The sequence below is a fragment of the Bidens hawaiensis genome, unplaced genomic scaffold, assembly GCF_021521415.1.
Source record: "Bidens hawaiensis isolate Kalapana, Puna unplaced genomic scaffold, B.hawaiensis_p1.1 tig00001369_1, whole genome shotgun sequence".
Lineage (NCBI taxonomy): Eukaryota > Viridiplantae > Streptophyta > Magnoliopsida > Asterales > Asteraceae > Bidens > Bidens hawaiensis.
Window position 1 is genome coordinate 3285482 of NW_027491077.1, and position 144179 is coordinate 3429660.

The following is a 144179-nucleotide window of genomic DNA, read 5'->3' on the forward strand; positions in this document are numbered from 1 at the left end:
ATATATTGATTTCAACTAATGTAACGATTCCGACGAAACCAGGGATACCCTAACCGGTAGACAGTAGTTACGTTATATTAATGTCGGGTACATGAATTACCATAGTAATTATACGAGGATACATGGTTCACTGTATTGATTGTACGTGAATATATAATTCATCGTATTGAATATGCGATTAATCGATCGATAGTTATTGGAACCCGAACTAATCGAGGGTTCAATGATAGACATCTATAATATTTAGTAATTTTACGAAGCATTAATGCTTCGGGATAAGTAAAGTACGGCACAGAAAAAGAATTTCGATTTAATGGTACGTCGGTGCGTCAAACGAAACCTTTAATACCAAACCGAGCAAGAGACAATCGATCAAGCCGAAAAAGATACACAATTATCAATAATATGATGTTTTAAGTTAATAAATGTCATGGTTTGAGTTTTTAAAGTTTTTAAATCGGTTTTATATAAATTTCATTTTTAAGCCGAAAAACGACCGTTTTAGCCTCGTTTTAAGCCGAATTAAACATTTAACCGAAAAACGAACTGAACCAGATTATCCAAAACATTATCCGGATATCCGAAATCCAAACATGTGGCTAGGAATGGAGAGGTGGGTCCCACCCCACCCCCCTAAGAGTTCCGATCGGATTGGGGATCATTCCCCTAGCCTTCATTTCTTTTTTCACATCAAGATATTCAACATCGATCTTCTCCTCTCAACTTCATGATCCAAAACCGAGATTTTGTAGCTAGAAAACAAGGTAAAGAATCGAGTTAATCACGTTTCCATCTTCGTTTCTTGAGTTTATTTGCAAGAAAATGAGGTTTCAAAGATGAAAACCGATTCTTGCATGATCAAGTGATGTATACGGGTTAAACAAGGGATCTTGGTCCAAGAAAGGAGTTAAACGAACCAAAAACGAATTTTTACGGTTTAAACTTTAGTTTTGAAACAATAACCGAAACTATAGTGTAAGAGGCTTGATCGTGAGTGTAACTTGCTTGGTATTGTGGTATGTTGGTTGTAGGTTCTTTATTTAGTGGTAGATAAGGCGGAAAGACGAGTTTGTAGCTTGTAGTGACGGAAAACGAAAGGTGTATTCGGTTTATGTTCGGTTTTGGAGATTTGGACAGATTGTTGATAGTTTAGAGTTAGGTCATGAAATTTTACAGATGTGTTAAATACATGAAAATAGGAGTTCTGTGAAATTTTGGTAATTTTTGGATAAAGGATGAATATTTGGTGAATTTAATGCTCGGTTTTGGCCAAAAATGGTGAAAATAGTTAAATATCATGAAATATTCTAGAAAATTCCACATAAGCTTTTTATAACATGTATAAGTCACACAAAAAATTTTAGGTCAGTTGGAGAAGTCTAAGTAATCTTTTCGGTTAAACGAGTTCTAGGGTTTTCTAGCTCGGTTTTAGTGAAAATGGCATGTAAAGAGAAATTTTGGTTCTGGAAAAATTACAGGGGACTATGTGGCTGGCAGGGGTCATCCAGAAAAAATTTGGGATTTTTCTAAGGTCGTTTGGTATTTACGACATATTTAGTGTTTAAATGGTGTTTAAAAATAGATAAATATATTTTAAATATAAAAATTAATTCTGGAAATATTTTTATTAAATTCCCCACTGTCAAAAAGTGATTTGCGCAAAATTTCAAGATCCGAGATTAAACGGATAATTATTTGTGCTAAATACAAACTTTTAAAGCTTAAAACGCGTAAACCGGTAAAGTTCGCTTAAACGAACTGACTGGTGTATAAAAACCCTAAAAATGAACTATTTTCATATAATTGAGTTAATCAAGTAAAAATAAATCATCCGAAAATAATTCGGATGATTTAGGTATTTTTTATCCGATAAAACAGTTTCCGGTGCACTAAAGACGGAAACGGGCCCCGCGGCCAATCGGGGCGTCTAAACCGAGCTCTAATTTCACATCTTTAATTAAATTACCAGTCAACTACTATTTTCGGGTCGTGTGTGACAAAACTCATTTTTGAAACGTAAAAACGGATAACCGTGCTAGGCACGCAAAACGGGGAAAACAAACTAATAGTAAAATTGACTAGTGAACTCTAAACGACATCACAATCTGAGTCCGGAGAAGTGTTTCTGGTTAACATTGCCCCCAGAATGGGTATAGTACTGGGTTAACAGTGTCCCCAGATGTACCGGTTGATACGGTTAAAGATTATATAAACAATAATTGTATAATAACGATCATAGGGATCATATTACAGATTGGACGTATTCACTGATAATGATTGTTGTTACCTGCTTGCATGTGCTAAGGTGAGTTTCACGAGCCCCTTTTTTCTGAATTGTTTTTAAATATTTTCCCGGGGCGGAAGCATGTTACTCTTGAGATGTTTAAGTACATACTGAACGCATGGATTTGCGTGGATTTATATATATTTTATTGTACGGGAATCGTACGGAAATGTACTAAGATGTTAATTGTCTGAGTTGCTAACATTCTAAGGCCCCGGAACACGAGTGATTAACTGAAAGCCGGTAGAGTGTGGATAGTACTATTGGTCTGACAAACCCAACTGGTCCGGAATGGATTTGCTGATGTTTCCCAGCCAGTTGCACATGTCTATTTTGTTGTTCATTATATTTTGCTATGAAATGTTAGACATAGCGGTTTGGGGCAGGTCCGTGGGCGGGGGATATGCCACGGGGGTTGTGTGTGATGGTCAGAGGTTTCACTTGTGGACTCAGCATAATTACATCGATAATAATATTATTTTATGATAATGATTTATCATGGTTTACTCGAATTGTGAAACTCACCAACTATTCGTAGTTGACCCGTTTTTCTCATATACTTTTCAGGTACAATTAAGATGAAGTGATTGCTTACGTGCTAAGTGCTTGATGTGTGTAAGATTTGCATGCGGGATGTAGGATTCATTATATTAAGTAGAATTATGTATCGTATTGTACGATGTGTGTAGCACCTAGACGGTAATGAAATATGAGATAATGTAATTTGAAGTTTAATAATGTATTCAGTTTTCTTTATAAACAATGTGGTTGATATCAGAGGTGTCTGTTGCATCCCGTTTACGTTTCCGCTGCGGTTGCGGGGAGTTATAGAAGTTGGTATCAAAGCCATTGGTTATAACAGAATTAGGATGTCTTTAAAATATTCCTAAAATATAACCAGTAGCTCAAGTATTATAGGATCTGAATATCAACTAATAATTTATAGTGACGAGATCTGGATGAACTTGGATGGACAAGTGAGTTATTATGGTCCGGAACATAATAACAGACTTGTCCGCACGAGGGAATTTAGGGGAAGTCACGGGGTACATTAATAGGTAAAAATGGCAACATATGTGTAAAGTATATAATATTATTTATGCGTGCTAATGTGTGTATATATATGTGCATATCTTGTGGGTACATGTATTGAGAAATAGGACCCGGATAAGGAACCGGGGGATGAAATAACAAAAGTGCCGAGGATGCTAAAATTTCTAGAGCATCGGTTGATGATAAGTCTGACTTATCGGGCCATAGTTATGATAGTACCAAGTTAGATCTTCCGTTTGACATTAACCAGAAATATCTAGTAACCATCACTCCCAATCAAAATTGATAAATCCCTTACCCTACCAACACCGGTACCGTATATCCTAATAACCCCCTATGTTCACCCGAACCGTCGACCCTCACGTACGGACGGACCCGTACCTGAACCCGTTCTAATTCCATTAAGGTAAATAAATAAATAAATAAATAAAATAATAATAATAATAATAATAAATTTTATAATAAATCAGCAGATAAAAATAATATATAAAAATATATATATGTATTTCTCACTCCCAAACATATGAGACATACCTCCTCCAGATCGAGAATTACCGATTTCAGCGAACCTAGAACGCCTGAGGACATTGACTGAGCAAGTGATAGAGTTTCCCATAATAGTAATTGATAATATTTGAAGGCAACCCATGTTGCGCGATTACCTTGAACCTTGTAACTCCCTATGTTATCCTTACATCCGTTAGATGTCTATACCTATGTATACTCGTAGAATGATTACCCATACACAAAGAGGTGTTGGAATCATTATAGCATAGTTGGTTGTTCATTCGTAGGTGGTATACCGTGTATTCCGGATATATAAATAGACACGGATATTATAACTCCGTGGTACGTAATCGTTTGGTGCTCACGGTGAGCATGTATCGGTTATGCTGACATGCAGAAGGATATTGAAATCAAGCATATTAAACATTAATCTTTGTTGAAAAAGATCCATATGTCAGTTGGTGACAAGGGTTATGAAACATATTTAAACGTTAACCGACGTCAGGTTAAGTCCATATGTTATTATACTTGTGGGACATATATACTAAATACTAGTATGTTTAATATGTATGATAATATTTGGTGTGTATGTGTACCTCCTGTTATGATTGAACTGGTAACGAGTTATACGGTGAGATTAGTATTGATTACTGCGTACGGGATGAGTACGGCAGAATGACATAAAAAGAGTAACTCCAATGATGGAGATTGATATGATTCAGTTGATTGCTCAAAGATAGCAGATGATGATACCGAATGTCGTATCACAGATCACTGCTAGTGTTGATGCAAATGTGATCGCAGACTTATAGATCGAGCAATCACATGATTATGAATATTTCAATTCTTAGTGTTATTACTAAGAGTGTTAATGTCCCACCGAATACTATTATGACTACAAGTATTAGATATAAACTAAACATGAATAGTAGTCGTAATGGATTAGATCCGGTATGAAGGATATGTTTGTTGGTTGTGTTAAGGAAATCATTAATAGTTTACTGATGGTAAAGGGAGGGATAGATTAGTGAGTGGATAGAAAAGATCGAAATGGTTAAGGATATTGGTAAGAGTCTAGAACATTGTGTAGTGAAATATGCTACAGATATGTTGGTAGATTATGTTGTATCGTGATGGAACACGATGGTACAAAATTATAGTTAGAAAATTATTACTCAGATGATATGGTCGGAATTTAAAATTCTTGGGCTAGAGCACTTTTATTCGAGTAATTAAGTTCAGAGATTGGAAACTGAGCTATGGAAGATTTAAATGTTGTGTGCTGATCACTTAGAACACGCTAATCGTTTGAAGGAATTGTCATGTCTGGTAACATGGCTAATTACTCCTGAAACTAAACGAAGTGAGCGTTATATTGGGGACTAACTCCATCGATAATGAGTATAGTCAACACTGTAAAATATACAACCTTTGGAAGGGTTGTGTCACAAGCCAGCATTGATATATTTAACTCTATGGGAAACGGACTGGAAGGACGTTAGGTGGGACGTCGAGTGTTAAAGAAGAGAAATGATAAAGGTAAAGTGCATGATAGGCTTTGAATAAGTAGGTATGTCCTACAACCCAAAATTATACTAAGTCTAGTTATGGTGTGAAAACATGAACCACATGAAGGGTCCTTCCCTAAATGTGGAAAATATGGTTATCGGCAGGAAGAAGAATGTCGAGTAATAGTAGGCCACAGGTGTGGTAAAGATGGACGTAATGCCCCATTTGTAGAACCAATTGAAGCCATGTGAACCGGCAACCCCAACCCATTCATGTACAACCACTCCGAACCCAACAACTTCAATAACAATCCATCCAAAGAAATCAAATTATGCCAAACAGTTGTACTTGCTATGAATGTGGCAGTACAGAACGTTTCAAGAGAAATTGCCCAAAGTTGAACCAAGGTGTCGTTGGGAGACGAACCTCAGGACAAGCATCAACCTCTGATCAAGCAAGGAGCCGTGCTTTTGTGAGTAATTCGAATAGAGCACGTCATGATCCAAAGGTGGTATTGAGTATGTTGTAGTTTTAAATCAATAGGCTTCGGTGATATTTTTACGGTCGTCGATAGAAGTTAGTTCCTGTTAATCTCCTATCATTTGGAAAGATACCGATTAGTGAAACTATAGGACCCTATACTGTAGAATCGCTAACGGTAAATCCCTAATGTTGACTAAATTGTTCGGAATTGTCCTATTATTCTGAACGATTAACCTTTCCTAATTGACCGACGACCAGTAAAGTTAAGAGGTTTTGACGTAATAGTTACCATGGATTGGCTAACTCAACATGAAGCTGAAATCAAATAGGAAAAGAAGATGATTAGAAGCTCTCTTTCGGACGATGAAGCGATTAGATACAGAGAAAAGTGTACAATCTAAAAGAAAACATATAGAAGATGTTTCGGTGATACGTAAATATCCAGAAGTTTTCCCAGAAGAACTTCCTGGATTACCGCCAACCCGACGGGTCGAATTCAGAATCGATTTAATACATCAAGATGGCCCTGTTGCTAAAGCATCCTACCGACTTGCACCAACTGAAATGCAAGAATTGTTGGATAAAGGATTTATACGTCCTAGTCATTCCCCGTGGGATGCACCTGTATTATTCGTGAAAAAGAAGGACGGGAGCCTTGGAATGAGCATTGATTAGGGAGAATTGAACAAAGTGACGATCAAGAATAGGTATTCACTTTTTCGAAGCAAATGATCTGTTTAACCAACTGCAAGGGACGATTTATTTTTGGAAGATTGATCTTAGATATAGTTATCACCAAATGAAAAATCCAAGAGGAGGACGTTGCAACAACAGCGTTTCAGACTCGTTACGGCCATTGTGAATTCTTATCTATGCCGTTCGGGCTAACAAATGCGCCGGCAGTGTTCATGGACCTCATGAATCGAGTTTGTAAACCATACCTCGACAAATTCGTCATCGTGTTCATTGACGATATTTTGATATATTTTCAACGTAAAGAAGAGCACGAACGACGGTTGAGGAAAACTGTGAAAGTGTTAAAGCAAGAGGAGTTGTACGCGAAGTTTTCGAAATGTGATTTTGAATACAGAAAGCATAATCCATTGGTCATGTTGTAAAGCAACAAGGACTTCACATAGATCAAAATAAGATAGAAACCATTAAAATTGGCAGTCACCCTAGGCGCCAAAGGAAATGCGCCAAACTTTTGGACTAGCCGAAAATTATCAGCGGTTTATTGAAGAATTTTTAGCATTACCCAACTCATAATCCTTTGTACGACGCAAATGTACAAATTTTATAGATGATAAGAGACCGCAGTCTCATATTCAACGAAGATGGGTCGAGTTGTTAAGCGATTATGACTGTGACATCCGTTATCACCCCGGCAAGGCTAACGTCGTAGCCGATGCCTTGAGTAGGAAAGATCGGATTAAGCCATTGCGAGTGCGAGCATTGGGGATGATAGTCCAGTCGAACCTTTCATACCGGATTCGAGTCGCTCAACGTGAAGCGTTGAAAGAGGAATAATTGGAAAAGGAGGGACTTTACGGCAATGAGAAGAATTTCGAACAGCGCGTGGACGAAATTCTCTACTTCAAAAATCGGGTTGGATCCCGACCCTCCATGACCTTCGTGAATTAATCATGGACGAAACGCATAGATCGAAGTATTCCATACATCCGGGATCGGATTAGACTATTGATGATACGAATATTTGAAAGGATTTTATTAATGGCCGAGTTTGGAGAAAGATATGGTTACGTATGTTGGTGAATATTTAAATTGTGCAACAGATAAGGCTGCACACCGAAAACCCTGGGGAACGCCACAACGACAGAAAATTCGCCAATGATAGTGGGAATAAATTACAATGGATTTCGGGACGCAAGTTCCCAAGATATATCAAAGGCATGACGTAAATTGGGTAATCGCGGATCGATTAACCAATCCTCGCATTTCATCCCAATCCATGACGATTACCACAATGAATTCTCGCCCAAATTCATGATGGTGAAATGGTATCTCGTCGTGGAGTACCATTTCCAATTATCTCAGATCGAAATAGACATCCTACTTCCATTATTGGAAGGCGAGGAAGGAAGCATCGAGAGCTTGAAGCTTTCTATGGGTGAAGTAATTATCACCAATTTGTTAAATTGAAAATGGGCGTCAATCAAGTCATAAGATTTGAATTGATTCGAGAAACAACCAATCGGATTTATAATAGTTAAGATAAGTTGAAAGCAGCGCGAGATTGGCAAAGGATTTATGCCAACATTCAAAGGAAACCATTGTCACTGGAAAGAGGTGACAAGGCATTTTAAGGCATCACCTTAGAGAGGTGATATGAGGTTTGGCAAAACCGAAAATAGCTCCTTAATATATTGGACCTCATGAGACTATCTCCATGATTGGTCATTTAGTCTTTTGATTAAAGTACTCCAGGGGCTAAGTACTATACATGACGTTTTGCCATGTATACGGATTGAAAAGTACCTAAGCGATGAGGCAACGAAAGTACTAGTAATGGAGGTACTCATAGAAGACATGCGTGATACCATAAATAATTCCGTAGAGATAGTAGACGGGAAAACTAAACAGTTTGGACACACCAAGCTTTATTGATTAAGATTAGGTGGAATTCACAGCGAGGACCAGATTATACCTGGTAACGCGAGGGTGAATTCTGAAGGAAAAACCCCCACCTTTCTCTCGGAAGGGGATAGTGGGCGTGTAAAATTTCGAGGACGAAATTTCTTAACGGGGGGAGAATGTAACGATTCTGACGAAACCAGGGATACCCTAACCGGTAGACAATAGTTACGTTATATTAATGCCGGGTACATGAATTACCATAGTAATTATACGAGGATACATGGTTCACTGTATTGATTGTACGTGAATATATAATTCATCGTATTGAATATGCGATTAATCGATCGATAGTTATTGGAACCCGAACTAATCGAGGGTTCAATGATAGACGATATCTATAATATTTAGTGATTTTACGAAGCATTAATGCTTCAGGATAAGTAAAGTACGGCACAGAAAAAGAATTTCGATTTAATGGTACGTCGGTGCGTTAGACGAAACCTTTAATACCAAACCGAGCAAGAGACGATCGATCAAGCCGAAAAAGATGCACAATTATTAATAATATGATGTTTTAAGTTAATAAATGTCATGGTTTAAGTTTTTAAAGTTTTTAAATCGGTTTTATATAAATTTCATTTTTAAGCCGAAAACGACCGTTTTAGCCTCGTTTTAAGCCGAATTAAACATTTAACCGAAAAACGAATTGAACCAGATTATCCAAAACATTATCCAGATTGCCGAAATCTAAATGGGTCGCTAAGAATGGAAAGGTGGGTCCCACCCCACCCTCCTATGTGATCCGATCGGATGGGGGTATTAACCCCTTATCCTTATTAATTTTTTTCTCAACACAAACATTCAACATTCCATCTTACTCTCCACATTATGATCAAAAACCGAGATTTGTAGCAAGAAAAACACGGTAAGGATCGAGTTATTTACGTTTTCATCTTCGTTTCTTGAGTTTATTTGCAAGAAAATGAGGTTTCAAAGATGAAAACCGATTCTTGCATGATCAAGTGATGTATACGGGTTATACAAGGGATCTTGGTCCAAGAAAGGAGTTAAACGAACCAAAAACGAATTTTTACGATTTAAACTTTAGTTTTGAAACAATAACCGAAACTATAGTGTAAGAGGCTTGATCGTGAGTGTAACTTGCTTGGTATTGTGGTATGTTGGTTGTAGGTTCTGTATTTAGTGGTAGATAAGGAGGAAAAACGAGTTTGTAGCTTGTAGTGGCGGAGATCGAAAGGTATATTCGGTTTATGTTCGGTTATGAGTTTTTGGACAGATTGGGAAGGGTTTAGAGTTAGGTCATGAAATTTTACAGAGGTGTTAAATACATGAAAATATGAGTTCTGTGAAATTTTGGTAATTTTTGGACAAAATGAATATTTGGTGAATTTAATGCTCGGTTTTGGCTAAAAATGGTGAAAAATAGTTAAATATCATGAAAAATTCTGGAAAATTGTAGATAAGGTTTTTATATCATGTAAAAGTCACACACAAAATTTTAGGTCAGTTGGAGAAGTCTAAGTAGGCTTTTCGGTTAAACGAGTTCTAGGGTTTTCTAGCTCGGTTTTAGTGAAAATGGCATGTAAAAAGAAGATTTTGGTTCTGGAAAAATTACAGGGGACTATGTGGTTGGCAGGGGACATCCAGGAAAAATTTGGGATTTTTCTAAGTTCGTTTGGTATTTACGACATATTTAGTGTTTAAATGGTGTTTAAAAATAGATAAATAAATTTAAAATATAAAAAATTAATTCTGGAAATATTTTTATAAATTTCCCCACTGTCAAAATGTTATTTGTGCAAAATCTCAAGATCCGAGGATGAACGGATATTTATTTGGAATAAAAGTGAACTTTTATAATATAAAACGCGTAAACCAGCAAAGTTCGGGTAGACGAACTGACTGGTGTATAAAAACCCAAAAAATGAACTATTTTCATATAACTGAGTTAAAAAAGTAAAAATAAATCATCCGAAATTAATTCGGATGATTTGGGTAATTTTAAACGATTTAACAGTTTCCGGTGCATCAAAGATGGAAACGGGTTCCGCGGCCAATCGGGGCGTCTAAACCAAGCTCTAACTTCATAACTTTAATTAAATTATCAGTCAACCACTATTTTCGGGTCGTGTGTGACCAAACTCATTTTTGAAACGTAAAAACGGATAACCGTGCTAGGCACGCAAAACGGGAAAACGACTAATAGTAATTTTGACTAGTAAACTCTAAACGATATCACAATCTGAGTCCGGAGAAGTGTTTCTGGGTTAACATTGCCCCCGGAATGGGTACAGTACTGGGTTAACAGTGTGTCCCCAGATGTACTAGTTAACACGGTTAAAGATTATATAAACTATAATTGTATAATAACGATCGTAGGGATCACATTACAGATTGGACGTGTTAACTGATAATGATTGTTGTTACCTGCTTGCATGTGCTAAGGTGAGTTTCACGAGCCCCTTTTTCTGAATTGTTTTTAAATATTTTCTCGGGGCGGAAGCATGTTACTCCTAAAATGTTTAAATACATACTGAACGAATGGATTTGCGTGGATTTATATATATTTTATTGTACGGGAATCGTACGGAAATGTACTATGATGGTAATTGTCTGAGTTGCTAACATTCTAAGGCCCCGGAACACGAGTGATTAACTGAAAGCCGGTAGAGTGTGGATAGTACTATTGGTCTGACAAACCCAACTGGTCTGGCATGGATTTGCTGATGTTTCCCAGCCAGTTGCACATGTCTATTTTGTTGTTATATATATTTTGCTATGTAATGTTAGACATAGCGGTTTGGGGCAGGTCTGTGGGCGGAGTATGCCACGGGGGTTGTGTGTGGATAGTCAGAGGTTTCACTTGTGGGCTCAGCATAATTACATCGATAATATTATATTATGATATGGATTTATCTTGGTTTACTCAAATTGTGAAACTCACCAACTATTCGTAGTTGACCCGTTTTCTCACATGCTTTTCAGATACGATTTAGATGAAGTGATTACTTACGTGCTAAGTGATTGATGTGTGTAAGATTTGCGTGCGGGATGTTAGGATACATTATAATAAATAGAATTATGTATCGTATTGTATGATGTGTGTATCACCTAGACGGTAATGAAATATGAGATAATGTAATTTGAAGTATATTAATGTATTCAATTTTATTTATAAACAATGTGGTTGATATCAGAGGTGTCTGTTGCATCCCGTTTACGTTTCCGCTGCGGTTACGGGGTGTTACAGAACTTGGTATCAGAGCCATTGGTTATAAAGAATTAGGATGTCTTTAAAAGATACCTAAAATATAACCAGTAGCTCAAGTATTATAGGATCTGAATATCAACTAATAATTTATAGTGACGAGATCTGGATGAACTTTGATGGACAAGTTAGTTACTATGGTCCGGAACATAATAACAGACTTGTCCGCACGAGGGAATTCGGGGGAAGTCACGGGGAACATTAATAGGTAAAAATTGCAACATATGTGTAAAGTATATAATATTAATTATGTGTGCTAATGTGTATATACATATGTACGTATCTTGTGGGTACATGTATTGAGAAATAGGACCCGGATAAGGAACCGGGGGATGAAATAATAAAAGTACCAAGGATGCTGAAATTTCTAGAGCATCGGTTGATGATAAGTCTGACTTATCGGGCTATAGTTATGATAGTACCAAGTTAGATCTCCCGTTTGACATGAACCAGAAATATCTAGTAACCGTCACTCCCAACCAAAATTGATAAATCCCTTACCCTACCAATACCGGTACCGTATATCCTAATAACCCCCTATGTTCGCCCGAACCGACGACCCTCACGTACGGACGGACCTGTACCTGAACCCATTCTTATTCCATTAAGGTAAATAAATAAATAAATAAAATAAAATAAAATAAAAATAATAATAATAATAATAATAAATTTGATAATAAATGAGCAGATAAAATAATATATAGAAATATATATGTGTATTTCTCACTCTTAAACATATGAGACATACCACCTCCAGATCGAGAATTACCGATTTTAGTAAACCTAGAACGCCTGAGAACATTGACTGAGCAAGTGATAGAGTTTCCCATAATAGTAAGTGATAATATTTGAAGGCAACCCATGTTGCGCGATTACCTTGAACCTTGCAACTCCCTATGTTATCCTTACATCCGTTAGATGCCTATACCCATGAATACTTGAATAGAATGATTACCCATACACAAAGAGGTGTTGGAATCATTATGAAATAGTTGGTTGTTCGTTCGTAGGTGGTATACCGTGTATGCCGGATATACAAATAGACACGGATATTATAACTCAGTGGTACGTAATCGTTTGGTGCACACGGTGAGCATGTATCGGTTATGCTGTCATGCAGAAGGATATTGAAATCAAGTATATTAAACATTAATCTTTGTTGAGAAAGATCTATATGTCAGTTGGTGACAAGAATTATGAAACATACTTAAACGTTAACCGACGTTAGGTTAAGTCCATATGCTATTATATTTGTGGGACGTATATACTAGATACTGGTATGTGTAATATGTATGATAATATTTGGTGTGTATGTGTACCTGTTGTTATGATTGAGTTGGTAACGAGTTATACGGTGAGATTAATATTGATTACTGCGTACGGGATGAGTACGGCAGAATGACATAAAGGAAGTAACTCCAATGATGGAGATTGATATGATTCAGTTGATTGCTCAAAGATAGCAGATGATGATACCGAATGTCGTATCACAGATCACTGCTAGTGTTGATGCAAATTTGATCGCATAATTATGGATCGAGCAATCACATGAATATGAATATTTCAATTCTTAGTGGTATTACTAAGAGTGATAATGTCCCACCGAATACCATTATGACTACAAGTATTAGTTATAAACTAAACATGAATAGTAGTCGTAATGAATTAGATCCGGTATGAAGGATATGTTTGTGGTTATGTTAAGGAAATTATTTACTGATGGTAAAGGGAGGAATAGATTAGCGAGTGGATAGAAAAGATCGAAATGGTTAAGGATATTGGTAAGAGTCTAGAACATTGTGTAGTGAAATATGCTACAGATATGTTGGTAGATTATGTTGTATCGTGATGGAACACGATGGTACGAAATTATAGTTAGAAAATTATTACTCGGATGATATGGTCAGAATTTAAAATTCTTGTGCTAGAGCACTTTTATTCGAGTAATTAAGTTCAGAGATTGGAAACTGAGCTATGGAAGATAGAAATGTTGTGTGCTGGTCCCTTAGAACACGCTAATCGTTTGAAGGAATTGTCATGTCTGGTAACATGGCTAATTACTCCTGAAACTAAGCGAAGTGAGCGCTATATTGGGAACTAACTCCATCGATAAGGAGTATAATCAATCCTGTAAAATGTACAACCTTTGGAAGGGTTGTGTCACAAGCCAGCATTGATATATTTGACTCTATGGGAAGTGGACTGGAAGGACGTTAGATGAGACGTCGAGTGTTAAAGAAGAGAAGTGATAAAGGTATAGTGCAAGATAGGCTTTTGAGTAAGTAGGTATGTCCAACAACCCAGAATTATACTAAGACTAGTTCCGGTGTGTAAACATGAACCGCATGAAGGGTCCTTCCCTAAATGTGGAAAATATGGTTATCGGCAGGAAGAAGAATATCGGGTGATAGTAGGCCACCGGTGTGGTAAAGATGGACGTAATGCCCCAATTGTAGAACCAATTGAAGCCGTGTGAACCGGCAACCCCAACCCATTCTTGTACAACCACTCCGAACCCAACAGCTTCAATAACAATCCATCCAAAGAATCAAATTATGCCAAACAGTTGTACTTGCTATGAATGTGGCAGTACAGAACGTTTCAAGAGAAATTGCCCAAAGTTGAACCAAGGTGTCGTTGGCAGACGAACCTCATGACAAGCATCAACCTCTGATCAAGCAAGGAGCTGTGCTTTTGTGAGTAATTCGAATAAAGCACGTCATGATCCAAAGGTGGTATTAAATATGTTGTAGTTTTAAATCAATAGGCTTCAGTGATATTTTTACGGTCGCCGATAGAGGTTAGTTCCTGTTAACCTCCTATCATTTGGAAAGATACCGATTAGTGAAACTATAGAACCCTATACTGTAGAATCGCTAACGGTAAATCCCTAATGGTTAACTAAATTGTTCGGAATTGCCCTATTATTCTGAAAGATTAACCTTTCCTTATTAACCTACGACCAAGTAAAGTTAAGAAGTTTTGACGTAATAGTTAATATGGATTGGCTAACTCAACATGAAGCTGAAATCAAATATGAAAAGAAGATGATTAAAAGCTCTCTTTCGGACGATGAAGCGATTAGATACAGAGAAAGGTGTACGATTTAAAAGAAAACATATAGAAGATGCTCCGGTGATACGTAAACATCCAGAAGTTTTCCCAGAAGAACTTCCTGGATTACCGCCAACCCGACAGGTCGAATTCAGGATCGACTTAATACCTCAAGCTGGCCCTGTTGCTAAAACACCCTACCGACTTGCACCGTCCGAGATGCAAGAATTATCCAATCAGTTGCAAGAATTGTTGGATAAAGGATTCATACTACCTAGTTAGTCACCATGGGGTGCGCCAGTGTTATTTGGGAAATGAAGGACGGAAGTGTTAGGATATGTATTGATTAGGGAGAATTGAATAAAGTGACGATCAAGAATAGGTATTCACTTCTTCGAAGTAAATGATCTATTTAATCAACTGCAAGGGGCGATTTATTTTTTAGAAAATTGATCTTAGATATAGTTTTCACCAAATGAAAAATCCAAGAGGAGGACATTGCAACAACAGCGTTTCAGACTCGTTACGGCCATTATGAATTCTTACTTATGCCTTTCGAGCTAACGAATGCGCAGGCAGTGTTCATGGAACTCATGAACCGAGTCTGTAAACTTTATTTTGACAAATTTGTCATAGCATTCATTGATGATATTTTGATATATTTGCAACGTAAAGAAGAGCACGAACGACGGTTAAGGAAAATTGTGGAAGTGATAAAGCAAGAGGAGTTGTACGCGAAGTTCTCGAAATGCGATTTTGAATACAGAAAGCATAATCCCTTGGTCATGCTGTAAAGCAACTAGGATTTCACATAGATCCAAATAAGGTAGAAACCATTGAAATTGGCAGTCACCCAAGACGCCAAAGGAAATGCGCCAATTTTTAGGACTAGCCGGAGACTATCAGCGGTTTATTGAAGAATTTGTAGCATTACCCAACTCATAATCCTTTGTGCTACGCAAATGTACAAATTTTATAGATGATAAGAGACCGCAGTCTCATATTCAACGAGGATGGGTCGAGTTGTTAAGCAATTATGACTGTGACATCCGTTATCACCCCAGCAAGGCAAACGTCGTAACCGATGCCTTGAGTAGGAAAGATCGGGTTAAGCCATTGCGAGTGCGGGCGCTGGGGATGATAGTCCAGTCGAACCGTTCGGACCTGATTCGAGTCTCTCAACGTGAGGCGTTAAAAGAGGAACAACTGGAGAAGGAGGGACTTTACGGCGATGAGAAGAATTTCGAACAGCGCGTGGACGAAATTCTCTATTTCAAAAATCGGGTTTGAATCCCGACCCTCCATGACCTTCGTGAATTGATCATAAACGAAGCGCATAGATCGAAATATTCCATACATCCGGGATCGGATAAGATGTACAAGGATGTGAAGGAGATCTACTGGTGGTCGGGTATGAAAAAGGATATAGCAACGTATGTCGGTAAGTGTACGACTTGTGCGAGAATTGTGATAATACAACAACCGGAAGTTCCCGAATGGAAGTGGGAGCAAATCACGATGGATTTTGTGACACATCTCCCTAAGACGTCCCGAGGACATGACGCAATTTGGGTAATCGCGGATCGATTAACCAATCCTCGCATTTCATCCCAATCCATGACGATTACCACAATGAATTCTCGCCCAAGTTCATGACGGTGAAATGGTATCTCGTCGTGGAGTACCATTTTCAATTATCTCAGATCGAAATAGTCATCCTACTTCCATTATTGGAAGGCGGGGAAGGAAGCATCGAGAGCTTGAAGCTTTCTATGGGTGAAGTAATTATCACCAAATTGTTAAATTGAAAATGGGCGTCAACCAAGCCATTTCTTTCAAATTGATTCGCGAAACAACCAATCGGATTTATAATATTTAAGATAAGTTGAAAGCGGCGCGAGATTGGCAAAGGATTTATGCCAACATTCAAAGGAAACCATTGTCGTTGGAAAGAGGCGACAAGGTATTTTTAAGGCATCACCTTAGAGAGGTGATATAAGGTTTGGCAAAACCGAAAATAGCTCCTTAATATATTGGACCTCATGAGACTATCTCCATGATTGGTCATGTAGTTTATCGATTAAAGTACTCCAGGGGCTAAGTACTATACATGATGTTTTGCCATGTATACGGATTGAAAAGTACCTAAGCGATGAGGCAACGAAAGTACCAGTAATGGAGGTACTCATAGAAGACATAATTGTTATCATAAATAATTCCGTAGAGTTAGTAGACGGGAAAACTAAACAGTTTAGACACACCAAGCTTTATTGATTAAGATTATGTGGAATTCACAGCGGGGACTAGATTATACCTGGAAACGCGAGGGTGAATTCTGAAGCAAAAACCCCCACCTTTCTCTCGGAAGGGGATAGTGGGCGTGTAAAATTTCGAGGACGAAATTTCTTAACGGGGGGAGAATGTAACGATTCCGACGAAACCAGGTATACTCTAACCGGTAGACAATAGTTACGTTATATTTAATGTCGGGTACATGGATCACCATAGTAATTATACAAGAATACATGGTTCACTGTATTGATTGTACGTGAATATATATAATTCATCGTATTGAATATGCGATTAATCGATTGATAGTTATTGAAACCCGAACGAATCGAGGGTTCAATTATAGACGATATCTATAATATTTAGTGATTTTACGAAGCATTAATGCTTCAGGATAAGTAAAGTACGGCACAGAAAAAGAATTTCGATTTAATAGTACGTCGATGCGTTAGACGAAATCTTTAATACCAAACCGAGCAAGAGACGATCGATCAAGCCGAAAAAGATGCAAAATTACTAATAATATGATGTTTTAAGTTAATAAATGTCATGGTTCAAGTTTTTAAAGTTTTTAAATCGGTTTTATATAAATTTCATTTTTAAGCCGAAAAAGACCGTTTTAGCCTCGTTTTAAGCCGAACTAAACATTTATCCGAAAAATGAACTGAACCAGATTATCCAAAACATTATCCAGATTGCCGAAATCTAAATGGGTGGCTAAGAATGGAAAGGTGGGTCCCACCCCACCCTCCTATGTGATCCGATCGGATGGGGGTATTAACCCCTTATCCTTATTATTTTTTTTCTCAACACAAACATTCAACATTCCATCTTCCTCTCCACATTATGATCAAAAACCGAGATTTGTAGCAAGAAAAACACGGTAAGGATCGAGTTATTTACGTTTTCATCTTCGTTTCTTGAGTTTATTTGCAAGAAAATGAGGTTTCAAAGATGAAAACCGATTCTTGCATGATCAAGTGATGTATACGGGTTACACAAGGGATCTTGGTCCAAGAAAGGAGTTAAACGAACCAAAAACGAATTTTTACGGTTTAAACTTTAGTTTTGAAACAATAACCGAAACTATAGTGTAAGAGGCTTGATCGTGAGTGTAACTTGCTTGGTATTGTGGTATGTTGGTTATATGTTCTGTATTTAGTGGTAGATAAGGCGGAAAAACGAGTTTGTAGCTTGTAGTGGCGGAGATCGAAAGGTATATTCGGTTTATGTTTGGTTATGAGTTTTTGGACAGATTGTGAAGGGTTTAGAGTTAGGTCATGAAATTTTACAGAGGTGTTAAATACATGAAAATATGAGTTCTGTGAATTTTTGGTAATTTTTGGACAAAATGAATATTTGGTGAATTTAATGCTCGGTTTTGGCTAAAAATGGTGAAAAATAGTTAAATATCATGAAAAATTCTGGAAAATTGTAGATAAGGTTTTTATATCATGTAAAAGTCACACACAAAATTTTAGGTCAGTTGGAGAAGTCTAAGTAGGCTTTTCGGTTAAACGAGTTCTAGGGTTTTCTAGCTCGGTTTTAGTGAAAATGGCATGTAAAAAGAAGATTTTGGTTCTGGAAAAATTACAGGGGACTATGTGGTTGGCAGGGGACATCCAGGAAAAATTTGGGATTTTTCTAAGTTCGTTTGGTATTTACGACATATTTAGTGTTTAAATGGTGTTTAAAAATAGATAAATAAATTTTAAATATAAAAAATTAATTCCGGAAATATTTTTATAAATTTCCTCACTGTCAAAATGTTATTTGTGCAAAATCTCAAGATCCGAGGATGAACGGATACTTATTTGGAATAAAAGTGAACTTTTATAATATAAAACGCGTAAACCAGAAAACTTCGGGTAGACGAACTGACTGGTGTATAAAAACCCTAAAAATGAACTATTTTCATATAACTGAGTTAAACAAGTAAAAATAAATCATCCCAAAATAATTCGGATGATTTGGGTAATTTTAAACGATTTAACAGTTTCCGGTGCACCAAAGACGGAAATGGGTTCCGCGGCCAATCGGGGCGTCTAAACCGAGCTCTAATTTCATAACTTTAATTAAATTATCAGTCAACCACTATTTTCGGGTCGTGTGTGACCAAACTCATTTTTGAAACGTAAAAACGGATAACCGTGCTAGGCACGCAAAACGTGAAAAACGACTAATAGTAATTTTGACTAGTAAACTCAAAACGATATCACAATCTGAGTCCGGAGAAGTGTTTCTGGGTTAACATTGCCCCCGGAATGGGTACAGTACTGGGTTAACAGTGTCCCCAGATGTACTGGTTAACACGGTTAAAGATTATATAAACTATAATTGTATAATAACGATCGTATGGATCATATTACAGATTGGACGTGTTAACTGATAATGATTGTTGTTACCTGCTTGTATGTGCTAAGGTGAGTTTCACGAGCCCTTTTTCTGAATTGTTTTTAAATATTTTCTCTGGGCGGAAGCATGTTACTACTGAAATGTTTAAGTACATACTGAACGCATGGATTTGCGTGGATTTATATATATTTTATTGTACGGGAATCGTACGGAAATGTACTAAGATGGTAATTGTCTGAGTTTCTAACATTCTAAGGCCCCGGAACACGAGTGATTAACTGAAAGCCGGTAGAGTGTGGATAGTACTATTGGTCTGACAAACCCAACTGGTCCGGCATGGATTTGCTGATGTTTCCCAGCCAGTTGCACATGTCTATTTTGTTGTTATATATATTTTGCTATGTAATGTTAGACATAGCGGTTTGGGGCAGGTCCGTGGGCGGAATATGCCACGGGGGTTGTGTGTGGATAGTCAGAGGTTTCACTTGTGGGCTCAGCATAATTACATCGATAATATTATATTATGATATGGATTTATCATAGTTTACTCAAATTGTGAAACTCACCAACTATTCGTAGTTGACACGTTTTCTCACATGCTTTTCAGGTACGATTAAGATGAAGTGATTGCTTACGTGCTAAGTGCTTGATGTGTGTAAGATTTGCGTGCGGGATGTTAGGATACATTATAATAAATAGAATTATGTATCGTATTGCATGATGTGTGTATCACCTAGACGGTAATGAAATATGAGATAATGTAATTTGAAGTATATTAATGTATTCAGTTTTCTTTAAAAACAATGTGGTTGATATCAGAGGTGTCTGTTGCATCCCGTTTACGTTTCCGCTGCGGTTACGGGGTGTTACACTGAAATCCAAACATGTGGCTAGGAATGGAGAGGTGGGTCCCACCCTACCCCCATAAGAGTTCCGATCGGATTGGGGATCATTCCCCTAGCCTTCATTTCTTTTTTTACATCAAGATATTCAACATCCATCTTCTCCTCTCAACTTCATGATCCAAAACCGAGATTTTGTAGCAAGAAAACAAGGTAAAGAATCGAGTTAATCACGTTTCCATCTTCGTTTCTTGAGTTTATTTGCAAGAAAATGATGTTTCAAAGATTAAAACCAATTCTTGCATGATCAAGTGATGTATACGGGTTATACAAGGGATCTTGGTCCAAGAAAGGAGTTAAACGAACCAAAAACGAATTTTTACGGTTTAAACTTTAGTTTTGAAACAATAACCGAAACTATAGTGTAAGAGGCTTGATCGTGAGTGTAACTTGCTTGGTATTGTGGTATGTTGGTTGTAGGTTCTGTATTTAGTGGTAGCTAAGGCGGAAAGACGAGTTTGTAGCTTGTAGTGACGGAAAACGAAAGGTATATTCGGTTTATGTTCGGTTTTGGAGATTTGGACAGATTGTTGATGGTTTAGAGTTAGGTAATGAAATTTTACAGAGGTGTTAAATACATGAAAATAAGAGTTCTGTGAATTTTTGGTAATTTTTGGATAAAGGATGAATATTTGGTGAATTTAATGCTCGGTTTTGGCCAAAAATGGTGAAAATAGTTAAATATCATGAAAAATTCTGAAAAATTCCAGATAAGCTTTTTATAACATTTATAAGTCACACACAAAATTTTAGGTCAGTTGGAGAAGTCTAAGTAGGCTTTTCGGTTAAACGAGTTCTAGGGTTTTCTAGCTCGGTTTTAGTGAAAATGGCATGTAAAGAGAAATTTTGGTTCTAGAAAAATTACAGGGGACTATGTGGATGGCAGGGGTCATCCAGGAAAAATTTGGGATTTTTCTAAGGTCGTTTGGTATTTACGACATATTTAGTGTTTAAATGGTGTTTAAAAATAGATAAATAAATTTTAAATATAACTATTAATTCTGGAAATATTTTTATAAAATTCCCCACTATCAAAAAGTGATTTGTACAAAATTTCAAGATCCGAGATTAAACGGATAATTATTTGTGCTAAAAACAAACTTTTAAAGTTTAAAACGCGTAAATCGGTAAAGTTCGCTTAAACGAACTGACTGGTGTATAAAAACCCTAAAAATGAACTATTTTAATATAATTGAGTTAATCAAGTAAAAATAAATCATCCGAAAATAATTCGGATGATTTAGGTAATTTTTATCCGATAAAACAGTTTCCGGTGCACTGAAAACGGAAACGGGCCCCGCGGCCAATCGGGGCGTCTAAACCGAGCTCTAATTTCACATCTTTAATTAAATTACCAGTCAACTACTATTTTCGGGTCGTGTGTGACCAAACTCATTTTTGAAACGTAAAAACGGATAACCGTGCTAGGCACGCAAAACGGGGAAAACAAACTAATAGTAAAATTGACTAGTGAACTCTAAACGACATCACAATCTGAGTCCGGATAAGTGTTTCTGGGTTAACATTGCCCCCAGAATGGGTATAGTACCGGGTTAACAGTGTCCCCAGATGTACCGGTTGATACGGTTAAAGATTATATAAACAATAATTGTATAATAACGATCATAGGGATCATATTACAGATTGGACGTGTTAACTGATAATGATTGTTGTTACCTGCTTGCATGTGCTAAGGTGAGTTTCACGAGCCCCTTTTTTCTGAATTGTTTTTAAATATTTTCCCGGGGCGGAAGCATGTTACTCCTGAAATGTTTAAGTACATACTAAACGCATGGATTTGCGTGGATTTATATATATTTTATTGTACGGGAATCGTACGGAAATGTACTAAGATGGTAATTGTCTGAGTTGCTAACATTCTAAGGCCCCGGAACACGAGTGATTAACTGAAAGCCGGTAGAGTGTGGATAGTACTATTGGTCTGACAAACCCAACTGGTCCGGCATGGATTTGCTGATGTTTCCCAGCCAGTTGCACATGTCTATTTTGTTGTTCATTATATTTTGCTATGTAATGTTAGACGTAGCGGTTTGGGGCAGGTCCGTGGGCGGGGGATATGCCACGGGGGTTGTGTGTGATAGTCAGAGGTTTCACTTGTGGGCTCAGCATAATTACATCGATAATATTATATTATGATATGGATTTATCATGGTTTACTCAAATTGTGAAACTAACCAACTATTCGTAGTTAGACACGTTTTCTCACATGCTTTTCAGGTACGATTAAGATGAAGTGATTGCTTACGTGCTAAGTGCTTGATGTGTGTAAGATTTGCATGCGGGATGTAGGATTCATTATATTAAGTAGAATTATGTATCGTATTGTACGATGTGTGTATCACCTAGACAGTAATGAAATATGAGATAATGTAATTTGAAGTTTAGTAATGTATTCAGTTGTCTTTATAAACAATGTGGTTGATATCAGAGGTGTCTGTTGCATCCCGTTTACGTTTCCGCTGCGGTTGCGGGGTGTTACAACTAATCCATGTTAATGTCCGATGCTTGGTTATAGGTGTATGAGTGTTGTTTGTGTCTGAATGACAAGCGTAACAAGGTGGAACATGGTAGAGTTCATTGGTCATCGGTTCCACAACAGTTGCATGGAAAAGCAATCCCGGAGGGTTGCTATAAAGTTAGTATTGATAAAGCCTTAAAGGAACAAGCAATTATTCCTTGTGAGGCAGGTGAAATTATGACTGTTGGTGACGCAACTGGTAGTTTTGTTTCTTGGCCAGAACATCTAATCTTATATGACCAGGAGATTTGTTCCCTTTTAACTTTAAACCTATACTATTAACCAAACAAATATCTATGTTCATTTTCATTTATTTTAACTTTAACACTTTTGTTTGTTTATGTTCGTTTGTTTATAATCTAAACTAACATAATTGAACAAAGATAAACGAACATAAACGAACGTACGCTCATGAACATAAATGAACGAACGGAACATGTGTTCATGTTCGTTCGTTTAATTAAACGAACACAAATTTTGTGCTCATGTTCATTCGTTTATTAAATAAACAAACATAAACTAACTTCCCGCCGAACGGTTCACGAACAGTTCAACGAACGTTCGGTTCGTTTGCAGGCCTACTATATTACACTATTCAATTACAAAATATCACAGGAGATCATATCTTTTGTGACAAGGAGGTTTGTTCCTATTTTGTTCTATTCAATTACAAAATATGACATTAATTATACATATTTGTTTTTCATATTCTGTTGTTCCAGCTACCACCACTCCCATCCTCAAAAGAACCAGACAGAGTGTCGGTCCCTTCGATTTCACCTGAACCTTAATTAATCATGTCATAACTCACACAGATTGATGTGTCGACAAGAGAGTTAATGACGGGTTGCTATATTTAGAAAGATATCCGTTTGTAAAAGGCGGAATCAATAACAAATATACGGTTGCAATGAATAATCAAAGGTAGAAAGCACACTTAAGATTCACTCAAAAGATTTCCATTTATATAATATTAATCATACAAAAAAATAATCGATTTAGGGTTTTCTAGGAATCCTAAGACAGCCGTCACACAATATTGTCTCAATTAAGGTGTCTGTCTTATCCGTATTGCGCTCTCTTTGGCGGCGTGCCCTAAATATTCTATTTATAGGCCTGCCAACCTAGGACAGCTGTCATTCCTTCTAGAAACCCTAAATACAGTCATACATATTCAAAATAAACTAAGTATAAAACAAGTCTTCCGGGTAGGCTTTGCATCAATCTTGTCTTTCCGAGTATGCTCGGCCATCCTTCATAACTTGGTAACATAGAAGTGTGCTCGGGATCAGTTTCCGGGTAGACTTTACTTAAAGAGTATTTCACTAAGTAAAATACTCACCGAGCAGACTTCAGTCTTCTAGAATTTGCCAGACTTTGCCCAGCAACTCCTTACGAGCAACCTTGTTCTTCAATGATCCATTTCAGCTCTTTGCTATAAAATAACTTATTAGCAAAGTGTACTCGAGAGTTACTGTTCCTTGCTTGAGCTGAACCTTGCTCGATATTACTTAGAGATATTCCTTTAGATTATCATGCATACTTGGATCATACTTATTAATGAATACCTTGCCCGGTCTTCCAATCACTTGGCTTCTTGGACTTGGTTAACCAAACCCTACTCGGAAGAGTAAAATACTTGGTTCTGAAGAACAGACTTGCTTGATAAAGTGAACCTTGCCCGGATTTACATAAACTAGTGTTCCTTACTCGGTAATGCACCAAAATTGCAAACCCTGCTCGGATATCCACTTAAGAAGACTACTTGAAGTAAACCTTGCCCGGTAGGCAAAATATCGTACTCGGCTAAGTAAAAGCTTGCTCGGAGGTCTAAGGTGTGCTCGGATCCATTACTTAGCAAATTCAGAGGAGGTTGAGAAGATTCCAATCTTCCATGTACTTCATTTAGGTCAAATCTTTGACTCAACAATCTCCCCTTAGGTCAATTTCTTGACCCCAACAATCTCCCCCTAGATTGGAACACCTCAGCTGACCCAAAACATTTCTATGGTTACTTACACTTAGCAAAAATACACATCAAATCAAAAATCAAAATTACATATTCAAATAACATAAGCAAATTACATAATCAGAAAGTTGTCCGAAGACATTACAAAATAAAGCCTATTCAAAGATTCTTTAGTTTATCTAGAGATGCTTGTTTAGGCATGGAAAATCCAACTTTTCATGCTCTCTTAAGAATCTTAACAGTTCTGATTGCTTAGCACTTGTAGGCCTTTGCCTTACATTATAATCTGAGAGATGCAGTGATGCAATCACAGATAATTGCCATAGATTGAATTTTCTGAAGTCATTCTTAGAGAATATCTTCACAATCTCTCCATTTTCCATCATAACATTCAGATATTCAGTCTTGGAGTCATAGAATACCCCACTTGGCATAACATTGTGGTTGACTGAATGGTTTTTGGCTTTTTCTGCAATCTCAACAAAGGGTTTATCCATCTTGAAGTGCATCTGCTTTGATTTTTCTTGAGTCGTCACGGACATCTTCCTTTTCTATGTACTGTTCTGTTTTGAGAGCAAGGATGTTGTCTGTTTGCAGAATTTCTCTACTTTGGATTTCCCCTTCATTGTCATCCTTGATAGATCAACCATCTTTTTGGATATTCCTTCGTTCTTACCAACTAGAGACTGGGCAGCTCCCTTTTTCATGTTTAACTGCTGTCTTTTCATTTTATTAAAGTTGCTCAAAATCTATTTTCTTTTCATGACTTTTACATAATCAAAAGGAATTCCATTTTTAACCAAAAATTTTGGTTTACCACCATATTTACTCAAGAATTTTTGAATGTTCATGTCTTCTTCCAATTCATCTTTCATTTTGTCTTGAACAGTCTTTTCTTCATTTAAAGCCTTTGAAATCTTGTCAATGATAGTGTCTAGTTTCTCTTTTATCTCTTTCTCTGGTTCTTCTTGCTTAATTAGTTTGAGCAGAGAGACTACCACACCATTTGGAATTTCTTGAGCATTCAAACATTTTTCAATCAGTTCTTGAGGGACTTCTCTCTGATTATTCTTCACTTCATCTCTTAGCTTTCTCTCATCTTCAAACAGCTTCATCAAGTTTTCTTGTTCTTCAAAGTCTTTATCAGACATCATTTGACTCAGAAATTCTCTGTTAAAAATTTCTGTCATTATTTGCACATAGACTCTTTTGGCTTCTGATTCAGATTTATTCATTTCTGAGTCCATTGTGTTCTCCTTCTGAGAATTTAAAGTCTGAATTTTATCATCCTCCAGAGCAATTTCTTTTCCTTTTAGTTTCTTGCATTCCTCAAGTTCTTTCTTTTCATCTTTTAGAATGTTGTCAGTTTCATCATCTGAGCTGTTCTTTTCATAAATTAAGAGAAGCTTCAGCGAATTCTCCCCCTGATTCAGTGATTTCTCCACCTGTTTTGGGGTAGCTGAGATCTTCTCAACCTCAGACATTAGGGTTTGAACTCTTTGCAATGCTTTCTTCAGTTCTTCAGACAGATGATGTTTGTAGGATTGGAATTACTTGGAGTTGGATCCATTGTTGATTTTCTGTTATATCAATGAACACAATTATCAGTTAGATCTCAAAGTAAGTATTAAAAAAAATTAAGGTATAAATAATATTTCAATTCAAACCGTTGTCTTGAATGATATAGAAATCTGCACAAAACACAAATGTAAGTTACTCTTGAAATGTGAAGTTTCAATTTTGAATAACATATGCAGGTCTTCTTTTAATGAGAGTTAAGACAAATGTAAAGTACATATCTGCAATTTTTTCTGCCAAAATTGCAGATAAAGTTCTTTTGTTTCTGCCTTTTTCTTTTACATGCCAGGTAAAGTGAGAAATTTGAAAAGTGTTTTATCTTTTAGCTTATAAATTCCTTATCTATTTAAAAGTGTGTAAAGAAAAGGTAAAGTGTGTTTCTTTGAGAGTAAGGATTTGCAGTGGGAGGAGAGAGAGGGAAATAATGTTAAAAAATTTGCCTAACTCCCTCTTTTATACCTTTTGAAAGTGGGTTTTAAATGCTCTTTGTCCTTTTGTGAATTATTAGCTGTCAACCAGTAACATTATCCACTTGATATATTAAACATTTAATTTCATTTAAGTTCATAAGACCTTACTCGAAAGATTAATATATCCAAAGTCTACTCGGTATACTTCCACTTGCAAACCTTACCCGGTCAAACTTTACTTGGAAAATTTTCATTTTGAATATACAAAGTTTGCCCGAATTCTTCTATTTATAAACCTTGCTCGATCAAGTAAATTAATTTAAAGTTAAGACATGATGAAGAAAGCTTACCCGAAATACTAGATTTCTTGAGAAATTAATCACAAGGCAAATAATCAAGTATAATCATCAAATAAACATCCTTACTAAGAATCAATTAAGATCCCCACATAGATTTCTCAATTTCAAATTAAAACTTATCTAGCATAAACCCTAATAAGAATCATAATCAATTGTATCATACTAACTTACATATTCAATCAAGCATACTTGAAAAACATAGTGTGCTCGAGCAATCTTTCTGATGTAAAGTGTGCCCGAACAACAATCTTATGCAAAGTATACCCGAATAACCTTCATATAGTACAAAGTGTGCCCGGAAAGAAATTCTAGCAGACAGTGTACTCGGAAAGTTATGTTTTGAAATTACCAAGTATATTGAGGGAACAAAAGTGTACCCAGAATATAAAGTGTGCCCGGAAAACAAAGTTTGCCTAAAAACACTTGTAATTTCAAAGAAATTAAAAACACACATATCACAGAACATGCTTGGAATGAAATTAAAACACATAGACATTTAAGTGTGCTATAGTTTAAAATTTCATAGAGCTTGCCCAAAAATCCTATGTTAGCACTAAGCTTGCTAGGATAAACACATTCAATCATCAGGTATACCCTTACCCGAGGGATTTCAACATGCCAAACCATACCCGAAAAATTACAAACTTAAATAGTAATATCTAAGCATGCCCGGAAAGATTAACAAACCTTTCCTAACAACATATTCACAAAAATCACAAAGCTCACTTGATGTACTTGACTATGTTCATAAAGTTTGCTTGGAATCACAATCAGCATATAATATGCATAGCTTGCTCGAAATAAGAATTTCTTGTTAAAAACTAGCTATAACAACACATAATCATCTCAAGACTTCAAGCTTGCTCGGGAAATGAGTACAACAGTGTAAACACTTCAAAGCATGCCCGAAAATCATAAAGTTAGTCAAAAATGACTAAGCTTACTCGGAAAGGTCGAAAATTATCAAACCTTACCCGAAAATACATATTCAAACAGTTTGTGCCCGGGAAGGTTATAAGGGATCTAACCTTACCCGAACTTGCATATTCAACCTATTTTAGGCAAAATGCAACACTTTTTGACTTAAACCACTTTGTCAAAATATATTTTTCTTTTCAAATCGTAGTTTAAGAGCAAATGGTGCATTTAGAGATCAAATTTCAATTATATTTCTCTTCAAAACAGTTTCTTCCATTTACTGAAAAGATCTCAGGAATGGGATCATATTGACTAAGTAGCTATCTCAATACTTCACTCTCAGCATTATTATGACAACATAGATAGGTTAACAGCAGGTATAAACTTAGCATGAATTTCATCTCTTTGGTTATATGATTTAGGTTCATTTAAAGCATAATGCATTAATGGTCAACACTGTGTTATGATGCCTCATATCTCTTCTCAAAGCTTATTTGGCTTTCCCCAGATCACCCCAATTTGACTCCAACCTCCTGTATTTGGTCAAAAATAGTTTTTGTATGACAGAACTTATTGTATTTTTGTATCTTTAGATTCAAACATATATAGAGGTTGAACGTTGGACTTACAGTTAGCAACATGCCTTTCATTCAAGATGAGACAGAATTTGTCAACATCTTTGTAGTTCTTGTTGTATCCCTCTTGTTTGATAAAATATTTAAAACACTTATCAACTTTTGGTTGATTTATTCATTCTTCCCCTTGTTTTTGATATTTCCTCAAATTTTCTAAAAGCATGTTCTTTGTCATATTTAAAGATGTTTCATTTTTGGTTGACCAAATAACAACAGGCTCGTGTATGACTGGGTAATCACTTTTCTGCCATATCATTCGGAGAGATTTATCTTGAGACATGCAAAGACAACTATGCATCTCCACATAAAGATTAGCATATTCATTATGTTTATATCACCTTAGATTTTACATCATCATGGGAAAGCAACCATACATGTTAATGACTATACTAAGGTCTTTTTAGCCTATTAATTCCATATGATCAGCTAAGTAGTCAATGTACTATCATTTCCCAAGAACATAGTTTAATATTCAATCACCCCAATATCTCTTCATTGTCAGGTTAATGGCTATCCAGTTTGACCAAAAGTGGTCAACAAGACCAAACATACATGTGAATATATGTCCTTTCAAAGTCAGAGCTATTGACATAGTTTTAAGTGAAGGAATAAGAAACACAAATCATAATTGCCCCAAATACATTTAGTTTTCAGGTCAATGGCTATCATTTGAATCTATAGAGATTTAAGGACCAAACACACACAAGTGCATGTCCTTCCAACTGGGCAAATGACATAGTTTTCAGCAAAAACAACTACTTGAGACTTCTCTTTAAAAATCCTTCTTTTAAGCTTCTTTAAAGCTTGAACTGAATAATCTTATCATATCTCTGCACCATTAATCAACTTGCTCATGTTTTAACCAAAATAAAGTATTTATGCAAAATTCATTATAAAAGTCATTGAATCACTTAATTTTGACATAAAACACATTTTGACATAAACAGTTGCATCACATAATCAAATCTTAATCATTCTTAACATCATCAAGAAAAACAGACTGTACTAACATTCAGTGTCTATCCTATCTTAACAACATCAGAAGATCAGATAAAGAACATATTCAAGTAACCATAAACATGTGATTACTCATGATGTCAGACAAGCATTCAATTTCACCCAAACAGATCAAACTACTTATCATAACATCAGATCAGTTAACTTGATAGTCAAGAATTATCATCAATTTCAAACAAATTGCACAGGTATTTACTTAAGCACCTATCAGTTAACTTCAAACATATTCAATCAACATTCAGTCAAAACATATTCAAAACATATTCAATCAACATTCAGTTGAAACATATTCAATCAACATTCAGTTGAAACATATTCAAAACATATTCAATCAACATTCAATATGTGTAATCTCTAATAAAATAATCAATTATCAAAGAGAGACACACAACCAGGCACACATCCTTAATCAGATTTCATCAGAGTTGATCATTCCTAGGGCTTTCAGAAGAAAGTTGAACCTGGTTCTATCAAGTGGTTTGGTGAATAGGTCAGCCAAATTGTCACTTGTATCAACCCTTTGCATTTCAATCAAACCTTTTTCACTGCAGTCTCTGATGAAATGATGTTTGATTTCAATGTGCTTAGTTTTGGAATGTTGAACTGGATTTTTAAAAGTAAAATATGCAGCATTATTGTCAATAAGAATAGGGGTGTTCAAGAAATTCAAACCATAGTCCAGCATCTGATTTTGAATCCATAGAACTTGTGCACAGCAGGCAGATGCATCAACATATTCAGCTTTTGCAGTAGAGATTGAAACTGTAGTCTGTTTTTTACATTGCCATGACCCTAGCCTTTCTCCCAAAATTTGACATCCACCTGAGGTTGACTTTCTGCTCATGTTGCAGCCATCATAGTCACTGTCTGAATATGCAATCAGATCAAAAGCTTGGTTCTTTGGATACCAAATCCCTAAGTCTGGTCTTCCCTTCAAATATCTGAATATTCTTTTAACAACATTCATGTGGGAGACTTTTGGACTTGATTGGAATCTTGCAAACACACATACAGCAAACATGATATTTGGTCTTGTTGCAGTCAAATACATCAGAGATCCAATTTTGGCTCTATATTCATGTTCATCTATAGGCTCCCCATTTTCATCTGCAATCATCTTTTCTTTGGTGTCCATTGGAGTTGAAGCAGTCTTGTACTCATGACAGTTGAACTTGTTCAAGATGTCCTGCAAATATTTGCTTTGATGAATGAAAATCCCCTCAGCTTTCTGTTGAACTTGCAATCCTAGAAAGAAGTTCATTTCTCCCATAGAACTCATGCTGTATTTGGACTTCATTACTCCTTCAAACTCCATACACATCTGTTCATTTGTAGAACCAAAGATGATGTCATCCACATACACTTGTACTAGAAGCAAGTCTGATCCTTTTCTTTTGTAGAGGAGTGTCTTGTCAATGGCTCCTCTCTTGAAACCATTTTCAAGAAGATGATTTGACAGCTCATTATACCATGCTCTAGGAGCCTGATGCAATCCATAAAGGGCTTTGTTTAACTTATACACCCTATTTGGATACATTGGATCCTCAAAACCTGGAGGATGAGCAACATACACCTCTTCATCAATCTTTCCATTTAGAAATGCAGACTTAACATCAAGTTGGAACACTTTAATGTTCTTTGAGGCAGCATATGCAAGAAAAATCCTGATAGATTCAAGTCTTGCAACTGGTGCAAAAACTTCCTCAAAGACTATTCCTTATTCTTGAAGACATCCCAGTGCTACAAGTCTAGATTCATTCATAATCACTAAACCCCTTTCATCCCTTTTGTTTCTAAAAACCCATTTGGTTCCAGTTGCATATCTGTCAAATGGCTTATCAACAAGATCCCACACATGCAGATCTCTAAATTTTGCCAATTCCTCTTGCATTGCTTCCACCCAACTATTATCTTTTAATGCTTGTGCTATGTTCTTTGGTTCTATTTGGGATATAAAACAAGAGTAAAGACAAATGTTTGCAATTTCAGAATGACTTCTTGTAACTCTTTCATGCAAATCACCAATGATGTTTTCAGAAGGATGATTCTTTTCCACATATGGAGTTTGAACAATCATATCTGTAGACATATTTGTGTCAAGATTTGACTCATTGAGTTTTGGTTCTTCAATGATCAAATCAGTCTCTGCATCATGAAATTCTGGTGCTTCATCATTATGTTGTCTTGAAGTAGATGCACCATTATTTTCTAAGTTCAATCTTTGAAATAGATCTTGAAATATTGCTGTAGATGCAGCTTCTTCTCCACTTGCTTGGTTGCTTGTGTCACCCTCATTCTGAACTTGATCATCCTGTACATCATTATTGTCTTGATTGTTCTCAGTATGATCATGTTCAACATTGTGATTGTTTTCTTGATTAGGTTCACCAATATCACATGGGGAGTCTTCACAAAAATATATTCCTTTTCCTTTTCAGCAACCTTCTTCCATAATTCTTCCAAGTCCAATGACTTCTTCTTTTTCTCTTCAATTTCACTGGTCTTGTAGAAAGATTCATCAAAGTCTTCAGGATAAATCTTGAAAGACCTTATTAACTTCTCATGATCAAAGAACCATGCTGCACCTTCAACTGTATTGAATTGATTCTCATTAAAAATGATGTCAGAAGATTCTATAAAGTGATCTTTTACGTAGACTCTGTAGGCTTTTGAGTGTGTAGAATATCCAACAAAGAAACAATCCAGGGACTTTGTTTGAAACTTGTTCAAATAGTCTCTAGTGTTCAGTAGAAAACATTTGCATCCAAAGGGCTTGAAAAACTTAATGTAAGGCTTTTTGTTGTGAAATATTTCATATGGAATTTTGTTAAGCCTTTTGTTAACAAGTACCCTGTTCTGAACATAGCAGGCTGTATTTATAGCTTCAGCCCAAAAAGTGACAGGCAGATTAGCATCTGCTAACATGGTTCTTGCAGCTTCAATAAGTGTTCTTTTTCTTCTGCTTCACAGAATTTTTGCATAACTCCATTCTTGAACTCAGTGCCATTGTCACTTCTCATCATCTTGACTGTCTTATTCAACTTGTTCTCAATCATTGTTACACAACCTTTAATCAACTCTACAGTCTCATCCTTGGTACTTAGGAAATAAACCCAAGTGTATCTTGAATAGTCATCAATGATCACCAGACAATATCTTTTCTTCCCAATACTTGGTACACTCACTGGACCAAAGAGATCCATGTGAAGTAATTCAAGTATTTGATCAATTGAGTTGATGAGTTTTGACTTATGAGTAGATTTGTGTTGTTTTCCCTTTTGACATGAATCACAATGATCTTCCAACTTGAATTCTCTTGTAGGTAAGCCTATGACATGCTCACCCCTTTGACAAGTCTATTCATGTTCTTCAAGTTCACATGACACAGTTTCCTATGCCACAATTTTGACTCATTTTCAGTGGCTTTGGAAACAAAACATGCACCTCCTCATGAAATAGCTTCTTTCATATTCAATTCATACAAGTTACCATTTCTTGATGCCATCATCATAATCATTTCAGGTGGAATTACAAACTCAGGTTTTAAAATGAAACAGTGTGAATCATCAAAACTGACTTTGTAACCCTTATCAGACATTTGTGATATACTCAGCAGATTGTACTGAAGACCTTCAACATGAAATACATTATCAAATGAGACTTTCCCATTTGTTAAGATTCCTTTTCCAACAATCTTTCCACCATTCGCATCACTCCCAAAAGCTACTGGACCTTCATACTTCTCTTCATAATTGACAGGAGATCTCTTGTCACAAGTCATGTGCCTAGAACAACCACTATCCATATACCATATGTCATTTAGAGGAGTGGACTGTTCCTGCACATACAAAGAAAATTTGATTAGTTAAGTGATGAAGTGCAAGCCTTATCAACTTGCAGTTCATCAGATTCAGTTTCAGACACAGCTTGGGAAGTGAGTGTTGTTGGTTTAGGATCTTCATGAGCCAATTCTAAGTTGTCTGAATGATCAGTTTCATAACCACACTCTCTTGGAGTTTTGACAAGTGAGGTTGGGCAATGGTATTCATCTGAGTCAGTGGCATACTCCTTTATCACATAGTCCTTCTTCTTTGAGTAGTCTCTCACATCAGCAACTTGCTCAACCTTACTCTCAGTCTTAGGTTTCCAAAGGAAACCATGTGGTTCATATCCATGTCTTAGTAGAAACTTCTCATCACCATTGAGTTCTGTTGGTTTATTTCTAGTATGTGCATCTTTTCTTCTTGTCTTCTCACTGCTTGATGATCCTTGAGAGCTATCAGATTTGACTGATTGAGTATCTTGCTTGATTTTCATAGACTGATAGTTCTTTTTGGTCAATTTCTCATTCTTCTTAGGAGATTTACTTCTTCTTGCTAGTTCAGCCACTTTCTTTTCAATCCTTGTTTCCTTTTCAGATTTCTTCTCTTCTTTGTTCATAGTTTCATTTCCACACACCTTTCCTTTTCCCAGATATTCATCATACTTCTTTTTGTACAGGACAAAGTCTTGCCCATACTTTGTTCCATCTGGTACATGAAATGGTTTGAATTTGAATCTTTCATTACATTTATCTGTGTGGTGACCATATTCATCACACCTTTTGCACCAAACCTTGCCTTTGAATATTTCATGTTCTTTTGGTTTCTTTTATCTTTCACTTGGCTTAGGTGTCTTGACTCCTAGATTCTTCTGATTCTTTAAACCATCAAAATCAATTGAAAAAGGAACAAATTCCTCAATCTTGATGTCTTGTCTTTTAAGTTTGCTTTTGACAAAGACAATTTTCTCCATAATCATAGGTTCTTCATCACTGCTTTCTCTAACCCTTGACTGTCTTTTCTCATACTCTTCCATAGTTTCTACTTCTCCAACATCCAACACCTCATGACTAGAACAGATTGGATAAACTGGAATAAAATTTTCTGTATCAACTTTTTCAGTCACCATCTTCTTTTTGTTGTTCTGCTTTATCTTACCCAATACAGCCTTGCTTGGTGGTCTAACTTCATTGTAGTTTATCTTCCTCCTTTCACAAATATCAAAAGAAACATGTTCTCTTTTCATTTTATCATTCTGTTTCTTCAATCTTGGTGGGACTGGTGGATACTTTGGAAGTTTATCAACAGATTCAGGTTTCTTATATTTTCTTCCTCTTTCAGCAGCTTTGATTTCCTTTTCAGTAATTTGATCACTCAAATCACTCAAATCATCTTGATCCAACTCAACTGAATCAAAGTCATCCTCAGAAACTTGAACTCCAATTGGCTTATCCTCTTTTACTTCTTTCTTAATCACAAACTCTCCTTCTTCATTCACTTCCACCTTTTTGTACAAATCAACAAATTCTTCCTTGTCTTGAAAGACATCTCTGAATTGTTGCAAGTATGCATCTCTTTTCTCTTTGTCAACTTTTGGCATGAAGTTGTTGTTGAATGGAGGTGGTACTGTTTTGTATTTGTCTTGTTCCTTCACCTGGTTCAGTATACCACATATGTTGCCTGTTGAAATCAAATTCTTCAGAAATTCAGTTTCAACCTTTAGTTTTGTGTTTTGCACCTTTTCTTCAACCAACATCTTCTTTAATCCATCAATCTCAGTGGTGTATCTAGTTTAAATTCTGTAAATGATCATGCAATCATCTTCAAGGCTTTTAATCTTTTCATCACTGATCAACTCACTTGCCTCATACTCATTGATGATGCTTTGCTTTCTAAAACACTCACTTTCCAGCTTGCCTACGTTTGTTTTCAATTCAATGATAAGTTCATTTAAATCAACTGTAAGAGCAGAGTGTACCTGAGATGATGATCCTTTTTCTTTCTCAATTATGGCCAAGAATGCCACATTTGCTTTCCTGATATCATCTGCAATGTCCTCTTCATGATTGCTCCAATCAAAATTTCCTTCATGCTGTGTAGTCACTGCCACATTTCCTTGATTTCTGATCTGATTTTGATTTGCTGGAACAGTGTTGTTTGGAACATTTTGAGCTGCTTGAAGGTTTTGATTGTTATTCATTTGAAAACCTTGAGTCTGTTGCATACTTTGTTGTTGATTATTCATTTGAGGCTGAAAGTTGTTGAAGTTGGGGTTGTAATTGTTGTTGGGATTGAAGTTGTTGTTGTTAAAGTTGTTCATTTGACTGTTGTTGTTGTTGAATCTTGGCTGATTTTGTTGGTAATGCTGCTGACCTCTTGGTTGATTTTGTTGATATTGATGCTGACCTCCTGGTTGTTGATTCTGGAATTGATTCATTTGAAAATTTCTTGGTTGATTGCATTCTCTTGCAAAATGACCAGGTTGCTGACAATTGTAGCATATTGCTTTTGACTTGTCAAATCCAATCCTGTCATTAGGACCAGAAACCAGAGACCTACCAGTTCTGTTATACAGCCTTTTACTTCTCAAACCCAACATGGCAGCTTGCCACTTCAAATCCATGTCTTCCAAGTCATCTGCATCAATTTGTTCTAAATCATCTTGTACCACACTTGTGTGAATTAGATTCTTTGTAACAAATGCATTATATGACTCAGTAAACATAGACAACAAAGCTTGTGTTTCATTGCTTTGACCATATCCTGTGCCAGTATTAGGAACATTTCCACTTGGCTTGGAGGCAGAATCAGTATCATCAATCATTTGCACATTGAACCTCTGCTGATTTCCTTGATTACTTGTGCTACCTCCAATGAAAGATTTTGGAGTAACAACATTATGTTCAGCTAGTTCTTCAATAATGGGAATTTGCTGTTGATTCTTGGTAGACAGATTTCCCATGGGTGCAATCAATGCATTTGAAACATTGAAGCAGGGTCTATCTTCCTTAATCATCTCATTCTCTATCATTTCAAGTTCTGTAGCCTGAAGAAAGCATACCACATCATCCATTTTCAATTCATTGAAATTTTGCTTCGGAAGGATGAACTTGCAAGCAGTATACCATTCTTTTGGCATTGAGTTGAGTAACTTTGTATTCAAATCAAAGTCAGTCATTACATAATCAGTTGTCCTCAACTCATTCACAATACTTATAAATCGTTCTAGTATTGATTTCAACCTTTCTCCATCCCTATACTTGAACCTTTCCAACTGTTGCTTCTATCTTTGCTTCTTTATGTTCTTTAGTTCAGTATTCCCTTTATACATTTCAAGGATGGCATCATACATTTGCTTGGCAGTTGTGTGATGAGCCACCTTGGTCAGAATCTCCCAAGACAAACCTAGCTTAATCATAGCTAAGGCTTTGTCATCCACCTTTCTCATTTTTTCTCTTACAGCAGCAGTTACAGTAGCATTTGCACCTTCTTCAACAGCAGTTTGTGGACCATTCTTGATGGAGTTCCACATATCAATATCATTTTAGCATACGGCTGCTTCAAAGAGTACTTTCCATTTGATAAAGTTTTCCTGTCCATACAACCTTGGTATCTTGTTAGTAGACACCTCTTGTTCCTCATATCCAGACATTTTGAGAAATCGAAAATCAGTTTCTTTGTAAAAATAGAGTTTTAAAAATAATCAGATCTGGAAACAGAATGCTCAGATCTGATGTGTCTGATGTGATTAGAACAAGATTTAGATATAAAGATTAGAACTTTAATTGAAATAAGGAAGAGAAAACACCGATAGATTGTAGATCTGGAAGAAAAATGAAAAACAGGGTTGCTGATGTCACAAATCAATAGAACAGTGGTCTGCTTACGTCATTCTTCTTCAAATCTTCAATCTGCAACAATCTTTCCAAAATAGCAGTAACAAGCTTTGATACCACTTCTCGGTCCCTTCGATTTCACCTGGATCTTAATTAATCATGTCATAACTCACACAGATTGATGTGTCGACAACAGAGTTAATGACGGGTTGCTATATTTAGAAAGATATCCGTTTGTTAAAGGTGGAATCAATAACAAACATACGGTTGCAATGAATATTCAAAGGTAGAAAGCACACTTAAGATTCACTCAAAAGATTTCCATTTATATAATATTAATCATACAAAAGGATAATCGATTTAGGGTTTTCTAGGAATCTTAAGACAGCCGTCACACAATATTCTCTCAATTAATGTGTCTGTCTTATCCATATTGTGCTCTCTTTGGCGGCGTGCCCTAAATATTCTATTTATAGGCCTGCCAACCTAGAACAGCTGTCATTCCTTCTAGAAACCCTAAATACAGTCATACATATTCAAATTACATATTCAAAATAAACTATGTGTAAAACAAGTCTTCCGGGTAGGCTTTGCATCAATCTTGTCTTTCCGAGTATGCTCGGCCATCCTTCATAACTTGGTAACATAGAAGTGTGCTCGGGATCAGTTTCCGGGTAGACTTTACTTAAAGAGTATTTCACTAAGTAAAATACTCACCGAGCAGACTTCAGTCTTCTAGAATTTTCCAGACTTTGCCCGACAACTCCTTACGAGTAACCTTGTTCTTCAATGATCCATTTCAGCTCTTTGCTATAAAAAAACTTATTAGCAAAGTGTACTCGGGAGTTACTGTTCCTCGCTTGAGCTGAACCTTGCTCGATATTACTCAGAGATATTCCTTTAGATTATCAAGCATACTTGGATCATACTCATTAATGAATACCTTGCCCGGTCTTCCAATCACTTGGCTTCTTGGACTTGGTTAACCAAACCCTACTCGGAAGAGTAAAATACTTGATTCTGAATAACAGACTTGCTTGATAAAGTGAACCTTGCTCGGATTTACATAAGCTAGTGTACCTTACTCGGTAATGCACTAATTTGCAAACCCTGCTCGGATATCCACTTAAGAAGACTACTTGAAGTAAACCTTGCCCGGTAGGCAAAATATCGTACTCGACTAAGTAAAAGCTTGCCCGGAGGTCTAAGGTGTGCTCGGATCCATTACTTAGCAAATTCAGAGGAGGTTGAGAAGATTCCAATCTTCCATGTACTTCATTTAGGTAGAATCTTTGACTCAACAATCTCCCCTTAGGTCAATTTCTTGACCCAACACAGAGCTGGAAAGAAGCCAAAGGAAAAGTACACAACGATAGACAGGGTGACCAAACATAAGACAAGGAGAAGTGCCAAGAAAACCAACGCCTTAGCTAGTTTATAGGTAGTCGTTATTTTGTATTTTGTAAGATATTTTGCATATATCTTACAAAAAGATGTATACATTTGCTTAAGTGAATATTATTATTAATATAATTTGTTTCTAATTTGTTTTGTCATGCTTACTTACAGCTGTTATATATTACTGCACAAAAATAAAAATAATTATATATTGCCTAATTACACATTATTTGGCCAAATAAAACACATTAAATAGGTGTGGGTAAAAGTAAGACAATAGCCACACCTCAAATTACAAAAATTAGAATCTATAAATGACCACTAGCCACGACAAAAACATTGTTGTGTGACGAAAGGGTAGCAAATTTGATGGAGATAACAAATTATGTGTGGCTAAAAGTGTGACATAGCCACACCGATAACTTATGATTTTATATATCACCATTACCCACACCATGCTTGCTTAGTTTTTTGTGTGTGTGACGGAATCATATAAAACGTCATATAAAAAATCACAAATTGTGACCAAATGGCATAAAATAACCACACTAGCCATTGGCCACACTTTCATCACTTGGTTTTTGTTTGTGTGGCGGAACGAGATCAAACGTTATTGGAAAAATCACTATGTGTGACCAAAAGTATGATAGTAGCCACGCTTTATATTACAAAAGCATTATGTGTGACAAACGGTAAGACAATGGCCACACCACGAACTAGAAAAGAGTGTTTGAGTGGCAAGTTCACATTTTTAGCCACATTGACAATAACCTCCGGTGTCTATATGATATGATTGGCCACACAATACATCACTTTTTGTGATGAAAAGTTTGACAATAGCCACACTTTAAATCAGGAAAATCATTATGTGTGACAAAAGGTAAGACAATGGCCACACCACAAACTACAAAAGAGTTTTTGACTGGCAAGTTCACATTTTTAGCCACATTGGCAATAACCTCCAGTGTCTATATGATTTGTTTAGCCGCACAATACCTCACTATGTGTGACGAAAATTTTGACAATAGCCACACTTTAAATTACGAAAAGCATTATACGTGAAAAATTGAAGACAATAGCCACACTATAATCTACAAAGGAGTGTTTGAGTGGCAAGTAACATTTTTAGCCACTTTTAATGTAATATCCAGTGTCGATATGATATAATTAGCCAAACTATTATTAAATTTAAGTGGCCATTGCTTTGCTATATCCACACGGTATAGGTCACAATGCATGCTTAACACAACCCTACTGGCCACATTATTATAAAATTCATGTGGCTGAAACATGAATTCATGTGGCTCTATACGTGCAATGATCACTCATAGTAAATAGTCATGTGGCCATTTTCTTCCGTTTAGCTACACTTATTGGAAAGGCTTCTCGATGGCCAGCAACTAATTCTGGTATGCTTTAGCCACACAATAACCACATAAGGCCACTAAAACAGTGTGTAGCCATATGATACCTACAATGTCGCGACCTTTGATCACACATGACCTGAACCAGACGTGTGTGGCTAAAGGCCTACGGCCACACTTTTTTTGTGTGACCAAAGGTCAATTTTCACGTAGTGTAAGGATGACACAACTAAGTTTCTCTCAAGAAAGCTATATCACCTATCGGTCTCACCAACAAACCCTAACTTACACTTAACTGATTTTAAGAACAAACCGGGAAACGAATGCTAAGGTGTTCTAATGTCGACTCTACTTTCGGTCTCACCGACACACGACCCTAATGTAAACGAATACTATGCAACCAAGGATAGAGGAACAATTTGGTTTAACTTTAACTAGACCGACTAGTCGCTCACAAACCCAAACCCAACAAGAGCCGAACCCGCTCTCGCGCAATCCTAATCCTAACAAGTAAAAGCTATGAGGAGACTTTATTTCCTATCACCTCTCGGTATCTAAGAAGGTGCTTACCCACTGAATTATACTATAACACACTCAACAAAACCCTATGGTTGTACACCCCGCAAACAATCTGTATACACAAAGTAAAGAATCAAACAAGCTGCAATCAATCAAAACTAATTCAACCAATCGAAGCAAGAGGTTTATGAAATTAATAAAATCAAAGCCACTAAACATAACCTAATTCAATATTAAACCAAACTCTCAATAGAAAATCAAGTCATATTGATCAAACAATCCATTAAACTCGCTAAAACCTAACAATAATCATCAAAAGTAGGTAGAACAAACAAGTTTGCCCTATCATAACTTTTGGACGGTAGGTATAACTTAATGCATATTAATCATCACAAACATCATTAAAATCATTCAACAATCAATGATAATCAATAACAACTCAAACCCTAACTCAATTGCAAAAGAATTCAACTTTATGTTTCAAAATCAAAAGAGTTATGAACACTAATAAGAACACAAAGTTTATGAATGTTTACTATCAATTAGAGCTAAGTTTTTGTGATGAGAAACCACCCTAGCTTCTGTCCAAAAACGTTCTTAATGATCTTCTTCTTCTATTGGCTCAACACAATGCAAAAAATTAATTTTGGTGATGAAGGGGCTGCTCGATCGGAAGTTCTGCCCAAGTAGTTAGGTTATATATTTTTTTTATTGTTTTTAATCCACCCTAGCTGCTGGTCCAGGGGAGTAATGCCTAGCCACAAATAAACTTTTTTTCCTTAAACCCAACAAACAATTAATCAACACTTTGCCGAACAAACTCAAACAATAAACCTTTTTTACTTCTTCTGTCCGATCGGCATCTATACGATCGGCATCTATATGGTGTGTTAGGGTTTTTTTATTTTTATGATATATTATATAATATGCAAGAAAGGCTTTCTCCATGTGGGCTTGGGACAGGCCTTGAGTTTAGTCTTATTAACTTGATCATTTAAGCCTCTTATGTCTTCCAAAACCCAAACTTTTTCTCTTTTAAAACTTGTAACCTACAAAAAAATATTAAGCTTTGTAAGACCATGTTAAAACAAGTTAAAAATCATTATTTATTATATTATTAAGCCATTAAAAGATGATAAAAGGTACGGAAAATAAGTGTGTTTTACAACACATCAGGCGTATGTGGTTTTCTTTAGTTCGGGCATTCACAAAGAGTAAAAAAGCTTTCCATCTTTTCGAACCATTGTAATACGGTAGTGGCACAGTTCTTTCCATGAAATTTAGAGGGGTTGGCACTGGTGAAATTTTTCAAGGCAAAGGGTACGGGGTTAGGTGTGGTTTGAATAACGATGGGTTGGGTGGCTTGAATTTGAGTTATTTGTCTGGGAATCACAGCGGCGAATTCTTTAGCAACCATAGCGGCCATCCGACGACCGGAGCTCGGCTTGCGAGTTTGGCGAAGAATTGGAAGCATTCTAAAATAATAAAAGAGAAATGATATAAGTTTGGGGTAATTGATATAAGTATGAGGGAAATGAGTAAATATGGAGTTTTAATGATTGTGAGTCCTAGAGTTTTGAGGATGAGGATGTTAAAAAAAAATCTTTTGTTAGTAAATCAAGTAATGAAAAAAAAATAGAATGTTAAATAGTTTAAATCTTTGAAGTTTGAAATAATGTGTTAGGATTTAAAAGCGAGAAAAACTTGCATGAACCACCATGACTAGTTGTCCCAACATTAAATCTTAAAAATCGTTGTAAATTTGGGTGTTGAACATGTGCACGAAATCATCGTGTTTTACACGTTTTTTTCCCAAATATAGTAATAATAACAATAAAAAGTAAACGATGAGGTAATCGGATGTAACACCCCGTAACCGCAGCGGAAACGTAAACGGGATGCGACAGACACCTCTGATATCGACCACATTGTTTATAAAGAAAACCGAATGCATTAATATACTTCAAAATTACATTATCTCGTCTTTCATTACCGTCTAGGTGATACACACATCATACAATACGATTCATAATTCTATCTGTTATAATGTATCCTAACGTCCAGCACGCAAACCTTACACACATCAAGCACTTAGCACGTAATCAATCACTTTATCTTAGTTGTACCTGAAAAACATGTGAGAAAACGGGTCAACTACGAATAGTTGGTGAGTTTCACAATTTTAGTAAACCATGATAAATCCATATCATAATATAATAATATCGATGTAATTATGCTGAGCCCACAAGTGAAACCTCTGACTATCACACACAACCCCCGTGGCATATCCCCCGCCCACGGACCCGTGGCATATCCCCCGCCTACGGAACTGCCCCAAACCGCTATGTCTAACATTACATAGCAAAATAAATAACAACAAAATAGACATGTGCAACTGGCTGGGAAACATCAGCAATTCCATGCCGGACCAGTTGGGTTTGTCAGACCAATAGTACTATCCACACTCTACCGGCTTTCAGTTAATCACTCGTGTTCCGGGGCCTTAGAATGTTAGCAACTCAGACAATTACCATCTTAGTACATTTCCGTACGATTCCCGTACAATAAAATATATATAAATCCACGCAAATCCATGCGTTCAGTATGTACTTAAACATTTCAGTAAAAACATGTTTCCGCCCCGAGAAAATATTCGAAAACAGTTCAGAAAAAGGGGCTCGTGAAACTCACCTTATCACATGCAAGCAGGTAACGACAATCATTATCAATTAACACGTCCAATCTGTAATATGATCCCTACGATCGTTATTATACAATTATTGTTTATATAATCTTTAACCTTATCAATCGGTACATCTGGGGACACTGTTAACCCAGTACTGTACCTGTTCCGGGGGCAATGTTAACCCAGAAATACTTCTCCGGACTCAGATTGTGATGTCGTTTAGAGTTCCATGGTCACAATTTCTATTAGTCGTTTTCTCGTTTTGCGTGCCTAGCACGAATATCCGTTTTATGTTTCAATAATGAGTTTGGTCACACACGACCCGAATATAGTGGTTGTCTGAAAATTTAATTCAAAATGTGAAATTATAGCTCGGTGTAGACGTCCCGATTGGCCGCGGGACTCGTTTCCGTCTTTGGCGTACCGGAAACCGTTAAAATTGGTTAAAAATACCCAAATCATCCGACTTATTTTCGGATGATTCATTTTTACTTGTTTAACTCAATTATATGAAAATAGTCCATTTTTAAGGTTTTTATACACCAGTCAGCTCGCTTAAACGAAGTTCACCGGTTTACGCGTTTTAACTTTAAAAGTTTGATAATCAGCACGATTAATTATCCGTTTACTCTCGGATCTTGAAATTTTGTACAAATCACTTTTTAATAGTGGGGAATTTTATAAAAATATTTCCAGAATTAATTCTTATATTTAAAATTTATTTATCTATTTTTAAACACCATTTAAACACTAAATATCTCGTAAATACCAAACGACCTTAGAAAAATCCCAAATTTTTCCTGGATGTCCCCTGCCATCCACATAGTCCCCTGTAATTTTTCCAGAACCAAAATATTCTTTTACATGCCCTTTTTCCAAAACCGAGCTAGAAATCCCTAGAACTCGTTTAACCGAAAAGCCTACTTAGACTTCTCCAACGGACCTCAAATTTTGTGTGTGACTTATACATGATATGAAAACCTTATCTGAAATTTTCCAGAATTTTTCATGATATTTAACTATTTTTCACCATTTTTGGCCAAAACCGAGCATTAAATTCACCAAATATTCATCCTTTATCCAAAAATTACCAAAAATTCACAGAGCTCATCTTTTCATGTGTTTAACACCTCTGTAAAATTTCATGACCTAACTCTAAAGCATCAACAATCTGTCCACATTTCCCAAAACCGAACATAACCAAATATACCTTTCGTTTTCCGCCACTACAAGCTACAAACTCATCTTTCTGCCTTATCTACCACTAAATACAGAGCCTACAAACGACATACCACAATACCAAGCAAGTTACACTCACGATCAAGCCATTTCTTTCATGGTTACGGTTATGATACTAAAAACAAAGATTTAACCGTAAAAATTCGTTTTTGATTCGTTTAACTCATTTCTTGGACCAAGATCCCTTGTATAACCCGTATACATCACTTGATCATGCAATAATCGGTTTTCATCTTTAAACCTCATTTTCTTGCAAACAAACTCAAGAAATGAAGATGAAAACGTATATAATTCGATCTTACCTCGGTTTTTCTTGCTAGAATTGTCGGTTTTTGATTCAAGACCTTGAGAGAATTAAAGGTTTGTTGGATGGTGTTTGTAAGAAAAGAAAATGGAATGTGTTTTGAGGTGGTGTGGTCCGATCGGACTAATGGATGGATGGGGTGGGTCCCACAAGTTCATTTTTGGCCACTCAATTGGATATCCGCAATCCGGATAATGTTTTGGATAATCTGGTTCAGTTCGTTTCTCAGTTAAACGTTTAATTTGGCTTACAACGAGGCCAAAACGGTCGTTTTTCGGCTTAAAAATAAAATTTATATAAAACCAATTTAAAAACTTAAACATGACATTTATTAACTTAAAACGTCATATTATTAGTTATTACGCATCTTTTTCGGCTTGATCGATCGTCTCTTGCTCGGTTTGGTATTAAAGGTTTCGTTTAACGTACCGACGTACTATTAAATCGAAATCCTTTTTCTGTGCTTTAATCCACTTATCCTGAAGCTTTAATGCTTCGTAACATTACTAAATATCATATATCTCGTCTATAATTGAACCCTCGATTCATTCGGGTTTCAATAACTATCGATCGTTTTATCGCATATTCAATACGGTGAATTATATATTCACGTACAATCAATACAATGAATCATGTTTTCTCGTATAATTACCATGGTAACTCATGTACCCGACATTACATATGACGTAACTAACGTCTACCGGTTAGGGTATACCTGGTTTCGTCGGAATCGTTACATTCTCCCCCCGTTAAGAAATTTCGTCCTCGAAATTTTACACGCCCACTATCTCCTTTCGAGAGAAAGGTGGGGGGTTTTTCCTTCAGAATTCACCCTCGCGTTACCAAGTATAATCTGGTCCTCGCTGTGAATTTCCACTTAATCTTAATTAATAACGCTTGGTATGTCCAAGCTGTTTAGTTTTCCCGACAACTATCTCTACGGAATTAGTTATGATATCAAACATGTCTTCTATGAGTACCTCTATTACTAGTACTTTCGTTGCCTCATCGCTTAGGCACTTTTCAATCCGTATACATGGCAAAATATCATGTATAGTACTTAGCCCCTGGAGCACTTTAATCAATAAACTAAGTGACCAATCATGGAGATAATCTCATGATGCCCAATATATTAAGGAGCTATTTTCGGTTTTGGCAAACCTCATATCACCTTTCTAAGGTGATGCCTTTAAAAATGCCTTGTCACCTCTTTCCAATGACAATGGTTTCCTATGAATGTTGGCATAAATCCTTTGCCAATCTCGCGATGCTTTCAACTCATCTTAAATATTATAAATCCGATTGGTTGTTTCTCGAATCAATTCGAATCTTATGGCTTGATTGACGCCCATTTTGAATTTACAAATTGGTGATAATTACTTCACCCATAGAAAGCTTCAAGCTCTTGATGCTTCCTTCCCCGCCTTCCAATAATGGAAGTAGGATGACTATTTTGATCTGAGATCATCGAAAATGGTACTCCACGACGAGATACCATTTCACCATCAGGAATTTGGGCAAGAATTCATTGTAATCTATTCCCACTATCATTGGCGAATTTTCTGTCGTTGTGGCGTTCCCTAGGGTTTTCGGTGTGCAGCCTTATCTCTTGCATAACTCAGTATTCACCAACACACGTGACCATATATTTCTCCAAACTCCATCATTAATAAAAATCCTTTCAGATACCCGTATCATCAATAGTCGAATCCGATCCCGGGTGTATGGATTATTTCGATCTATGCGCTTCGTCAATGATTAATTCACGAAGGTCATGGAGAGTCGGGATCCAAACCCAATTTTTGAAGTAGAGAATTTCGTCCACGCGTTGTTCGAAATTCTTCTCATTGCCGTAAAGTTCCTCCTTTTCCAATTGTCCCTCTTTCAACGCCTCACGTTGAGCGACTCGACTCAGATCCGAAAGTTCGACTGGGCTATCATCCCCAACGCCCTCATTCGCAATGGCTTAACCCGATCTTTCCAACTCAAGGCCTCGGTCACGACGTTAGCCTTGCCGGGTGGTAACGGATGTCACAGTCATAATTGTTTAACAACTCAACCCATCTTCGTTGCCTCATATTTAGTTCTTTCTGATCGAATATGTGATGCAAATTTTTATGATCGGTGAAGATGGTGCACTTCGTATCGTAGAGGCAATGTCTCCACATTTTAAGTGCATAGATAACCCCTCCTAGTTCTAAGTCGTGAGTAGTGTAATTTTAGTCGTGTACTTTTAACTGTCGGGAAGCATAGACTATAACCTTAATATACTGCGTCAACACGCACTATAACCCTTTACGCGATGCGTCACAATACGCGGCAAAACCATCGTCTCCATCGGGGAGACTTAAATCGGCGCTTGGCACAATTTTAATGGTTTCTATCTTATTTGGATCTTTGTGAAATCCTTGTTGCTTTACAACATGACCAAGGGATTATGCATTCTTTATTCAAAATCACATTTTGAAAACTTCGCGTACAACTCCCCTTGCTTTAACACTTCCACCATTTTCCTTAACCGTCGATCGTGCTCTTCTTTACGTTGCGAATATATTAAAATACCATCAATGAATGTTATGACAGATTTGTCAAAATAAAGTTACAGACTCGGTTCATGAGTTCCATGAATGCTGCCGGCGCATTTGTTAGCCCGAAAGGCATAACTAAGAATTCATAATGGCCGTAACGAGTCCGAAACACTGTTGTTGCAACGTCTTCCTCTTGGACCTCTCATTTGGTGATAACTATATCTAAGATCAATTTTTCAAAAAAAATAAATCGTCCCTTGCAGTTGGTTAAACAGATCATTCACTTCGAAGAAGTGAGCACCTACTCTTGATCGTCACTTTATTCGATTCTCCCTAATCAACACCTATCCTAACACTTCCGACCTTCATTTCCCAATTAAACACTGGTGCACCCCATGGTGACTAACTAGGTCGTATAAAACCTTATCCAACAATTCTTGTAACTGATTGGATAATTCTTGCATCTCGGACGGTGCAAGTCGGCAGGATGCTTTAGCAACAGGGCCAGCTTGAGACATTAAATCGATTCTGAATTCGACCTGTCGGGCTGGCGGTAATCCAGGGAGTTCTTCTGGGAAAACTTGTGGAAATTTGCGGACCACCGGGATATCTTCTATATGTTTTCTTTTAAATACTTAGGCAATCACGTTTGTTAAATACACCACGTCTTCTTGTCGTAAATATTATAACATCTCAAGATGAGATTTGAGTGGCAACATAATACCGTACCCTTTTCTCTGTATTTAATCGCTTCATCGTCCGAAAGAGAGCTTCTAATCATCTTCTTTTCATATTTGATTTCTGCTTCATGTTGAGTTAGCCAATCCATGCTAACTATTACGTCAAAACTTCTTTGCTTTACTGGTCAATAAGGAAAGGTTAATCGTTCAGAATATTATGACAATTCCGTACAATTTAGTTAACTATTAGGGATTTACCGTTAGCGATTCTACAGTATAGGGTTCTATAGTTTCACTAATCGGTATCTTTCCAAAGGGTAGGAGGTTAGCAGGAACTAACTTCTATCGACGACCGTAAAAATATCACTGAAGCCTATTGATTTAAAACTACAACGTACTTAATACTACTTTTGGATCATGACGTGCTTTATTTGAATTACTCACAAAAGCACGGCTCCTTGCTTGATCAGAGGTTGATGCTTGTCATGAGGTTCGTCTTCCAATGACACCTTGGTTCAACTTTGGGCAATTTCTCTTGAAACGTTCTGTACTGCCACATTCATAGCAAGTACCACTGTTTGGCATTCTTTGATTTCTTTGAATGGATGGTTATTGAAGCTGTTGGGTTCGGAGTGGTTGTACACGAATGGGTTGGGGTCGCCGGTTCACATGGCTTCAATTGGTTCTACAATTGGGGCATTACGTCCATCTTTACCACACCTGTGGCCTACTATCACTCGACATTCTTCTTCCTGCCGATGACCATATTTTTCACATTCAGGGAAGGACCCTTCATGCGGTTCATGTTTTCACACCAGAACTAGTCTTTGTATAATTCTGGGTTGTAGGACGTGCCCACTTATTCAAAAGTCTATCTTGCACTATACCTTTATCACTTCTCTTCTTTATTACTCGACGTCTCGCCTAACGTCCTTCTAGTCCGCTTCCCATAGAGTCAAATATATCAATACTGGCTTGTGACACAACCCTTCCAAAGGTTGTATATTTTACAGGATTGACTATGCTCCTTATCGATGGAGTTAGTCCCCAATATTGCGCTTACTTCGCTTAGTTTCAGGAGTAATTAGCCATGTTACCAGACATGACAATTCCTTCAAACGATTAGCGTTTTCTAAGTGATCAGCATACAACATTTCTGTCTTCCATAGCTCAGTTTCCAATATCTGAACTTAATTACTCGAATAAAAGTGCTCTAGCAAAAGAATTTTAAATCCTGACCATATCATCTGAGCAATAACTTTCTAACTATAATTTTGTACCATCGTGTTCCATCACGATACAACATAATCTACCAACATATCTGTAGCATAATTCACTACACAATGTTCTAGACTCATACCAATATCCTTAACCATTTCGATCTTTTCTATCCACTCGCTAATCTATTCCTCCCTTTACCATCAGTAACTATTAATAATTTCCTTAACACAATCAACAGACATATCCTTCATACCGGATCTAATTCATTACGACTACTATTCATGTTTAGTTTATAACTAATACTTGTAGTCATAATAGTATTCGGTGGAACATTATCACTTTTAGTAATACCACCAAGAATTGAAATATTCATATTCACGTGATTGCTCGATCTACAAACTTGCGATCACATTTGCATCAACACTAGCAGTGATCTATGATACGACATTCGGTATCATCATCTGCTATCTTTGAGCTATCAACTGAATCATATCAATCTTCATCATTGGAGTTACTCTTTTTATGTCATTCTGCCGTACTCATCCCGTACGCAGTAATCAATACTAATCTCACCGTATAGCTCGTTGCCAGCTCAATCATAACAACAGGTACACATACACACCAAATATTATCATATATATTACATATACCGGCATCTAGCATATATATGTCCCATAAATATAATAACATACGGACTTAACCTGACGTCGGTTAATGTTTAAACATTTTTCATACTCTTGTCACCAGCCAACATATAGATCTTTCTCAACAAAGATCAACGTTTAATATACTTGATTTCAATATCCTTCTGCATGTTAGCATAACCGATACATGCTCACCGTGAGCACCAAACGATTACATACCACGGAGTTATAATATCCGTGTCTATTCGTATATTCGGCATACACGGCATACTACCTACGAACGAATGTTCAACAACGCTATAATGATTCCAACACCTCTTTGTGTATAGGGAATCATTCTATTCGAGTATACATGGGTGTAAACATCTAACGGATGTAAGGATAACATAGGAAGTTGCAAGGTTCAAGGTAATCGCGCAACATGGGTTGCCTTCAAATATTATTAATTACTATTATGGGAAATTCTACACTTACTCAGTCAATATCCTCAGGCGTTCTAGGTTCGTTGAAATCGGTAATTCTCGATCTGTAGGTGGTATGTCTCATATGTTTGAGAGTGAGAAATACATATATATACTTCTATATATTATTTTTTTTATCCGCTGATTAATTATCAAATTTATTATTATCATTATTTATTTATTTATTTACCTTAATGGAATAAGAATGGGTTCAGGTACGGATCCGTCCGTATGTGAGGGTCGACGGTTCGGGTGAACATCTGGGGTTATTAGAATATACGGTACCGGTGTTGGTAGGGTAAGGAACTTATCAATTTTGGTTGGGAGTGACGGTTACTAGATATTTCTGGTTAATGTCAAACGGGAGATCTAACTTGGTACTATCATAACTATGACCCGATAAGTCAGACTCATCATCAACCGATGCTCTTAGAAATTTCAGCATCCTCGGTACTTTTATTATTTCATCCCCCGGTTCCTTATCCGGGTCCCATTTCTCAATACATGTACCCACAAGATATGTACACATATATATATATGTACACATTAGCACGTATAAATAATATTATATACTTTACACATATGTTGCCATTTTTACCTATTAATGTACCCCGTGACTTCCCCTGAATTCCCTCGTGCGGACAAGTCTGCTATTATGTTCCGGACCATAACAACTCACTTGTCCATCCAAGTTCATCCAGAACTCGTCACTATAAATTATTAGTTGATATTCAGATCCTATAATACTTGAGCTACTAGTTATATTTTAGGTATCTTTTAAAGACATCCTAATTCTTTTATAACCAATGGCTCTGATACCAAGTTCTGTAACACCCCGTAACCGCAGCGGAAACGTAAACGGGATGCGACAGACACCTCTGATATCAACCACATTGTTTATAAAGAAAACCGAATGCATTAATATACTTCAAAATTACATTATCTCGTCTTTCATTACCGTCTAGGTGATACACACATCATACAATACGATTCATAATTCTATCTGTTATAATGTATCCTAACGTCCAGCACGCAAACCTTACACACATCAAGCACTTAGCACGTAATCAATCACTTTATCTTAGTTGTACCTGAAAAACATGTGAGAAAACGGGTCAACTACGAATAGTTGGTGAGTTTCACAATTTTAGTAAACCATGATAAATCCATATCATAATATAATAATATCGATGTAATTATGCTGAGCCCACAAGTGAAACCTCTGACTATCACACACAACCCCCGTGGCATATCCCCCGCCCACGGACCTGTGGCATATCCCCCGCCCACGGAACTGCCCCAAACCGCTATGTCTAACATTACATAGCAAAATAAATAACAACAAAATAGACATGTGCAACTGGCTGGGAAACATCAGCAATTCCATGCCGGACCAGTTGGGTTTGTCAGACCAATAGTACTATCCACACTCTACCGGCTTTCAGTTAATCACTCGTGTTCCGGGGCCTTAGAATGTTAGCAACTCAGTCAATTACCATCTTAGTACATTTCCGTACGATTCCCGTACAATAAAATATATATAAATCCACGCAAATCCATGCGTTCAGTATGTACTTAAACATTTCAGTAAAAACATGTTTCCGCCCCGAGAAAATATTCGAAAACAGTTCAGAAAAAGGGGCTCGTGAAACTCACCTTAGCACATGCAAGCAGGTAACGACAATCATTATCAATTAACACGTCCAATCTGTAATATGATCCCTACGATCGTTATTATACAATTATTGTTTATATAATCTTTAACCTTATCAATCGGTACATCTGGGGACACTGTTAACCCAGTACTGTACCTGTTCCGGGGGCAATGTTAACCCAGAAATACTTCTTCGGACTCAGATTGTGATGTCGTTTAGAGTTCCATGGTCACAATTTCTATTAGTCGTTTTCTCGTTTTGCGTGCCTAGCACGAATATCCGTTTTATGTTTCAAAAATGAGTTTGGTCACACACGACCCAAATATAGTGGTTGTCTGATAATTTAATTCAAAATGTGAAATTATAGCTCGGTTTAGACGTCCCGATTGGCCGCGGGACTCGTTTCCGTCTTTGGTGTACCGGAAACCGTTAAAATTGGTTAAAAATACCCAAATCATCCGACTTATTTTCGGATGATTCATTTTTACTTGTTTAACTCAATTATATGAAAATAGTCCATTTTTAAGGTTTTTATACACCAGTCAGCTCGCTTAAGCGAACTTCACCGGTTTACGCGTTTTAACTTTAAAAGTTTGATAATCAGCACGATTAATTATCCGTTTACTCTCGGATCTTGAAATTTTGCACAAATCACTTTTTAATAGTGGGGAATTTTATAAAAATATTTCCAGAATTAATTCTTATATTTAAAATTTATTTATCTATTTTTAAACACCATTTAAACACTAAATATCTCGTAAATACCAAACGACCTTAGAAAAATCCCAAATTTTTCCTGGATGTCCCCTGCCATCCACATAGTCCCCTGTAATTTTTCCAGAACTAAAATATTCTTTTACATGCCCTTTTTCCAAAACCGAGCTAGAAATCCCTAGAACTCGTTTAACCGAAAAGCCTACTTAGACTTCTCCAACGGACCTCAAATTTTGTGTGTGACTTATACATGATATGAAAAGCTTATCTGAAATTTTCCAGAATTTTGCATGATATTTAACTATTTTTCACCATTTTTGGCCAAAACGAGCATTAAATTCACCAAATATTCATCCTTTATCCAAAAATTACCAAAATTTCACAGAGCTCATCTTTTCATGTGTTTAACACCTTTGTAAAATGTCATGACCTAACTCTAAAGCATCAACAATCTGTCCACATTTCCCAAAACCGAACATAACCGAATATACCTTTCGTTTTCCGCCACTACAAGCTACAAACTCATCTTTCCGCCTTATCTACCACTAAATACAGAGCCTACAAACAACATACCACAATACCAAGCAAGTTACACTCACGATCAAGCCATTTCTTTCATGGTTACGGTTATGATACTAAAAACAAAGATTTAACCGTAAAAATTCGTTTTTGATTTGTTTAACTCATTTCTTGGACCAAGATCCCTTGTATAACCCGTATACATCACTTGATCATGCAATAATCGGTTTTCATCTTTAAACCTCATTTTCTTGCAAACAAACTCAAGAAACGAAGATGAAAACGTATATAATTCGATCTTACCTCGGTTTTTCTTGCTAGAATTGTCGGTTTTTGATTCAAGACCTTGAGAGAATTAAAGGTTTGTTGGATGGTGTTTGTTAAAAAAGAATATGGAATGTGTTTTGAGGTGGTGTGGTCCGATCGGACTAATGGATGGATGGGGTGGGTCCCACAAGTTCATTTTTGGCCACTCAATTGGATATCCGCAATCCGGATAATGTTTTGGATAATCTGGTTCAGTTCGTTTCTCAGTTAAACGTTTAATTTGGCTTACAACGAGGCCAAAACGGTCGTTTTTCGGCTTAAAAATAAAATTTATATAAAACCAATTTAAAAACTTAAACCATGACATTTATTAACTTAAAACGTCATATTATTAGTTATTACGCATCTTTTTCGGCTTGATCGATCGTCTATTGCTCGGTTTGGTATTAAAGGTTTCGTTTAACGTACCGACGTACTATTAAATCGAAATCCTTTTTCTGTGCTTTAATCCACTTATCCCGAAGCTTTAATGCTTCGTAACATTACTAAATATCATATATCTCGTCTATAATTGAACCCTCGATTCATTCGGGTTTCAATAACTATCGATCGTTTGATCGCATATTCAATATGGTGAATTATATATTCACGTACAATCAATACAATGAATCATGTTTTCTCGTATAATTACCATGGTAACTCATGTACCCGACATTACATATGACGTAACTAACGTCTACCGGTTAGGGTATACCTGGTTTCGTCGGAATCGTTACATCGGGTTGTTGAAAACATTAGTCCACCTATCACCGTGGGTTTTATGCTTCCAACAAAAATATAAGGAGGCAACCGGAACGCTTGCATTCGACATCAAGTGTTGACATGTATAACACGGTTCGTTGGCCTAGAAGACGAACACTAGAATTCAACCATCCTAAGTAAATCACCTTTGATTCTTGGAATCTTTTTGTCAAATGGTCGTCTCATAGTGTTTCGCCCTCTATGATGGCTACAAACCCGATATAAATTCAACCTTTAAGGGATCTTAAATAACGGGATCCAAATTAAGTTTGTGATCTATAAAAACGACATGAAAAATCTACTTTTTGCGGTAAGGTATGGATACATTAAAATACTATGTGAGTGTGTGCATGTGTATATTTAGGTGATTAAATGAAATAATAAGCAAATAAATATATAAGTGTAATGCACAATCAAGTAGGTAACACGAATAAGCATCACGTATTAGGACCCTAAAGCAAAACCATACTAGGTCGTTACGTCTAACCGTCTTTCCTATAGTCTTGGCTTTGATACCAATCTGTCACACCCCGACCAAAGGTGGCGGAACATGCTGGGGTGCAACGGATTGCCCATGAACACAAGACACTATTAAAGTGACAATATTTAAACAACTCATTAATTTCATTCAATCAACCAAATAACACATCTTGTTCATATAAAATAACATCAAAAATAAGAAATAAATATTGTTCTTTCTTCTAATAACCTAGCGGTATCAAATAGAATGGTGTCTTCAAACTCCAAATCAAGTAATAATCAAACCTATAACAATGCATAAAATAATATTTGTCAACACGTTTGTTGGTGAGCAATTTCATGGTTTTGAGTATATAAAATATGAGCGAAATCCACAATCGTATATGAGACAATAAAAAAATCATCAATCGTGGTATATAAAACATATGTAAATGAGGATCCTTTCTAATCGGTAGCAACCGACATACTCGGATAATGATGCCCTATGCTACTTGCACAAGGCTAAGTAGTTAGGGGTGCGTATGTTCATACTTATTGCGTTCCACAACAACATAAAAATAAACACTCGTGCACGTAAAGCATATGAAACATATAACACACAATAGAGCAAGTATTCTAAGTATCATACACCCTAGGGTTTGTGGTTTGAAGATAGAGTATAATAAATCGTTCTTGTTTTGAATACGTATGCATGTTACCCCCAAAGTATAAAAGTGAAAACAGGGGATGAAATGTACTCACATGAAATAAGTAACTTGAAGGATAGTTTGCGATAAAATGAGGGAAGGGTAAGTTCAACGGACAAGACCTAGATTAAAAAGGGTCTTGAGTTAGTATATGGTTTAAAAGCTTTAAAGTAAAATAACTTGACAAGTAAAATGTATAATTAAAGTTTGATGGTCAAAATGTAAACACATATGGAATTAAAGTAATGATTTTTGAAAAGTAAGTTTACTTGAAGTCGGGTCTCAGTATTCTATTTATTAGTTTTTACTTAACCTTTGTTAAGTAAATGTTTGGGTATAATTGCAATATTGCAAAGTTAGATAGATACCAAAACGAGACTTTACGAGTGTTCGGATTTGTTGGTTCGAGTCTTGATAACTAATCAAGCTCGAATCCGAGATTCCAAAATGTTATGAATTAACTCATTGAAATCAAAAAAGCTTAACCGAGTGTGTATTTCTATTAACAAGAACCTCGACGTCCATTAAGCGAGCGTTTGGTTTTTTTTGGTCCAAACTTATTATAAGATCGAGTTAGATCCAACATACCAAGTGTTTTGCAAAAACAATTTAAAATTAGTTTATAAAATAGTTTTAGAGAAAATATGAGATTCGGTGGCTCAAAACACACTAATGTGTCTTAAGCGAATGAACTTGGTTTAGTTCGGTTTTGGTTCGGTCCTTGATTCGGAATAAAATTGAGGATGGTTGCCACATACACAATACCATAGAACTTATTAAAATGAACTTAGAAATTATAACACACAATTCATACTTGTAACAAATAAATCATTTTAAATATAAAGTATTTAAACAAGAGTTCGGTTTTGGTTCGGCTCTTGACTCGGAATGAAACCGAAAACAGTGGCCACATATCCAATACCATAGAACTCATTAAAATTAACTTAAAAATAATATTACTCAAATCTTTCATACAATATGTTAACAATAAAGTATTAAACAAAAGTTTGTTTTTGCTTCAGCTCCTGACTCGGGATGAAACCGAAAATGGTGGCCACATACCCAATACCATTGAACTATAAAAAAAAATTGATTTGGGAACTAAATGTAATTAGAAACTAAAAAACAATAGTAAAATTGCATAAATTAAAGCATAAGTTAAAGCATAAGTTAAAGCATAAGTTAAGGAATATATCAAGGATTATAATAGTCCTCCATGTAGCGTTCCCTTGTAGCACAACACTTCAACCGACCATGACCGGAGAAGTGAAAGTCGAAGAAAACAAGGGGTGTATATTATATATATGTTGCAACATTAAGCTTTAAGTAACAAGAATTAGTTAGAACAAGGTAAGCTTTAGTTTGACCTTAAGTAATCAAACTAACAAAAGGTTCAAGATGAATACTTGAAGCTTAGATTGAGAGAGAGTTTGGAGAAGAAAGAACAATCAAAATGGGAGTGTTGGCTTTGTTTAAATAGGGAAAGAGTGTAGGTTCCTGGACGGATCGTACACGGGATGTCGCTATCTTCGCAGGTGCGGAATCCCTGCGTAGGTAGATACGAGTGCAGAATATGTATAAATCAAACACACGAGCAATGAACGAACACGTTATATTGATAACCGAACACGTGACTCGAGGTCACTATTACAGACTCTAAAACACGTGAAATGATCTCACCCTGAAACTCGCTCAAAACGGCTAACCCTAAGTCTCTTTCTAAACTGTTACGGTGAACAGTTTAAATAAGCACGACAACTTCGCCTCAGGCGAAGTTGTCTATAACTTCGCTTGTTCAACAAGTTCGCCTGAGCGAACTTGTTGACAACTTCGCTTGTTTGACAAGTTCGCCTAAGCGAACTTGTTGACAACTTCGCACATACAAAAACATAAACATAATCATAAACATAATTACATTACAGACTCGATTACAAATGCTAGACTATGAACTACTGACACACATGTACCAACAGACTCCCCCTTGGCAGTAGCTTCATATCTTGATCTTCAAATCTTGAGTCTTGTAATCTTGCATCTCTACGCGTGCGCTCCCTCTCTAACACACCGACACCACCCCTTGATATTTCCTAGCTTGATCCTTCCAAGCAGGAATGTAGAAGATCTTCTTCTCGTTGAGCATCTTCAGATCAGCCTGCGATAGATTAACAAGATGCATCGGGTCGTAAACCCTAAGCACTTCTTGTTCATCCACATCTTCCATTACCGCCTCCGCTGTCTCACAGTCCACGAACCACCATTTTAGATCTTTGAGCACGTCCTTGGGCATGAGCTTCATCGGTACTTCTTTAAGGCACCGGATCGGTTTATACTTCATTATCATCCAAGGCTTTCCATCAGCTCTCAGACCTCTATCCTTGTCTTCGACAAGTTTCCCCTTTTGTGGTCTCATCAGCTCAAACTTCTTCTCCTTAATACACTCCTTCCACACGATCTTCCCGATGATTCTAGCCATGTTGTCTTCACTTCGGTTTATCAATCCCAATCTGGCTAAATCTTTTACCTCACATTCAGGCAGTGTGTTTAAAGATCTCAACGTTCTCCTGAAGTACTGAATTCCATCGTATCTTTTGATCACGAAGAGCCGCAGCTGCTCATCATATATCCAGCAGATAATACCTTTCTTTGCTTCTGCGTATCCCTTAATATTGTAACTCTTTTTGAACATTTTAGGGATCGCCGGCTTCTTCGTCTTTATGAACCAGTGAGCACAACCTTCCTTCCAATTCGGTTGTTCCTCCCATTCAGTATCTTCCTTAACAGTCTTATCACCCATCTCTGGCATCTCAACCTCCGGAATCTCGTGTTCCACGGAGTCATCTACAATCTCCCCTTCCTCTATCACATTCTCAACAGTAATTTGCTCACCGATCTTCTCAATCTCATCAACCGGCAGCACATCTTCTTCCAGCATAAAATCATCATCATCCTCATCCAGCTCTTTTAATGCGTCGATTACGTCTTCGACATCATCATCAACCGCTACCACCTCGTCACCAGCTGCACTTGTAGACTCCCCCTCAGCTGTGGAAGCCCCAAGAGCCTGAGAGGTTCTTGGCAGCTCACCACCTGCACCTTCCGGTGCATTGGGATCATCGTCTTGATCTTCTCTCCGTTTTGTCCTCAACTCATCTCCCCTACAAGTCTTCTCCCCCTGAGATGCCAAGAACTCTTTGAAGGCATCTATTACTTTCCCGTGCGCAACCAGGAGGGATGCTTGCAGGCGATTGGATTCCACTAGGCTTTGTATGGTCTTTGACTGTTCAGCTACAATCTGCTCTAGCGAAGCAATCCTTTCGGAGTCTGAAGTAGGCGTTGGAGTCGGCGGGACATCAGCAGCAGAAGTGACCGCAGGTGGTACACTTGGTAACCCTGCAGTAGTAGTAACTGTGGACTCAACAAATCGTGCAACTACCACCGGTGGAGTAAGCGATTGGGGTGGTAGAGACACAACTGCTGGAGCCGACGTCTCGACGGCAGTAACCTGTGCTGTAGAAGGAATAAGAGACATACCAGACAAGGCAGGTGGAGCAAAACGTACCAGCCTTGAAGATTCTCCAGCTCCTGAACCCATACCTGTCCGTTCTCTTCTTGAACGCCTGAGCACTAGTTGAACTGCTTCTTCTTCATCAACTTCCTCATCATCGTCGTCAACCGTTCTCATCCTCTTCCCAAGCGTTCTCTCCCTAGACACCATTAATCGTCTAGCTTCAGCAAATGTCTCATCAAGATCGGAGTCAGCTACCAAGTAACTGCTCTAGTAACATCCATGGCCTGAGAACCCGAGACATCCATATCAAACATTCCTTGTCCGCTAAAAGCAGCCTCAAGGTCGACGTCTTCAGCAGTAGGCACAGCAGGCGCAGCTGATACAGCATGAGGTGCTGCCGCCTGTTGTGGTCTTGGGTCTCTGAACTCGTCCCCACTAGCAGGAACATACTCCGGGTTGACAAGATTCCAGAACAGTGGAGTATGCCTGGGACGCAGCTCAGGCTTGCTTCGTGCGCTAGAAGTGCGACACTGAGCAAAGATACGCTTCGTCACACATTCAACGTATCTAATAGGGCGTCTCTGAGGTAGCAACGGAGCCACATGATTGAGAATCATTTGTAAGAACCGAGGATACATAATAAATCGCTCGCGCGCCACAGCCCTCCTCTGACGATCAATCTCGTAAAATATCAGCTGACTAAATGAATATCTTCTGTTGTAAGTCAGGGCAGTCATGGCAGACTGCATCGTCGCGCCCATTCCATCAGTTCCTGCCTTCCTCCCAGACATGCACACGATCAAGACGTGCATTAGGAAGCGCCACTGATCTAGCAAAAATCCTTTTCTCCTCTGCGTGTCCCCCAACGGACCTGAATAACCCATCCTGAGATATGCCCCATCACGAAAAGGAGCGACGAACTCCGTTGGGTCATCCCTAGTTTCTTCTCCAAACTGCAAAGCCAACCGTATATCTTCTGAAGAGAACTGCACAACGTGACCATTTACGGTTGCTCGCATCACCGGTGGATCAACCCGGCAATCATACTCTACCGACTGCCAAAAGTCTTCAATGTTAGGTAGTGATATAGGCAGGGTATTCGTGATCGCATGGAAGATCCTTGAGCGCAGGAGAAATGTGATTATCTCCCTGTAGTCCTCCATGCCACTTGCGTCTGGATCTAACATGATGTACTGGTTATGCGCTGGAAAGAACTGTCTTTGATCATTACCGTCATCACCACCAGCACCGCCAACAGCAGCCATATCCGCACTAAACAAACCAAGTTAGATAACTGTTAAGCAACTCACAAGTTCACGTTATACCATGAGCGAAGTTGTGATTAAAACCGTATAGGCGAACTTAAAGGTGAGGCGAAGTTGGGAACAACTTCGCTTCATCTGTAACTTCGTCTAAATAACTGTTAAACAAATTGGTTTAGGCGAAGTTGAAGATAACTTCGCCTTATCACAACATCGCCTCAGGCGAAGATAAGTGTTAGGCGAAATTAAGCTTCAGGCGAAGTTGTGGAAAACTTCGCCTCAAGCGAAATTAAGCCCCAGGCGAAGTTGCGGATAACTTCGCCTAAACCCTAACTTCGCCTGAATCTGAAACGGCGACTGTTCAGATTCAAAGGCCAAGATCCGATGATTTCGCAACGATTTGACTATCCAGGAGTGAAGAACAACACATAATAATGGTTTTAAGACGAAAAGCTCGTCCATGAACACGTATTCCAAGGTCGAAAAACTAGGTTTTGAAGGTCCGATGACCCGAGGTCTCGAACCGGGTAAAAACTATAAAGAACGAGTATGTTTATGAAGGATATCGACAACACATACCCTCAATGAATAATAGAAACTGGAATCAAAGATCGAAATCGGAAAGAAAATCAAGTTCGCCGGAAAATACGCTCTCGCAAGTTCGCCGGAAAAACTGAAAAGTTCGCTGATATATAATGAAAGGTTACTGTTTAAAAATCAACTTATATAGGGTCAGAGTTGGTCAGGCGAAGTTAAGGATAACTTCGCCTAGGCGAAGTTAAGCACAAGTTCGCCTGATTCAACAACTTCGCCTATATTTTCAGAATCAACCCTTTAAGTTTGAACTTTTTGCAATTAACATTTGAAAGTTTCATAAAGAGTTAAACAAAAATGATCAAGTCTAAGTAACCAGATATACAATAATACAACTACAAAAATAGAAAAACTTATAAAAATTTAACGAAATAAGGGATCAAATTTCAGTCTAGTCAGGGACACCACGTTTTAGAAAAGATCCTAACAGGAATCATACTAACTACGTGACTGTTACATAGATCCGTGTTTAGCTGTATTATGACATATAGAGACAGGTTGTAAGCAGGTAATATACTTAAGATGGTTTTCATCGTTTCTGTGATACGAGTTAGGTTCAATTAATCCTTAAAATTTAAGTGGGCAACAACTCAGAAATATTGATGCCTCCTATCTATCCTCAAAGCGTATTTGGCTTTCCCCAAGTCACCCCGAATTGACTTCGACCCATAGTGTCTGATTAACTTGTATGTATTCTTCTTCTGTTTCCCGTTCTTCATCTTGCTCTAAGATAGAGAAGTCTTGAATTTATGATCACTAATATGTTACAATAACTCAAAATTTTTTTATTTTTTTATTTTTTTATTTTTATTATTTTTTTTTTTTAACATAGACTTCAAAGTAGAATTTTACGGGAATCACTGCAGTGTCTTGAAACGCTTTCTTCACGGGAATCAGAACACACATGGGCTCGTGTATGACTGGGTAATCGCTTTTCTGCCTATCATTCGAAAAGATATATATAAAGACACGCAAAACTCTTAAGGAGTTTCCACGTAAAATCAAGTAAAATTAGTTTGTATCACATCTATTTTTACGCACCATAAAAAGTTACCATGACATACAATGATTGTCCTAAAGCCTTTTAAGCCTAATAACTTCACCAGTTAAGCACACACAATCAGTATATATATCATTTTCCAAGGTTAGATCAATTTTCTGTTAAACATAGCACATTTACTTCATACGAAGTAATAGACTTGAAAAGTAATTTCATTTCCCTTAAAAAATTTTGACTTCAGTCACCCCGATCATGTCAAAGTCTTCAGGTAAACGGCAATCCTGAAGATCCAATGGATCAACTGGACCGACCACATACAGGTATGTGTCCTTCTAACTAAGTATGACCGACTAATTTTCAGCGACAGAAAGAAAAACACATCATAACCGCCCCGGTCACTTTCAGTCGTCTGGTTAATGGCGATCCTCATTCTCTACAAGTAGAAACGAGGACCAAAACATATCCGAGGATATGTCCATCAAACTGAGGTAACCGACTAATTTTAAGCAATAGTGACGGTTTTTTTTTTTTTTTTTTTTTTTTTTTTTTTTTTAAACGCAAAAGAAAAACATGGTTACTCGGGATTGATCATCCCGTTTTGCTCAATTAGGTTTCGAAATCTGGATTTATCAAACGCTTTTGTAAATAAATCAGCGAAATTCTCGAGCGTATCGACTTTTTCGATCTTAATCAGTTTCTTCTCAGCACAATCCCGTATGAAATGATGACGAATGTCAATATGTTTGGTTTTACTATGTTTCACGGGATTGTTAATTACTGAGATGGCTGCAGTGTTATCAATTAAAATAGGAGTGAGTAAGAAATTCAGACCGTAGTCGCGCAATTGTTGCTGAATCCACAAAACCTGTGAACAGCAGTTGGATGCTGCCATATATTCAGCTTCACATGTTGAGATTGCAACTGATGTCTGTTTCTTGCACTGCCAGGAAACTAGTCTTCCACCGAGAAACTGACATCCTCCTGTTGTCGACTTCCAACTCTGATTGCACCCTCCATAATCAGAATCAGTATAAGCAACTAGTTCCACGTCTCCTCCCTTCGGGTACCACAACCCTAGCTTCGGCTTGCCCTTGAGATACCGTAGTATCCTCTTTGCACCTTTCAAATGAGATTCTTTCGGATTTACCTGAAAACGTGCACAAAGACAAACAGCAAACATTATATCAGGCCTAGAAGCAGTTAAATACATTAATGAACCTATTATCGCCCGATACAGAGTTGGGTCCACATCTGCGTCACCATCTGATTCAACGCCCAATTTGTGATTGACGCAGATTGGAGTGTCATATGGAGAACTGTCCTCCATCTTGAATCTCTTGAGCACATCATGAACGTACTTCGTCTGATGAATGAACATCCCGTCCTTCTTCTGATCAACCTGCAATCCTAGAAAGAAAGTTAGTTCACCCATAGCACTCATCTCGAACCTCTTCTTCATGACAGCCTCAAAATCCTGACACATGGATACTCTTGATGCAGCAAATATGATGTCATCCACGTAGACTTGAACTAGTAGGAAGTCGCTTCCTTCTCTCTTCACAAACAACGTACTGTCGATCAAACCTCTTTCAAAACCATTTTCCAGCAAGTAGTCTGATAACGTTGAATACCAGGCACGAGGTGCCTGATGTAATCCATAGAGCGCCTTGCTCAACTTGTAAACGTGATCAGGAAAGTCTGGGTCAGGAAAACCCGGAGGTTGCTCAACATACACAACCTCATCAACTTTCCCATTTAGGAACGCGCTCTTCACGTCCAACTGAAATACCTTCATCTTTTCAAAAGAAGCAAATGCCAAAAACAATCTAATCGCCTCCAACCGGGCGACAGGAGCGAACACCTCATTGTAATCAATACCCTCTTGCTGATTAAAACCTTTAACAACCAGGCTCGCCTTATTTCTTATGATAATCCCCTTATCATCTCTCTTGCACTTGAACACCCATTTTGTGCCTATAGCATGCACATTCTTTGGTTTTTCAACCAAAGTCCAAACTTCCATCTTTTCGAACTGAGCCAACTCTTCTTGCATGGCTTCGACCCACGAGCTGTCCTTTAAAGCCATTTGATAATTCTTTGGTTCAATCTGGCTTATAAAGCAGGAGTACAAACATTCGTTCAGTATACCCGTTTCCTTAATGCTTGTATAAACACAGGTGTGCTCATTCAAGCTTTTTCTGGTTTGTACACCGGTGGACACATCACCTAGAATATTCTCCAAAGGGTGATCTCTGTGTATTCTCGTGGTCGGAACAGAACCGACATGCAAATTATCTTCCAAATTTGAAGAGATCTCATCAATGGTTGTTTCTGGCTGAGAGTGAAAAGGATTAATAAATTCATCTTCAGTCGAGGCAGTAGGGGTACCGATAGTGTTTGATGTGGAAGGTTGAGATTTCTCAATCAGCTGTCGTTGCAATAGATTCTCTTCCTCATCAAGTATCATCTTCGTCACAGCTCTTTCGTCTTCTTCAGAAATTTCCAAATCAGGTACGTTAAACGACTTAAAAAGCTTAACATAGTCGAAAAGCTCAGCAGGTCCATTGCTTGGTTTTGGCGATTGGTAACTAGTAATGTCGGTGTTACAAACCACCTCCACCTTGCAAGTCGACGTATTGAAGACCCGTCTGTTGGGAGTCCCAACAACATAACCGACTAGGATTCCCTTATCGGCTACTTCACCAAATTTCGAATTAGTCTTCAGAATCGAACAAGGAGACCCGAATGGTTCAAGACCGCACAAGTTGGGCTTCCTTCCATGCATAAGCTCGTAACATGTTTTTCCAAGTCTCTTAACGGTTAACACCCTATTCAGAACATAGCAGGCTGTAGCAACTGCTTCAGCCCAGAACATCACAGGAAGCTTCGAGTCTGCCAGCATAGTTCTGGCTCCTTCAATTAACGTTCGGTTCTTCCTTTCAGCCACTCCATTCTGTTGCGGAGTATACGGAGCGCTGTATTGATGTTCAATTCCTTTCTGAAGACAGAAGATTTCCATTTCAAAGTTCTTGAACTCTGTCCCATTGTCACTTCTGATGTATTTAACTGATTTACTCATGACGTTCTCAACCTTAGTAATTAGATTCTTCACCATTTGAGCCGTCTCATCTTTAGATTTCAGAAAATATACCCACGAATATCGCGAGTAGTCATCAGTGATCACCAAGCAGTAAGAAGTACCTCCTAGACTTTTTACATTCACGGGACCGAAGAGATCCATATGAAGTAGTTCTAGAGTACCGGCAATTGAATTGATCTTCTTGGTGAGATGGGATTTCTTGTGTTGTTTTCCCTTCTTGCATGCTATGCATTTGTCTTCAAAGTTAAAACTTTTTAAGGGAACGCCCATCACAAGCCCATTCTTGACAATGAAGTTCATCTTCCAAAGATGAATGTGTCCCATTCTCCTGTGCCATAATTCTGATTCTGATTCGCTTGCTTTTGTCATTAAACAAGATTCTCCGGTGGCCATTTCAGTAGACCTCATATCCATCACATATGTATTCGTTTCACGTGGAGCTTTCATAACTATCCATTCGTCTGGTATCTGAAAACCAGGCTTTAATACGATCGCTTCGTTCTTCGTGAAATGGACAGTGTAATCTTTATCACAAATCTGCGACACACTCAGCAGATTGTGCTTTAATTCCTCCACAAAATTCACATTCTCAAGTGTCATCCTTCCATTTGACACTGTTCCTCTACCAGTAATCCTTCCTCCGCTTTCACCAGCAAAACTAACTCTCGCTCCCTGAACAGGTTTTAAGTCGTGCAACAAGTGTTTGTTGCCCGTCATGTGCCGGGAACAGCCGCTATCTACAATCCAAAGATTGTTGGCAGCCCTGTTCAACTGTTCCAGCACAATAAAACAAAGAATTAGAATCTTGGGACCCAAGACCAATTGGTCTTGGATCGATACGTCCCGTACCCTGGCTTTTTCAAGTTAGCATCAGGATAATTCCTGTAAGTCCTGTTAGGAAATCTCCTTGCAGATGGAGTGTAATGCCTTCCAAACCTATGTGAATTGAAAGTGTTATATCTTGTGGTTTGGTTGAAAAGCTGAGGTTTGTTTTTATGAAAACTTGAAGTAGTTACATTTTGGCATTTTGAAAAGTTTTCATTTTTTGCAGTATCAAAATGATGCTTATGCTCAGTTTTATTTGGCTTCACGCCTCTGAATCTCGGCTTCAGAGGGCAATCTGCAACTAGATGTCCTAATTTGTTACATCTAAAGCAACACCTTCTCTCTATTTTCTTGTCGAATGTTGTTTTGGATGTAGAGGCAGTGTTACCAGCCGTTCGTCTCACATAAGGTGGGACGTACGGGTTAAGTGGAGTACTCTTTTTAGAGGTTTTATTTTTATCTCCACTAGTGGGTATTACTACCTTCTCTTTCGTCTTACCTGATTCGGACAATTTATCCGAATCCGATGAGACTGGACTCGAAACAGAAATACTAGAAACAGGCGAACTCGTTTCGCCACAGCTAACACTTGGTTCTACACTTGTAATCTTGATTGGAGTTGTCTGAGGAACTTCGAAATCAACAGATTTCTGAACACTCGGATTATAAGTATAGTTGTGGTTAAAAGGTGGTGGAACCTCGTGATAACCAATTCCTCCCCTCTTCGCAGAGGTACCTTGATCACTAACGAGGTGATCAAGAATTGCCGAGGAATTCCTGAACTGCTCAAGTTTGCGATTCAGTTCCACCACTTTCACCTGGTGGTCAGCAATCTGTTTTTCCCGATCAGCAATCAATTTAGTCTTTTCCTCTAAAACTACATAACTAAGATCTATTATTTCGATTTTCTCAGCAAGTTTTGTTTTTAAGCTTTGAATGTCTTTTTCACATGCTTTTATTTTGATTTTATAACTGTTTTCTCTTGCTTTCGTAAAATGGTGATCTTCTTTAATTGTTTTAAAATCAGCATCTAAACGGACGTACTGATCAGCAATCGTTGTAAGTTGCTCAGACAAATTCTCACAACTAGTACAAATATTCTTAGTACTTACCTCGGAGCGATTATCCTTGTCATCTGCCATGAAAGCGGTTTCTTCTTCAGTAGCTTTCTCATTTCCATCAACCTTCTCACATTCTTCAACCTCAGCCTCAGCCATGTTCGCCTGCTCACCAGATTCATTTGAATGCAGGTTCCAGTTGTATTCACCTGCCTCTCTGGTCAACATGGCATTAATCTCTCTATTAACTCCAGAGTGTTGTGTAGGCCGACCTTGTCCACGTTCAACTCTTTCATTACTGCATTCTTTGGCAAAGTGCCCGTATTGCTGACAATTATAGCACCTTACCTTAGATTTGTCGAATCCAGGCCTACCACCAATAAACTTTCTCCCAGTTTTCTTCATAAACCGTTTTACTCGCCTCACAATCATTGCCATTTGCCATTGCAAATCCATCTCCTCCAGATCATCAGCATCGATCTGGTCATAATCCTCATCCAGAACAGCAGGGTCCACAATCTTCCCCTGGATGTAGTTTTCGTAGGAAGCAATAAATGATGCATAGACTGCAAACTGCTCTTCAGCAGATTTTACACTCATAGGCATCTTGGAATAATTATTGCTTGAGGCATTTGCAGATAAACCACTTGTGGATGCTTGAGGCTTTGAAGTACTTGATCCTCCAGCAACGAAACAAACATCACCGTTCAAGTTTACAGAAACGTTTCCTTCATGAGAAGAGTCAGAACCTGACTCCCCTTTTGAGTAATAAGCAGCTGATTCAGGCCTCGAACTTGAGCCTGAGTTAACTTTTGCACCATACATACCAGGGTCTTGTATCTGATCTGTTGGTGTTTCTTTTCGAACCATATTAAGCTCATAAGTTCTGAGCTTGTTTACTGCCGTTTCCAAATCATAATTTGGAAAGTCTCTGTCTTCCCTCATAAGAACGGTGTACATTTCCCACTTCGGTGGGAGAGCATCGAGAAGCTTTTCAACGATCTCTTCTTCTCGGTAAGCAATCGAATAATTGTTAAGCTCTGTCATTAGATGATAGTATCTGGTGATAATATCATCCAGTGATTCGTTCTTCTAATATTTGAAAACGGAGAACTGGGTCTTTAAAAGTTTGATCTTTGATGCACGGATACCCACGTTCCCCTCGAATCTATTTTCAAGAGCATCCCAAAGCTCTCTCGCAGAAGTGTACTTTCGGAACGTATGGAGAACCTCTTGAGGAAGTGCCATTGTTATAGCAGCATGGGCCTTGCTCTCGGCCTCATACATTTTCTTTTCTTCGTCCTCCATTTTGCTATACTTCTTAACCACATCACGACCTTCGTATTGCATAGTTGGAGGGATATATCCATCCTGGATGCACACCCACATTTTTGCATCCTGATATTTAATGTATTGGATGAATCTGTCCTTCCATGCCACGAAGTCAGTTCCTCTCATCAACCTCGGGGCCTTAGTGGCTGACCCCGCTTCTACTTCCATCTTAACTAAATCGGAGATGTTAATTGACGACATCTTTGCGAAAACCCGAAAACCCGAAAATTAAAAAAAATCTTCCAAACAGTACAGTAGGCGAAGTTAAGAATAACTTCGCTTGAAAGTTAACTTCGCTGGAAAGTGTAACTTCGCTGGGCCTTAAATTCGCTTGACTGGGCAAAGTTAAGAATAACTTCGCTTAGGATGAGCGAACTTAGGAGGTAAGCGAACTTGGGAGGTAAGCGAAGTTTAGGATAACTTCGCTTAGGCAAACTTAGGAGGTAGGCGAAGTTGTGGTTAACTTCGCTTAATCCTTATATCTTCGCCGAAACCCTACTTCCAGTGACGGCAACTTCGCCTGAAGAACGGTAACTTCGCCCGATGAACAAGGAAACTGTTCAGATCTGATTTCGTCAATCTAGCAGTTTCCGATCGATGTTATGGCTTGCAAATGACTGTCAAACACGAGTAAAACACAATCCCAATAAAAACACGTCCCGCGAATAGGTCAAACGAGACGTAATCTACACCCGCGTGAAATCCCGAACCTCACAATCGAGCCGATGGCTCTGATACCAATTGTAGGTTCCTGGACGGATCGTACACGGGATGTTGCTATCTTCGCAGGTGCGGAATCCCTGCGTAGGTAGATACGAGTGCAGAATATGTATAAATCAAACACACGAGCAATGAACGAACACGTTATATTGATAACCGAACACGTGACTCGAGGTCACTATTACAGACTCTAAAACACGTGAAATGATCTCACCCTGAAACTCGCTCAAAACGGCTAACCCTAAGTCTCTTTCTAAACTATTACGGTGAACAGTTTAAATAAGCACGACAACTTCGCTTGTTCAACAAGTTCGCCTGAGCGAACTTGTTGACAACTTCGCACATACAAAAACATAAACATAATCATAAACATAATTACATTACAGACTCGATTACAAATGCTAGACTATGAACTACTGACACACATGTACCAACAAAGAGTGTTGGGTTAGGCATAAAGTTTCGTTTAAGGTTTGCATGCAAATGGGTATGTTTAAATGGTCAAACAATGCATAAAGTAACAGAATAAACGAGCTGGTCTGCAGGAGTGGCTAGGCGCTGCGCAGCCTCAAAAGGAGGAGGTGGTCATGCAGCGCGGAGCCCCTGGGGGGGGGGGGTTGTTCCAACTTTTTATAATTTACGATTTAGGCCCCCGAAGTTCGTTATAAGTCGTTTTTAGTAATAAAGAGGTGTTTTAACGCACTGAAAAGATGTTTTCTTAATATGCTTGTGTAACATAAACGAACATAAAACCCTATATTTTATAATAACGACGGATCCGAAAGATCAAAACGGGTCAGGTTTTTTGATACAATACAAATACAAGTTAATCCGAAAATGATAAATGTTACAGCATGAAACAAAATTCGAAACCGAAATTGAAATGTTCATTTCCATAAAAACAAATCTCACAAATTTTTGATTAACAACATGGAAAATATATCAAACTTAGTATAAGTAATGAGATCGAATTGAAATTCTATACCATGATAGTAAATGAATATAATAATAACATAATCGAACTGAAACTCGTATATTCATGTACCACCATAACTTTTTGAAGTTTCAATTTTAAATCGTAATAATAAATGAATATATATAAAGAAAATAATCAAATTGAAACTCGACAATTCATGTATCACCTTGACTTTTCGAAATTTCAATTTTAAATCGTATTAATAAATACATATTTAAAAAATAATAAATTTGAAACTCAACAATTCATGTATCATCATGACTTTTCAAAGTTTCAATTTTAAATTGTATTAATAATTGCATATTTAAAGATAATAATCAATTTCAAACTCGACAATTCATGTATCACCATGACTTTTCGAAGTTTCAATATTAAACCGTAATAATAAATAATGAAAACGAGTTGAAACTCAACAATTCTTGTATTACAACACAAAAAAAATAAAAATACGTAATCAAATCGAATCAAGAGCTGGGTATTCGTGTATCACCACAACTTGACAGTCTTTCAGTTAAAACACATTGTAAACCATCGGAATCACACGTTGCATGAACCATCATGACTTGTGTGACATCCTTAGGAGTGTCACCATATTCCTATTCAAAAAAAGGACATGGTCACGTTTGAAAGCTTAAAGTTGTTATTCATATGGCGTTGAAGGTGGTATGCTTTGGCTTAATAGGTTTCACGCCCTTTCCAAACTCTCCAGGTAAGCAACCAGGTCCCGCGTTTGGTTGGGATTTATGCGCATTGCTTATCCTTAGGTTTCAATAACCTTGGTATCAAGAGTTCAAAAAACAAGCACGTCCCCCTTACAGTTTACTACATACCCGCCAATAAAACCATCTTTAAGAAGAAGAAATATCGGAACACCGAAAAAATCGATTGTTGAAAAATGTTTGAAAATCTTTGTTTTAGGCATAAGCCTTGGACTAGTGTGTGATGTTTGTGTAAATGAGGCAAACTATAACAACATTTGTGTACATGAGGCATAAACAAATCAATAATAACCAAATAATGTTCATTGAACAATCAAATAGGGCCCACATAATTTCTAATCAAACAACCCTAAATATATAAAAATAAGCTATAGCCAACTAGGAAAATACGTCTAACATCCTATCTTATAGTCACGGCTCTGATACCAATCTGTAACACCCCGGCTAAAGCGGAAACGCCTAAGTGTGACGTACAGATTGCTCAAAACACATGTAACACTATTAAGTGACAATATTATCATTAAATAATTTTAACATCAAATACAAAAGTTAGTAACAAGAAATATACAGAAAATACAAGAATAATTTAACAACTTGTCCATTTATTGAAATACACTAAGTTCTGATGTCTTCTTCTTGTTTCAACTTCGGATAGATGTACATGTAACATATATATATATATATATATATATATATATATATATATAATGTCAACTAAATGAATAGTTGGTGAGTTCACACAAGTTTGATATAAGTATATAAAAATCATACAATTCCACGAACAAGTGTAAAAGAATGAGCAAGTAAAGTCCTTTCCAGTTGGGACTGTGCACCAACGTACTCAGATAAGCACAAGTAAGGTCCTTTCTAGTTGGGATTGTGCACCAACGTACTCGGATAATGAGGCCATTTTCCACTCATAACATTAAATGTCTTGAGCGCAAAGGAGGCGTATGATCATACTAACTTGAAGTAATCTATGCACGTAATCTTTGAGCAAGTAACAAGTAAACACACAAGTCCATGTAGCGAATAGTAGTTTGTAATAAGAAATAATAAGTAAATGGGTTTTTGAATATTATATATATGCTACCCCCAAAATATGTAAAAGCGTTAAAAAGGGGGTGTGAGAAACTCACCTTTGAGATTTAAGCCAAACTTGAAATGACAACCGAAAGCACATAAAGAAAATGAACGATCGTACCTCACGAACTATAAATAAAAAAAGAATAATTATAGATTAACAAATGGGATTGTAATTTTAAATAATACTAAATCAAATGAATAAAATAATAAGATAAAAACAAGGAAAAGATCAAAAAGGAAGATAAAATACAAAATCAGTTTTTGGACAGGAAACTGTTCTGTATTGTTTAAGGTATTTAAAATATCAAAAAAAATTATTTTAAAGCAAAACATTCCAGTATACTAAATTAGAATGTTTTGAACAACTTTCATTTAGAACGTTTTACAAATTCGTAACCTAAATAGGCCAAAACAGCCATGTAAATTAGAGGGTACGAATCTGTGCACTGTTATAAAATATTGATTGTGAATTCATAAGAATGAATTAAAATGTGTAAAATAGTTTTTAGAACCGTATTTCAATGAAGTATATCATAGAATCTTGTATTGCACTTTTTCAGTTTGTTATGAACAAGATATCCCTATTTCTTTGACAGCTATATCTAATATCAAAACTGAAATATTGCTATAAGCAATATTTTAATGATTTCCAAAAGGATTTTGACGAAATAAAATTATGGACTTTTTTGAATATAATTATATAACATTTATGAGCATATATCATCAAAAATCCTTGGGTCGAATAAAAAAATAAAGATTCAACAAATAAATAAAGATGTAAGAACGTTTCAAGTGTGACCTTCATGTAATCGATCATCTCCTTGTGTTCTTTGTCTCATCCACCCTATACACCATGGTGTATGGTTTATGTGGATTTCTAGACATGATTTGTTATGTTCATGTGACCATTTGATTAACTAGTATGAACAAGAATTAAAATAAATAGAATAAGATGAGGAAGACTTGAATAATTAAAATCCTACCTTTAAAATGAAAAAATAAAGAAATAATTCTCTTGAACTTTTCAAAGAGTGGTGTAAAGAATGAAAGAGGTGGGAGTGAGTTATTATTTAAACTAAAATGAGGAGGTTACTCTTAAGAATACTTTAATGTAAAAATTGATTAGGAGAGTGCTTTGGGGAATGAGGTTTGACCAAAACTTAAATGGTGTAGGAAGATACTTTTCATCTTTTAAAAATTAATAACTTTAGATAAAACTAAATGTGACAAAAATAAATGTGACATAACTAAATTAAAAGGATATACTTTGCTTATGCATCAATAATGTTATTTATGTGATATTTGAATAAAGAAAAAAAATCACGTGTTATAATTTTTATTTATATATATGGGTGAGTGTGTATACGCCCTGCTTCCGGTGCGCACATATAATGTATATATGTGTGAACCCTTGGGTGGGCACAAGTAAAATTGCACTAATTTTGACGTTATTTTACTAATCACGTGAAAATAACGTTAAAAGTGGCGGAAGATTAATCAGGCATCATGTGGTGGCGTTGATAGCCGAAAGACAAGGGCACATGCACCAATCAGCCGGTGTCCCGATGATTGAGTGTTATGTGTCTTATGTCCAAGGCTTGATTCAAAACTACTATCGAGCCGGGGGTCTCACCGGAAGCAGCCTCTCTATCCCTATGGGATAGAGGTAAGGCTGTCTACATCTTACCCTCCTCAGACCCTACCATAGCATTGCTATTGGTGGGATATACTGAGTACGATGATGATGATGATGATGTGTGTGTGTGTATATATATATATTAGTAATGATTGATATTATTAAATAACTTTAGGAAAGAAAAACTATTACATATGAAATATGTAACATATGGGTATATGTATAATTAACCGAATCAAGTCAAAAATTTAAAATGGGTCGGGTTTTCAGGTTTGAAAATTAACGAATGTTACATTGCAAGATATAGAATCTTAATAAAGAAAGATATTATTAATAAAGCGACATTAGGATGATAAACATGATTACGTTAGTGAAAATTTTTGCCAGGTGTTACACATAAGTCTTTGAGTTTGTTTGTGAGTAAGTGTACATGCAACGTTATAAAATATTATAAATATACTTGAAGCATATGAAAAATCTTAAAAGATGCGGGCACATAACACATAGAGTATACATGCAACTGGGGCCCTAAAAATAAACTATAACAATTCTAGGTCGTTACGTCTAACTACCTATCGTATAGTCACGGCTTTGATACCAATCTGTAACACCCCGGCTTTAAGCGGAATACGCCCGGGTGCAATGTACAGATCACTCATAATCATAACACTATTAATAGTGACAATATATTTATTTTATTTCATAATTTCGCAAGTACACAAATAGTTTGATAACAAGACAAAAAGAACATCACATCTATATGAAGCAAATATTATTCATTGAAATAATCATAAGGTATAACTAACTTTTTGTATTGTCACTTCGTCATATCAACCTGTAGCACATTTAAAATAATATATTTTGTCAACAACACATGTTGGTGAGTTTTCATAAGTTTTTGCATGTATAAATATATATAAAATTTGTGATTCAACAATCGTCATGCAATAAACATTCAAACATAATGTAAACGAAATCAAATAGTGTTGTCCTCCCGTTCATTTAGCTGAAGCTGGAGAAGTTGGGGAAATGAGTACCACCTTAAACAATCGAAGTCGTATCGTTAGACGCGCAGGTACTGTCGGACCCTCCCACTACGTGTATGCGTTTGCGTAACTTCCACCATAAAAACAGTAAACACCTTGCAAGCAAGTTCACGTATAATCATAAACAATATGCAAGAATAATATCAACATGTATGAGAAATGTGAATCGTTTTGTAAATAAGTACATAACTAACGAAATAAAAACTTGTGGCATGCTACACCCCAAAAATATTAAAAGAGTTAAAAGGGGTGATGAAAAACTCACATGTTAAGCAAGCGAGTCGAGAGAGAAAAATGCCTTTAAGCAAGTGAACCGACAAAGTTTGGTTCAACGAACAACCCTAGATAAATAAATAGCTAGGCTTAAAAGAATATGCGAAAAAGCAAGTTATTTGGCGAGGACATTCGGTTTATGACAAAAAAAAATTATAAAGAAAAAAATATATATATATTTTGGGTTTAATAAATATCAATTAATTTAGATGAGTTCGGTTTATTCTAACCGGAGAATTTAAGAAAACTAATTTAGCGAGTGGTTTGTTTTTTGGTCGGACACAAACCCGGTTCTTGAGTCGGGTTTGTGATTAACATAATTTGAAAAAGATGAAGTAGTATGTTAAAAATTTTTGTTCTTGATCATTAGTTTGTTAAAATAAAAGTTGACTTTCAAACATAAAATTTATAAACCGAACATAAGCGAACCGATTACGAAGGATGATATTTCTCCATGAATGTTGTTTGGGTTGTCATCATGGAAACAATCGTTATGCGTAATGACTAGAAATAAACATCACCCGGGGATTGTATCACAAAAGAAGTCTTTAAGCATTAATGTCTAAAGCTAGGTCTAGTGGGCTAATAATGTGATTTGTATGATTCTAAGGGGTTATATTTGTGATTAGTTGAAAATATGTAAAGTGTAGCGTATAAGATAGCTGCGTATATTATACGCCCGCACTTTAGACATTATTTATAGGATTTTCATGTTTAATCTTGTAACAGTTGACATTCTGATCAGATTTGTACTTTCATTGTTATATCAATTTATTGAAGCTTATGAGTGATTGTGTTGTAACACCTTTATGGTAAAATTCCGCGATATCGTATAGTATAGAATACATGTTATTCGATCCATATCATATCGTTTATACACGTACATGATGTTATCCCTGATGAGGATCATGATCTTACAAGTGGTATCAGAGCTAAAGGCTCATATTTGCTACCGATTACAACACATTCAAGGTTAATTGTTGAAGATTTGAAATTTCAAAACTCAACTCATTACCTGTTTACATTTTCATTGATTACTTTCTATATTATGGATGATTTTTCAATTCAATTGGTCATTGTGATCGTGGATACATATTCGTTGTTTCTGCAAGAGTGAATTGGATTAAATCATGCTCAAAATCAAGTTTCGGATTCTAAATGTTGAACAATTTCAACTGGTGTATATGTTATCTAGTGCACGTATAAGTGTTATACTGACGCATAAGGTGTTAACACGCACGTATAAGGTGTTATACAGAGACTTTGTTTGTATAAGATTGTTTGATTAAGAGATATACGGCGTATAAGTATTGAACGCATAAGGTGTTACACACTGGTTTTTGAACGCATATGATTTACACGTATAAGAGGTTATGCGTTGTCTTGAGGTTATACGGTGAACATAGTTATACACTGATCTGAGTTATGACACTTGGGAAGCTGTTGAAGTTGAGTACATCATACCGAGGAATGAAAATGGCACAAGTCATAGATTATCTCAAATACCTGAGGCTGACAAGCCTGGATTCATTCGTGAAAAAAAGATGATGAACTTGTTTCAACAATCAATAAAATCTAAGATCCTTCAACTACTCCAGCACAATGGGTCATGTCACTCAATATGGGAGGCGTTTCTAAATAAAGATAGAGGAAATGCTTACATGAGGAAATCAAAAATTGGTTTGCTAAAGAAAGAGTTTGACATTTTCTCCTTGGTCAAAGGTGAAACGATGCCTCAACTGATTGAAAGATATTGTCATCAAGTTAATGAGATGAAAATATTGGGCATTGGTAAATAAGAGTATGAATACATTGATAAACTAGCAGATTCTTTATCTAACGGTTAGGAGACATTTATAATGATTCAACAATCCAACCTAATCAATTATGCAAGATTGACTTTGGCCCGATTTATTGAGAAACCGGAGGCTCATGAGCTTGAGATTCAGAAGAAACAAAGAATGAAGAGCTCATCATCAATTCAAGACATTGGTTTGTATTTTAATTCTTCACAATCCGTGATTACCTCGATCCAGAAGATCCAAACTGCTTATGTTACAAATAGCAGTTTTGGTGGAACTTCTCAAACTAGTCAACAAACCAACATGCCTCACTTTACAAGTTCTTATGTTGGAACCAATTCAATAACTCCTGTTGTTCATGATCAATCATCAAAGACCACGAGTCCACCATCTAATGTTATTATATCAAAAACAACAATGGACTTACTATGGAGAATGTTCAAGAACACATGGCCTTCTTAGGATCTATCTTGGAGTCATACGAGTGTTTGATCGCTGGTCGTATTGGAAATTATAATATGATAAAAGAATATTATGATCAAATTGACCCTGAGGAGATGGAAATGCTTGACATTCGTTGGTGTATGGCAAGTGTGGTGAGGAGGGCTCAAAGATTTAGGGAAATCACTAGGAAGAATTGTCTGGATGGAACCACTGCTAAACTCGGTTTTGATAAGTCAAAGGTCAAATGCTTTCGATGCAAAGAAAAGGGACAAATCAAGAGAGAGTGTGCGAATCCTGAAGTTGGAGATTCTACTCTTAATCCGTTAGGCCGAGACTACAACCGACAAGCAATTTATCATCAAAGTTCACCTACACAAGCTGAGACTTCAAATAAACATGAAGCTTCGTCCTCAAAGGCTTGTCATGCTCAACTGGATGAGGGGTTTAACAGGAATTCAGTGGTCCATAAAGCTAATGTGGCAGAAATAGTGGGTGAATGTTCACAAGTTATTGAACAAGAGGACAAGAATGATGCAGAAATTGAAGATGTCACTGTTGGAATGAGTGAAGCTGAAGAAGAGATTTCTACTGCTACTGAGGATTCTCCTAAAAGTTTTGAATCAATTCATAATGAATTTTTTAAGTCATTTTTGTCACCTGACGTGTTTGAGAGTTTTGCACGTTGGTTAAATGGCGAAGAAGTTCCACATGGAAAGATTGACTTTGGAAATGATGATGAGCTAGAGGAGGATAATAGTGAGATTGCTGAAGTTAAGGATACATCAAAGAGTGAAGCTAGTGGGATTTACGATCAAGAAGTAAATCATGATTAGGGAAATGCTTCTATCCTTCAAGGTATTATGTCTGGTCAGGTAAATATTTCCTCTGAATAAGTTAAACACAATTGTGAATCACATGAAGAAAAGGAATTTGTTATTAACTCTTTGATAATAGATTTTAATTTTCTAAAAAATGATTATAACAAAATGTTTCTTGAGTATCAAAATGTGAAAGAGGCTTATGACAAGCTTCAATCGGGTGAGAAAAACTTGTGGATGAAAATTTTGCAAGATTAAAAAACGATTTCTATGCTCACTCTCACGGTTGAAGAAAAGCAAATTGCTATCAATTGACATGTGGATGATAAAGCCAAATTCAAAAGAGAACTTCAATTAATTAAAATTGAAGTTGAAAGAGTTGAAACAAAACTGAAAAGTTATTCCGCTTCTCAATATGTTTTGGATCATATTGTTCCGAAAGAGATTCCAAAATATCATGTTGTTCTGCCACCAATTTGGAGTTCTTATGTTCCAAAAGAACCAGAAGGATTTCTTAAGGCGTTGAATGTGTTGTCTGATTCACCACAACATGATAACTCATGTGATGAGCAAGTTGGTCAATTTGTTCATAGTTTTGAGTGTGATACTGAGGTAGATAAATAAGCTGCTGAATTTGTGCTTTCTAAATCAGAAAATTCATCTAAAGAAAGTGTTAAAATTGGTAATCAATTTGAGAAAACTAAACCCCAATCAAATGGTAAAACTGGTAATCAGAATTCAAGATTTGCTAAAAGCAGCTTTTATTATAAAAGAAAGGGTATTGGTTTCAAAGAGGATAACCAAAAGTCGATAAAACAACAAGATGGTTTTCAAAGATTATTTTTTTTAAAGGTGAGACCTCTGAGGAACAAAAAGAGGTTATGTTTACAAAGCAATCAAATGATGAGTTTTACAAACTCAAAGCTGAAAGAGAGAGTCAAGAGAATCATGTTCTTTCTATTAACAAATTTGTTGATAGAAGGAAGTGTTTCTGTTATAATAAAGAAGGACATTTGTTCTATTCATGTCCTAAAATATTTTCTCAAGAAGGGAAACATGTGGTGAAAAAAAACCCATATGTTAAAGTGGTTAAATCAACACCTCCACCAGTCAAGATTTTAAAAAAAGATGTAGATAAGGAATACGCCAAAAAGATTTTTGAAGTGGGTGAATCTTCAAATGCTAAGAAAAATGATGGTTATTATAAAAAGAAAAGTTTTGTTGGTCAGAACTGGATGGCTAAGGTTAATAGTAATGAAAATGTTAAACCACCGAATGAACAAGTTGTTAATCCACCTGATAACCAAGATGTTAAGTCTTTAACTGATATTGTTAATCAAGTTGATGAAAAATCTACTGAGTCTTTAAAAGGAGTTGTTAATCAAGTAGATGAACAAATTGTTGTTTCATCGAGTTCATGTTCGTCTGATGATTCATTTTTTGATAATGAATATGATGATTTAGAGGAAGCTTTAAATGAAAAATATAAAACAACCCAAGACCAAGAAGGCTTGGGTTTCCTTGTTTCGCTAACTGTTTGTTTTTGTAGGAGCTTTCAAGATCCAATGACTCACGTTGGATAACGGATAGTTGAACCTCTCGACACATGACTGGAACTCTTCATCTGCAAAAGAATAACTTACTGAGCATATCTCAAATTTGCGACAAAGGCTTTTCAACGCAATTTACAAATCAAGATTGTTTGATTCTTAAGCCTGGATATAAGATTCCAGAAGAGTGGATCTTGATGAAAGCACCAAGAGAAAATGATCTTTATGTGCTTAACGTGAATTTTTCCTCATCGACTCAAAGTATTGTTCAGTGTTTTGTCACCAAAGCTTCTGAAAAAGAAGTTGTTTTATGGCATCGTCACATGGGTCACATCAATGTTCAAAAAATGAACTATCTAGTTCATAATCAGTTGGTTGAAGGAGTGAATGTTAAGGGTTTTCATTTAAGTTTTGAGTGTTTGAGTTGCAAGAAGGGTAAGCAAAAGAAGAAGCCACACCCGACAGAATTTATCAATTCAATCAACTTACCGTTTGAGAGGGTACATATAAATTTATTTGGGCCTGTGAATGTTAAAAGTATCACCGGGGAACTTTATTGCTTGGTGGTCACAGATGATTACTCACGTTTTTCATGGGTAATGTTTCTTGAATCGAAGGATGAAACTTTTAGCAACTTGACGATTTTGTTCAAAAAGCTTGAGATGTTACATAACTTGCCAATCCGAAGGATACGAAGAGACAATGGTACCAAGTTCAGAAACAACTGTATGCTTCAATACTGTAATGAGCGGGGTATTCTTCATGAGTTTAGCGCTCCTTATACACCACAACAAAATGGTGTTACTGAACCAAAGAACTGTACTCTGATTGAAACAACTAGGGCGATGTTGGCAGATTCGAAATTATCTATGAGTTTCTGGTCTGAAGTTGTTGCCTCAGCTTGTTACACTCTTAACCGTGTCCTGACAGTAAAGAAGTATGGTAAAACCTGTTTTGAGCTACTTAATAGACGTAAACCTAATTTGAAGTGGCTTGTGCCGTTCGGATCTCAGTGCACTGTTCTGGATCCTGATGGAAAATTCGGTGCAAAGTCTGTGGAAGGTTTCTTCGCGGGTTATGTTAGTCCTTTAAGAAGAGTATTTTTTCCTAGAATCAACCGTATTGTGTATGCTACTCATATTTAAAGAAAAGGTGATTTATAGATGTTTGACTATGACAGCTTGTGTAGTTGTTTCTCAATTCTTGAAGAAGAAATTACTGATGAAATGGCCACACTGTTATTTCAACAATATTCTTGGTTATAATCAAAGGGAATGAATTGATTTCAACGAAGTCTATGCTTCCGTTGCTAGACTTGAGGCAATTAGAATTTTCTTAGCCTTTCCATCTTGGAAGGGATTCAAGGTCTACCAGTTGGATGTTAAGTCTGCTTTCCTAAACGGTAAATTGGGTGAAGAAGTCTTTGTAGGACAACCACCGGGGTTTGTCGATCCGATTCACAAAGACAAAGTGTACCTGCTTGACAAAGCTCTTTATGGTCTACATCAAGCCCTGAGAGCTTGGCATTACACACTGTCTCAACATCTGTAAGACAATAGTTTTGTTCGTAGCACCGTTGATTGCACAAGGCCATTTGCTGATAGTCCAGGTCTACCTGGACGATATCATTTTTGGGTCAACGAATGATGTTATGTGCAAAGATTTTGAGGAGGTTATGAAGTCGAAATTCGAAATGAGTGTTATGGGAGAGTTGAAGTTTTTCTTAGGATTGCAAGTCGAACAAGATTTTGAAGGGTTCTTTATATACAAGACAAAATATGTCAATGATATCCTTGAAAAATTCAACATGACTGACTCATCGCCGAGTAGCACTCCTATTCCGGTTAATCATGGAATTGGTCCTCATCCCACTGGGGAGAAGGTTGATGAAACACTCTATCGTTCTATGATTGGTTCCCTCATGTATCTTACTGCTTCTAGGCTAGACATCATGTATCTGACGTGTCTTTGCGCCCGATATCAATCTAGTTCAAGGGCCTCTCACCTAACGTTGGTGAAGCGGATACTTTGGTATCTTATGGGGAATCCAGGGGTCGGTCTTTGGTATCCTCAAGACAATGTATTTGAGCTGAGAGCATTTTTTGATTCTGACTATGGTAGCTGCAAGCTGAACACCAAATCTACCACCGTCGGCTGTCAATTCATTAGTAGTAGGTTGGTGACATGGCAGTGTAAGAAGCAGACGACTGTGTCGCTATCCACCTGTGAAGCCGACTATGTAGCTGCTTCTAGCTGCTGTTCCCAGGTTTTGTGGATACAACAACAAATGCACGACTACGGTTTGAATTTTCTTACTACTCCTGTTTTTGTAGATAAAACTGCTGCTATTTCCATAACTAAAAACCCGGTAAGTCACTCAAAAATAAAACATATTGACATACGGTATCACTTCATCCGTGATTGTTACGAGAAGAAGTTGATTACCGTAGAAAAAATTCACACCAACCAACAAAAGAATGATCTTTTTACTATAGCTTTTAGTAAAATAAGATTGTTGTCTTTGTTGGGGCTTAATGATATAAAGTCTATGGGCGGTGGGAAAGTGAGTGATAACGAGGTTATGGACTCCGACCTTTGAGTAACCGTTCACCAGATCAAATTTTCTTTGTAAATATTTTCTTTAAATGGTTTTTATTTTAGGGGGGGGAAATGGGTTTGGTAAAATACAAAAATATTGTGATTTCAGTTTGTATAGAGAAAAAACAAAAACATTCAAATATATCCTTTCGCTGAAAATTATGTCAGTTACTCACATTTAAAGGACATATACTTGTATATATTTGGTCCTAATATTTACTTATAGATATTCGGGAGAGCCATTTACCTAAGAATGGAAAGTAACTGGGGCATTTGGTAAAATCCAAAAGCATTGGAAAATGTGAATAATACAAAAACAATAGAAAATTGCTCCTCAAAATGAGTTTTGAAGCATAAAAGGAAGATGATAGTACATTGATTGTCTTGTTCCAAATCCGGTAAACTAAAGAATAAAAGTATATTGCTTAATGTTTGGTGTATGGGTAGGCTTTTGAAAAAACAAGGAAAATAAGTGATATAAACATAAATTGCCATATTGAAAGACGGGTTAGTATTCTAGCAAAAGTATTGGTAATGAATGCAGAAATGTAATAGCTATCATACTCAAGCCTTATGTTATAGTAGATCACCAAAAATAAAGTGTTAATAAAGTGTTTTAAGCGTCTAGTACACGGTCTACACTTTAATGGTGTATGGTTTTATGGCATTCAATCCTGTATTGATGGGATGCATTAGGTTTCTGGAGCCATGAGGTCTTTATTCGGTTTTCATCTAGGTATTCAAAAGAATACTTTAAATCCTGCTCAAGCGAGTGAACCCCTGATAAGTCATTAAACTTGATCGCTATGTACAAAAGTACGAAATTCACTACTGACTTGATAAAATTGTAGTCATACATTGTTCCTCCCTTGTGTGCGTCTTAATACCATTAAGAAACGAAACCCAGGGGAATACAATGTATGTAAGCCGACAGATGAAATCGTGTATACTCATCATTGGCAAAGGAAGCTTGGTGTGTTGCTTGGTAACGGGAGTATGCCTTGTTGTGGAATGTCGTTGCTATGATTGCAAAAATTTATAATTTTTAAGTGTTTTGATCTGCTAGTTCTAAGGTTTAAGTCAAGTGGGAGTGATATGGTAAAAATCAATATAAGCCTGAATCAAGATTAGAAACTGATCATATTCTGATATTATGTGCTTAATTGAACCTTAATCATATCAACGATGTCTCTGAATCTTTTGTTACGAAAGTTTAATTGGACAACAATATTCATAACCGGCTTAACATCAAACAAATAAAATTGAAAACCGTAATGGAAGAATGGGTTGATCAATATGATTTCTTGCTCAACTTACAAAAATATGTGTTTTCATTTTATTACTCTTTCTTAGTTTGATATATTATTGTCTTGTTTACATCTTTTCGTTCATAAACCAAAAAGATTTTTAGTTCTGATTTATTATAGATTTTGGTGAATGGGGATTCGTTTCTGGATATCTAAGAATCGGAATCGAGAGGTTGTTTATGACAAAAATGATTCAAAATATGATATTTAAATGTTTAAACTGAATTCATCGAGGTCATTAACTTGGACTTGGCTAATTTCAAAATTTTAAAATTCAAAAAGGCAAAATTGTTTCAAAATTTTCAGCAGTGTTTTGAAACCCGGCTAGGCCGGTCCGACCGGTTCGACCAGGACCCGGTGCTAATACTGGTCTGGGTCATGGTATATAGCTCGTTTTCTATTGGATCGACTGGGTTTCACTGGTGGCTGCCGGACCAGACCCGGCGGTGAACCGACAATTTTTTATCGGACCCAGATCGGATATGGTTAGTGTAAATTAGATTAAAATTTGGTCAAATTGGACAAAATAGACCATTTGGAATGATTTCTTACCTTAACTAGAAATGAAATGGAAGAAAAACTGGACCAAATTGAATATGTGATAATCATGTGTGAGTCTCTGTTTGAACTTTGAACAGGGGGGAGATGTGAAAAGGTAGGTTGAAGATGTGAACAGCTAGGGATTAGAAGGAAAATATATTATCTTTAGCCATTTTAATAATTTAACCCCTCAAACCTAAATTGTTTACATTTGGTCCAAAGATTGTTAAATTTATGCATAAATGGTGTATAAATTTACTATATATGTATAAAATTTGTAAAGTTATATATAAAATTAAAATATTTTTTATAACGTCGTCCAGGTCAAACACCGGTCCGCCCTTCAGGGTCGGTCCGACCTTTGACCCGGTAAGGTGTCCAGGTCGATATCCGAGCCGGGTCTGAAAACATTGATTTTCATAGGATTCTTCAAGGTCACTAATTTGGACTTGATCGGGATCGTATGTGTGAAAGTTGTCGGATTATAATGGTTTGAAAATCACAAAAACAAAATGGTTAACATATACAGGCGTATAAGTTGATTTGACTTATACGGCGTATAAGTTAAAACACTCATACGAGCATATATGTGTTTCATATATAGGAAGGATATATGGCCAAGTTCTTATTATTGTTCAAACGTATACACTTGAAACTTACATGCTGATTCACTGTTCGATTATCATCCGTCCGTATAACTGTGTGTTTTTTATTTCTTGGTTTACTTGTGGCTGATTCGTAGACTACAAGTAACATTAAAGGTATAAATTCATGTTTGTATGACGGATGTGTGAAGGGTTTTAGTGATGAACAGTACTTTTTGATATTCTGACTTAATTAGGCTTAATTGTATCTTTTTGATAGGGTTTTGGTTCATTTGTGATTAATGATGTTATTCCGAACCTGTGATAAAAAATCCATGTACATTATTGTGACACTCGTCAATTTCAGGTTAACTCCGTTAATCCAAACTCCGTCAATTCAAACTTAAGATCACTTGACCTATAACGCACATCTCATTACATTTAAACTAGGGTTTTAAATGACGCTTGACAATTACTACATGTGTAGTCTTTCGGGATTGCACCGAAACGCAAACGAGTTGACACAAACTATTGGTGAATAAACGAAAAACATCCAAACAATAATTATTTGATAATTATGTGTTAGGCTTATGTGCTATTTGATAATATTATATAAAACATTTACTCAAGATGCAAACAAGTTACTTTATGCTAGAAAAGTAATAATTAGAAGTTGAGGGGCCTTGGTGTAACATATTATTATTAATAATATTAAAAACCCTAACCCCTCCCTCTCTCCCTCTAACCCGATCGGCCCCATCCCCCCCCCCCCCCCTCTTGTGACGGCAGCCAACACCACCACCATATCACCTTCGTTTTGGATTGGTTCTTCATAATCGGAGCATCCCGCACTTGTTTCTAAGCATCTCTCACCTTCCTCTTGCGTGTTTCTGCGTTTTTAAGGTATAAACATGAAACCCTAACTTTGTAAATCATGTATTAAGTGTTCTTATGCTTTGTATGGATTAGATGATGATTGATTTTGCTTTGGTTATTGATTAAGATGATCATATGTGATTTTAAACGGTGAAAGATTGTTAGGTCATCGATTGTTTGTAAAACCTAGAGGGTTTACTACTGATTTTATGGATAATTATGTTTATTGCATGTTTGGAGTATGTTGTATGCTTAGGATGCATGCTAGACAATTGTATGTGCTTGCTGAGTTTTGACAGCAGAGATAACTAAACTTGAACGAGGTGTAACTTGTTAAATATAAAACCAAACTGGATTAATTATAAGTCTAAAAGGTAGTGCTCTGAGTCTAGTTTTCAAAAAACCAAACCACGCCTGATTTGGAGGTGTTTTGGTTGCTCAAACGATTTAATGTGATTAAAGGTCAAAACTGGTACTAGACAGATTGTAAGTTATGTTTAGACAACTGTAACTAAATGTTAATTTAATAATTTGTCGAGATTTTTAACACTACAGTGTACTAGGTTGAGTCTAGTTTCTATAAAGTCCAAGTTTGTAATTTTTGGACGAGTAAAGGTTAACTTTTATTATTTTACAAAACTGAAGTACAAATCTGAATTGTGAGACCTGCTGTTAGGCTGTTTTGTAATTATCATATCTCATGAACTACAAGACCAAATGGGTTGGTTCCACTTCTGGAGGTTAACATGTTGATTTAAGAAACTAACCCAATTAGTCTTGCATTAATTGGATTTTTCATTTAACGGGAATAACAAAAAACATTCTGTTGCGCACGATTTTGACTTCTGTGAGTTTACTGTAATGTTTTGATCATTGTGAGTAAACTATGTGGAATAAAAATACAATAAAAATAGTTCTGGAAACCTAACTCATGTATGCTTTTGTGACGATTTTTGGTGAATTATTTGATATGTTTTGATCTATTGAATATAGTAATCTTTCAAGTAGGATTCTGTCTTGATAAAACTAGCTGCTGAACTATGTGAAAATACATGAAACGTGCTTGTTGCTAGATAATTGCTATGTTTTTGACTAAATTGCCCTTGTGGGGAATAATTGCTAGTAATGTACACTATTAATACTTGACACGTAAGTAGTTGTTCACACATGTAACGTATCACCAATGTGTTTGTTGAGACACACACAATACACAAACGAAACACGAAACGTATCTTATGCATAGGTGTTATGTGCCGAGTCTAGAGACTCGATAGTAGTTCCAACACTTAGAAAATCTCATTTGTTGTTTTAGAACGCTAGTGAGGATTTTCTGTGACGCGCATCACTTGGGTGACTTGTTTTTGAATTCTTCGCAAACAGTGAGTTTCACGTTCCCCATTTAACTCTTTTAAACGCTTTTCACTTGGGGGAGAATACATACTCCAAAACGCTTTAGATTTTGTTATTTAGTTATATATCACTTGTAAAGGCTAAGTGGCAAACGAAACAACTAAAGTCCTTCATCACATCGAACCGTTTAGTATTGGATAATAGCGAATCACTGTTGAGTAGTACTACTGGGTTTGACAAACCCCACCCAACACTAAACTCGACTGGAGGTCGAGTGGGTGTAATCTTGGCTAACACATTACCATGGTCGGGATAGACCTGGTGGCAAGGAAAATGATAAACAGTCAGCTTCGGTGTCGAACACTTAGTAATACTTGCTTTATAGGCTAGCTACCTATAGATATATAATTGATTTAACACTATCTGGTAACGCAAATGCAAAACGCAAAACGTAAACGCAAACGCTTTATTTTATATAAACTTGTGAACTCACCAACCTCGTGTTGACACTTTTAGTATGTTATTCTCAGGTAGCCGAGGCGGGCGCGCGGTATAGGATCATGCATCATTGAACTCTATCGTTTTTGCAAACTTATTTTTAAACTGTTATTATTTGGGTTTTATGTCGTCCTGCGTGACGCAACACTTTGTTTATGATTTTACGCTTCCGCACTTATTTACACTTAAACGTTTTCGTGGTTTGAAAATTTTACTTATGGTTTGATTATAACTAATGATTCTGACCCTGTTAGTTCACACCCTCTGACGGTAAAACTCCGTTAGTGGATTTTGAGGGTGTGATAATTACTGTCTGATTTGATCAATTGATGTTTGACCTTGTTTTGACTGTTATAGAGGCTTCTTGGAATAGATTTCAATATAAAGACATTCGTGTGTCCAGGCCTATATCTCAACAAGGATCTACAAAGACATCGTTTGAAGAAGCAATGAAGGAATATCGAAAGAGAGTATTTGGTATGGATTGAACACCTAGCAAAATCCAAGGGGGGTTTGTAAGAGCATTAATGTCTAATGCTAGGTCTAGTGGGCTAATAATGTCATTTGTATGATTGTAAGGGGCTGAATTGTCATTAGTTGAAAATATGTAAAGTGTAGCGTATAAGATAGTTGCGTATAAGCTTATACGTCCGTATAAGCTTATACGATGCCTAGTCTTATACGCCCGCACTGTAGACATTATAAATAGGCTTTTCGTATTTAATCTTGTAACAGTTGACATTCTGATCAGATTTGTACTTTCATTGTTATATCAATATATTGAAGCTTATCAGTGATTGTGTTGTAACACCTTTATGATATAATTTCGCGATATCGTATCGTATAGTAAATACATGTTATTCGATCCATATAATATCGTTTATACACGTACTTGATGTTATGCCTGATGAGGATCAAGATCTAACAAGAAGAAGAAAATAATACTTTTTGAGAAGTTGTCTTTTGAAAGTCAAACTTAAGACTTAAGAGAAATTGACAAGCTTGAATGATTTTGAGTGTAAATTAGTTGTGCAAAGAACTTATAGAGAATGAGTGAGCTTTATATAGGATCAAAATCGTTATTAACAAGGTCAAAATGAGTTAATTTGATGGCTAGTCAAGAGGCTTGAAATCATTGATTTTCACCAATTGAATGTTTTTATAACCCATTAAATGTCTTTGACTAAATTGATTAAAGAAAGATGATATAATATTTAGAATTAAATTTGTACCATCTTAAATAATAAAAACAACATTGTAAACACAAACAACATTATGAACATAAATACAAAAACAATTCACCATTTTATTAATAAATGAAGATCCGAAAGGTGTCGAAAATTTAAAATGGGTCGGGTTTTTAGGTTTCAAAATTGACAAATGTCACAGGATTCACAACTTTCAGAAATTTCATCTCGAAATTAAATTAAAATAAAATAAAGAAAACAACTACTACATGGAGTTGTTAAAAGTTTTAACAAATTTTATATATATGTGAAAAATAAAATCAATAAATAAACAAATTAATAACATTGATCTTTGAATAACTAAAAAACGCCACAAATGGGATGTATGTCAAGGGCAAATAACGATAAAAATTCATGTAAAGTAAATATAAAATGAACATGTGACTTCTACTAGATAGCTATAATCATAGTCCTGGTTATAAATAAACGAATCCGTTTAGAGGTAATCGGTAATGGATAGCCAAAGGTAGAAATATGGTTTCTATTAGATAACTATGTACACAACCATGTTCATAGTTCCAACTTCCACTAAACGATTACGTTCATGGGAAATCGGTTATAGACCGCAAGATTGAGGTAACAAAAGTTAACCAATTCGACAAAGCGACTACATGTATTATAAATGATGCATGTACTTGTGTGTTTCGTGCTTGAGAGAAAACATGAACGAAAATAGGTCAAGAATCAATAAATAACCAAAATCAAATACAAATTTCATAACAACCTTCAAAGAAATTAGATACGTAATATTATTTCGATTATATCCAGTTAGAGTTATATATAAAAAATGCATGAAGAAGAAGTTAAAGAAAAACAAAATGAAGCTTGTGATCTTGTCTTCTCAAAGTTAGGTGGGTTTGAGATATGGAGGCTAGGGTAAGGGCGGTGCCATGATTTGTTAACTGAAACTCGTTGGCGTTCAGGAAGGGGGGAAGAAAAATGATTTTTAACATTCATTTTAATTCGTGAAAAACGGTTGCAAAACGTTATGTTTTTATAATTCAAAGTTATAATTTTTTATGATAAATGAAAGTCCTTAATTAGTACTAAGGCTTGCGAACTTTATGAAAACTTTAGAGAGAATCGCCAAATAAAATGACTCGTTTTGATAGAAATGTTATAGTCATAATATAATAGCCTCATGAGCTTAGGACTTGTTTGAAACAAAAGATTTTATTTAAATATTTCATTTAACCTTGGAAAAATATTATATACAAAAAGAATAAACAAGCAGACGCCCTTAGCAAATTGGCATCGGTCAGCGTCATTCATCTGCGAAGGATGTCCGGGCGGAAGTCCTGGAAATCCCTTTGTCGCCGCCAGAGAAGTTTGTGTAATATCCACAAACACGACTAGCTAGATGACCCCGATCGTCAACTTCTTGTCATCAGGGATCCTGCCGGATAGCAAAGAAGAGGCCAGGAAGATACGCCACAAGGCATTAAATTAATAGTTGAAAGACGGAATTCTTGTCATCAGGGGTCCGCAGGACACTACTTGTTGAGAGAAATATACGAAGGCATTTGTGGGATTCACGCAGGCCCAAGAATGGTAGTGGCCAATATTATGAATGCAGGATACTAATGGCCGGGCATGCACGTGGATGCAGAAAAAGAGATACGTAAATGCAGCGCATGCCAGTGCCATGCACCAAACACCCTCCGACCCAAGAACATGATGATACCAGGATCGTCCGCATGGCCATTTCAGAAATGGGCAATGGACAAGCACCTGGGCGGGTGAAAATTCATAATAGTCGCCATAGACTACTTCACCAAGTGGAATGAAGCAAATCCTGTGGCCAAAATCAAAGCCGCCAGTGTCAAAAAACGGGCCAAGGGCCATAACCAATTAATGAAAACGATACACTGCATTTAACAAGTCTTAAGAAGCACAAAAAAGTAAAAATATATAATGGAAAACAATTCAACAAAGTTACTTTCCATTAATTAAAAGAATTATTTACAAAAGCGGATACCAACACCCGCTCAATGAAGTACAAAGTCTAGATTACAAATATCATACACTAATATACAAAAACTAATCCACGCAGGGAGTGTAACAACTCGTAATTTCCAATTTTTATTACCCGACCTCTTTTTATATTCGGTAAATTTTATCAATCAAATTATCGCGTTTATCGAGTAATTATTATATAATTTTTATTTGTTTATAACATTTATTTAATATATATATATAGGGAGAGGATCATGAGAGAACTCAATTTAATGGAGAGAACTAGAGAACTAAAAATGAAGTATTTTTAATTTAATTAAAAAAAATTTAAAATTTTTTTTTCTTTCATCCTTCTTATATGTTGTTATTCTTCACCACAAAAAAATATAAAAATAAAAAAGGATTAAAAAAATTAAAAAAAATTAACGATGTAATGCATATATGCAATACATCGACTTTTTTATAATGCATATGTGCAATAATGTGCATTTTGATATTTGAAAAAATGTTGAGTAGCATATATATAATTGTTTGTATTGTATATTTGCAATAGTGTTATATTATATACAAAAATAAAAAAAAAAATCGATATAGTGCATATGTGCATTAGTGTTGTATTACATATATGCAATAATGTGTTTTGCATACAATTATTAGTGTCGTATTTGCATATATTCAATAGTGTGTATTAGATAATGTATTTGAGTTGAATTATATGCAATAAAACACTATTTTATATATACAATACACATTAGTGCACATACGCATTACATCGACGGTTTTTTATTTTTTTATTTTTTTTTTTATTTTTTAGGAACAATATCATCTTATTATGAAGAAAGAAAAAAATCACAAAATAATTTTTTAATGTTGGTGCATAATGTCAGTAGTTCATAGTCTAGTGTCTGTAATCGAGTCTGTAATGATTAATTATGTTTATATGTCTTAAGCGAAGTTACTAACAAGTTCGCTGTTTAGGCGAACTTGTTAGTCAAGCAAAGTTATGGACAACTTCGCCTGAACATGCCAGGCGAAGTTGTCGTGTATTTATATTCCTAGGTTACGGTTTGTTTGAGTGTTGTTGAACCAGAGTTTTGGTGTGATCATTATCGAAGTTACGAGAGCTGTAACGTGAGGACGAGAGTTCGTGTCTGTAATAGTGATATTGTATCACGTGTTTTGGTTATAATATAACGTGTTTGTTTATCGTATCGTGTTTGATCTATTCGTGTCTTCTACGCTCGTAACGACCTACGCAGGGATTCCGCACCTACGTAGATCGAGATATCTCGTGTTGATCCATCCAGGGAACCTACAATTGGTATCAGAGCTTCGGCTCGATTGTGTGGTTCGGGATATTCACGCGGGTGTAGAAATCGTCCCGTTTCGACTATTCGCGGGACGTGTTTTCTGTGTTTTTGTGTCATTCTTACCTCCTACCATCGTATACAACCCTTTACACCGTCAAAAACCTCGAAAAATCCAGATTCCAGATCTGCAGAAACTTCGTGTTCATCAGGCGAAGTTGCCGTCACTGTTCGTAGGGTTTCAGCGAAGATATAAGGTTAAGCGAAGTTATCCACAACTTCGCCTACCTTCTCAAGTTCGCCTAACTCAAGCGAAGTTCTCTACAACTCCGCCTACCTCCTAAGTTCGCTTACCTCAAGCGAAGTTAAGAATCAGCGAAGTTCTTCAGCGAAGTTAAGACTTAAGCGAAGTTATCCGTAACTTCGCCTACAGTACTTTTCAGAAGAAATTTTTTTGATTTTTTCGGGTTTCTTAGTTTTCGAGAAAGATGTCATCAATTAACATCTCTGAGTTAGTAAAGATGGAAGTAGAAGCAGGATCAGCTACAAAAGCACCAAGGTTGCTGAAGGGAACCGATTTCGTTGCATGGAAGGACCGGTTCGAACAATATGTCAAGTACCAGGATGCGAAAATGTGGGTATGCATCCAGGATGGTTATATTCCACCAACTATGGAGTACGAAGGTCGTGATCAGATCAAGAAGTACAGCAAAATGGAAGATGAGGAGAAAAAGATGTATGAGGCCGAGAGCAAGGCTCATGCTGCTATCACTATGGCTCTTCCACAAGAGATCCTTCATACGTTTAGAAAGTACAAGACAGCAAGAGAGCTTTGGGAAGCTCTTGAGAACCGGTTTGAAGGAAATGTGGGAATCCGTGCTTCGAAGATCAAATTGCTCAAAACCCAGTTCTCAGTCTTCAAGTATTTGAAGAATGAATCTCTAGATGATATCATCACCCGATATTATCACCTGATGATTGAACTGAGCAACTATTCAATTTCTTACCGAGAAGAAGAGATAGTTGAGAAGCTTCTTGATGCTCTCCCACCAAAATGGGAGATGTACACAGTGCTGATGAGGGAAGACAAAGACTTTCCCCAATATGATCTGGAAACGGCAGTCAACAAGCTCCGAACCTTTGAGCTTAACATGGTTAGAAAGGAGACACCTACGGATCAGGTTCAAGATCCAGGTATGTATGGTGCTAAAGTCAACTCTAGTTCAGGTTCGAAGACTGAATCAGCTGCCTACTACTCGAAGGGAGAGTCGGGCGCCAACTCATCACATGAGGGGCATGTGTCAGTCAACACGAATGGTGATGTTTGCTTTGTAGCAGGTGGATCTAGTGCTTCTAAACCGCAAACAAGCAAGAGTAGTTGCTCTCCAAGTATTCCTAGCAACAACTACTCTAAGATGCCTATGAGTGTCAAATCTGCTGAAGAGCAGTTTGCTCTCTATGCTTCTTTTATTGCTTCCTATGAGAACTACATTCAGGGGAAGATTGTTGATCCAGCTATGTTGGATGAAGACTATGACCAGATTGATGCTGATGATATGGAAGAAATGGATCTGCAATGGCAGATGGCTATGATCGTGAGAAGAGTGAAACGGTTTATGAAAAAGACCGGAAGAAAGTTTGTCGGTGGAAGGCCAGGGTTTGACAAGACGAAGGTAAGATGCTACAACTGTCAGCAAAACGGCCACTTTGCTAAGGAGTGCAGAAATGAGCGTGTAGAACGTGGTCAAGGCAAGTCTACACAGCATAATGGGGGTAGTAAAGATTATAGTGCTATGATTTCCAGAGAAGATGGTGAATACAACTGGAACCTGCATTCTGAAGAAACTTTCGAACAGGCCAATTTGGCGAAGGTTGAAACTGAAGGAAATGAGAAGGTTACCGGAGAAGAAAAAGCTCTCATGGCAGATGTTAAAGACCAGCTCTCCGAGGTATGTTCTAAACCTACTTGTTCTAAATGTGAAAACTTGTCTGAGCAATTAGCAACTATAACTTATCAGTACGTTGGTTTGGATGCTGAGTTTAAAACTTTAAAAGAAGATCATCACTTTACTAAAGCAAGAGAAAATAGCTATAAAGTTAAAATAAAAGCTTGTGAAAAGGATATTAAAAGTCTAAAAGAAAAACTTGCTGAAAAAATACAAGTGATTGATCTAAGCTATGAGGTTTTGGAAGAAAAAACCAAGCTAATAGCTGAAAGAGAAAAACAGATTGCTGATCACCAGGTGAAAGTGGTGGAACTGAATAGAAAACTTGAGCAATTCAGAAATTCCTCTGCTATTCTTGATCACCTTGTTAGTGATCAAGGTTCCTCTGTTCAGAGGGGAGGAATTGGTTATCATGAGGTTCCACTACCTTATAATCACAATTACACTTTTAATCCTAGTGTTCAGAAATCTGTTGACTTTGAGGTTGTTCAGACAGTTCCAATTAAAGTAACTAGTAAAGAACCAGATGTTAGTAGAGGCGAAACAAGTTCGCCTGTTTCAAGTGTTAAAATTTCTGATCCGAGTCCAGTCTCATCAAGTTCGGATAAGTCATCCGAGCCTGGTAAGGCAAAAGAGGAGGCGGTATTGCCAGATAGTAGAGAGAAAGATAAAACAACTAAAAAGAGTTCTCCGCTAAACCCGTATGTCCCACCTTATGTGAGACAAACGGGCGGTAATAATGCCTCGACATCTAAAACACCTGTTGATAAAAAGGTTGAACATAGGTGTTGTTTTAGGTGTAATCAATTAGGACACCTAGTTGCAGATTGCCCTCTGAAGCAGAGATTCAGAGGTGTGAGGCCTACTAAAACTGAGAATAAGTCTAATGGTAATCATAATACTGGTAAAAATGAAAACCATTCAAAATTCAGAAATGTGACTAATTCAGGTTTTCAAAGAAACCAATCTCAGTTTTACACTGCTAATAACCAAACCATAAGCTATAATTCTTTTAATTCACAAAGGTTTGGAAGGCCTCACAATCAATCTACAAGGAGGTATACTAATAGGACTTACAGGAATTATACAGAGACTAACTTTGGAAAGCCAAGGTTCGGGATGTATAGATCCAAGACCAATTGGTGTTGGGTCCCTAGATTCTAATCTTTTGCTTTTATCGTGCAGGAACAGTTGAACAGGGCTGCAAACAACCTATGGTTTGTGGATAGCGGCTGTTCCCGGCACATGACGGGTAACAAAAACTTGTTACACGATTTGAAACCTGTTCAAGGAGGGAGAGTGAGCTTTGCAAGAGAAAGTGGAGGCAAGATTACAGGAATGGGAACGGTGTCTAATGGAAAGATGACTCTAGAAAAAGTAAACTTTGTCGAAGAATTGAAGCACAATCTGCTGAGTGTGTCGCAGATCTGTGATAAAGAGTACACCGTACATTTTACAAAGAATGAGGCGATTGTGTTGCATCCTGGTTTTCAGATACCAGAGGAGTGGATTGTGATGAAGGCTCCACGTGAGAGGAATACGTATATTATGGATATGAGGTCGACTGAAATGGCCACGGAAGAATCATGTCTTATGTCAAAAGCGAGCGAATCGGAGTCCGAATTGTGGCATAGGAGAATGGGGCACATTCATCTTCGGAAGATGAACCACATTGTCAAGAATGGACTTGTGCTGGGCGTTCCCTTGAAAAGTTTCAACTTTAAAGACAAAATGTCTAGCGTGCAAGAAGGGAAAGCAGCACAAGAAATCCCATCACACCAAGAAGGTCAATTCTATTGTCAGTACTCTAGAATTGCTTCACATGGATCTCTTCGGTCCCGTGAATGCAAAAAGTCTAGGAGGTACTTCTTATTGCTTGGTGATCACTGATGATTACTCACGATATTCGTGGGTATATTTCCTGAAATCAAAAGATGAAACGGCTCAGATGATGAAGAATTTGATTACCAAAGTTGAGAACGTTATGGATAAAAGGGTTAAGTTCATTAGGAGTGACAATGGAACTGAGTTCAAAAATTTTGAGATGGAGATCTTCTGCCTTCAGAAAGGGATTGAACACCAATACAGCGCTCCGTATACACCGCAACAGAATGGAGTGGCTGAAAGGAAGAATAGAACGTTAATTGAAGGAGCCAGAACTATGCTGGCTGATTCGAAGCTTCCTGTGGTGTTCTGGGCTGAAGCTGTTGCTACAGCCTGTTATATCCTGAATAGAGTCTTGACTGTTAAAAGACTTAATAAAACGTGTTATGAGCATATGCATGGGAGGAAGCCCAACTTGAGTGGTCTTGAACCATTCGGGTCCCCTTGTTCGATTTTAAAGACAAATTCTAAATTTGGTGAAGTAGCCGATGAAGGAATCTTAGTCGGTTATGTTGTTGCGACTCCCAACAGACGTGTCTTTAATACATCGACCGGCAAGGTTGAGGTGGTGTGTAACACCGATATCACAAGTTACAAACCGCCAAAACCAAGCAACGGACCTGCTGAGTTTTTCGACTATGATAGACTTTTTAAGTCTTTTAACATACCGTATTTGGATAGTGCAGAAGAAGAAGAGAGAGTTGCTACGAAGATGATCCTTGATGAAGAAGAACATCTAGTGCAAAGACAGCTGTTTGATAAATGTCAACCTTCCCCATCAAATGTTATCGATACCCCTGCTGCCTCTCCTGAAGAAGAATTTTTCAATCCGTTTCACTCTCAGCAAGAAACAACCATTGACGAGCTCTCTTCTAACTTGGAAGACAATTTGCATGTCGGTTCTGTTTCGACCACGAGAATTCATAAAGATCACCCTTTGGAGAATGTGATTGGTGATGTGTCCTCCGGTGTACAAACAAGACGTAGCTTGAATGAGCACACCTGTGTTTACACAAGCATTAAGGAGACAGGCATAATCAACGAATGCTTGTACACCTGCTTTATCAGCCAGATTGAACCAAAGAATTACGAAATGGCTCTAAAGGACAGCTCGTGGGTCGAGGCCATGCAAGAAGAGCTGGCTCAATTCAAGAAAATGGAAGTTTGGACTTTGGTTGAAAAACCTAAGCATGTGCATGCGATAGGCACAAAATGGGTTTTTAAGTGCAAGAGAGATGAGAAAGGGATTATTATAAGAAACAAGGCGAGGCTAGTCGTTAAAGGTTTTAATCAACAAGAGGGGATTGATTATAATGAAGTGTTCGCTCCTGTGGCAAGATTGGAAGCCATTAGATTGTTTTTGGCATTTGCTGCTTATAAGAAGATGAAGGTATTTCAGTTAGACGTGAAAAGTGCGTTTCTAAATGGGAAAGTTGATGAGGTTGTGTATGTTGAGCAACCTCCGGGTTTTCCTGACCCAGACTATCCAGACCACGTGTACAAGTTAAGCAAGGCGTTGTATGGACTACATCAGGCACCTCGTGCCTAGTACTCAACCTTATCAGATTACTTGCTTGAAAATGGGTTTGAAAGAGGAAAGATAGATAGCACACTGTTCTTCAAGAGAGAAGGAAGCGACTTCCTGCTGGTGCAAGTCTACGTGGATGACATTATCTTTGCTGCATCAAAAGTCTCCATGTGTCAGGAGTTTGAGGCCGTCATGAAGAAAAGGTTTGAAATGAGTGCTATGGGTGAACTAACTTTCTTTTTAGGATTGCAGGTTGATCAGAAGAAGGATGGGATGTTCATTCATCAGACCAAGTATGTCCATGATATGCTCAAACGCTTCAAGATGGAGGACAGCACTCCATTCGATACTCCAATCTGCGTCAACCATAAGTTGGGTGCTGAGACAGACAATGACGCAGATGTGGACCCAACTCAGTATCGGGCTATTATAGGTTCTTTAATGTACTTAACTGCTTCTAGGCCTGATATTATGTTTGCAGTTTGTCTTTGTGCTCGTACTCAGGCAAACCCAAAGGAATCTCACATGAAGGGTGTGAAGAGGATCTTGCGGTATCTCAAAGGCAAACCTAAGCTGGGGTTGGGGTACGCGAAGGGAGGAGACTTGGAGCTAGTCGCTTACACAGATTCTGATTATGGAGGGTGCAATCAGAGTCGGAAGTCAACAACTGGAGGATGTCAGTTTCTAGGTGGCAGATTAGTGTCCTGGCAATGCAAGAAGCAGACATCAGTCGCCATTTCAACATGTGAGGCAGAATACATGGCAGCATCCAACTGCTGCTCCCAGGTTCTGTGGATTCAACAACAGTTGCGCGACTATGGTCTGAATTTCTCACTTACTCCTATTTGCATTGATAACACAGCTGCTATCTCAGTAACTAACAATCCCGTGAAGCACAGCAAAACTAAACATATTGACATACGTCATCATTTTATACGGGATTGTGCTGAGAATAAACTGATTGTGCTTGAAAAGGTGGATACGCTTGATAATTTCGCTGATTTATATACTAAAGCGTTTGACAAATCAAGATTTCAAAACCTTGTTGAGTTGAATGGGATGATCAAACCCGAGTAACCATGCTTTTTGTACATATTAAAAAAAAAAAAAAAAAAAAAAAAAAAAAACGCCACTATCACTTAGAACAATGTCGGTTACCTCAGTTTGATGGACATGTCTTAGGATATGTTTGGTCCTCATTTCTACATGTAGAATATGAGGATAGCCATTAATCAGACGACTGAAAGTGACTGGGGCGGTTTATGATGAGTTTTCATTCTTTCGCTTAAAATTAGTCGATCATACTTAGTTAGAAGGACACATACTAGTATGTGGTCGGTCCAGCTGATCCATTGGATCTTCGGGATAGCCGTTGACCTGAAGACTTTGATTTGGTCGGGGCGATAGAAGTTAAATTTTTCTTTAAGGGAAATGAAATTATTTTTCAAGTCTACTACTTCGTAAGAAGTTCGTTTGCTATGTTTAACAGAAAATTGATCCAACCTTGGAAAATGATAGATATACTGATTCTGTGTGCTTAACTAGTGAAGTTATTAGGCTTAAAAGGCTTAAGAACAGTCATTGTATGTCATGGTAGCTTTTTATGGTGCGTAAAAGTAGAAGTGATACTAACTAAATCTACTCGATTTTATGTGGAAACTTCTTAAGAGTTCTGCATGTCTTCATATATATCTTTCCGAATGATAGGCAGAAAAGCGATTACCCAGTCATACACGAGTCTGTTAGTGTTCTGATTCCCGTGAAGAAAGCGTGTCAAGAGACTGCAGTGATCCAGATTCGGGACTTGCAGTTGTTCTCTATGTGTTTGTTAAATAAAAAAAAAAATTTAAGTCATTGAGACATTCTTTAAATGTCAATCATGATGTAAGAAAGAGAACGGGAAGCAGAGTCTAAAGATCGAAGAATACTTACAACTTAATCAGACACTACGGGTCGAAGTCAATTCGGGGTGACTTGGGGAAAGCCAAATACGCTTTGAGAATAGATAGGAGGCATCATAATCTCTGAGTTGTTGCCCACTTAATTTTTGAGCTTAATTGAACTTAACTCGTATCACAGAAACGATGAAAACCATCTTAAGTTATTTACCTGCCTACAACCTGTTTCTTTATGTCATAATACAGCTAAACACGGATCTATGTGACAGTCACGTAGTCAGTATGATTCCTGTTCGGATCCTTTTCTAAAACGTAGTAGTCCCTGTCGAGACTGAAATTTGATCCCTTGTACTTTAATTTTTAAAAGTTTTTCGTACTTAGGTAGTTTATGATTTTATAACTGGTTACTTGGACTTGATCGTGTCATTTAATTCTTAAAGGGAAGTTTTTAAAACTTAATTGCAAATTGGTCAAATTATAGGGGTTGATTTTGTAAAATTTGGTATATCGGCAAACTTGTGAATAACTTCGCCCTAGGCGAAGTTATCCACAACTTCGCCTGTATAACTCCGCTCCTATATAAAGGAATTTTTAAGGTCAACAGTTTATAATTTTCAAACTTCAGCGAACTTATACTCCGACACTTCAGCGAACTTATCGATCAACATCATCTGTGTTCTTATTTCGATTCCATTCCGTGATTAAAGGTGTGTAAGGTTTCTAGTATCGTATAATCATTGTTTTTGAAGTTGATCATCGGTCGTTTCGACTCGATTATCGACCTCGTCTTTCGAAACCTTAAACACCCGATTTCAAACTTGTTTTTACGTGGTTGTGAACAACCTGAACGTCTAGACCATCATATAATCGAGGTTTACGGAGTCCACAATCGTTAAATTCACCAACTGCACGTCGTTTCGTAAACCTAACAGTCGCCGTTTCAGATTCAGGCGAACTTAAGGATTAGGCGAAGTTATCCGCAACTTCACCTGAGGTTTAACTTCGCCTGAGGCGATGTTGTGGTGAGGCGAAGTTATCATTAACTTCGCCTGGACCTTTTTACTTATTAGTTATTAGACGAACTTAAAGATGAAGCGAAGTTGTTCTCAACTTCGCCCCACTTTTAACTTCGCCTATACAGACTTTATCACAACTTCGCTCATGGTAACAAGCGAACTTGTGTTATGCCTTAACGTGTATCTAACTTGGTTCATTTGTTGCAGATATGGCTGCTGTTGCTGGTGCTGGAGGTGCTGGTGGCGATGACGGGGGAGATAACCAGAGACAATTCTTTCCTGGGCATAATATGTATATTACGTTAGACCCAGATGCGAGTGGTGTGGAGGATTACCGCGAAATCATCACTTTCCTCCTTCGCTCGCGGATATTCCACGCGATCACAACTACTCTGCCGATATCCTTACCCAATATTGAGGATTTTTGGCAAACGGTGGAATACGATTGCCGCGTTGAGCCCCCGGTTATGCGAGCAACCGTCAACAATCAAGAAGTTCAGTTCTCTTCTGAACAAATCCGGGAGGCTTTACGTTTCGGGAATGAGACCAGGGATGACCCGACGGACTTTGTGGCTCCTTTCCGAGATGGAGCGTTTTTACGAATGGGCTATTCGGGCCCGTTGGGCGATACACAAAGAAGGAAGGGTTTCCTACTCGATCAGTGGTGCTTCCTCATGCACGTAATGATTGTCTGCATGTCAGGGAGGAAGGCGGGTACTGACGGGATGGGTGCGACCATGCAGTCGGCGATGACTGCTCTGACTTATAACAAACGTTATAGCTTCAGTCAGATGGTCTTCTATGAGATCGATAGACAAAGACGGGCAGTGGCGCGTGAGAGGTTCATTATGTATCCAAGATTCATCCAGATGATCTTGAACCATGTGGCTCCAAATCTACCTCAGCGCCGCCCGATCTGATACGTGGAGAGTGTGAACAAACGTATCTTCGCTCAGTGCAGGACATCGAGCGCGAGGAGCAAACCTGAGCTCCGTCCCAGGCATGCTCCACTCTTTGGGTATTTAATCAACCCGGAGTATGTTCCTGCCAATGGGGACGAGTTCAGAGACCCTCAACCACAACAGGCGGGAGCACCTCAACATATACCTGCTGCGCCTGTTGTGTCACCGGAGGAGGAAGTAGACCTTGATGCAGAATTTGGTGGTCAAGGCTACTTCGATATGGACCGAGTTGATCCTCAAGAAGATGTACATGTCTCGGTAGCACAAGTTTCGAGGGTGGATGTTACTAGAGCAGCTACGACGGTGGCTGACTCAGATTTTGATGATGTAATGGATGAGGCAAGACGTATGATGGTAACTCGAGAAAGAACGTATGGGAAGAGAAAGAGGACAGATGACGACAGTGAGTCAGAAGAAGAAGAAGACATTCATAAGTTGATCAGACGTTCAAGAAGGGACAGGACAGGTGCAGGTATGGGAGCAGGTGAGAGTTCAAGAGTCTTACGTTTCGCTCCGCCCGCACTGTCAGGTATGTCACTTGTTCCTACACCATTACAGGTCACAAGGCCAAGCGCCACGGACGTTCCCGTGGTGGCTACATCATCATCTGTTGGCCTCCCATCCATCACACTCCAGCTGACGACTCCAGATATTGTATCGTTGCCGCCTCCAACGCTTACTCCGTCGGAGGTTGTTGCACAGGTTATTGAGTCGACAGTGGTTCACACTGCAGGGTTGTCGGTCACGATACCACCTGCGGTTACGTCCACAGCTACTTCTGATGTCCCGGTTTCATCGGAAATCCCTCCTCAGTACACTCACGATTTATCGCATATGAGGTTCGATTTCGATGCAACCCTATCAGACTCGGAAAGAATAGCCGCACTTGAACGGGTCGTGGCAGAACAATCAAGGGTGAATCTTATCCAGACCCAGGCTATTCAGCGCCTAGTAGCAGAAAATCAACTACAGTCGTCCCTCCTGGTTGAACATGGAAAAATTATAGATGCTATGAAGGAGTTCTTGGCATCTCAGGGGGAGACGAGCTGTAAAGGCGACGAGCTCAGGACAAAGAAGAAGAATGACAGAGACGATGATCCCAATGCATCGAAAGGTGCAGGTGGTGAGTTGCCAAGAACTACTCAAGCTCTTGGAACTTCCACAGCTCAGGGGGAGTCTGCAGGTGCAGCTGGCGGTTCTGGTGGTGATGAGGTGGTGATGGTAGATGACGAGGAGATGGGAGATGATGTGATCGATGCCTTGAAGGAATAAGATGATGATATGTTAGATGATGAGTTTATGTGTGAAGATGATGTTCTACCAGTCGAAGAGATTGAAAAGATTGGTGCAGAAATTGTGATTGAAGATGATGTTGAAGAGGGTGAAATAGTTGAGGAAAATGTTGAACACGAGATCCCTGAAGTTGAAAAGTTAGATGTATGTCAAGATACAGTAGATGATGATACAGAATGGGAGGAGCAGCCTAGATGGAAGGAAGGCTATGCTCATTGGTTTATCAAAACTAAGAAGCCTGCTGTTCCAACCATGTTCAAGAAAAGTTATAATATCAAAGGCTATGCTGAATTAAATAAAGGAATTTTCTGTTGGCTATATGATGAACAGTTAAAAGTGTTCGTGGTGAAAAGATATGATGGGATCCAATACTTTAATAGGACGTTGAGATCTCTCAATACATTGCCTGAATGTGAGGTGAAGGATTTGGCTAGATTGGGGTTGATTAATAGAAGCGACGACAACATGGCCAGAGTTATTGGGAAGATCGTGTGGAAAGAAAGTATTAAAGAAAAGAAGTTTGAGTTATTAAAGCCACAGAAGGGAAAGCTAGTGGAAGATAAGGAAAGAGGAATGAGAGCAGATGGCAAGCCATGGATGGTAATGAAGTACAAACCGATTCGATGCATGAAAGAGGTTCCAATGAAGACTATGACTCAAGATGTGTTGAAAGATCTTAAATGGTGGTATGTTGATTGCCAGACTGCTGAAGCTGTGATGGAAGACGAAGACGAACAAGAAGTGCTAAGAGTGTATGATCCGATGCATCTTGTTAATTTATCGAAAGCTTATCTGCAGGTGTTAAATGAAAAGAAGATATTTTATATTACTGCTTGGAAAGACGAAGCGAGGAAATATCAGCGAGTAGTCACGGTATGCGTGAGAGAAGGAGTGCATGCATGAAGATTACAAGACAAGTGCTTAAAGATAAAGATATGAAGCTACTGCCAAGGGGGAGTCTGTTGGTGCATAATGTCAGTAGTTCATAGTCTAGTGTCTGTAATCGAGTCTGTAATGATTAATTATATTTTATATGTCTTAAGCGAAGTTACTAACAAGTTCGCTGTTTAGGCGAACTTGTTAGACAAGCGAAGTTATGGACAACTTCGCCTGAACATGCCAGGCGAAGTTGTCGTGTATTTATATTCCTAGGTTACGGTTTGTTTGAGTGTTGTTGAACCAGAGTTTTGGTGTGATCATTATCGAAGTTACGAGAGCTGTAACGTGAGGACGAGAGTTCGTGTCTGTAATAGTGATATTGTATCACGTGTTTTGGTTATAATATAACGTGTTTGTTTATCGTATCGTGTTTGATCTATTCGTGTCTTCTACGCTCGTAACGACCTACGCAGGGATTCCGCACCTACGTAGATCGAGATATCTCGTGTTGATCCATCCAGGGAACCTACATTTAAAAATAGTTAAAAATAATTCTTTACTAGTTCTCTGTTTAAGAGGAGTTCTCTCTAGATCCCACCCCTATATATATATATATATATATATATATATATATAACCTTGAAATATATGCATTTTTAACCAAGATCTAAACTTTACCCTCATAGTGTACCCACCTCTAAAGTTTCAGGGACCAAACTGCAAGATCCGCATTATTATTATATTAATATATCCTTTAACCCTTTAACACAAACCCATATAAATGTATATCCGGACCCGTTAACCTGTTTTATTTGTGTGTACCTTAACTCTCATTGCAATCTAGGAATCGGATCATGTATACTATTATTCATGCCTAATCGGCCAAACAGACATAGTGAATTAGAAAAAAAAAAGATCATTTGATATGCAAATTGATTGTTTTAACAAACCAACTTAACCCGTTTATGAAATACTATCTAACCATCGTCATAATTCAATTAAACATAGCCACACCTTCATCTTTCTATCACGAGTCAAACTCCCAATATTAATTAGAGTATCACAGCCTGCTTATACCTATTCGTGACCTTGCTTCTTGACGCTTGTACATCGATCAGTTAACCATCGTTTGATCATCAAATAAGGTAATTGATTGTATTAACTTGATCATATTTAATTGTAAATCAATAACCCTAACACTAATTAACCAAATTCACAACTGATTGGTCGATCATGATTCTAGGAACCAAATTCACAACTTTTTGCCTTATGGTTATATATTTTCGTTTATAGTTATGACTTGAGTTAGTCACTGGCTCAGTTGGCCAGTGCACCTTTGGCTAAGACTCACAGAAGGTTGGGGCGTGGGTTCGAGCCCCCCCCCCCCCCCCCCCCCCCCAAGCCCGTCTTTTTAGTTGATTTTTTTCTATAAGCTATTTAATCTTTTTGCTAATTCATTTAATTACTAAATCAATATTACCAATATAATAAATATAATAATTAATTTATATATTTATGAAAAACCGACTTTAACCGATCACTTTTCCCAAATTTTAGTTAAAACAATATATATGTATATATTTATATAAATATATGTATATATATTTTTAGTTATTAAAAATTGTTAAAGGGTTTTAATTGAAAATATATATTTAAAATTTATCTCGTATATTCATGTATTAAAAATATGGTTTACGTACTTATTAAAAGATCGTATTTTGTATAAATATTATTATTGTTTTATTTTTTATCTATTATTTACTACATTAACATAAAGGAAATGTTTATTTATACTAATAATATATATATAAATACATTTAACGTATTTTTAGACTGAAATCTTTTTATATTAACTATAAAGTTTTATAAATATTTATTTAGGTATTTTTAAGTATTTTATATAGTTAAATCATAATTATTACTATAAAACATTGATAATAAAATTGATACTAAATTAAAGAAATTGTTATTAATAGTAGAAATATACATATATGTATATATACATTAAATGTATTTTTAGTTTAAATGTATTTTTAAAACAAATCATTTTGAAAATTATTAAAAATATTTATTATATATTTAAGTATTTTGTTTATAATTATTCGAGATACATTATTTATTATAAATTGATAACTAGGAGAAATAAAATTGGTAATAACTTAAAGTAGTATTTAACCTTCGTAAGAACATACCCGATCATAAAATCTCGAACCTCTATCTAGTTATAGCTTCGTTATTCCATCCATATTCATTTCCTCAATTATTGTAATTAGGATTCTCGTCGGTAAATCCCAAAGAGATTGACTTACCGCTTTCTTACCTGATTATTTTCTCTTGCTTAATCGCTAAGGTGAGTGTTTCACTCCCCTCTTTTTAACTCATTTTTTTACTATTTTTGGGACATATGTGTGACTAGATATTTTTATATTATATAGTATTCAAACCGCAACTGTTTATCCTTGTGTGTTTGTCAATTTGCCTAACTTGCTATTGCTTTATTTGAACGCATTTTGGAGAAGTTTCTCATTTATACTATGATCATACGACTATCTTTGGCAATCGATGTCCATTTTTATGGCAACAGTTTAGCCATTGCTTGGTAACCAATGTCCATTTATATGGAATTGATTGAGTCATTTCTTTATGGTTTGATTGATAGTTTATGTGCTATGGCTTAACTGTTTATCTCACAGGAACAGTTTGCACTTTTATTTATTTATTTATTTATTTATTATTATTATTGTAGTGTCTTAAATCTGGTGTTATACTCACCTAGTGTTGACAAAATTATTGTATTTTAACGCAAGTGCAGGTTATCGTGTGATATGATTCTCAAGTTGTTTGAAGACACTTAGGATTGGATGCTAGAGAGAAGAAACAAGAATTAAGATTTTATTTTGTCTTTATTTATTTTATTGCTAAACTATGTATTGTTGGATTATTAATTTTGAAATAATAGATATTATAACTTTAAATTATTGCATGATAGTACCTAGAGAGATGTGAGTAATTAGCTCACGCCCCGGCATTTCCGCCTTAGGTTGGGGTGTGGCAGATTGGAATTAGGGCCGAAGTTTTAAGATAGGTAATTAGTGGTACCTTAGTAACATGCTTAGGAGCCCCATAAGTGCTTATTTGTTTATTTGATGTGTTCTATTTGATTGTTTACGGCTTATGTAATTACTTGCTAGACTAAGTACTTATTTAACTGTTTAAGTAATGATTGTTTATTGTTATGCACACACAAAACTCCGAGCCTATGCCTCAACCTTCAAAGAAAAGTTTTCGTAATATTTTAAATCAAAGTAGATAGCCTTTATTTTTGGGAAATTTTATAAGAATTCCTTAGTTTTGTTTTTACTCCTTCATCTTAAGGCTTGGTAGTATGACAAGTTCCTCTAGGCCAAAGCAGACACAACTGTCATGCGACCAACACCTTAGGTTGAATTTTAAATCGAATTCACGGTGGTTCATGGCTAAATTTGGTAAATTCCAATTATTGTGTTTTGTTATTTAATCGGTTAGTTGGGTGAAAAATCCATGGTATACATGGGCATTGTAAGATCGTTAGACGGATCGTAATAACGTTATGTTTGCTATACTATGATCAATGGGGAAAACACTAATCAGAGGGATAAACACATGGCAATTCACACACAAACCACTAATATTCATATGACAATTAAGTACAAGTGATTTGCTTTCTCCTCTCAAGATTTCTCTCTATAAGATTACAAAGGATTACAAAATATGACATCATGAGCTCCTATTTATACTAGACACTTATAGGCCGTATAATTTTTGGTGTGGTATAAGCTTATACGTTGACCAAACTTACATGTTCCTTAAAACATATCTAACAATATTAGCTCGTTTAACCAATCCAAGACCTAGCGATAGACAATAATGCTCTAACAGTCTCCCCCTTGGATATTGCTTGGTCTTGGTGTCTAAGCAATAAATGTTTAGGCTTCAACAGACTCCCCTCCGAATATTGCTTAGACTAACAAACTCGATCTTCAAGTCATCGTCATCTCTCCCTATCGTCTTGATAGTCTAACACACTTCTCCTTAAGCTTTTAGAATCGACATGTATAACTGTTGAAGTTTCTGTACTTTTGGATTTAACGGATAAGTCTTTTTCAACATCAACTTGATCAGATGAGTCCTTTTTCTTAACGATCCAATGATATAACTTTGAAGTGGGTCTTTTCACATAAAATTTCAACTTTTCAAATATTTTTCTATCACAATCTTTCAAATCAACAATCTCAACATTTGGCTTCCTCGAAACATCTTTAACGGTGTCGTCTTTTCTTTTGAACGTTTGTTTCGGAGGACCCTTTGGAATATCTGATTGAACGTTTGAACTTGTACTTTTGGATTTTGAATTTTGAAATTTTTGTTTTTCTGTTTTCAGAACATCTTGGTTGCCCACATCTGATTTTGGAATGTAAACTAACTTAGAACTATTCTTTTACCAAGAAGATTTATTAGTTCGTTTACGTTTGTATTTTCGAATAAAGAAATCCTTATTGAGTTGATTTCGGTATTGGATTTCTTTCTTGCTCTCATATGTTGTACCATGAACGAATGCAACCTTATTAAATTGCTCACACTTAATAGTTTGTAATTCATGTTTAAGTGCAGCATTCTCATCAATAAATCTATTTATTGTTTTCTCATTTTGATCAACCTTCACCAAAAGTGCCTTTTCACGTTTTTGAAGTTGATCATAAGCTTCCTTAACTCGATTAAGCTTATCCAGTGCGAGTCGGTGTGAGATTTTAACTTGTTGTACTTCTCACATTCTTCACAAGATTTAGCTTCTTCGGCTTTGTTTTGAACTTTGAACTCCAACACTGATTCTAAAACCAAATTTTCATCATATTCTGAATCACCATCATCATCGAACTTTGGAGTGTTTTCAATTTCTGGTAATGACAAATCTTCAGTTTTAAAAAACAATACATGATTCTTTATTTTCTCGATGAACTGAGAAAATTTGCATGTGTTGGGGTTTGATTGAATTGTTATAACGAATGTACCCCAAACTTCAGGTGACATCTCAACGAGCATATCTGCCAACCTGTCAATGTAGTCTAACTCTCGTTTCTCAATCCCGAGATGCTTCATTTCGTTACAAGCTCGCAATATCGATTGATTAACGAATAAACAATTCTTCAATCAATATATAAAACATATCGAAATTTCTATTCAAAGCTTGTCTTTTGTTTCTTGTTAAAACCTTTTCGTCATTGAACGAATTTAAAAAATCCATTTCTTCTTTCAAAAATGTGTGTAACTCTAGAAAAATCAACTTTATCAACTTCTATGAAATAGGAGCGTGTAAGTATATGGCGTATATGTCACAACAACTTATTCAGTGTGTTAACACGTATAACCAAAAATCTTATACGTAACACAAATCAACGTATAACCAATTCACTTATGTGGATGAACATATACGTCACCAATCTCAGTGAATTAATTTTCTACGTGTAAGCTTAAACGGGCTTCACGTATAAACTGGCTAGACTTATGCGGTCCCAACATATACATCCAATAGCAATAAAAAATCTTATACGTATACACGTATACTGCAAACTAAATCAACGTATACGTCAATTAATCCACCTATCCGTCACAATGTTACAAGAATATGCGGAAAATTGAAACATGAAATCCTTTTATCAACGTATAATTCAGAAGTGTATTCAATCAATATGCGGCTAAACGTGTGACTAACTTCTTTTAATTCAGCCGTCACTTAACCTTCAATCAATATGCAGCAAAACAGAAACGTGTAACTCAATTTGATTTAGCCTGTTCAATCAAAACGCGGTTTTTAGTCGTACATCTTTGACCGCTCCCTTATACGTCCACTTTGTAACCAAACTTATACTGAAGATTTGATGAACTTGTACGGACGACGAACTGCCCACATTTTCATTTCTTGAATTTAATTATCAACGAGAATTAACTAAAATCACTCCAACAGAAATGAATAGTATGTATCAACAAACCAAATCACCGAAATAATTTGAATTTGATCCATAAACAAATAAGTAATTGAAGATTATATGAACGGGTATGATTTTGACTATGAAATCATCAAACCGAAGCGAATTGATGTGTTTGATCCAGTAATAGACACGAGCCCGAGGCTCTGATACCACTTGTAAGATCGTGAGACGGATCGTAATCAAGTTATGTTTACTATACTATGATCAATGGCGGAAACACTAATCAGAGGGATAAACACATGGCAATTCACACACAAACCACTAATATTCATTTAACAATTAAGTACAAGTGATTAGCTCTCTCCTCTCAAGATTTCTCTCTCTAAGATTATAAAGGATTACCAAATATGACATCATGAGCTCCTATTTATACTAAACACTTATAGGCCGTATAAGTTTGGTGTGGCGTACAAGCTTATACGTTGACCAAACTTATACGTTCCTTACAGCATATCTAACATTATTAGCTCGTTTAACCAATACAAGACCTAGCGATAGACAAAAATGCTCTAACAGGCACTCCTACTATCCATTCCTCATCTTGTTTTGAACGTTATTTTTGTTGGAGTTCATCATACGTGGTGGTTCACGGGATGCTTCAACTACTCATATTTTTCTCTCATTTATTCGTTATTTAGTTGAGTCGGTTAAAACGCCATGTAACGCTCATGGGCCAAAAAACTCTATTGTATTGCTAGTTCGTTAATTAGCTGGGACAGTTAACATTCCATGTAACGCTCGTCGGCCGTCCAACTCAGTTACTTTTATTCATTAGTTTCGTTGGGCCATTCAAACTGCCATGGAAAGCTCATGGGAAGCCAACACACAAAATTTGTTTCGTTAGTTGTTTGCTAAGTTGACTTAATCAAAAAAAAAACTTAACTTTTAAACTGACCTCATCTCCTTGTGTAGTCATCACACATTAATCATATTGAATACATCATCTAATAAATTACGCAATGTGCCCCCCTTATCTTAAAATCTCTTACCTTTATCCTCATGAATGACGCAACCCCCCCCCCCCCCCCCCCACATACACATCTTAAAAGCAAAGTTATAATAAGACAATTAAACTGTTATTATTTAATTAGTTTTCTCAACTTACCCTTCATCTTAAAAGTTTATATTTTTGGTCCTCCTAGAATATCTCACCTAAAAACCACCGTCGTCCTCGACATCAATAGCCTAGTTCTCATGACCACCATGTGTATAGCCAAGGAGTTAACTACTACAACCTCTAAAATATAAACTCAAATTCATAACATTAATACAATCAATTCAAACTTGGTCATTAACTTCCTTGAACAAAATTTTAGTTCATTTATCCTTACTCATCCTTGCAACAGCAACAGCGACAACAACAAGCGCAAGTCTAATCATAAAAACTATGTTATTAATCAAATCAATCATCAACCTCGACATAATCAAAGCATCCTGAGCAAGAAACTCCATCGGTATTCACTAATTATGCCCCACTAGTAACTTTCATCATTTGACTCAATCCTCATGTCGTTTTTGCATCCAATGTAACCGCTTCGATCATCCTTGCATATACTTGCCCTACACTGCCTAATGCACAAGTATCCCGCAACAGCCAAGCCCTCATGCACAACCTGATGTCGCTACTACCCGTGCTTGCTACCACACACGAGACCCAAATCCTCTCAGCGATATGTGCCCTGAGATTTTCCGGGCCAATCAAGTTCAAATTATAGTTACACCCTACTACAATACCCATCAAGTCCAAACCTATCTATCCCACGCCCTTCAAGATCCTCTCGTCAAGCAAGATCATTTACATGCAACCCAGACTTATCAGATTCCACACCTGCAAACTTAAGTTTACCAAGCCTACTCTAACCAATCAATACCATTTCAAACCGTTCGAGCTCAAGTTACCCAAGCAATGCCGGATCAATCTACCACGATTTCTCAAGCCCTTATGGATCAAATTACCGAAGACGCTTAAATTTCAAGGTTCCAAGTCATGCGCAAATGAAGATTTAAACTCCTAGAAGACTTTGTGCTCGTCCTAATCTATCTTACTTGAGTTTGACTTCTCTGCCTTGTATCGACTATTTAATAAATTTTAAATTAACGTTTTTTATTGAAGTACTAACTAAGATTTTGTATTATTATGCCCCTCGAGTGAAGTTTAAAATTATAGAATGGTGGTTTTATTAAATTCCCCAATTTTAAATAACCAAACTAAAAACTTTTGTCTATTTAAAGACGTCTCACTTAAAACTCCTTTCCCTAAAGGTTTTTATTGTTAGATTATATTTTCAAACGTTTTGTAAATCCACACGATTAGACGAATCATGTGGACCATCCGAAGATAACAATAATTATGGTCCGGAACATAATTATCGAAATCCTCGCATGGAAATCATGATGCGTAAAAATTGTGTGTCATAATATAAAATCGAAAGTAGTTGGGATAACGTTACGTATATAAAGATGATAAGGACATGGTGGATACGCCGATGGCACATCCTATATATAAGTGCCCTTATTGGATTTTCATTTGGAGCGTTGTTTTAACTATTAAAAGTTATGTGTTATGATAAATTTTTAATTTGTATTTTAAAATTTAATAGTATTGTTATGGTATTATTTAATTTCGGGAAGAAATTCTCTAAAGTAGTGGAGACAGTAACAACACAGATTTTCCAATTTATATTACCCGACCCGTTTTTATATTCAGGAAATTTTATCAATCAAGATATCGCGTTTATCGAGTAATTATTATATAATTTTTATTTGTTTATAAAAATTTATTTAATATATACATATATATATATATTACTTTGAAAAATATACATTAATCTAAACTTTACCCTCAGAGTGTACCCACCTCTAAAGTTCAGGGACCAAACTGCAATATCTGCATTATAATTATATTATTATATCCTTTAACCCTTTAACCTAAACCCATATACCTGTATATCCGGACCCGTTAACCCGTTTATTTTTGTGTACCTTAATTCTCGTTGCAAACTAGGAATCAAATAATGTATAATATTATTCATGCCTAATCGGCCTAACCGACATAGGGAATTAGGAAACAAAGATCATTTGATATGCGAATTGATTGTCTTAGCAAACCAACTTAACCCGTTTATGATATACTATCTAACCATTGTCATAATTCAACTAAACTTAGCCCACCTTCATCTTGTTGTCTCGAGTCAAACCCCCAATATTAATTAGAGTATCACAGCCTACTTATACTTGTTCGTGACCTTGCTTATTGCCGTCTATACATCGATCAGTTAACCATCGTTTAATCATCAAATAAGGTAATTGATTGTATTCACTTGATCGTCTTTAATCGTATATCGATTACCCTAACACTAATTAACCAAATTCATAATGAATTGGTCGGTCATGATTCTAGGGTTCTTATTCTGATCTAGTACATTTTGCCATATAGCTATATATTTTCGTTTATAGTTATGACTTGAGTTAGTCACTGGCTCAGCTGGTCAGTGCACCTTTGGCTAAGACTCATAGACGGCTGGGCCGCGGGTTCGAGCCCCCCCCCCTCCACCAGGCCGTCTTTTTAGTTGATTTTTTTCTATAAGATATTTAATCTTTTTTATTAATTCATTTAATTGCTTAATCAATATTACTAATATAATAAATATAATAATTAATTTATATATTTGTTAAAAACTGACTTTAACCAATCACTTTTTCCAAACTTTGGTTAAAACAATATATATGTATACATTTATATAAATATATGTATATATATTTAAGTTAAAAAAATTGTTAAAGGGTTTTAATTTAAAATATATATTTAAAATTTATCTCGTATAATCATGTACTAAAAATTTTGTTTACGTATTTATTAAAAAATCATATTTTCTATAAATGTTATTATTTGTTATCTACTATTTAAAACATTAACATAAATGAAATCTTTATTTATAATAAGAATTTATATAAATACATTTAACGTATTTTTAGACTGAAATATCTTTATATAAACTATAAAGTTTTATAAATATTTATTTAAGTATTTTTATGTATTTTATATAATTGAATAATAATTATTACTATAAAACTTTTATAATAAAATTGATACTAAATTAAAAAGAAATTGTTATTAATAGTAGAAATATACATATATGTACATATACATTAAATGTATTTTTAGTTTAAATGTATTTTTAAAACAAATCTCTTTGAAAATTATTGTAAATATTTATTAATTATTTAAGCATTTTGTATAATTATTCAAGATACGCTATTTATTATAAAATTGATAACTAGGAGTAATAAAATTGGTAATAAATTTAAGTTGTATTTAACCTTTGTATGAACATACCATATCATCAAATCTCGAACCTTTATCTAGTTATAGGTTCGTTATTCCATCCATATTCATTTCCTTAATTATTGTAATTAGGATTCTTGTCGGTAAATCCCGAAATGCTTGACTTACCACTTTTTTACCTGATCATTTTCTCTTGCTTAATCGCTAAGGTGAGTTTTTCACTACCCACTTTATTACTCATTTTTTTACTATTTTTGGGACATATCCGTAACTAGCTATTTTTATATTATATAGTATTCAAAGCGCAACTGTTTATCCTTGTGTGTTTATCAGTTTGCCCAACTTTCTATTTGCTTACTTGCTATATTTGAAGGCATTTTGGAGAAGTTCCTCATTTATTGTAAGATCATACGACTATCCTTGGCAACCGATGTCCATTTTTATGGCAACGGTTTAGTCCTTGCTTGGTAACCAATGTCCATTAATATGGAATTGGTTGAGCTCTTTCTTTATGGTTTGATTGATTGATTATATGCTATGGCTTAATTATTTATCTCATAGGAACAGTTTGCAGTTTTATTTATTATTATTGTAGTGTCTTAAATCTGGTGTTATACTCACTCAACCTAGTGTTGACAAAATTATGGTATCTTTAACGCATATGCAGGTTATCGTGTGATATGATTCTCAAGTTGTTTGAAGACACTTAGGATTGCATGCTAGAGAGAAGAAATAAGAATTTAGATTGTAATTTGTCTTTACTTATTTTATTGCTAGACTATGTATTGTTGGCTTATTAAATATGAAATAATAGATATTATAACTTTAATTTATTGTATGATAGTACCTTAAGAGCTGTGAGGAATCAACTCACGCCCCGGTGTATCCGCCTTAGGTTGGGGTGTGACAGGGAGAGACTTTATAATCAACAAGATTTTCCAAATTTTCCTCCACGGGATTCTGCGGCGCTACAGCATCATCGCCAACCGCAAAAGAGGGACCCGTCTGAGTTGGCTCCAACAACTCCCTCAACAGCTTCACGCCATTTTCTACCTTGGCGTATTAGGCAATGACTGACAGGATGGGAAACGAAAGCGGACCATATTTAGCTTCAGCAGCTTGGTATTCCGCTTCCACATCAATGCCATGAAGCACAGAGGCTTAAGAAGGAAGTTGGTCTAGCAAGTGCATTACCGCCTCCTGGAACCCAGACTTGTGCCCCGGTTTCTATGCAGCCGTGACAAGACGCCCAACGCTCTTGGTCATATCATCATCGGTAATGATGCGTTGGGAAACCTAAAAATAAGAAAAATGCTTCAATTCAAATAAAAAGGAAAATATAACACAAAGGAGGAAAGAAATCCCTTGCGAATAGCCTGCTTCAGCAGCCAATCGCGGTCGTTGCAGCGGCAAAACACTCAGAAGTTAAATACTCAATAGTCTACTCATGAGTGGCGATCGCATCGGCCAACTTCCCCGCACTCGCCTTCCTCAACGTTGCTTCAGCCTCTAATTCGTCAATCCGCTTGCGCAGACTGACGTTCTCTTGCTCGTGATTGGCAGCAGCTTCCTTTGCACCAAGTACCCGGCTGCGCGCATCAGCAAGATCTTCGTTAGATTTCTTGAATACGGCTTGGAACTCTTTATTGCGCTCACGGGCAGACTCCGCCAAGTACGCCTCAACCTTGGACAATTTCCCTTCAACAACAGCCAGAGTTTGGCGGTTCTCTGTTGCTTCATGGCTCTCCTTCCGAGCAGCCTCCTCACTATTCTTCACAGCAAGCTCCATCTCCCTCATTGGGGCAGCGGCCTCAATCATTTCAGCATGGAGAGCTCAGTTTTCAAGAAGGAGCTCCGCCATACTGGAGAGACCCTGAACATGGTCAAAAATGGCATCAGATGCCAAACTATCGCGGGGTTGGAACTTGCGAGCAATGCGTTCACCAGGCGGAAACACATGATACAAAAACTCAGAGCAAACAACGGGATCTTCAAAATTGGTGCCACGGGTAATATTCCACTTAGGCTGATAAGCCTGGTTGGACTTAATAGAATCGTCGGGGTTCAAATCTACATTCCCCGTAATAACACTAGTGTCACTGCTTCTACCACCACCAAAATCAAAATATTTTCCGCCGACAAACGCCACGATGTCAAAGGGAGCGGTTGAACATCCCCATCGCCGTCAAGGAAAAAAGCCTTGCTTGGCGTAGACTCCTTGGATTTCAGAAAGTCAGCAAATGTTTGGGGACCAGACACCTCACCCAATGACTTCCCGATTAAAACTTTGGGCAGTATATCCAAGGTTGACTTCACTGGTTCAAAAGTTGACGTCGTAGTTTGGGCCTCAGACGGAACAACCAACTCCGCCATCACAAACACCGACGTCACTATGGTTTCGGCCTCAGATGGGCCAACCACACCCATCATCATCGACAAAGTCACCGATTGAAGAATAGGTATCGCCTCAGACAAGCTGCCTACACTTATCATCATAGGAAAACTAACGGTTGCGCTTGCCACTAAAGAGATGAAAGCAGACGACACTTCAGCAGATTGCCCTTCCGTAGCCATAGGCGCCTTCTGAGGCTGTAAAATAAGAAACAATTTAGATATAAATGAAGATGAGGAAATAATGAGAAAACAGTGTGATCCCAAGTACCTGGAGACTTAACCAGACCACTTAGCTTCACAAACCCATCGAGGCGATGCTTCTTAAAAAGAGGAACTTCCTCCTCTTCCTTATCATCCTCCACCTCCGTGAACCCCACATGATGTGGCACAGTGAACGTTCCGGTGTTCATGGCTGGACCGAACGACGAACCAGGGGATACATTGGTATCCACAACGGATCCAGACTAAAAGACCGAAGGCGCCACAAGATCTTCGGTAGCCTGTGTCCTGGCGGCTGAGAATGGACTGGTGTCCATAACAGTTCTAGGCTGAAAGACTGCAGGCAATGGGATGCCACTTGTAGCCTGGCTGCTGGTGGTTGGGAGTAAAGGTGCGCTGGTAGAAGTCCCGGACGAACCAAGCAATGTCGCCGAAGAAATGACAGACGGTCCAAACGGCACGTCGGACACAATTACAACATCATCATCATCATCGTGTTCGAGAGGTCTCTTGGAATAACCTCTCGGAGGCGTAACCGCCTTCCAACCACCACATTGTGCCGGCTTCCCGTCACATTTAGGAAGGCGCACAATATGAGACCGTCTACCTGCAAAATATAAGTAAATGAAAAGATCAGTATATCGCCCAACTACAAACAAGAAAAATATGTTAACTCGCCATATTTTGGGTTAACGAAGCTGGGAGGTGGCAGCGGCAGTGATTACCCCATAGGAAGAGGAAACACAACGTTAGGAGCAGTTCTTGTAAGGATAGGCTCCTCCCGAGGACCCGTTTCCCGCCGGAGGAGGATCTTCGTACCCTCAGGTGAGGGCTGCAACAGTAACATTGGGTCTTCCACCTCTGCAGAAAATAAATACAGTTAAGAGAAATATAAAACATATACAAGGACCTAGGAAAACCATCAGTTCCTTACCTTGACCACTGTTCTGGATGTAAGGGGCTATCATCGCATCACTCCAGATGCGACTCATCCCAAACAGCACCAGCTCACCCTCTGAATTCTACCGAAGAAGGGAAAGGCTGGCCTGTAAATTATTAAACCAGTCCGTCCTGGAGTATGGGACTGGTTTAGGCTCCGGAATCTCTTTGATATCTGCAAAGTGCATCACATAAGGAACCACGCGCGCAGTAACGTAGAAAAAAAGACTCTTCCACTCATGCAAGCTCTTGGGCGTGTCAAGAGCGATGGCTTTGGCGCCAGAACGGGTATACAAGTTATACCCGCCCTAGGAGTAGCGCCACTGGCAGAAAGCCATAAACTTGGCAGCCAAGGGAGTAATACCCAGGAAATGACAAGTATTCTCGAAATGGCGAAGGAGCGCCATCCCGAGAGGATGTATATGGGTCAAGTGAAACCCATACACATTTAGAACCTCCAGCAAAAAGTGGTTGATAGGTAGCCGGAAGTTTCCAAGGAAAAAGTACTCCTTGTATATGGCAATCTTGCCGGTGGGAACCTGCTCCACTGTATTTCCAGGAGCAGGCAGCTCTGTCAAAGTCACCACGAGACATCTGACACCCCCCACGAAGTCCATCGTTTTACTCTTGTTCGCCCCCTTCTCCTTATCAGGCTAAGAAGAGCCAGCCATACATAAACACAGAAAGGAGAAGTATTTAAATCACCGGGAGGAAAAGGAGTACAAGAGGGGAAATAGTTCTAAAAGGAGAGGAATAGAAGAAAACGAAGACGTAACACTTCCTTTTATACTCATCGCAATTAACTTTGGGGAGTAACATCGAGACAGATAAGAAATACGGCCCAATCAGAATGCGACACGCAAAGGACAGGGCAGTAAAATGTGTTACGGTTGGCGCATCACCAGAATTTTCTCCCACGCGCCTGACAAAGACGAAAAAAATGCCTTGTAGGATGTAACCGTCGTCAAACCTGTCAAATCAACTGCTACTTTACCATGACATTCATTAATTCATCTTTCCCCGCCAATAATACGTGTCATTTAGTTAATCACACAAGTTAACCTATTGGCTGAACGATTGCAAGGACGACAAAGACTTACAAGAAAACCACCTCTTCCTCGTGATCGAGTGGACGCTATTGTAACTTTGGTACGTCACCATTTTAGCCCTGATCCCGTTTATGACGAAGAACATTTTAGACGTCGTTTTCAAATGGGTAGGCAACTATTCATACGTTTATCAAATTGTTTGTCGGATCGGTATCCTTTTTTTTCAACAAAGAGAATATGCAAGAGGTAGATCGGGTTTCACGACCATTCAAAAATGTACATTTGCTATTCGTCAACTAGCGTAAGGAATTTCGTTAGACACAATAGATGAATACCTAGAACTGTCTGAAAAAGTTTCGCGAGACTCCCTTCATTTTTTCTGTCAAGGTATACATATATACATATATGTTTCGTTTAGTTATATTTTATATAGTGTCCAAGGGTTTACTTGATAATGTTTACACATATGGATCATATAGATTTACTCACTATTTGCGCAAACCAACTTTGTATGATATCCAACGCATATATTGTTGGTACATGTGTGTCAGTAGTTCATAGTCTGGCATTTGTAATCGAGTCTGTAATGTAATTATGTTTTTGATTATGTTTATGTTTTTGTAACAAGCGATTGAACAAGCAAAGTTAATGACAACTTCGCCTGAGGCGAAGTTGTCGTGTTTATATACTGTTCGCCGTAACAGTTTAGGTTGTTGGTTAGGTTTTCGTTTCAGTTGTTCAGTGAGTGAGTTACGTGTTTTAGAGTCTGTAATAGTGACCTCGAGTCACGGGTTCGGTTATCAATATAACGTGTTCGTTCATTGCTCGTGTGTTTGATTATATACATATTCTGCACTCGTATCTACCTACGCAGGGATTCCGCACCTGCGCAGATAGCGACATCCCGTGTACGATCCGTCCGGGAACCTACAATTGGTATCAGGGATTCCGCACCTGCGCAGATAGCGACATCCCAGGCATACTCCACTGTTTGGGTATCTTATCAACCCGGGGTATGTTCCTGCAGGAGGGGACGAGTTCAGAGACCCACAGCCACATCAGGCGGCAGCACCCCATGTTGTACCAGCTGCTCCTGTTGTATCTACATTTGTTTCTGCTGCTGTGCCAGCTGCTGTGCCTACTACTGAAGAAGTAGATCTTGATGCTGCTTTTAGCGGCCATGGATTGTTTGATATGGATGTCTCAGGTTCTCAAGTCATGGAGGTTACTAGAGCAGTTACTTCGGTAGCTGACTCCGATCTTGACGAAACATTTGCTGAAGCGAGACGACTGATGGTGTCTCGGGAGAGAACGACTGGAAAGAGGCCGAGAACTGTTGACGAGGATGATGAGGAAGTTGATGAAGAAGAAGCAGTTCAACTTGTGCTCAGACGTTCACGAAGAGAACGGACAGGTATGGGTTCGGGAGCTGGAGAATCTTCAAGGCTGGTACGTTTTGCTCCACCTGCCTTGTCTGGTATGTCTCTTATTCCTTCTACAGCACAGGTTACTGCCGTCGAGACGTCGGCCCCAGCAGTTGTGTCTCTACCACCCCAATCGTTTACTCCACCGGTGGTAGTTGCACGATTTGTTGAGTCGACCGTCACTACTACTGCAGGGTTACCAAGTGTACCACCTGCGGTCACTTCTGCTGCTGATGTCCCGCCAACTCCAACGCCTACTTCAGATTCCGAAAGGATTACATCGCTAGAGAGGATTGTTGATGTACAGTCAAAGACCATTGAACGCCTAGTGGAATCCAATCGACTACAAGCAGCCCTCCTGGTTGAACACGGGAAAGTAATAGATGCCTTCAAGGCATTCTTGGCATCTCAGGGGGAGAAGACTTGTAGGGGAGATGAGTTACGGACAAAACGGAGAGAAGATCAAGACGATGATCCCAATGCACCGGAAGGTGCAGGTGGTGAGCTGCCAAGAACCTCTCAGGCTCTTGGGGCTTCCACAGCTGAGGGGGAGTCTACAAGTGCAGCTGGTGACGAGGTGGTAGCGGTCGATGATGATGATGATGTCGAAGACATAATCGACGCATTGAAAGAGTTGGATGAGGATGATGATGATTTTATGCTGGAAGAAGATGTGCTGCCGGTTGATGAGATTGAGAAGATCGGTGAGCAAATTACTGTTTAGAATGTGATAGAGGAGGGGGAGATTGTAGATGACTCCGTGGAACACGAGATTCCGGAGGTTGAGATGCCAGAGATGGGTGATAAAACTGTTGAGGAAGATACTGAATGGGAGGAACAACCGAATTGGAAGGAGGGTTGTGCTCACTGGTTCATAAAGACGAAGAAGCCGGCGATCCCTAAAATGTTCAAAACAAGTTACAATATTAAGGGATACGCAGAAGCAAAAAAATGTATTATCTGCTGGATATATGATGAGCAGCTGCGGCTCTTCGTGATCAAAAGATACGATGGAATTCAGTACTTTAGGAGAACGTTGAGATCTTTAAACACACTGCCTGAATGTGAGGTAAAAGATTTAGCCAGATTGGGATTGATAAACCGAAGTGAAGACAACATGGCTAGAATCATCGGGAAGATCGTGTGGAAGGAGTGTATTAAGGAGAAGAAGTTTGAGCTGATAAGACCACAAAAGGGGAAACTTGTTGAAGACAAGGATAGAGGTCTGAGAGCTGATGGAAAGCCTTGGATGGTTATGAAATATAAACCGATCCGGTGCCTTAAAGAAGTACCTATGAAGCACATGCCCAAGGACGTGCTCAAAGACCTAAAATGGTGGTTTGTGGACTGTGAGACAGCGGAGGCGGTAATGGAAGATGAGGATGAACAAGAAGTGCTTAGGGTTTACGACCCGATGCATCTTGTTAATCTATCGCAGGCTGATCTGAAGGTGCTAAACGAGAAGAAGATCTTCTACATTCCTGCTTGGAAGGATCAAGCTAGGAAATATCAACGGGTGGTGTCGGTGTGTGTTAGAGAGGGAGCGCACGCGTAGAGATGCAAGATTACAAGACTCAAGATTTGAAGATCATGATATGAAGCTACTGCCAAGGGGGAGTCTGTTGGTACATGTGTGTCAGTAGTTCATAGTCTAGCATTTGTAATCGAGTCTGTAATGTAATTATGTTTTTGATTATGTTTATGTTTTTGTAACAAGCGAAGTTGTCAACAAGTTCGCTCAGGCGAACTTGTTGAACAAGCGAAGTTAATGACAACTTCGCCTGAGGCGAAGTTGTCGTGTTTATATACTGTTCGCCGTAACAGTTTAGGTTGTTGGTTAGGTTTTCGTTTCAGTTGTTCAGTGAGTGAGTTACGTGTTTTAGAGTCTGTAATAGTGACCTCGAGTCACGGGTTCGGTTATCAATATAACGTGTTCGTTCATTGCTCGTGTGTTTGATTATATACATATTCTGCACTCGTATCTACCTACGCAGGGATTCCGCACCTGCGCAGATAGCGACATCCCGTGTACGATCCGTCCGGGAACCTACATATATGAGTTGCATGGTGAATAACATGGTTTCCCCGGATGCTCGGTAGCATCGATTGTACGGCGGACAGTTCCACCGAGGTGATCACCCCGGTCCCAGTATCATACTTGAGGCGGTGGCCTCCCATAATCTTCGGTTCTGGCATGCGTTTTTTGGTGTTGTCGGGTCAAATAATGACATAAATGTTATCGAACAGTCACCGATATTCGATGACCTTATTGACGGGGTTTAGCCAACTCAATCGTTTTATGCGAACAGGGTTCAATTCAAGCATGGCTACGTACTGATTGATAGGATTTACAACGAATGGTAGATGCTAGTTAAAGCTTATGCATCTCCAATTGAAGACAAGCGGAAGTACTTTAAGAAAGAAATAAGAATCTGCACGTAAAGATATTGAAGGGGCGTTTTGAGTTATAAAGAAAAAATTTTATTTGATTTCAAGGCCACTACGGTGTTGGTCAAGGGAGAAAATAATGGATGTCGTCTACACTTGTATAATTCTACATAGCATGGTTCTTTAGGACCAACGTATGACTATTTGTCAAAACTAGAAGGGGTGGCATCTTATGACCTGAATCTACAATCACCGATGATGAAAAACTCCAAAACGTTTTATATCTCAATAACCGCGAGATCCACGGAAACCTTTGTCATGAGTTGGTCGAGCATTTGTGGGCTAGAAGTCCCGATGATCTTGTACAAGACTATTATTATTATTCTTATGTTAATGTATTATTAGTTTTATTACTTTACAAATTTAGAAGAAAAACTTAAATAAATAAATAAATCAGATAATTCGCTGAAGCCACCACTCGCCTGGACCACAACAGGCTCAGGCGGCTTCAGCAATAGCTTCAACGAGTGTCCAATCAGCATCCAGTCAGCATTGTATGACACAATATTATTGGATGAATTCGGAGCCAAACTTCAGCGACAACACATTGTCTTACCTCTTCACCACTAGCTCATTGGCATTCATAAATCAAAATATTATATCTAAAGTTTTATCACTTTTAAATAACCCCTATAATATATAAATAGAAAAGAAATAACCATGGTTAACCTTTTAACCCATTTATTAAACATGACGTGTTTGAACTGACCTGTTTAATAACATGTTGCATTAGCCAACTATAAATTTTAATGTTTTCATTGGGTGATATCAGAGTTGCCGTATAATTTAGAGTATATTCTTAGGGTTGCGCAAATCAATTTACCCGTACCGATCCGGGTTAAAACCGACACGACTCGAGACCGGGAAATACAGAAAGTCCAGAACTGAAAACGGACCTACGCATAATTCCGGGTATCGAGTTCGGTTCTTCAGGTTAACAAGCTAAAACCGAGATTCTCATCTTCTCTTTTCTTTACATCCGTTTGAGAAGAAGAGCAAAATCAATTGATTCTGAAAGCTTTGTAATAGTTTGCAAGTGGAGATCGTTTTCAGTTCTTCCTGTAAAACCACTTTTTTAAGAAAATAAAAGAGAGACAAGAGCATAGCTATAACCTTTTATTATAAACATCTTGTGTCCGCAACTTGCTCGAAGAAAACGACTAAATTATGTGGATAGACAGGAGAGATGATGTAGTATAACAATTAATAAACAAGTCAACAAGTTTCTATTCGATACGGGTAGGAGAAGAACCCGACCCGGTATTATTAAAATAATAGAGGAAGCAGAACCAAGTCAAGATGATACGGATCAACCCCTTTTTTTGCGCCAAAGATCTTACCATTTCCGAAGGAACTGGAGTTCCATCTCTTTTCCATTTCCATTCAAGAGTTCTTATGTGTTTCCACGCTCCTTTGAGACCCCGAAAAATGGACAAATTCCTTTTCTTAGGAACACATGCAGGATTCGTCACTACAAAAAGGATAATGGTAACCCCACCATTAACTACCATTAACTACTTCATTTATGAAATTCATGTAGAGATACATGTCCTACCGAGACAGAATTTGTAACTTGCTATCCTCTTACCTAACAGGCAAAGATTTGCCTCCGTGGAAAGGATGATTCGTTCGGATCGACATGAGAGTCCAACTACATTGCATTGCCAGAATCCATGTTGTATATTTGAAAGAGGTTGACCTCCTTGCTTCTCTCACGGTACAATTGTGACTTTTGATTTTAAGTACAAGTTAAGAAACTAGATTTTTAATCTGCTTGAAATTAGTTGGAAATGAATTACTAGTTATGATAACTTATTTTATTAAATATATATGAGTTGTCATACCTTATAGTCATTGGACCTTTTAATTGATGTAATTTTATTTCACTAGCTTGAAACCTTTGCTTGCTTTAATTGTACTTTATTGAAATTTGGTATGTTAATTCTTCATTTCGGTTTCTCGAGGTCCAAGACCGAGGACCGGACCGAACCGAGAATGCTAATATGTGAGAACCGATGACCATATTTATTTAATATTTTGGTCTCGGTTTCGGTTAATTCTTGGTCTAGTTTTCGGGTAATTTCGGGTCAGCACGATTCTTGCACACTCCTATTCTATATGTTAGTTTTGTTCTAAAAAAGACTTTTATTATATTCTGTAAAATATTGGAAGCATTCTGAAGATAAAAGTTACTCAAAACGTAGAAACTTAACCCACCCGTAGCCATTAACCCATGAGCAAATGGGATACTGTTATGGAGTTATGGCGCTTCTGACTTACGTAAAAAATGTTGTACATAGTTTAAAATCCCACAAGCCATAAACGAAAATCATGGTAGTCAAATAAGTGAAAATATTTTGTGTATTCATTCGAACTACTTAAATCTTGCCCAGCATGCCACAACTGAAAATCATGTGTAGAATTGTATATACACTTTGCGTTCCTATATCAATTTATGCATCTTTCAAAGTATAAAAGCCTAACCCACAACTTAAGTACGTGAAATTTTCACATATATATTTCATTTCGACGTTAATTTTACTGATTTTTTTATCACTCTGATTTTGAAAGAAACTTTTAAGACGGTTCACTATCCAATAAAAACAAGCTTCAACTTCCGTGTAAGTGTGTCTAGTTTTTATATAATGTTTCTGAAAACTCCTTAAAAGTCTTCCACCATGTTTATATTTGTGGAACAACTTTATACCAATTATTATCTATATTTATTATCTATCTAAATAGAGTAAAAGCTAAATTTGGCGTCACAGTTCCGGTTAAGAGGGAAAGGCTAACATGCGCCACACCAATGTTGGTAGTCCACATGTTTCATCCCCTGCACGCCACCGCTGCACCTAAGATTTTTCTCTGTCTCCATTTGATCTTGCCACGAATACATGCAACCTCTACTCACCATCGATCCACATTACCTTCTTGGATGGATAGACAATTAGAAACCAGCGGATATGCCAGAGACAAATCTCCAACGGTTTTCCCAAGGTTCGTCACCATAAACCCTAGAAATCGTGCTTATGCTTACTTTGATTCCTTTTTCTTTTTGTAGTTGTTATTGATTGATTACGTTTGCTGAAACTTTCTTAATGCAGTGGAGATGTCGAGAAATTACTTCTTCATGATTCCGGTTAAGTCCCTAACGGCCTAACCTCTAATCTAATATGTCTTCTTATTGTATTTATTTGAAATTAGGGTATCATAATTAAATTTATGTTCAATTTAGGGCTTTGTTGATGAACAACAACCTCCGAATCTTTCAACAGCATATCTAGAAGTTAAATGAACCTTTAAAGTTGAAAGCAAAGCTGATTTAACTTTTTTTTAATACAGCCAGCCTTTTGTGTTTTTAATCCTGGTCAACTATCGGATTTTGTACACGTCTAATTATCTTTAATACATGACATGTATTTATTGAAAATATCATGTGTGTAATTAGGACTGCTACTTTTCAATTCGATTACCGTTTCATTCAGGGGGTTTTGAGACTGTGTTATTTGCTGTAATTATTGGTCCTTTGTGTTCTTAATGCGTCTTTTAGCTTCTCACATTTGTTAGCGGATGGTGTTGTGTAAGTCCCGAATCTGGATCACTACAATTATGATATCAACACGAACACGATGTGTGTGCGGAATCCAAACACCGTGGTGATTCAAGAACAATATAAATGAAGAACAAGATGAAATATGGTTTCAATGCATACGATTCTGTTAACAATAAATCGTCAGATACATAAACCACTTGGCCAAACAATGAAATGCTCTCTAGAGATTATGGTGGCTCTCAATAACTGCTCAACGATCATTAACCCTAACTAATAACTAAACATTATCTATATATAGGGTTTCCATATACAAAGCCCAAAGGCCAAGCCCAACTAAGCCAATTGATGTTACTAGACAAACCGAAATCCCTATGGATTTCGGTATTACACCATCACAACCATAATGCAATTCTTCAAATCGTCTCCGCTTATTTCACTTTAGTGTTGATCATGTCATGGCCTTTTGATATGCGTCAGTCTAACCAAATTATGACCCAACAATCTCCCCCCTAGACTGATGCTTTCAAAGCCTTCAGAACCTGTACTTGAACATGATCAGCAACTTCAGCATCTGCATCCAATACTCTACCATCTCCCCCTTTTTGACAGCATCATCCAATTTGAATCTCAGACACTTCATATGCTTCCGTTGCAAGAAATCAGTCTTGAAAGAACAATCAACTTTGATAGAAAGATCAACCAAAAGTTTTAAAAATAATTAAATAAAACAAAATAAGACAAACATATTTTTAATTAATATTTTTTTAATTTTTCTAATTTTTATGATTTTCTTGAAAAGACTTGAAATGAGATCATACCAGCTAAACCAACTATAACACAATAACTGAAATCATATTTCATTAGATGAAGACATATTTTAAAATGATTTCTTAACACATTTGTTTCGACAAGAGTAATCAAGAAGTAAAAAGAAAATAAATGAAATAAATTAAGACCAAAAACAACAAATAAAACAAATTTAATTACCCGGTCTTCTTATAATTTAGCAAAAACTTGGGATCAAATTTCAGTTTTTGATAAAATTGCCGCCTTTGTGAAAAGATCCGAACATGGAATCATATTGTTTAAGTTGTTGTCACAAGGATTCATGTTCAATGTTATTTTGACATAAAAAAACAGGTTGATAGCAGGTATAATGAGCTTAGCATGATTTTCATTGCATCAGTGATATGAATTAGGTTCAGTTCGGCATAAAGCTTAGATGTACATCACTCATGGACCTGTGGTGCCTCCTATCTCTTCTCAAAGCGTATTTGGCTTTCCCCAGATCACCCCAATTTGACTCCAACCCCCTAGTGCTTGATCAAAAAATTTTATAAACGCAAAAATTTAAGGCTTTAAGATTGAACGTTGGACATAGTGCCAGTAAACTGACAAGCCTTTCATTCGAGACATGACAGGACTTACTTGTGTGCCCCCATCTCTGTAATTCTATTTTGTCCCTTTAAACCTCTCAAAATTATTTTAATAGTAAATAAATAACTCATAAATAACATAAATAACTCTTTTGCTGAATTTTTTTTAAGAACCTAAAAGCACAATTTTTTTGGTGATCAAGACACTAACGGGCTCGTGTATGACTGGGTAATTGCTTTTCTTCAAATCATTCGGAGAGATGTATCTGGAGACATGCACCTGTCTTCAAAATGACTCTCCACATTAAGTTTAGCAAATTTAGTTTATATCACTTCAACTTTTACGCATCATGGAAAGCTACCATACAATATCAATGACTGTTCTAGAGCCTTTTAAGCTTAATAACTTCACCCGTTAGGCACACAGAAACAATTTATCTATCACTTTCCAAAGGTTGGATCAATTTCATTTTATCATGGTTTGAAGCTTCTGAAAAGCTGTTAACTGAATAGTAATATCACTTCCCAGAAAGTTATAGAAGACACACATGTTAAGAACCCAGTCACCCCAGTCACTCTTCAGTTTTCAGATAAATGGTTATCCCGTATGACCACTAGTGGTTAACAGGACCAAAACACATATGAAAATACGTGTCCCTCCAACTTGGAATTAACGACATAATTTTAAGTGAAAGAATTCAAAAAAACACATCACAATCGCCCCGGATGCTTTCAGTCTTTAGATAAATGGCTATCATGTAAATCTACGATCACCGGACCAAACATATACAAGTATATGTTCTTCAAACTTGAGCAGCCGACATAACTTTAAGCGAGAGTGAAGTTTGAAAGACGTAGACAAAAAAATTTTTATTAAACGCACACGCACTCTTTATGAATTTTTTAATTTTCTCCCCCAAATTTGTGCAAAAATTTTGACCGAATGAAAAACTTTTATGTACAAATTTAACCTCAAAAAGACTCAATCATCGAAACGTAGTATTTAATAAAAAAAGTGTGATAGTTAGCCAACTGATGTACTATCATTTCTCATGTACGTTCAAGTCATTTTTTCAATTTTGAAATAAAGCAAAATAAAACTATACTTGAAAAACTAAACGTGAACATATTTTTGTATTTTTATAAAAATTTAAAATTTTAAAATCTTTTGATTGATCAATCTTTCATACCAAAGTGATACGGTTACCTTTTATCTTCAAGACATCATTTTTCATTTGTGAGAATCTCCCCCTAGGAATAAGCTTGTGTTGAGATTCTGCATCCTTGCGAGTTGAATGTCTAGAACAAGCCTTTTAATATGCAATGTATTCCCTGATTTGCTCCTACACACTTAGAGAGCAGATTAAAAACGTTCTATCACCCTAAAATCTCGTCCAAGCAACAAATAATCCATTTCATGGTTTAAAGATTTAAAAAACAATGGATATTTGCCCTGTCATGTGCCTGGAACAACCCATTTAATATACAATGAATTTGTGGTTGTTCCTACACGCATAGCGGGATTAGTTGGACATAGGAACCCAAGTTATAAATGTCTTGGGGTTTCCTTGAGCATCAACATATGTGACCTCTTGCCAACTCATATCATTCCCATCTTTAACAGAATCATTTGTTATGACAGACTCTGGTGGCTTTTAAGTTTCCAAGTCTGTCTTTGTTTAGTGAAATTTGATGGAACAGACTTTGGAGTGGATCAATTCGAATTCGAATTCTTAGAACTCTCAACACTCTTTGACTTCTGAAAATTTATTTTTCTTTTAACAGTTTCTGAATCATTTGAGTGCAAACTTGTCATATTAACTTTGAATCCTTGAGTATCTGTGATCGGTTGTACAGATACACGTGGTTTTGTAAAATAAGCATTTTGTTTAACCACTGGATTCGGTTGAAACCTGTTACCTTTCACCTGCGAAGCTTGTCTATTAATAGCACGGTAGTGACACTCCTTTGCCAAATGTTCACCGTTCCCGCAGACGAAACACGCCTTCGTCCTTCTTCTAATGTCAACGGAAGCACTTGCTTCATGTTGGAATTCCTTCTTAGGAAAGGTTTTTCCATTCTTCTTGCCCCTTGACACAGCCTTCTGATTTTTTGCTTGTAATAGGGAACATATAGACGATGAACACAATTTCTGGCTATATGTCCTGGCGTGCCACAGTGGTAACATGTTTGCCTCTTGATATAAAAAGCATCCAATGATTTATCAACACATGGACATCCGGAGGATCTATGAGGACGAGACTGTCCTTATTGTGCTGATTTCTTACGTTCCTTCCCTTTGTTGCCACAACTCTGTGTATTATTATTAGTACCCTTTTGAGTTATGGTGTCATCTAAGTTTGATGACACGTTAGAATGAGATTCATTTTCACTAGCCTGAACCTCTTTACTATCAGAAGCAACATAATTTACTATATCTGCACATGAAGTAGAAGCATCAAAATTGTTCACACATTTAAAAACAGGCTTGATTTCCTCTTAGGATCCTGATCCAATAATTTCAGATTGAACATGTTTACCATACTTCATGTCTTGTATCTTTTCTTCCTGTTCTTTAGTGACAGGGGTAGGAACATAATTATGATTTAAGGTGGGGGGACTTGATTGTATCCTATTCCCTCACCTTTATTTTCTTTCCACCACAATTGGTTCTCAATCATTGAGTTGACTACATTATTGGAACCATCGAATTTTTAAAATCAAGTTCAGCCTTTTTCAAACTTGCTAGTTAGATTCAAGATTTCTAACTTGGAGGTTTCCAGTTTAGCAGTTAACTCAGCAATTTCTTGTTTGGCATCAAGGTAGTGACAACATTTTATACTAAAATCAGACTTAAGCTTTTTAATGTCCTTGTTCTGTGCTTCTATTTTGTCTAGAAAACCCTTTTCATTCTTAAGTTTAAAATTCTCTGATTTTATTCTTTCCATATCTCTACTTAGACTGTCATTATGAAGCTTATACATTTCTATTTTCTCACCACAATTTAAAGAACATGGTTTAAAAACGAGTTGTGAAGAATCTATTGAGTAATTAATCAGATTAAACTGATTTTCCCGCCAAAATTTCTCGAAAAAATATGATCACCAAAATTCTCAAGAAAGATGCCCCAGTCAAGAGAAGTGTCTAGGAAAATTTTCGTTCAAGACAAATTTTTTTCGAATTTCCCGCAAAAAATGCACCGAAAATTACCCGAAAAAAATTGTTTTCGCCAAAATTTTCAAAACTTAGTTTTTTACTAATAAGGAGTATTCTGGAAAAATTTCGTTCAAGAAAAATTTTCCCGCCAAAATTCTTTTTTTTTCCGAGAACCTGAAATCTTGATCTTGGCCGAGAACCCTGACTTTGACCGAGAACTTAAAGCTTTGACCGAAAACCCAAATATTGGCCGATAAACCTTAAATGTAGACCGAGAACCCACTTTGACCGAGAACAAGAGTTGACAGAGAACGTTGACCGAGAACTAAGGAAGGTTGACCGAGAAATCTTGAAAGGGGCCGAGAACACCCCAATTTTGGCCGAGATCCTTTAATTAAATGATTCTGAGAACTGTCTTTGACCAAGTTTGGCCGAAAACTAGTCAAACAGTTGAATTTTGGCAGTAACAAATTCCCAAGTTTAGTGGGATTTGATTTGTTTCCAAACAAACAACAAATCGTTGACCAAAAATAATTCTTCTTCTTCTTCTCCGAAAAACTACTCGCCGGAAAAGCTTCTACACCACCAGAATAAACTAATCTTGAATCTGTTAATATCACAATAACGAGATTCGTCCAAGGCTCTGATACCAATTGTAAGTCCCGAATCTGGATCACTACAATTGTGATATCAACACGATGTTTGTGCGGAATCCAAACACCGTGGTGATTCAAGAACAATATAAATGAAGAACAAGATGAAATATGGTTTCAATGCATACGATTCTATTAACAATAAATCGTCAGATACATAAACCACTTGGCCAAACAATGAAATGCTCTCTAGAGATTATGGTGGCTCTCAATAACTGCTCAACGATCATTAACCCTAACTAATGACTAAACATTATCTATATAGGGTTTCCATATACAAAGCCCAAAGGCCAAGCCCAACTAAGCCTATTGATGTTACTAGACAAACCGAAATCCCTATGGATTTCGGTATTACATCATCACAACCATAATGCAATTCTTCAACTCGTCTCTGTTTATTTCACTTTAGTCTTGATCATGTCATGGCCTTTTGATATGCGTCAGTCTAACCAAATTATGGCCCAACATGTTGTCCACATATTTCAAGTGGCTTTTAATAATTTCCCGGTCCATTGCTTGGATTCTTTGTTAGGTTAGCTATATATGGTTGTGAATGTAGGTTTTTTTTAAGTGTTTGCTATTTGTTTGGTTTTAATGGGCTTAAAGTGATTTTGTGGGTTTTAGTTCTTTAGATTGTTGATAAACAGATATACATATTAAGTTTTAAGCACTTCATATTTGTTGATTTGTTGGCAGCTCATTTTAGGTGGATTTTCAACAGTTGATGTTAGCCAAGTGCAAGTTGTAACAAATCTTATTAAGTTTGTATGAAAATTGGCAAAACAATTAGTGTTCAATCAGCCAAGGATAGCATCGAACATAAGTGGTCAATATCTGATAGTTATCGATAAGCCAACATCGAGTTCAAGTCTTTAGACCGTATCTAGGTTCGATTTTATAGAGGTTAAACATAACCTTAGTTTGACCCGTTAGAGATAAAAAAAAAAACATAACATGAATCGACCTGCTAACAGATAAGCGACATGTACCAGCTAAAGATAGAACATAAATCAATCAATTATTTGTCGGTTAAACTTAACTCGAGTTCGCCCCGTTAGGAAGACTGTACATGAGCTCGACCCGTGAGAGAATAAAATGACCCAGTTTAACCTGTTAGGAACTAAACATGTCCTTAATCAACCTGTTAAGAGATGAAATATAGTCTGAACCGACCCGTTAGAGATAAAAGATATACTCCTTTTTTTGTCCACTATTTAGGCCACTGAGCTTCTTTTAAATTGTGATGTGTTAGTCGCGGTAACTTGCGGTAAATGGCGAGTTTTGTATTGCGTTTTTTTTTGCTTAATTAGTATATTTTACAAGTTACGCCACAATGTATTGTTTCATGTTTTGTATATCTGCATTTAATTTCGATTATAAACAATAGTTTAGTTATGGCCTGGTGGTTGTGCTCGCATTTGTTGACATGCTCACCGGTCTGGTGCCCGGGTTCAAGACCAAGTTATTGAAGACGGTGGTTTTTTTAGAGTTCTTTTTAGGTTGGGTCAGAGATTTTTCGAGTTATTTCTTAGTATAGAGTAAAACACAAATTTGACGCCACAAAAGCAACTTCTGTACTTTGACTATATTTTGGATATTTGTGGTCATGAAACAAATTGTCAGCTATAGCTAGGTGGTTGTCCTGTTCTAGTGGTTTGATTTTATTACACTCTGCCCGGGTTTGATACCTTCCTGTCACCTGTATAATATATGTCCTTTGAGTTTGGCGCCACAGAATTGTTATTAGACCTTTTGTCTAGCCAATCATTTATTGTCCATATACGACTTCATCTTCATAGCCACGTTTTGTGTCACCTTGCCAGATGTTATACAATCCTCTCTACGGCAAAACCACCGAATTGACCATAATTGATCGATTCATCAAATCGCTATTCATACAAGCTTACAATCGTTCTTATATTTTTGTATTCTTCTTTGTAACTCAACAGATTTCCTGAACTTCATCGAGCAACAAATTAGTTTTAAACTAATAGAATCTGGTATTATTTGAACTCAAGTAATTAATGTTCCTTTAGATTTTTTTCTGTACTGAATGTTATTACGAGCACTCTTCCCCCAATAAATTTCTAAGGTTCTCATTTGCTTTTATACTGAATTCGGTTTATGTCAATTGCTTCAGCTAACAAACCGCGGGGCTATCATAGCACCGACATAAGAATGGAAGCGTCGAATCACAACATCCTGCCCAGTATGTCGTACCCCATGCAGAAACAGGTTTGAACTAACCTTGGTGCTTTCTTGATATTACACTTTTTCATGTATCTTATCAAAGTTTGTGAGATAAGTATAAAGAAATTTACTTTGTTGCTAATCTCAATTAGTTCATTGCAAGCTTCTTTTTAATTGGAAAGTAAGATTGTTTTTTGCTTATTTAGTATCTTCTGCTGGCTGCAAGTATTATCAAAGAAAAGCTTGCAGATTGTGTTAACAAGGTACTATGTATTTGAATTAGTATTATAGTTATTACTATTGATATTTTGCTCATGGCATGATTGGTGGTTTTTGTATTCGCTAAGTTAAGTTACAATTTTGAATTTTGTGAACCTCTTATGATTTAAGTTCTTAACAAAATAATAATTAAATGAATAGGGAATTGGATATGGATTCATTGAACCTGGAATGCAGAACTTGATTATGCCCTTCCGAATAACTTGATTAACAAACAAGATTACATCAAGATATCCCAAATGGTTCCCGAGTGTGAAATGGCGGCAAAAAAATGCGGTGCCCCGGGTTTCATTGACCCGTGAACAACTCGGTTTTACAATCAATGATTTAAGCATTGTTCGGGTTAGTTTGTTGTTTTTTAACTTTAGACTTTTAGGGTTTTTTTAATTTTGTTATTTACTGATTTCGTTAATTTCACTTAAATTAACATATTTTGGGATTAAATAACACAGGTCTCACATGACTGGATCACATTCGTCACTTCTTTGGATGCTTTCAGTGTAAGTGAGCAAACTTCAAGAATTATTAGTTTTTATGTTGTTTTTTTTGCCCTTCTTCCAAATTTTTTTTTAGTCCCGGAGTCTCCGCCATTGAAAGTGTGATTTTGTACCATTTCCTATATGTAGTTGTTTTTGTATAGATGGATTATGTGTAGTATTTTGATTGTAGTATAGATTTAATCTAAGCGTTTTTTATGTGAAAAAGTGGCTATAGATTGCTATTATGTCTTTAGAGTATGGTTAACGACTACATTTTATTTAAAGCTTTAGTGTCGTACGTCTGCAATAGCTGTTGTGATCTACAGATGTCGTTGTTGAGCACCTAAGTAACTAATACCCTCGACATCCATTAATGTAACTTACTTGAGCCTTCACTAAGAAGGCCCCAACTGGGCTCAACATCTGACATTCATTCACACTTCTGGTCATGATGAGAACATTCACACACATTCTGCTTCTGCACAAATATGTTCTCTGCATATTTCTTTACTTATTCGCGTAACTATCTGCAGTAGCTTTTATATTTTGAAGTGAAATGCAGATAGTCAATGCTTCTTTTGATGTCCAAACTGTTACGGACTGGAAATTGATAGGTATAAAGTTATTGTGCACTATGTTAATATTGCACATGTTACCAGAAACTTACCATTTTCATTTTCTCATACAATAAATTTTGGTGTACATGTCAAAGGTTGATATAAAGTTCAAAGCTAGCCCCGCCCCATTACAACATATTGACCTTAGTATGAGAAAAAGTGGCAGATTCACATCTAAGATCTATCTCTGCAGGTATGGTTTTATACCAGTCTTTAGGTTGGTGACTAAAGTTTACTAACCTTAAAGTTGGGTTAATGTTGGTAAAACATGACAATTGGTGACTAATAAGTGCCTTTTTTTAAATGAATAAATATTTTTGGGTGCATGTTACAAACAGTCAAAAATTTAAAGATATATGTTGGAAAGTTTCTTGAACATGAACATTGACTTTATAGAAGAAAGCTAAATTAATTTCAAATATAGGAGTGACAAAAAGATTTTTTTGTAAGATCATAAAGAAAGTTATTTGAACCAAACTTCGTTTTATACGTAAAGCAAACTATAAATTTGTGGTGTAACATGTTGGTTGGGCTGCAATTTATTACAAAGACACAAGATGTTTGTAAATTAGATGCATTTGAGTTTGATGTTACAATTTGTTTTGTGAAAAAAGTGAAATTTTTAAAGAAAGCCAAGCAACAAAAGCAAACAGATTTATTTAACAACAGAAGAAAATTTTTTCTCAGATCATGGGTAAATATTAATCGATTAGCTGATGACAGAGCTTGCTAAAGATGAGATAGACTCAATTTTTCAGGTAAGAGTGACTTAGATTAGTTTTAAATAATTTCAATGATTATGAGTTTATTTTGATGTATCATGTTTGTTTTATTACAAGAACGAACATATCAGAACTTCAAAGGACCTTTACAAATGTGATGGCCACGCTATCGTCACTGGCGTCAATACTCAAGTAAGATTACACGTTGGATTATTATCAAAAAAATTTGTCAACAGCCACGACTGACGGTCTATTGCAACAACAAAATAGAACGCTTGCATAACCATCTTTTGCAACAACCTACTGTCACGGTCGGAAATGAAATACTGTAAAAACATACATTGTTGCCCCAATGACACTTAACCTTTAATTAAGTACCTAATCTTAGCATTTTTGGATTTGATAACTGCCCGGTGCAACGCGCTGGGTAAATTGCTAGTTATATAGTAAAAGAGATTTTGGTATCACAAAAGTAAAAATATCATGATTTAATTTTCAGATATATTACATCTTTATGAAGTTTAGGCACAGAAGTTAGTTTTGCCTTGGTGGTAGTGTTTGTTGTTTTACCCAACTACCGAGGTTTGAATCTTGGAGAAGGCAAATCAATATTTGTTTTTTTCCTTTATACCAACAATACATCAATTATATTTTCTTGCATTTTTTTTTTGTTTTAACAAATCGAATTCGCGTATTTTGACCACCTCAACGTCTGGTATCGATAACTCTTGGTTTCAACAACGCCCGGGTTTAGTGATTCCGCCTCAATTTATATATATTTTTCGCTTTAGTTCCGGTATCATGACGAATGTAACCGAACGAATTTTCTTTTAGCTCTGGTACCGTAATGAGCATGACGTAAACCGACCAAATTCATGTAGATTCACTATCTCAACGATCGCGACCGAAAATGCTCGGGTTTTACCAACACCCGATTTTAACGACGTACGTCACCCCATTGGTCCACATCAACTTTTGTTTTATTTTTTGTTTTAGTTTGGTACCGTAATTAAAGCAAGCAAAACCGTAACAAACATGACGAAAACTGTCTGGGGTCACCTCCTTAACATCCAAGACCGATAGCGCTCGGTTTTTACCAACATTGCTTATACCGTAAAGAATGTAACGAATACTGATCGAATTCACATCAACTCACTGTCGAGTTTTACCAACGTCCATGCATTTTTTTATAAGCATGTTAATTTAACGAATTTTTTTAGGTTTAGTTCCAATCATGAGCATTGGAAATATCCACCAAATTCACGTTCACTCTCCTCTACCACCCTCGGGTTTTACCGACTTATTTCCTCGCGCAACGCGCGGGTAATAAACTAGTTATATATAACAGTTAAGGGGTTTGGTGTTGCTGGATCTTGATTGGTCCACGTGGCACCAATCCCGTCTAGCCACTTCAATTTTGATTTTTCTATTTTGTTTAAGTAAAGTCTGATTGAGCCACTTTGTGGCACTTATTTTTTTTTTTTTGATTTGTTTTAGTTGAGGTCCGACCGAATGTCAATTTTGTATTTTGTTTTGTTTTGTTTTAAGTATGTTACCATAACGAAAGTGATGAGAACCGACAGAATTTGAGTAGACTCAACGTTTTTTGTTTTAGTTTCAGTACCATAGCAAACATGACGAAAACCGACCAAATGTCGTTTTGTTTTTTTTATTTTAGTTCTGATACTGTAATGAACTTGACATAAACCAATCGAATTTACGTAGAATCACCACCTCAACGTCCGGGATCCACAACGGTCAAGTTTTTCACAACACCCAAGTTTTCCGGCCGACGCCACCCCATTAGTCCACCTCAAATTTTATTGTTTTTTGTTTTTATTTTGATTTTAATTTCTGTACAATAAAACATGTAAACAAAACCGAGCGAATTCACGTTGACTTACCACCTCAATACTTGCGACCAGAAACTCTTGGGTTTTACCATCACCCGGATGTTATCGACATGTCATGCGCAACGCGCCGAGTAATCACTAGTTAGGGAAATAGTCAAAATAAGTGTAACATTATTATTACACAGTATAAAATACATATCGAAAAATAACATTTAAACGAGTATAAAAGTAGCCTTGATACCACTGTTGTAAATTTGTGCACGGCTCTAATGAAATCAGATTTCATAATAATATCAACTATGAGTGGAAGCATGTACAAGAACTCAAATCAATTCAGTCTCGGTAATGATGCAACAACTCAAATAAACAATTATCAACCGTAGGAGGTTTAGACTTAATACCTTTTGACGAGAAACCAATAACCCGCAATATAGATCAATTAACGTCTCATTGAAGGCACGATTAAAAATCTTAACACAGACACAAAACTCTTTCCCTCGATCCCAGAGAACAACGGTCGATCCGTAGATACGTGGCGGTGTTAGTGGCTCGCGATGGCGGCCAGTCGGTGATGGGGAAGGGGACAGCGACTCCTTTTTCTAGTCTCTGGTTGCAAGATTAGTCTATAACATTTCGGTTTTTCCATATTGTGTACTTGTATTGTACACCCGACCCAGGGTTTTTTATTCGGATAATCGGTATTAATTAAAGCGCACATTTATTGAGTATGTATTCGTGTATTTATTTTTTTTATGTTTATATGTCACATGTGACCAATTATCGAACCCTGAAGTCGCTCAGTTTGGCTTAATATTGCATTTAATCAAAGTTCGGGGGCTAAAAACGTCAAATATCGAGATTTCTAGTTTTCTACCTTGTCTTGCTATGCGACGGACATAAACCATGCCTTGTGATGCGTGACATGGGAAGGTATTCTAGAAAATTTTGTCGGTCACGCTACGCGACGGGACGATCCCAAGCCCGTCACGATCGCCGGTACTATCGGTGGGAGAATTTTGGTATATCCAGTTGATGCCGATTTGATCCCCATGACCCAATCTTCCGAAATAACCTCCAAGGGATGTATGTGGACATTTATGCTAAGTCAGTTCACTAAATTGTTGCAGAAGTTGGACGAATGTGATTGATTTGCATCATTTCTTTCCCTACACGAATTATTCACCAACCTCGTTAATTAATCATGATTAATCGAACCTCCTATATAAACTAGACTCCTTTAAGACTTCTCTTTTTCTGCTCATCGTTTTCCCACTATCAGTTTCAGTTTAAGGTTGTTAATTGCTCAAGTTCTTGACGGTTTGACTTTCAAGAGTCAAAGACTTTGAATTCTCTGGTTCTGCTCATCATGTTCACTTTCGGGTAAGTGTTAAACATCAAAGATGTTCATTTTACCTTCTAAATGAAAGCCCTAATTTAATTTCAATAATTGATGGGGTTCGGTGGTCAATTTCATCTTGGCCCGTTTAGGATTTTTGTAAGTCTAACTTTAGGGCTTTTCAATTTCACCATGAATAGTCTTGAATTAGCATATGACCATTTTATATTTTAGTCTTACTTCATCATTTTGAACCTAATTGACCCGAATTTGGTCTCATACCAACATCCAAGACAACAACGAACCGACACTCGTTTAGCTCTAGTTTTCTCCATAACTAAAGTTGAGGGGAATTAATCAATATTTCTTGTTCGGTTAAGATCGTTATTAAAATGATAATTTTATGTGATTTTTCCAGAATATTTTATTTCCAAGTCAATCAACTCGCTTATATCTCGTTTTCTTCATAACGAGAGATATTTCTTGAGTTTTAATTTAATTTCAGTTTGTTTATTTTCGGTTTGTAATATAGTTTCTTATTCTATATTTTAGGGTATTTTATTTGAAATTTGTCCGCTCGCTTAATTAAACGCTTATCTAATCTTCTCGTCTTTCACTTGCCTAATAACTAAGGTGATTAAACACACTCCCCTTTTTTCTATTTTATATTTTGGGGGTTTTATACGTACACAAACCCTAATGTTTATTTATTACACAAGTACATACTCAAATACAATTTCACTATTTGTGTAGTTGTGATATTGCTTGATTAGTTGTTAGTTGCTAAATGACTATATGTTTACAGTTTTTATGGTTGGTCCTCATCCTCATCCTCATAATATGATCATATGTCATTAGAGTAACTTGACACCATTTTGGGTCGAGGGGAAATGACACTTTTATATTTATGTTAGGCTAGTTGATGTAATTCACATATCGCAAGGAGTTGTAATTTTTATTTGTTATATTTATACAAAACCGTGGTTACTCGCTCAACTTTACGTTGACAAAATATATTACTTTTACGCATATTACACATAGCCATATGGGATTATTGAATATGCAAAACTTTATTTGACCATAGGTTTATAATAAAATAAAGAACAGTTGATTTGTTTGAGATTGATGTATTGTTCTTGGATTTGTTTTCTTTGTTAAGACAATTGTGTACGATGGTTTGAATGATACAAATTATGTCACTTCTTGGCATGTTTCGCCGTTAGGCTGGGGTGTGTCAAGTTATAAGGGTTTAACCAATAAGATATATTTATAATAATAAGGGATTACTTCATACAATAGTAACCAAGTTTCAGTTTTATTCCAGTTAGGACACTATGTAAAATTTTGTTTTATTTGTCATTTAACCTTTATTTAGGGTTTCATTCCTAGATATTTGACTTTGATAGTAGGTTAACTATGTTTTTTTATTTTCAAATATTTTGACATTTCATAATATTTTAAAAAATTGCGAAAATCAGCAAAAAAAATATTAAAAATAAATTTATAACTGGAAAATGCGCAAAAAATTTTGAAAAAATGAAAAAAAAATCACCAATTTCTTTATAAAAGTTAATATTTTTAATAAAAAATACCATATTTTATATAAACATTTGGAAAAATACTTGGGAGATATTCAAGATTTTAATGGTAGAAATTATTAATGGCAACCATGCGAAAAAAGTTAGGAATATTTTAATTATATTGTCAACTAAATAATTATATTCGACATTAATCTTAATAACGACGTGTTCTTGATGCAAAAGAGGGTGGATCAAAGAAGAGAGAGGATGGTAGGGCTGGTAGGGTCTGGGGATGCAACTGTAGCCGTGTATAATGAATCAACGTTCAGTTTTTCATGTTATTTATTTTATTAATTTGAAAAAAAAAACTAGATACCTGCAATCCAAGTCAAATACGTAGGCTTGAAATACCAAATAAATGTTAAGTGACCCAATTGAACACAATTTTACTTCAGTAACCTGATTGGAACAAAACTAAATCTTGGTTACTGTTTTACGCAATAATCCTTTAGGAGGATTAAATAATCTTATTTCTAAACCACACCTTTGCATTATTTATTTATATAGAGTAAAGTACAATGTTGGTGTCGCAAGCCTCTGATTGGGCCAAGTGGCGGCACCACATTGGTCAATTAATATTCTTTTTGGGGTTTTTAGTTCAAATATCGTATCGAACGTAACGTTAACTGACCGAACATCAATTTCATTTTTTTTGTTTTATTTTTGGTAGCGTAACAAACATGACAAAAACTGTAACGAACATGACGGAAATGCCCGGGTTTTACAAACATCTGATTTTTATTGATCGACATCACCCCTTTAGTCCACCTCAATTTTATAGTTATTTTGTTTCTAGTTCCGATATCGTAAAAAATGTGACCAAACGCGAACAGATTCACGTCAAATTACCACGTCAAGCCCAGGAATAACAACACTTGGGTTTACCACCACTCAGGTTTTACCAATCGAATAAATGTTGATTTAAATATTTCATTTTTTATATGTTAGTATTTGTTCATTTTAATTTGATGAATTTTTTTTTGGGGGTTTTAACTCTCGAGTATAACTAACGTTGTTTATGCAATAAAGAACGTAACTAATACTGAACGAATTCACGTTGACTCACCGTCGTAACGCTCGGGTTTTACCCATGCTGAGGAACCAATGTCCCGATTTTACCGACCGAAGAAATATGTTAACGTTTTTTTTATAATATGTTATATAAGTGTCGTTACTTCTTTTTTGGTTTTTCTTTTAAACATGTTCATTTAACGATTTTATTTTTAATGTTTAGTTCCGTTACCATATGTAACACCACGTCCCTAACCCTCTTAATTTAAGCTTAAAAATACTAACTTAAGAAGTACAGGGACCAAAGTGCAAATTCTGAAAATCTGTTCCCATCGCGATACGCGATGGGGTAACAATCAACCCATCGCGTAGCGCGATGAGCTTGGTGAGTCACCGGACACGTTTTGAAAAAGTGTCGACACGTGGCACAATATGACAGGCCACGTGTCATCACCGCATATGGCGGTGTGAAATGGCGGCGTCGCAATACGCGACGGGCCACAAGGGACCTATCGCGTATCGCGATAGGGTCCAAAAACGGCTATAAAAGGGGAGGACGGGTATGAACCCCATTCATCCCAAACTCACCTTCATTTTCACATAGTTAACCTAGGGAGGCGTGCCCAATAGCCGTGACGAGCCGACGTGCCATTTTCTCGTAATACGTGCAAGAAACAAAGTTGGAATTAAGCTAGCAATCACATAAGCGAGTAGATCAAGTCCTGTCTTATCGTGTTATCAATCTAAGCATCCGAACTAAGGTAGGAGTTATGTTTAAGTTATTTGAATTATAGCTTAGACTATCAATCGATGCTATAGCCTTTAACCTTGATCGTATTTTACAAACATTCATTCACAATCATGTTTTCATAAAACGTTACTTCATGATGAAGTAATGTTAAACAAAAGAGATATTTTGACGGGCATGTAGTAACTGGAAATAGGATATCATTAGTAGTAAGTTTCTTGCCTAAGGAAAAGTAATTCGCATAAATCCCAATCAACCAAGGGACCCATTTACTTACCTGGAGAAACTTACCAACGTGATAAAACCTATTAGGCCAAAGCATGCTATATCAAACGTCACATAAAACTAAGTGTTTTCATTCACAATCAGAGACAAACGATTTCAAGGTTAAGCTTACAATCATAGCTTAACATCATTCAAAACATTCATACGAACCTATTTATTTATAGGTTAATATCATTCACAGTCGATGAATCAATCAGTCAAGGTTTACAACACCGACGGTACAGGTGAATACGTCAACCTTTTTAATCAGTCAAAACATATTTATACTCAATGAGACGAACGGGTGTTTGTATTAACGAGTCAATCAATGTCTACATGAGATAATGAGATCTCTAAAACATTATAATACAAAGTAGAGAATAATATCAACTCAGACCGAATACGCATGTGTCTGGATCCAAACATAACTATTAAAGCTCAATCAATCAATCAAAGGCAATGAAGCCACGAGCTTAAACGGTCATGACCAGTTCTCATTTTTGGGCCGTTTAGCTCGGGGAATACCATTGTGTGTGTAGGGCAGTGGTACAAATACCGGAAGTAGAAATGCTTCCGCTGAGATTGTCAAGAAAACTACATTTGTGTTATATTGTCATTCAAAATGTTTTATTGAGTCATACGTGTTCACCAGCATATAGCTGACGTATTTTTCCAACCCATTGCAGGTAATTAAGCATAAGTAGCATTAACAAGGATTGGAGTCTTAGTGAAGATAGAAGCGCGTACAAGATGGCTCCATTTTTGATATAAAATCCTTGTAATACAAAAACATACCTTTTGTAAACTAATACTCGGGTATTTAATTCCCGAGCAAATTTTCAATGTAAATTATTATTATATTCAACTTAAAGTCTTCCGCTAAAATTAACTCATAAACTCTGATATATTTACAAAACAGGTACCAACTTGTGGTCACACGCTTAGGCCCTAAGTCGGGGTGTGACAGGTTGGTATCAGAGCCATCGGTTTCATCGAATTAGGTATTAAACATTAGTACCTAGGCTTTAACCATTATTATTATCATCTTTATTGTTATTCGTAGGGATAAAATAGGATTGGTAAACCTCCTATTCCTAATCTAACTAAAATGCAGATGTCTTATATTAACTACTTTGGTCGTAGACACCGAGTAGCCATACGATCAGTACCGACAATCATTCACGAACCATCCGATATGGAAAGTAGCAATAGTTATTACACTAGCTTTTTCATTCGTGATCAACCAATCAATCCGATGTTACCTTACGTGAGTCAACCTGTGTATCTCCCAGGCAGTCAACAATGTCCAGTCGAAATATCAGTTAATACTGAGGATAACGTTCCCCAGTATTACCCCTCCGACATTCCAACATACCATCCTTCCAAGGAACAGGAGGTACAGAGTAAAATTAAACAAGAAACTGAATAGGAGTCATCAAGCTGGATGAATTGTCACTCAGATCAAAGGAGATGGCAATTCGGATCACCACCATTGGGTTATCAATACCAGATCCCACCGACCGTTGCTGAACCAAGTCATAAGCCAAAGATGAGGGTCAGCTTACCATACAAAAAGAGATTAGCTCAATCGCCAATCAAGAATCCTTATGAATCCGAGGAAGACCCCGAGGAAGAGGAGGATTCCAAGAAAGAAGATGAGGAGAATCAATATCCTTATTTTCCATCTTATGAGGGATCAATACCATCGATCTCCCAGCAAGCAAAAGAGATTCGGGAGGAGGCAAATCTCATCGAGGGGTTTTACACCAACAACATCCCTGATGAAGAAATGCATGCATACGTTGCTAACCCGCATCTCTATCCACAAGAAAATGCTTATCTCTTTCCAGCCGCATCCGCACCAACGGAATATCTGAACCCGCCAAATTCGATGATGGATGAGCTGAGAAACGAGAAAGTGGAAAAAAAGAGAATAGGGAGAAAGATTGTCAAGAAGTGTGACAAGATGAAAAATCTTGTTACAAAATGGATTAAGGATTAGAACTCATAGCTATGTAGTAGTTGTTATAATCTTTTTCTTGTAAGATAAATAAATGTAATATAAAGTGTGTCTTTTCTGAAATTTTGTTTTATTCATGTAACAGCATGTCTAAAGCAAACAGTAATCAAGAAAGACAAGTAAACAATAAAGGAAAGACAATCGAAGAAATCATGCAAGAAAAAGTAACTGCGGAAAATATACAAGCCATACCACAAAACTATGTGCTTGGTATCCGCGATCTAATAAAAGAGGTTGTGAATCCAATCTATGAAATATTGAAAAATGATCAAAGTCATACTGCCTCGCATTCCAACAAAAGAACAAGTCGAAGTAAAAGCGAATCTGCTACTTCGAAAAGAGAATCAAAGAAAGAATCTAAAAAGGAATCGGAAAAGAAGGAAAGTAAGAAAGAGAAAGAACTGAAAAAGAAAGAAGCGAGTGATGAAAGCTCGACTGCTGAAAACAACCTCCATGAAAAGACAAAGAAACTTAAAATGCATGAGGGTTGTGATTTCAAGGTGTTTAAAGTCTATAACCCCAAAGAATTTCACGGGGATAAAGGAGTGATACATACCCTCCGATGGTTGG